The 144,179-nt window shown below is 39.6% G+C and overlaps 1 protein-coding gene across 3 annotated transcripts; it reads left to right on the forward strand.

Annotated features, from left to right (window-relative positions):
* Nucleotides 1-11,555: 11,555 nt before the first annotated feature.
* Nucleotides 11,556-114,989, forward strand: UGGT1 (UDP-glucose glycoprotein glucosyltransferase 1). Of its 3 annotated transcripts, XM_045558867.1 has the most exons (42): nt 11,557-11,726; nt 13,316-13,389; nt 17,002-17,137; nt 22,716-22,798; nt 25,753-25,883; nt 30,206-30,318; nt 32,459-32,633; nt 34,206-34,302; nt 35,514-35,592; nt 38,672-38,772; nt 39,541-39,640; nt 47,161-47,221; nt 48,702-48,793; nt 50,244-50,394; nt 52,692-52,811; nt 53,991-54,076; nt 58,261-58,396; nt 60,763-60,894; nt 66,224-66,388; nt 69,156-69,276; nt 71,360-71,458; nt 72,239-72,262; nt 72,762-72,856; nt 74,658-74,864; nt 75,629-75,760; nt 76,367-76,497; nt 80,801-80,896; nt 85,870-85,972; nt 87,071-87,150; nt 88,300-88,489; nt 89,542-89,700; nt 90,221-90,306; nt 91,490-91,574; nt 92,549-92,637; nt 93,225-93,329; nt 94,595-94,679; nt 95,642-95,824; nt 97,128-97,288; nt 98,392-98,506; nt 108,667-108,783; nt 109,205-109,370; nt 110,899-114,989. In XM_045558867.1, exons 3-42 carry the CDS (start codon nt 17,016-17,018, stop codon nt 110,922-110,924), a joined length of 4,599 nt encoding a protein of 1,532 aa, XP_045414823.1. In that variant the 5' UTR covers nt 11,557-11,726; nt 13,316-13,389; nt 17,002-17,015; the 3' UTR covers nt 110,925-114,989. The 3 variants fall into 3 exon arrangements, with proteins under 3 accessions (XP_045414824.1, XP_045414823.1, XP_045414822.1); XM_045558866.1 differs by lacking the exon at nt 13,316-13,389; XM_045558868.1 differs by lacking the exons at nt 13,316-13,389; nt 98,392-98,506; nt 109,205-109,370; nt 110,899-114,989 and having other exon boundaries at nt 11,556-11,726; nt 108,667-108,770.
* Nucleotides 114,990-144,179: the final 29,190 nt, after the last annotated feature.

Raw genomic sequence — 144,179 nt, forward strand, 5'->3', positions numbered from 1 at the left:
CCAGCGAGTGAGGGGGGTTCAGCCCCACAGGAAAGCGGCCTGTGTCCCCACTGACCCCCACTCCCACTCAGTTAGGGACCTGCCTGAAGCCGGTGAGGAATCGCCACGGGAGACGCGGGGCTCTGTGGAGAGGGGACAATAGCGGGGGGCATTTCGGACCCCAGAGCCCTGTGGGCGGACTGCGACCCGCGGGAGAGGGTTCGCGCTGGGCGGCAGGCAGCGACAGACACCTGGGGGACGCCGAACTGTCCCTTTACGCGGGCGGCTGGGCTCCCGCAATCCCCGGCTCCCCCGGCCCCTGCCGGACCCTGAACATTCGCCCCCAGCGCCAGCGACCAGCAGGCAGCCGCCATCGTTGGGGTCCCCAGCCCAGCCGCTGCGGAGCGATTGGGAACTGGGTGGCTCCATCCCCTGGTCCGCGCCCCCACTAGGAGCTCCGCCTTTGCGTGAACACTGAGCGCTTCCCCGGTGGCGAGGGAGCGGAGCGGGGACCTTGCGGACACTGGGGCGGGCGGACCGTCGCCCCCGGGAGCCTCAGCAGCTGGGGCGCTGGGTGGACGTGGGCACCCCCCACCCCCAGCCGCTGTCCTTCGCGCAGAGAGAGGCAGAAACCACCTTGGGAGAGGAAGAGGCAAGGAAAACGTCGCTTTCCATCTGCAATTAGAACAGCCCAGTGACTTGACTCTCAAACCGATTTTGGGTCAAATTAATTCTCTGGGGCTGGACCCAACAGGAGCAGCCCCCCAGCTGAGGTAGCAAAATCCTGAACAGCAGGCGAAGGGCTCCCCCTAGTGACACAGGAGGCAGCTCACCTGGGCTGCTGCACAGCCTAAGATCAGTGCGCGTGGCGTGCCTCTGTCCAGCCTAAAGCTGAAAGAAGCTGAAAAAAGGGATCTAACGATTGATCCAGATGGGAAGGGCTCAGCGAAAGAACTCTGGGAGTATAAAGAATCAAGCTGAAATCTTGCCCTCAAAGAGGATTACTAGTTCTCTATCAATTGACACAAACCAGATTCAAAATAGCAACATGTCACAGGAAGAATTTCAAACATGGATCATAAATAAGCTGAATATTATGCAACAAAAAATGGATAACCAACACAAAGAAATCACAAAAAAGATCCAGGACTTCGAAGAAAAATTCACTAAAGAAATCAAAATATTGAAGAAAAATCAAACTGAACTCCTGGAAATGAAGAATTTATTCAGGGAGCTACAAAACACAGTGGAAAGTCTCAAGAGCAGGGTAGATCAAACAGAAGAAAGAATCTCAGGGATCAAAGATAACACTTTCCAATTAAATAAGTCAGTCACAGAGATGGAGCAAAGAAATAAGAGAAAAGACCAGAGTCTACAAGAAATGCGGGATTATGTGAAGAAGCCTAACGTGAGAGCTATTGGCATTCCTGAGGGTGAAGAAGACAATAAGCAAGGGTTGGATAAGCTATTTGAAGATATAATCGAGGAAAATTTCCCAGGCCTTGCCAAAACTCTACATATACAGGTTCAAGAAGCTCAAAGAACCCCTGGGAGATTCATACCAAATAGGAAGACACCACATCACGCAGTCATCAGACTGACCAAAATATCCACTGAAGAGGCCATTCTTCAAGCTGTAAGGAGAAAGAAACAAGTAACATACAAAGGAAAGTCCATCTGAATCATGCCAGATTTCTCAACTGAAACCTTACAAGAAAGAAGAGATTGCGGCCCCATTCTCACTCTTCTGAAACAGAATAAAGCCCAGCCTAGAATCTTGTACCCAGCTAAGCTAAGTTTTATATATGAAGGAGAAATTAAGACATTCTCAGATAAACAAAAACTCAGAGAATTCACCAAGACCAGCTATCTAAGAAGTACTCAAAACAGTGGACACACAGACCAGCACAAGAAAGACCCACAAATGTAAAACTACTTAAGAGATAAAGATAAAAACCCAGTTATCACAATGGCTCAAGAGAGAAAACAGAACAATGAAATTCAACCCAACATGAGGAACAGAAATCTGTCTCACTTATCAGTTCTCTCATTAAATGTGAATGGATTGAATTCCCCACTCGAGAGACATAGACTGGCCCAATGGTTAAAAAAAATACAAGCCAAGTATCTGCTGTCTTCAGGAAACTCATCTAACCTGCAAGGATGGATTTAGACTGAAAATAAAAGGGTGGAAATCGATATTTCAAGCAAATGGAGGCCAAAAGAAGGCTGGCATGGCAGTTTTAATCTCTGATAACTTAGTTTTTAAATCAACATAAGTAATGAAAGACAAAGATGGTTACTATATACTGGTGAAGGGTACAATTCAACAAGAAGACATAACTATACTTAATATATATGCAATCAACTTAGGTACACCCAGATTCATAAAGCAAACCCTACTTGATCTCAACCAAGTGATAGATAACAATACTATAATAGTCAGAGACTTTAACATGCCACTGACAGTACAGGACAGAACCTCCAAACAAAAAATAAACAAAAAAATAATGGACTTAAATAAAATGCTAGAACAAATGGGCCTGACTGACATCTACAGGACATTCTACCCAAAATCCACTGAATATACTTTCTTCTCATCAGCTCATGGGACATTCTCCAAGATTGACCATATCCTAGGACATAAAGCATGTCTTAAAAAATTTTTAAAAATAGAAATTATACCATGCATCTTCTCAGATCACAGCAGAATAAAAGTAATAATGAACCCTAACAGAAATTCTCATTCCTACTCAAAGTCATGGAAGCTAAACAACCTTCTCCTGAATGATTATTTTATAAATGAAGAAATCAAGATGGAAATCAAAAGAGTCTTTGAATTAAATGACAAAGGAGACACAACTTATCAAAATCTGTGGGACACAGCTAAAGCAGTCTTGAGAGGAAAATTTATTTCCATAAATGCCTATATCAAAAAGACAGAAAACTTACAAATAGACAACCTAATGAATAGACTCAAAGAGCTGGAGAAGGAAGAACAGACCGACCCCAAACCCAGCAGAAGGAGAGAAATTATTAAGATCAAATCAGAACTAAATGAAAACGACAACAAAAAAACCATAAGGGAGATTAATAAATCAAAAAGTTGGTTCTTTGAAAAGATAAACAAAATAGATACACCTCTGGCTACACTAACCAAGAGCAGGAAAGAAAAATCTCTAATAACCTCCATCAGGAACATGAAAGGAGAAATCATGACCGATGCCACAGAGATACATGATATCACCTATGAATTCTAAAAAAATCTTTGTGCACACAAACTGGAAAATGTGGAGGAAATGGACAAATTTTTAGAAACACACAGCCTTCCCAGGCTCAACCAGGAAGAAATAGAATTCCTGAATGGACCAATATCTAGATCTGAAATTGAAACAGCAATAAAAAACCTTCCCAAAAAGAAAAGCCCTGGACCAGATGGGTCAACACCCGAATTTTACCATACCTACAAAGAAGAACTGGTGCCCATCCTACATAAACTATTCTCCAACATTGAGAAGGATGGGATTCTCCCCAACACATTTTACCAAGCCAATATAACATTGATACCAAAACCAGGAAAGGATGCAACAAAAAAAGAAAACTACAGACCAATATTTCTCATGAATATAGATGCAAAAATTCTCAATAAAATTCTAGCAAATCGAATCCAAGTGCTTATCAAAAAATAATCCACCACGACCAAGTGGGCTTCATCCCAGAGATGCTGGGATGGTTTAACATATGCAAATCCATAAATGTAAATCACCACATAAATAGAAGCAAAAATAAAGACCATATGATCCTCTCAATAGATGCAGAAAAAGCATTCGACAAAATTCAACACCCTTTTATGATAAGAACACTTAACAAAATAGGCATAGATGAGGCCTATCTAAAAATGATAGAAGCCATATATGACAAACCCACAGCCACCATCATACTAAATGGGGAAAAACCGAAAGCATTCCCACTTCAAACTGGAACCAGACAAGGCTGCCCACTGTCCCCATTACTTTTTAACATAGTATTGGAAGTCCCTGCGAGAGCTATCAGGCAAGAGAGCAGAATCAAGGGAGTCCAAATAGGGAAAGAAGAGATCAAACTCTCACTCTTTGCTGATGATATGATGTTATATCTAGAAAACCCCAAGGATTCAACCAAGAGACTCCTGGAATTGATCAATGAATTCAGCAAAGTCTCGGGATACAAAATCAATACACACAAATCAGAGGCATTCATATATGCCAATAACATTCAATCAGAGAACCAAATTAAGGACTCAATACCCTTCAAAATAGCAACAAAGAAAATAAAATATCTAGGAATATATTTAACTAAGGAGGTAAAGGACCTCTAGAGGGAGAACTACGAAACACTGAGGAAGGAAATTGCAGAGCACGTAAACAGGTGGAAAACCATACCGTGCTCTTGGATCAGAAGAACCAACATTGTTAAAATGACTATACTGCCCAAAGTTATCTACAGATACAATGCAATCCCTATTAAATTACCAACATCATTTTTCACAGAGATAGAAAAAATAATTTTACGCTTTGTATAGAACCAGAGAAGACCCCGTTTAGCAAAACAATTTTAAGCAACAAAAACAAAATGGGAGGTATTAATTTCCCAGACTTCAAACTATACTACAAGGCTGTGATTATTAAAACTGCCTGGTATTGGCACAAGTGCAGGGACACAGACCAGTGGAACAGAACAGAAAATCCAAATATAAAACCATCCTCTATAGCCATCTAATCTTTGACAAAGCAGACAAAAACATACTCTCAGGAAAAGATTCCTTATTTAATAAATGGTGCTGGGAAAACTGGATAGCCACATGTAGAAGACTGAAACAGGACCCACACCTTTCACCTCTCACAAAAATCAAATCACAGTGGATAACAGACTTAAACCTTAGGTGGGAAACTATTAGAATTCCAGAAGAAAATGTAGGAAAGGCTCTTACAGACATTGGCTTAGGCAAAGAATTTATGAAGAAGACCCCTAAGGCAATCACAGCAACAATAAAAACAAATAAGGCCGGGCGCGGTGGCTCAAGCCTGTAATCCTAGCACTTGGGAGGCCGAGGCGGGCGGATTGTGTGAGCTCAGGAGTTCGAGACCAGCCTGAGCAAGAACGAGACCCCGTCTCTACTAAAAAATAGAAAGAAACTATATGGACAGCTAAAAAAATATATATAGAAAAAAAATTAGCCGGGCATGGTGGCACATGCCTGTAGTCCCAGCAACTCGGGAGGCTGAGGCAGTAGGATCGCTTAAGCCCAGGAGTTTGAGGTTGCTGTGAGCTAGGCTGACGCCACGGCACTCACTCTAGCCCGGGCAACAGAGTGACACTCTGTCTCAAAAAAAAAAAAAAAAAAAAAAAAAAAAACAAATAAATGGGACCTGATCAAATTAAAAAGCTTCTGCACAGCCAAAGAAACAGTCATGAGAGTAAACAGACAACCTACAGAATTGGAAAAAATTTTCGCATACTACACATCAGATAAAGGACTGATAACAAGAATCTATTTAGAACTCAGGAAAATCAGTAAGAAAAAATCGAACAACCCTATCAAAAAGTGGGCAAAGGACATGAATAGAAATTTTTCAAAAGAAGATATAAAAATGGCTAACAAACATATGAAAAAATGTTCAACATCTCTAATCATCAGGGAAATGCAAATCAAAACCACAATGAGATATCACTTCACTCCAGTGAGGATGGCCTTTAGCAAAAAGTGCCAAAACAACACATGTTGGTGTGGATGCGGAGAGATGGGAACACTCATACACTGCTGGTGGGACTGTAAACTAGTGTAACCCCTATGGAAAACAATATGGAGATACCTTAAACAGATTCAAGTAGACCTACCATTCGATCCAGCAATCCCATTATTGGGCATCCTCCCAGAAGAACAAAAGTCATTCTATAAAAAAGACACCTGTACCCGAATGTTTATAGCAGCACAATTCACAATTGCAAAGATGTGGAAACAATTCAAATGCCCATCAATTCATGAATGGATTAGCAAAATGTGGTATATGTATACCATGGAATATTACTCAGCTATAAGAAATAATGGTGATATGGCATCTCTTTGGTTCTCCTGGAGAGAGTTGGAACCCATTCTATTAAGTGAAGTATCCCAAGAATGGAAAAATAAGCACCACATGTTCTCACCAGCCAACTGGTTTCCCTGATCATCACCTAAGTGCACATTTGGGAATAACACCAATTGGGTATCGGACAGAGGTGGGGGCTGGGGGGAAGGGATGGGTGTATACCTACTTGATGAGTGCGATGCTCACTGTCGGGGGAATGGACACACTTGAAGTTCTGACTGGGGGGGATAGGGGCAGGGGATGGGTGTATACCTACGTGATAAGTGCGATGAGCACTGTCTAGGGAATGGACATGCTTGAAGCTCAGACTCGAGGGGATGGGGGCATGGGCAATATATATAACCTGAACTTTTGTACCCCCATAATGAGCTGAAATAAAAAACAAAAAAACAAAAAAACAATATGTACCAGGTACTATAGTGCTGGGGAGACCGAAGTGAAAAAAAAAAAGAAAAGAAGATATTTCTATTGAAGTAAACTGAACCCTACAAACAGAGGATAAACCTTTTATAAAGCACTGAGGAACAAAACTTTACCCTATCTTAGGCCTAAGAAATGTCCTAATAATTTCACCAGAGAAAAAACAGCATTGACCTGGGCTGTTCAATATGATCACCACAATTCACATCTGGCTATTGAGCACATGAGTTGAGATGGGATGTAAGTGTCAAACACACATCAGATTTCAAAGACTTAGTGTAAAAATAGCAAAATATCTCCTTAATACTTTTATATTGATTAATGTCAAAATGATAACATTTTGGATATATTGGGTTAAAATTAAAATGTTAAATTTGATTTTACCTGTTTCTTTTTACCTTTTTAAATGTGACTACTAGAATATTTAGGGTTATGTGTATGGCTCACATTTGTGGCTTTATATTTCTATTGGATAATGCTTTTATAGGTCACATTTCTTTTATATAATGTAATAAATTAAACAAATAAAGCATAAAGGATAATAACAAAAAAAAGAAATGAATTTTAGATGCTCATGTTCATTCCTTAAAATTATTTTTGCTCCTTTTGTTCTAGCAAGGAACAGAAAACCCAATAGTTAGCTATAGAAGTTCTTAAGTACAGTACTCTGTTGCGCAGGCTAGAGTATAGTGGCATTATCATAGCTCACTGCAACCTCAAACTCCTAGATTTAAGTAATCCTCCTGCCTCAGTTTCCTGAGTAGCTGGGACTATGGATGTGTGCCACCATGCCCAGCTAATTTTTCTATTTTTCTGTAGAGATGTGGTCTTCCTATATTGCCCAGGCTGCTGTCGAACTCTTGGCCTCAAACAATCCTTCGGCCTTGACCTCCCAGAGGGCTGGGTCTACAGAGGTGAGCCACCGTGCCTGGCCTACCTCAGTTTCTTTTACCCAATACATCATATCCAACTTTCAACAAAAAATTATAGGCATGCTAAAAGGCAAGAAAAAACACCAACAAAAGAGACAAAGCAAGCATCAGAACCAGACTCAGATATAGCAAAGATTTTAGAATTACCAGACCGAAAGTTTAAAATAACTTTAATTAACAAGCTAAGGGCTTTGATGGAAAAAGTGGACAACATGCAGGAATATATAGGTAATATAAGCACAGAGATAGAATCTCTAAGAAAAAAATCAAAAGGAAATGCTAGAAATCAAAAACACTGGGGTACTCACTTTTCTTTCCTTTGATGCCCCCCACACACATAAATTTGTATGCCTTTTCTTCTATAAAACAAAATACAACAAAAAACAGAAACATTAATTGAAATGAGCTGGGCACGGTGGCTCACGCCTGTAATCCCAGTGCTTTGGGAGGCCGAGGTGGGAGGACTACTTGAAACCAGAAGTTTGAATCCAGCCTAGGCAACATAGTGAGACCCTGTCTCTCCAAAAAAAAGAAAAAGAAAAAAAAATGCCCAAGGGCTTGAGGTTGCAGTGAGCTCACCACTGCACTCCAGGTTAGAAGACAGAGCTAGACTGTCTCTAAAACAAACAAAACAGTAACATAAATGAAGAATACCTTTGATGGGCTCATCAGTAGACTAGACACAGCTGAGGAAAAGAGTCAGTATGTTTGAAGATATTGTCACCTAGCAATGGGCTCACTGTCCCATGTGCATAGAAGCCAATACTACGACACCTGCTTTAGAGAAAAGAAAGACTTTATTGCAAGGTCGACCAGCAGGGAGACAGGAGGCAATGCTCAAATCTGTCTCTCTGAACTGAGGTCTAGAGGCAGGTTTCATAGGAAGAGTGTAACTACACGGGAGATAGGAAAATGCAATGGGGTGTGATCTGATTGGGCTATGCAGAGAAATGGTGCTGGGTCCTGGGCTCTTAATTTCACACTGTGACAAAACACGGCTCCCCTGGCTTCTTAATTTGGTCTGCACTCCTAAGCCTGGTACTTATATTCTGTATGTGGTTGACTTTTTCATTCCAGCTGGCTCCAGGGTCACTAAGGCATGCTTAATTCATCTGTGCATGCTTGTAACTTGCAACCTGAGGGCCACTGGAACTGAAAAACAGCTCATCATTTTGTTATTGACAAAGCTGAACAAGTTAGGATGAGTTCCATGGTTATAATATGTCTATAGAAATTTCCCAAACTGATATGCAAAGAGAAGAAAGAACGATAAAACCAAAGCAGAATATCCAAGAACTGTGAGACAATTACAAAAGATGTAACATATATTATACATAGTGGCAATACCATAAGCAGAAGAGAGAAAGAAGCAGAAGATATATTTGAAGTAATTATTAAGAATTTTCCAAATTTAATTATAGAAACCAAACGACAAATCCAGGAAGCCCAGAGAACACCACATAGGATAAATAACAAAAAATCTATATGGGTCAGGCGCAGTGGCTCATGCCTGTAATCCTAGCACTCTGGGAGGCCGAAGCGGGCAGATCATTTGAGCTCAGGAGTTCGAGACCAGCCTGAGCAATAGAGAGACCCTGTCTCTACTAAAAATAGAAAGAAATTATCTGGACAGCTAAAATATATATATAGAAAAATTAGCCGGGCATGGTGGTGCATGCCTGTAGTCCCAGCTACTCGGGAGGCTGAGGCAGGAGGATCGCTTGAACCCAGGAGTTTGAGGTTGCTGTGAGCTAGGCTGACACCATGGCACTCTAGCCGGGGCAACAGAGTGAGACTCTATCTCAAAAAAAAAAAAATCTATATGTATGTGTATCATATTCAAACTGCATAAACTGAAGACAAAGAGAAAATTCTGAAAACAAGCCAGAGGAAAAACTCACAGCAATAAAAAGGAACAAACTATTGACACAAACAACTTGGATGACTCTGAAGGGCATTACGCTGAGTGAAAAAAAGCCCAAATCAGAAGGCCATATACTGCATGATTCTATTAATATAACATTCTAGAATTAAAAAATTTTAGATTTAGCAATCAAATTGATGGTTGCTATGGGCCAGGGCTTGGAGGCAGGAGGGTAGTTGTAACTGTATAGAAAGGTAACACCAGGTAGATCTTTGTGTGATATTGATTTTTGGTGGTGGTTGCACAAATCTACATGTGACAAAATGACAGATATACACACACAAACACATCCTACCAAGTCAATTTATGGTTTTGATATTGCACTATAGATATCTGAAACGTAATCATTGGCGGAATGGGCTGAAGGGCACATGGGACCTTTCTCTACTATCTTTACAACTTCTTCTGAATTTGTAATTATTTCAAAATAAAAAGTTAAAAAAATTTAAAAATCTGTTTTTGTTCGAAGAAGCTAGCACATTTCGGAGAAAAGTTTAAAAAAAGAGAAATCTAACTATACTAGAAGCTGTGCAATATCATCTAGTTTTACCTTAAAACTAAACTAAGCAAACTTTGGTTTTGTTTGTGTATCACATAGCAGCTGACCAAGTTAAAAAAAAAAGTAAACAAATTTGTAATGTGGCGAAATAAATACAACTCCCTTTTATGGAAGCATCACCTGAAGTGCTTTAAAGAGGGGTACAAATCACACTATGGAAAGCTACTAACAGAAGCTCCCTCAAGAAACGAATTTTAAAATGCACATGTTCATTCCTTAAAATTATTTTTGCTCCTTTTGTTCTAGCAAGGAACAGAAAACTGCAATAGTTAGCTATAGAAGTTCTTAAGTACAGTACAGACATACAGATAATAGATTGAGCAAAGAGTTTTTAGTCCTTCTTCTGGCATTTTCAGGGAAATGGTTGTTTGTATCCTACAATTAAGAGTCAGTGAAAATTTTAGGCTGGGCGTGGTGGCTCACGCTTGTAATCCTAGCACTCTGGGAGGCCGAGGCGGGAGGATCATTTGAGCTTAGGAGTTTGAGACCAGCCTGGCAAGAGCCAGACCCCGTCTCTACTAAAAATAGAAACAAGTTAGCCAAACAATTAAAAATAGAAGAAATTGGCAGGGCGCGGTGGCTCATGCCTGTAATCCTAGCCCTCTGGGAGGCCGAGGTGGGTGGATCGCTCGAGGTCAGGAGTTCGCGACCAGCCTGAGCGAGACCCCGTCTCTACTAAAAATAGAAATAAAAATTATCTGGATAACTAAAAATATATATAGAAAAAATTAGCCGGGCATGGTGGCGCATGCCTGTAGTCCCAGCTACTCGGGAGGCTGAGGCAGTAGGATCGCTTAAGCCCAGGAGTTTGAGGTTGCTGTGAGCTAGGCTGATGCCACGGCACTCTAGCCCGGGCAACAGAGCGAGGCTCTGTCTCAAAAAAAAAAATTAAAGAAAAAAAATTTTTATACATTTTATGTACTTTTAAATGTATTTTTGGCTTTTAGTTCTCGTTGACATAATAGTTATAAATATGCCCTCTATAGAGCTATTCGTTTCAGGATGGGTAAAATGATCTGCCCAGGGTCACATATTCTAAAATAATTTTAAACAGTGACACATATTTGCAAAAAAAAAAAAAAAAATTCAAAGGACAAAGTAATCCCTGTAGACTAAGCTGCCACTGCCCGAATATGGTAAGCTAAATCGGCTCTTAACGCTTAAAAAGTCTTCCTTTTACCACGTCCCCTGGAACGGAAGGTATTAATGTCAAACTTCAGGGTTTAGAGTAAAATCTAAGATGCTCAGAAAGAAATATTAAGACAACTTGTTCTTGCCTGTGCAAGAGGGCTTTTAACAGAAGGGCTTAAGGGAGTAAATCTCCGATTCCAAATCAGAAAAAAAGGGTTCCAACCCCACCTGGCTTCACCAGCTGGTAAGATTTTGGGGTCCCAGCTGTGCGCTCCGGGCACCTACCCAGGACCTTGAGGACCGGGCGGGAGCGAGCAGAGAGGCTGGGCCTCTGAGGCGATAAGACGGCGACTGCGCGACGCTCTGGGCTGCCCCGCCGCGACTCGGTAGCCGGAAGTCTCCGGCCTTCCCTTTTAGGAAGCGGAAGTATTAGGGCGGTCGGCTGTCGGCGGCTGCTCTGCGAGCCGGGCCATCCAGGCGAGCCGCGGGAAAGGCGCGTGTCGGCTTTTCACTGGCGCAGCCGGCAGGGCCGCTGCCGCTCCGCCCCGTCCTGGCGTCGTCCCAGGCGCCGTAGCGGACGAAGAGCGGCCTGGGCTCGGGCAGCAAAGGGGACGCGAGAGGCGCGTGTGCCGCGGCTGCGCGGCCGGTGACAGGTACCCGGGGGTGGCGTGTGGAGGCCTCCTGAACACGGAGAGGGTTTGGGGCTCGAGGCAACCCTGTGCCCCTGTCACCTTGAGCTTCCGCCTCTGCCCTGCCTCAATTTCCCCTCCGGTGTCCCAGACCTCCCCGTTTGCAAGCGCCTCGAGTTGTCCTCCGAGGTCTTCCGGGCAAGGTGTCGCTTCCGCAGGAGTGGCGGCGGGCTCTCCGGGAGTCCTGAGCCGCCTTTGAAGAGCTTTGAGACCCAGGTGCCCAAGTGCAGAAGGAAGTAGGGGAAGTGCCCTCACATGAATTTAGACCAAGCCTGACCCTAAGTAGGTTGAGAACCAAGACTCTGATTGGAGAACAACTTGCTCTTTTCATAGATTTCTATTTTTTCTAAAATGAATTCGAGTGTTGCATGTTGGTTGCCGTTTTCATTTAATGTGTGATACCATACTGTTCGAAATTGAATGATCCGGTTTCACTTTTAATGTGGGACCTGTCAGTCAATTAGATCTGCGTACCTCGCCAATGAGTTTTGGACATGAACTGTTCTTGTTCCCTGGCCAGAATCTCTAGCTTGTTTTGCATTTCTTGCCAGATTTGAGGTATTTTACCATACAGTGCTACACTAACTGTTTTGGAAACATTCATCGATGCACTTGCCAGCCAATTTTAGTATAAAGTGCCCTCTTTCCTTGAAATATCTTGTACACTTGCAAGCGTTTGAAGACATTTTAAGTAGCTGTTTAACAACACCACAAAACTTGAGATGATTATAGACTTTCTGTTTGACTGGCTTTTGATAAACTTAGCTGAAACTTATTTTTATTGAAGGAAGCATAATCCTTTGTACAGTAGCATGGCACGTTTATAATGCACGTTTAACTTGAGGAGAATAAATCAAACTATGAAGAAATTTCTTTTGGAACTTTTCTGCAGTTCTGTGATCATTTTCATATCAGATGTGTAGTATTATAATTACTTAGAACTGAAATTAGATTTATGTGGTTTACAGCAAATAGTTTTACTAATAGGTATATAGTAAATGTATATAAAGTTTATTTGAGAAGTTAATTTATTTCTCAAAAAGGGATGATTTCTAATATTTTTCCTTGTTACTGTCATATATGTTGAAACTCAGAGGGCTATCTATTAATTTTTATTAATGCTCCCTATATGTTATTGCAGATAGATGAGCAAGAGATAGGATCTTAATCATACCACGATTTTACAGATGGTTGATGATACAGTTGGGCCTAGAATTTGGTGAAGACTGTTTTCTATTTATCCATCATACCACAAGGATAATGCCTGTGATCATGCAATGCCACATTGCACATTCTGACAGCTCTTATCTCTCGACGTATTTGTCTTCATAAGCAACTTTTGAGGACCCCTAGGTCCTTAACCCTAGGATTAGAGTGGAACAGAGGTAGGGATCTTATAAAAAAAAGGCATCCTCAAACAAAACACTGAGGTTCTTATCTCTGCTTCTCTGGGCAACCTTTTCCTTTGGAAATAACTATGGATTCAAGAATGTCAGGTCAGGGTAACAAAACGCTTTATTAATGTATACCTTTCCTCCCTTTCTCATCTCTAGTGGCGTTGTATCTCTGTCCAAGGACATACACACTCGCTCCCTTTTTAAAACAGTCAGTCCAAGGGGATCTCTGGGTAAGTTACAGGTTCATAATGGAGGATTTTCATTTTTCCCCATCTTACAGTCCTAGGCTTTTGTGGCACCTTTACTCTTGGTGCCCTACTCCTTTTGTTCCTGTCATTTTCATTCACCCCTTAAAGAATGAAGCCTGTGTTTATTTTATTTTGACAACCTCTTATGTTCCTAGTGTTATGCTAGGCATGGTGACTGTGACAGACAAAAATCCCTGTTCTTGAGGCGCTCACATTCAGTCCTCAAAGCCAGCGTAACTGAATATGTAAGGCTGGTTGGTCAGTTTGCTTTGGTCCTGGCTTCAAGGCGGTTCCCTTGGTTTCAGGTTGAAACTGTTCCTCTCTTAGCCACTTTTTTCCCTAAGACTTGGATCACAGGAAGTCCTTGGGCTTGCCTTGGTTCTCACAGTGTAGCACTTTGCTCAGTCTGAATCTGCACAGTATGACTTCTTATCTTTTCTAACACCAGAGAACAAAGGGAGATAGCATGGTACTGTAGAACTTTTAAAAGCAGGAGGCTGTGGGTTCTAAGCATTGCTGTGTGTTAGTTGGTCAAGGCACTTAGCCTCTCTGAGCTTTCACTTTTCTTGTTCTTAAAGTGAAGATGATACTGTTTCATCTATTCAAGCAGCCTATTCATGGAATATCTATTGTGTGCCAGGTATAGGCACCGTGCTGTTTTGCTTTTAGCAGTAGTGAACAAAGTAGATGTGGTTGCTGCCCTCAAGGAACTTCAGTCCTCTGGGTTGTTGTATGTAAAGATTACGTAAAACACCTAACACAATGCTTAGCCCAGAGTCATTTCTCAGTGAATGCTAAGGTTTCCTCAGGGACCTTTTGTCATATCCCAGGTTCCCTTACTACTCTACATGCTATGTGCCTAGAGTAACTGTGCAGTCATATCTAGATTGTCATCAAGACTCACCCCCTTCTGGGGATTATACATCTAGGTCCCTTCAGGACAAATTATAAACATAGTTAGGAGCATAATACGGGTTGAACACAGTTAATGCGCTGTCTCCAATTTAGAAACTCAGTGATTTTTAAGGAGGATTTTTTTTTCTCCTAGCCACAGAGGATAAATTTCCAAGGCATATTTTTGAGGTCATGTAATAATGATGATGTGCCATTTTTTAATTTAGAAGATAGTTTTTTTCCTTATGATAAAATGTTTTGCTGTAACAGTCAATTCTGGTAAATTATGTGGCACTAAACAAAGTGATTTTCATAGTGCCTTTTCATTCTCACAGTGACCCTGGGCATCAGATAATGTTTTTCCTACTTTATGCTCTGAAGTCTAAGGGCCAGGAAAATTAGGTAACATGTTCTTGGTTAAACTGCTAGTAAGTAGCAAACTCAGTAATTGATCACAGCTCCCCAGAGCAAAAAGGTTTTCTCTTTTTAGAAACCATGTTTGTTTGTCATGATGAGGCTGCAGTCCACAGTCCTGTGGGGAAGGTTTACCTAGGAGAGTTCTTGAGTGGTCTGAAGTTGTATGTAAAAATCTGGGTCCTTGCTTGCTCCTCTTTGGGAAACGTCAGTAACTTTACTAGATTCCAAAAGGGGCCTACATCCTCTTCTCCCCCCAGCCAGGAATCACTGCTTGCAGGTTTCATGGTCAAAGAGCTAGTTTGGTTAGCTCTATTTTCAGATTTTATTTTTGTGTGTGTTTTCTTTTGTTTCCACAGAGCCTGTATAGCAGGCTTTACAAATGTTGATTTTTTTTAATACTTCAGAATATCTTCATTTATAAATGGGATATTCATATTAATTTTTTTGTTTTTGAAGAAGTTGGCAGTACCTGAACTTAAAACTCTTCTAAAAGCCACTTTTCTATTGGGTGTAATTTATTTTACTTTTGACCATTGTTCTTCAGAGACATTGTGTGTTATGTGAAGTAGGATGTTAGCACCAATGATAATGATTTTTGTAAAAAAAAGCTACTGAGTGCCCCCCCCCCCAACAATAGATTTACCCCAGTATCAAGGAACTGGGATAAGACTGGTGTGAGCCTTATCAGAGCTAACTATTATTCAGAAGCACAAGGATCGTTTAGTGCTTCCCACGTATTGAATCCCCCTTTTAGTTCCCATTCAAATGGATGGAACTTGGATGTTGACTTTTATAAGGCTCAGGGAAAGTCCTATTAGGGTTCTTTTAGGCATACTTCTAGGATGAAAAATCAGGTTAGAGAATGCAGCTGGAGACCTTTTTCTGAAATGGTCTGGTTGCAGTCTTTGATGATCTCGGCAGGATTGGATAGGATGCTGATGGAGTCAGGGGCCTGCATTCTGTGGCAGTGCCACTTTACTAGTGACCCCAGCTTCCTCATTCTATAGATGAGGATAGTTGGCCTGGGAACCCACTGAGTTCTTACATTTCCTCATTTCAGAACCTATCTTTAAGTTTACATTTGGGACCCATTCCTGTTATATTAATATATTGATAGTTACTAGGGCTGCCATGACAAAGTACCACAAACTCAGTGGCTTGGAGTGACAGAAATTTACGTATCACAGTTCTGAAGGCTAGAAGTCCTAAATCAAAATGGTGTAGGACCATGTTCCCTCTGAAATCTATAGGGGAGGATCTTTCCTTCCCTAATCCAACTTCTGGGAGCTCCAGGCCTTCCTTGGCTTACAATATAATTTCAGTGCCTGTCTATGTCTTTGCCTGGCAGCCTCCTGGAGTCGCTTCACATAGTTGTCCCTCTGTGGGTGTCTGTCACTGTGTCCAAATTTCCCCTTTTTATAACACCAGTCATATTGGATTGGGGCCCACTCTAATGACCTCGTATTAACTTAGTGACCTCTGTAAAGACCCTATTTACAAATAAGTTCACATTCTGAGGTACTAGGGGTTAGGACTTCAACATAACTTTTGAGGGGATGCATGTTAGCTCTTAACATCTTAACATCATTTGTGTTTTCATTTATCTCAGCTTTGTTTATTCTCATGCTTTATAAAGTATGGTTGTGTGCAACCTGATGTGCCACCAACTGACTTCTTAAAAAATTTTTTAAATTTAAATTTAATTTTATTTTTAAGACAGGGTCTCACTCTGTTGCCCAGGTTAGAGTGCAGTGTCATGATCATAGATCACTGCAAACTCAAACTCCTGGGCTCAAGCGATCCTCCTACCTCAGCCTCCTGAGTAGCTGGAACTACAGTTATGGGCCACTCTGCTAATTTTTCTAGTTTTTTGTAGAGATGGGTTCTCACTATGTTGCTCAGGCTGGTTTCGAACTCCTGGCCTCAGGCAATCCTCCTGTCACGGCTTCCCAAAGTGTTGGGATTATAGGCATGAGCCACCACACCCAGCCCCAGCTGCCTTTTATACCTCTGTACAGTGCAGACTCCCCAGGAAATGAAGCAGAGCCTTTGTAGGAAAGAATGTAATGAACTACATGCTGTTAGTTACATGTCAGTTACTCAGCAAATACCTACTGGACTGTCTAGATATTAAATACTGTTATATTTCAGAAGCATTTCCATTTCTGTAACTTTAATGTTATTTTGTGTCTCTGAGTATAAAGATTGTTATTTTGCATCTCTAAGTATTAAGGTTTAAACATTACCTTATAGCAAAACTTTTTTTCTTTTTTTCCCTTTTAGGGGTTTGCTGTAAAATGGAACTGGTGGTTGTACTCACTGGCCTGTGGCTGTTCTCCTCAGTAAAGGCAGATTCAAAAGCTGTGACAACCTCTCTTACAACAAAATGGTTTTCTACCCCATTGTTGTTAGAAGCCAGGTAAGAAGACATTTTTTTTTTCCTTTCACGTATTTGAGTAGTCTCTGCCAGTGAACATTCAGGAGCTTTTTAGGGAGTGAGATTGTCATGAAATGCCCTTATTAAGAGCCTCTTTCATTGTGCACTGTGTTATGTGCTGTATAAAGGCTGTTAGGACACTGAACCTGTCTTTTAGTAGGACAAAGGCTGTATGGATTCATAGAGATAGTTGGAAACTTCTTTAGACAAATATACTGAGCTGGTTAAATTATGTCATCTTTCAGGAAAAGTGTAAGTATGGTAATAAGGGAAGAGAATTGTACTTACATTTTCTCCTTATTTGAAGAAAATTTTAAGAGGTAATTAATAAAAGGAAGAAAAGAGAGCTTGGCAAGGTGGGGGGAAAAAAGACATGTTCCTCTTAGGAACTTGGATGAAGATCCCAAGATAAGAGAGTACAGATGGCATTCTGAGGAAATGAACAGGTTTTTATCTGTTCTAAGATGCATGTGTTCTGACTTCTCCAAAATCAGGATGCATTTTTAATAAAATAAAGAAGTTATCTTACAATTATAATGCGTAGCATTTTTCATAAAATAATGGTTTGTCTTAAAATTCATAAAACACGATATAGTCAGTAACTTCTTGGGAAATTTTATATTCCAAGTGTGCTTTTTAGCTGGCGCTTATAAATATAATGAGATACCTTGCTTCATAGGTAGGTTTTATATGTTTATGGATGGCTAACTTATTTTTATCGTATCTTAAATAATATGTAGATAGGACTTACAGATACTCTTTCCAAAGGGTAAAAATGTAGGTAGATTGAAAAGCAAGCCCTTGATGTAAGTCTCAGTGTATGATAGTGCTAGAAATTTGAACCATCACATGACTTAGTTAACTATATGGTCATCTTCAATTTAGAATTTTGTCTTGTGGCCGGGCGCGGTGGCTCACGCCTATAATCCTAGCACTCTGGGAGGCCGAGGCAGGTGGATCGTTTGAGTTCAGGAGTTCGAGACCAACCTGAGCAAGAGCGAAACCCCGTCTCCACTAAAAATAGAAAGAAATTATATGGACAACTAAAAATATATATAGAGAAAATTAGCTGGGCATGGTGGCACATACCTGTAGTCCCAGCTACACGGGAGGCTGAGGCAGGAGGATCTCTTGAGCCCAGGTGTTTGAGGTTGCTGTGAGCTAAGCTGATGCCACAGCACTCTAGCCTGGGTAACAGAGTAAGACTCTGTCTTAAAAAAAAATAATAAATAAAAATAAAAAAAAGAAAGAAATGGAATTTTGTCTTCTAACATTTTCCCCTTAGTCCCCAGAAAAATGTGAATGGAGAGTTTTGTGTTGTTTTAATATGTACGAATGGTTGCACCTCCTAGGGAAAAAGCCTCATTTGGTGTTGCCAAGAGGACCAGTGGTACGTGTAGGAGCTGGTCTTGACTTGCTCAGGAACCTACTGGACTTTCTGCTGAATAGACTTTCTTCCATCACTTCTCTTTGCCTCCCTTTTCTCAGCAATGAAATGGCAAAACAAAACCCCAAAACAGAACCCAAAACCCACTGTATGTATTTCATAGTGATGTTACAGTAGCTAATTTGATAAATGGATTGAGCTCCTCAAATGTCAGAACTGTATTAGATACAGAATAGTTGTAAAAGTGAAACAGCTGAAGGTCCGCTGAGATGCTGACTGACTGCTTGAGCCAGAACTCAAATAACTGACTTTTTCTTGCTAATCTTATTTTTGATGATTTGTCTGGTTTAAATCCAGTTGAGATTTACTGTCACCTTATAAATAATTTTGTCTAGTTAACTGTAGCAGGTGTTTTGTGATATTCTGCTTAACATTCTTAACTGAATTATATTTCATTCCTTTTATTTGCTTTTATTTACACTAATTTCTTGGTATTTGTATATTGTCCTAGAAGATTTTTATGGTATACACCTATGGACTTTTGAGAAAGAATGCGAAAATTGTCAGACTTAATTGCTCAATTTTTTTCAGTTGTTTTGATCACTATGAAGTCGGTAGGGTATAATGTTTTGTTCACTAACTTCTCCATCACAAACATCTCCCTCTTTCATGACACCCGTGGTCATTTGCCATTTTGGTTCACTATTGTTAGGCCTCTGCTCCTATGGCTATTTGCATACAGTTTGTCAAAGTAATGGGACATGTAGGCAATTCAGACATGAGCTCTGCTTGTTTGAATCCACTCTGTATTCCCCTCCAGAGCTGGTTGAAGCCACTGTTCTTCACCCCTATGTCTGTGGCAGACTCTGATGGATTGTGGCACCCTGTCCATCTGGATGAGGGTGAAGGGTCAGAATCTTTTTCTTTCTTTCTTTTTTTTTTTTTGGTGGGGGGTTTTGAGGGGGCTGCTCAGTTGCCTTGTTTGTTTTTGTTGAGACAGTCTCACTCTGTTGCCTTGGGTACAGTGCAGTGGTGTCATTGTAGCTCACTGCAACCTCTAGTTCCTGGGCTCTAAGCAATCCTTCTGCCTCAGCCTCCCGGATAGCTGGGACTACAGGCACGAGCCACAACGCCCAGCTGGGTTTTTCTTTTTTTACTTCTTTTTTTTTTCTTTTTCTTTTTGGTAGAGACGGGGTCTCACTCTTTCTCAGGCTGGTCTTGAACCGCTGAACTCAAGAAATCCTCCTGCCTCGGCCTCCCAGAGTGCTAGGATTATAGGTGTGATCCACTGCACCTGGCCCAGAATCTTTTTTTATCCTTCAAGGCACACATCTACTGCACACCTTTTGCCTTTCTTTCATCTGGTCTTTAGGGACAAAAAATATTCCTGTGTATAATTTTAGATTGGACCTGATGATTATGAAGTAGTTACAGCTTTGTAGTTGTCCATGAAGTGACATTTGTTTTTAATTCAAGTAAAATCCTGAATGTTTTCAGCAGCTATAGTTGCTAACAGAAATATTATGTAAATAGGTATTATTATTAAAATCAAAACCAATAATCATTTGTTGAGTGCTAGATATTATAATGGCCTAAAAATGCAGCTTGATAGAGGCATTAATCAACTGGACTTGAATTTCCATACCAGCCTTTCCATTTACTAACTCTGTGCCCTTAAACAAGTTAATAACATCTCTGTGTAGCAGTTTCTTTATTCAAAAAAGGATTATATCTCAGGTTGGCTGTGTGGATATGAGGATATGGGTGAATATGCCAAAGCGTAGTGACTGTCACATAATAGACCCTCCTTAAATATTCCCTTCCTCTCCCCTTCTGGTCCTGTGTAGAAGGAAGACTAATTCTGCTGTCCCACAATAACTTTGGAAACCTAAGAAAAAAAATTTATCACCAGATTTGTGCTATCTAATAGACATTCCTTCAGGCTGTTTTGTAGTTTTTTTTGTCATATATTAAAATCTTGTTGTAGATTATGACATTTCAAAATGTTTATAAATGGAGAGAATGGTATAATGTGCTCTCTCTCTGCCCATCACTGAGTATATATGTATATATATTTTTAAGAGATGGGGTCTTGCTCTGTTGCCCAGGTTGGAGTACGTGGCATGGTCATAGCTCATTCCAGCCTCAAACTCCTGGGCTCACGTGATCCTGCTGCCTCAGCCTCCTGAGTAGCTGGGATTGTAAGGGTGAGCCACTGTGCCAGGCTATCACCAACTAGTTTTTACCAGTATCAATTCAAGTCAACCACCACCACCATCCTCTCTCCTCCTCCACTGGAATGTTTTAAAGCAAATCCTAGACATCGTGTAATTTCAGCTATGAAAACATAGACTTTTACTCGATGGAATAGGTATGAGAAGCTAAAAACCATAACACAAAACAAACTTAAATATACTATTTAAAAAAGGCAGCATTCCTTTAATCATATCTTGTATTGTTCTGCTCTCCCTGGATTATTTCAGTGGATCTACTAATTAATTTTCTTAAGACTGTTCCACGCTTAAACCTTGTAAGAATTATTTATGCAGTGGGATTAAAAAGAATGTGTGTTTCATGAAGTTTTCCTGTAATTATATGAAAAGCATGTATTTATTTGTGTATAGCCTTTACCAGGAAGGTCTTAGCTTGAGTGAATCCTTGTTCTCACCACAACTGATGAGTGTGTCATCTGGTTCCCTGCTGCTAGCTTATCTTTGAATGCACCTTTAATGAATAAATTTAGTGTTTATTTGCATATCACAATGTATCTGTCTTAGTACAGGTTGGTATGGTGCCTGTGTTAGTTACTAGAAAGCCTAGAAAAATACTACTCTCAAGGAGGCATTAAGTAATTTAATATATTACGTTAATGGGTATTTTCAGAAACCTGTTTTTAGAGAAGCTGTGCATTACCAGGAAATGTTTCTTATTTTTCCCATATTTCTATGTCTAGCTGTGGAGTAGAGTGAGAGTTGTACACCCCAGTGTTGACAAGTAATGGGAAAGTCTTCCTTTGGCTAGGTAAGCTGAGATCCAGATCTGTAGTTTGCTTTAAGACAGTGAAAGATCACCACTATATTAGTAGTATGGATCAGAGGAGAAGATAACCAATTGATACGAATCATCCAGTTATTCCATGCATTTCCTTTTAGGGGTCTTAGACTCTTGAATGAAGGGAAATTTAGATTGGCCATTATTTTAGTTAGGTTGATAGTATAAAGTCTGAAAAAAATTAAGATGGCATTAAGTTCTTAGACCTGATTTTGTTAGATAGGTGCTAATTTTATTTTTTATTTTTTAATTTTTTGTGTAGACAGGATCTTACTCGGTTGCCCAGGCTGGTGTGGAGTGGTGTGATCATAGCTCACTATAACCTCAAACTCGTGGGCTCAAGTGATCCTCCCACTTTGGACTCCTGACTAGCTGGGACTGCGGGCGTGCACCACCACACCTGGATCATTTTTTAATTTTTTATGGGGACAGGGTTTTGCTGTGTTGCCCAGGCTGGTCTCGAATTCCTGGCTTCAAATGATCCTCCTGCCTTGGCCTCTCAAAGTACAGGGATTATAGGCCTGAGCCACTGTGCCCAACCAGATCAGTGCTAATTTTAAACTAACATTTGGTGATCTTGAAAATTTGGCTTTATGGATGTTAAAAGATTATAACATGGTGCCTTTAGTCTTCCAGAAATTTTTCTAGGGTTCATGTTTTATTGTGGGAGAACCTCAGGCAAAACACAATTTTTATTCCTTGTAAGGCCTTTCAGAAAATAAGTGAGAGCAGAACTAATACTAGAATTGTCAATTCCTAGTTCTGCTTCCACTACTGACAGCATTTTTGCCAATGGGGTTTTATAAGCTTTCTTTATATTGGGATTTCCCTGTTGTTAACAAGATTTTCATTCCAAGTTTCTTAAGAAATAGCTATTAAGCTATTAAATGACTGAGTTAGTAAGCTAATAATTTATTAACAGCTAATAAGGTAGTAAGACTTGCTTATCATTAAAAAATACATATTATACCTAAAGAAGTATAATATACATTATAGATTAAAAGCCAAACTATGGACATTTGGAAACTTCAAAATCTGTTTTTACTCTTTTTAGTAATGCAGTTTATATTAGGAAATTTTATTAAGTTGTTGTGTTTCTGACATTTCCCCCTTTTCTCCCAGTGAGTTTTTAGCAGAAGACAGTCAAGAGAAATTTTGGAATTTTGTAGAAGCCAGTCAAAATATTGGATCATCAGATCATCACGGTAAAATTCAAGCAAATGCTTCTTTGGCTTTGGTGTCTGGGAAAATATTAGGAAAAAATGGTCTCTTTTGTAGTATGTGTGACATGGCAGTTAATGGAAAACATTTTTGTCTTCGATGACTAGAATTGTGATGGTAGTCAGGAAGAGCCAACTCTTATTTTATTATTATTTTTTTTTTGAGACAGAGTCTCCTTCTTTTGCCAGGGTTAGAGTGCCATGGCATCAGCCTAGCTCACAGCAACCTCAAACTCCTGGGGTTAAGCAATTCTTCTGCCTCAGCCTCCTGAGTAGCTGGGACTACAGGCATGTACCACCATGCCTGGCTAATTTTTTCTCTATATATTTTTAGTTGTCCATATAATTTCTTTCTGTTGTTAGTAGAGACGGGGTCTCGCTCTTGCTCAGGCTGGTTTTGAACTCCTGACCTCGAGCGATCCTCCTGCCTCAGCCTCCCAGAGTGCTAGGATTATAGGCGTGAGCCACCATGCCCAGCCCCAACCCTTATTTATTTATTTATTTTTTGAGACAGAGTCTCGCTCTTTTGCCCGGGCTAGAGTGCCGGTGGCATCAGCCTAGCTCACGGCAACCTCAGACTCCTGGGCTCAAGCGATCCTCTTGCCTCAGCCTCCGGAGTAGCTGGGACTACAGGCATGTGCCACCATGCCCAGCTAATTTTTTCTATATATTTTTAGTTGTCCAGCTACTTTCTTTTCTATTTTTAGTAGAGACGGGGTCTCGCTTTTGCTCAGCCTGGTTTCAAACTCCTGACCTTGAGCAATCCTCCCACCTCAGCCTCCCAGAGTGCTAGGATTACAGGTGTGAGCCACCGCGCCTGGCCCCAACCGTTATTTTTGAAGCAGTTTATAACTTTGGCTGTAAATAGTACCTTTTTTCCCTATCTTGTTTTTATTCTATCATGATCTTTTATTAAAGTGTTATATGACTATTTTGTGGAAGTACCTTTCATTTTCAATCATCTAGTATTGACTTTATTGACTTAATAACCATCTGATTTGATTCACTCTTACTTTAGTTATGAATTATTTATACAACTGATCTATTAATATTACCTGTTCAGTTTGTTATCACTAAGTTAGTACCATCCAGGATGTTTTCTATTATGCCTGCCAGCCACTTACAACTTGAGTGTCAAGATATCAAATTAATGATTTATCCCGAGTCACTCGTTTATAGTTTTTATGAAGCGCTTTCACTAACGTTTTCTAATTTGATATAAGCTATATTGGGTATAAACATTATTAGTGAAAGATGCTGATGTATGAGTAGTTAACACCTTGAATATTACATTGACAGGTATAAGTCCTTGTTGAAGAGGAAATGTTTGAAACTTGCGTGACTGGGGTTTTTTAATATAATTGATTTTGTAACATTTTCAGTTTTATTTAATTTGTACATATTTTAAAAGTCTGAATCCTTTTTTTGTGATATAGATAATAAAGGTATGAGCATCTCTTAATTTAAAGTCAACTGAATTAAGTTATCAAAAATCATTTAAAAATGAATTCTTGGAAGTGATCATAAAAGGATGTTAAACGTTTTATTTATTCAAAATATTATTTGTATTTCTACCACCCAAAGATTGACACTATTAACATTCTGGCAACAATATGAGGCATTTCTGGTCTCTTTTTCCATGTAGCAGATGCTAATGCAGTATAGAACCTTTTATATTTAGCTTTTTAAAATGTTAATATTGTTCTTTTTAAAATTGAACATTTTAATTTTTTGAGTGGATATTTATGCGATTCAGAAGTCAAAGCTGTATAAAAGGCTGTATACAGAAAGATCTTGTTCCTTCCTTGTCCTCATTCCTTCTGTTTCTCACCTGCTTTTTATAATTCTTTTAAATTAATTTGTTTAGCCTTCTGTATTTTTTTACAACAAATATATATGTATAGATTCTTTTTTTTTTTTTTTGAGACAGAGTCTCACTCTCTTGCCTGGGCTAGAGTGCCGTGGCGTCAGCCTAGCTCACAGCAACCTCAAACTCCTGGGTTCAAGCGATCCTCCTGCCTCAGCCTCCCGAGTAGCTAGGACTACAGGCATGCGCCGCCATGCTTGGCTAATTTTTTCTATTTTTAGTTGTTTGGTTAATTTCTTTCTATTTTTAGTAGAGACAGGGTCTCGCTTTTGCTCAGGCTGGTCTCAAACTCCTGAGCTCAAGCAATCTTCCTATGTATATATTCTTATTTCTCATTCTTTCTGCAAGAAAAAGATAGCTTGCTGTGTACATTGCTTTGTACCTTTGCTTTTCATTTATCCTGCGGACTTTTGCTGATACACAGATTTTTTTTCCCCTTTCAAACAATTTTGTCCAACTTTTTGTTTAAATGTTTCTCCCCAAACTTTACAATTTCATTAATATCCTTTAATACCATTTCCTTCCACATTGCATCGCTCAGTTTGGTTTAGTTATTTGAGTGGATAACATGTGGTGGTCAGTGTGGATACAAAGGTAAATTGGCCTCTGCCTTTGGGGGCCCAGAGCCTGGTTAATGGAGTAGATAAGACAGTGAGTAAATGATTTGGTAAATGATGTGATTAATGAAGAGGTGAGCAAAGAAATATTTTGGGATTGAAGAAGAGATATAAGCAGTCCACTGAAGCTTGTTATAGGTATGGGGCAACTTCTTGGAGGAGGTGATTTCATAGCTGAATTCTTCCTGAGGAAGTAGGTAGGAGTAAGTCATCCAGGTAAGAGGGAAAATAGCAGACCAGGAGAGGGAGTAGTTTGAATGAAGGGAAGAAGAAGAGTCCAGCTGCATTGTGTACTCCAGGGAATTTTAAGGATTTGACAACAGTTCAAAACAGTATACTGGTAAAATTTTGCCATCACATACTTTTGCACTATACAGCTTTATGCTTTGTGAAGTATCTTATTTGGATATCATGAGTCATATACAATTATTTTGGTGAATGTTCTTCCTTGACAGGTACTGATTATTCCTATTATCATGCAATATTGGAAGCTGCATTTCAGTTTTTGTCACCTCTACAGCAGAATTTGCTGAAATTTTGTCTATCTCTTCATTCTTACTCGGCAACAATTCAAGCCTTCCAGCAGGTGAGTCCAGTGAGGCTAGAGAACAGCATTTTATAGGGTGGATGGCGTGACGATTGCAGTTGTCCTAGAATTGAATTACAGAGCTATAGCTTTTTTGCCTGAAATTTTCTAGGATTTATTATTTGTTTTAAAATGTTAAGCAAAATCATGGGTTAAAAAAATAATTTGCACTTATTTTCATATAAGAAAGAAAAAGAATATCTACACAGAAAAGAGACAACCAGACTTTACACTTACGCAACATGGCCAGCGAGGTGTAGTCTTGCTAAATTAATGAACCAGAATCTGATCACAGCCTGTAGGTCTAATAGCACTTCACAGGAAACACAGGAGACAGGAAATGTTTAGCAGCACCTTGGGAATACAGTCAGGAAAATCCAGAATGCACGGAACTTTGTAGTAAAATGATCTGGATTCTTCAGTAAATATAAGGAAAAAGGAAAAAGGGCCAGAGGAACCTTAAAGAAAGAGAGACTTAAAAAATGTGCCAGCTTAATGCAGCACCAGGGATCTTGTTTGGATCTTGAATTCAACAAACTCTCATTTTTTTTTTTTTTTAAAAAAAAGAGAAACAGAAGAGACAATCAAAAATGTGTTCACCAACTGGATATTTGATATAAAAGAAATGTTAGTTTTAAAACTATTATTATAAAATAAAACATACAGATAACCACTCCACGACAAATATATAGTATAGTGAATTATTATAAAGCGAGCACCTTTGTAACTTTCACGCAGGTCAAGAAATAGGACTTGGCCAGGACCCTCCATGTTGTCTGTCCCCATCACAATCACCTTTTGCCCTCCAAAAGAAACCACTCTCTCAATGCAATGTCTGTTGGAATGACTTGCTGTGCTTCTTCATTGTTTTATTGCTCAAGGGTACATCTCCACACAGTAGAGTTTAGTCTTGCACAGTTTTTAAAAAATTTTATAATTTGGGGAGGGGTTTCTTAATTTATAGGTTTTCCTTCCATCCCTTTCTTTTTCTGTTGTATAACTTGGATTTCTTCATGGTCCATATTTTGTTGGTCACATACTCATGAGGCAGTTCAGTTTGTTCCCCTGTCCTCTGTTTCCTACAAATCGGTGGCTTGATCCTGAGCCTTGATCAGAATTGGATTTCCTCCCTTTGGCAAGTCTATAGGTGGTATTCTAATCTTCCATTAGAAGGCAGCTAATGTCTGGTTTCTTTTCTTTTTTTTGATTTGTCAGCCATTAGTGCTCTAGGCGTAATCCATTAATTCTTCGGGAATTGTAAAGTGGTGACTCATTCTGTCATTTTTTTTTCATTCATTTCTGAAACATGCATATAAATCTGGTACTGTTTGGTGATACCGTTCACATAGGAAAGACAGCACATGCGGTCGATATTTTGCCTTTATTTACCACATTTCTGAATGAGTTCGATTCACTAACATGCTTTTACTTTGACCATGAACTTTTTTTTATTGTGGTAAAATATCGAATACAAAATTTAATATTTTAACCTTCTTTTTTTTTGTTTTGAGACAGACTCTTATTCTTTCTCAGGCTAGAGTGCCGTGGCGTCAGCCTAGCTCACAGCAACCTCAATCTCCTGGGCTCAAGCGATCCTCTTGCCTCAGCCTCCCAAGTAGCTGGGACTACAGGCATGTGCCACTGTGTCCGGCTAATTTTTTTTTTCTATATATATTTTTAGTTGTCCAGCTGATTTCTTTCTATTTTTAGTAGAGACAGGGTCTCGCTCTTGCTCAGGCTGGTCTCAAACTCCTGAGCTCAAATGATCCACCTGCCTCGGCCTCCCAGAGTGCTAGGATTACAGGCGTGAGCCCCCATGCCCGGCTTTAGTTTAAATCTTAACTTTAGTTCTTTGATCAATTTTGAATTAATTTTTTTTTTTGGCGTAAGGTAAGGGTCTTTTTGCAAAACATGTCTAGTCAGTTGCCTTTTTGATGCTGCTTCCCGGTAAATCCCTCACAAAGGGCTTGTGGGAACAATATTTCCTTAGTTTTTGCATGTTTATATGATACTTTTTGTGTGCCCTTTATACTTGAAAGTCTGGATATAAAGCCTTGGTTCATCTTTTCTTTCCTTGATTATCTTAAACATATTCTATTTTATTTCAGCATTAAGTCCTCCTGTAGAAAGTGGGATGCTAATGTCATTTTCTTTCCTGTCAAAGTGTCTTGCTCTTTTTGTTTAGAGGCCCAAAGGACTTTTTTCTTTAAAAGTCATAATTTATTAGAATACAGCTTAGTGCTGACTGTTCTGAGTCAGTATTCCCTGGATATCTTTTGATATCTTCTGAGGTAGAATTTTAACATTCTGCTTCGGGAATAAAAGTAGCACCTACTTCCTGGGGCCGTATGGGAGGAACTAAGTGAAATAATGCAAGGAAAGCACTGGCATGGGAAGCTCTTTGTCTTTTTTTTTTTAATTGTTCAATTTATTTTTACTCATCACAATAAATATTAGGAGACCATTGATACAGTGTATGCATTTCAGTACTACCAAGTTAACAGTAACTCCAGAATAACACAAAAACCCACTAGTACAGTTTAGAATCCAAGAGGTAAGAAATATATCATATCAGCTTTCACAGAAAGACTAATTGGTGTCAACTAAAAAGTGACTAAAGAAAGTCCCTCTCCCTCCTGTTAGTCCCCTTGAGCTTTTTTTTTTTCCTAAAAGCTCATCAAGCTTTAAAGGATCAGTTTTCAGTGACGGCTAAATCAGCCTGGCTTGTCCAAGGTTCCCAGGACGAAAGGACTAAAACATCTAATGGGAAAACCACTTGTGCAACCACAAATAGACAACGAATCAAGATACCCTCTTCATTCAACATAAAAGAAGGTTTCTTCAAGTGAGAAAGCTACCAAGATTCCCAAGACCCTTTAAAACAGCTTCTGTGATTCAGAGTGTCACCCTGTGGTGTCACCAAGAGATGCAGGGTCTATCTGTGGTATGAAATTGGACAGAGATAACCCTAGCCTTGGAATTGTTTTTCCAAAATACTGCAATTAGGAGTTCCCTGTGGTGATGGGATGCTGTGAGGGGAAGGCCGGCACGTGGAGAACCATGTGAGAAAACTCGAAACACTTTTAAATCTGAGGTGTCTGTACTTTTTGTTATGGTCTGAGACGTGAGAAATGACCACCTAAAGACCGAATTGAGCCAAATCAGGAGTCTTTATTAGCTGGCCAGCGACTACTCTCTGCACCACCCAAAGGCGGCACAGAAAGCAGCTGTGAGCCTTTGAAACAGAAAGGTTTTATATTGTAAGTTTGTGGGTGGACAATTACTAAGACAGAGCGAGCACGTGTACAAAAAGCTTTGAGTAAGCATTATATCATTGTCTTATCTTTGATGTAACAGGATCTGGGCCATATCTTGTTCACGCAAAACATGAGTGTCGTAACAGCTTCATGCAAAACGTGGGGGCTGTAATTGTTTTACGCAGAACATGGGTGTTGTAGTCACTTAGGAATTTCTGTGTTGGGGTAGCAAGCAGGAGCAAGCAGGTTTTGCAGAAGCAGAATGGCAGATTAATGATTTTTTGGCGCGAAACTCAGACTGTAACACTTTTACTAATTCTTAAGCCTCCTCAACCCCAGGTTTCTATGTACAGGCCTTTCCTCGGTTTTGAAATTTGGTCTGGGGCGTAACCCCACCAGAAAAAGGGGGTGAAAGCATTTTCTGGATTGTCTTTGAGACCTTTTCAGATTGAAATACACAAAAGTGCCATCATCTGCTAACAAGGAAGTCTGAGCTTTGGACAACAGATGGGAAAGCGTCAAGCCAGGGAGGAAAAGGAGGCCTGGGTCTGGCATGGGGCAAAGAGGAGAGACCACTGACGTAACGCAGCTTGGAGGAGAAACGAGGAAGATGGGTAGAGAGCACTTACAGAACCCCACAGGGCGGGGGACAGGCGACACAACGATGAAGATGGGAGCAGAAGTAACAGATAAAGACAGCGGTAAACCGTGAGGAGAGAGAGGAAATTAGGGAAGACATAGCGAGGGAGGGAGGCACAAAAGCCGGGAAGCTGAAAATGCCTACAAGAAGAACACGTAGGAGAAAAAGGTACAGGCCACCTTGCAGAATTCAGTCACCAGGAAAGTCCAACTCATCCCTTCCCTGCCTCATGGTACCTTCAGCTTATGGAAGCTCTTACTGAAGCTCTTACTTGCCTGGTGCAGAGTGGGTGTTTGGTAGATGTTAGTTCTTGCTTTTATTAATGTTGTTTTATTATATTTGAATCACTTATTTAAAATACACATGTCTCTATCTTGTCTTCAGTTAGAATTTTAAGAAATTATGTTTTGTGTCTTATATGACAGATAGCAGCTGATGAACCTCCACCAGAAGGATGTAAATCATTTTTTTCAGTGCATGGAAAGAAGACTTGTGATTTGGATACTCTTGAGACTCTTCTACTAACAGCGTCTGAAAGGTAGACTGTGTATTTGTTTAAATGTCATACATTTTCTTGTGTTTCTTCTATATTAAGTCCACCTTCTGATTTTTATCTGTTTTGTAGTCTATAGGTATAATGGTTTGGAGTATGGATTCTGGAACCAGACTGACTAGTTTTGAATTTGAATTCCATCACTTAAAATAGTTTTGTGAAATGGGGTAAATTACTTTCTTTCCTCATCTCATTTCAAAATGGAGATTATAATAGTATTTAACATTACTGTTATTATTTAATAACCGTATCTGAGAGATTACATAGGCTTTGTCATTAGCTTAGTAAGGAATACTGTGTATATTAAAGCCAGTGTGCCTGAAGTAGTGATATTAATGATAATGATCTCTCAGGATATTATTAATAGTAGATTCAGACAAAGAATATTTAAAAGATAATTCCAAGCTTGACTTGAATATTAAGTTGGTAATTCATGTGCTAGATTTTTGCCTAATGGTAGGTTTCCTGGGTTGGATGACTGTAATAAGGACCTGTGTTGTTGTCTGGCTGGGCAGCAAGCCCTCTGCACTCCTCTACTGCTGTAGTAAATACCACGGCAGTGATCCCTACGTGGTCTTCGCCTGCTCTGTCAATAACGCTAATGGCAGTTTAGGTGGTGCAGGTCTTCCTTGGTGAGATTTTTCTGCCCAGCACCTGTCCCCTGCCCACCGAATAGCATTAGTGCTTCTTACTCAGGGTGACAACCAGAAAACGCAGTGTATTGGCTGGATGGGGTGACATGTGCCTTTAGTCTCAGTTACTCAGGAGGTTGAGGCAGGAGGATCGCTTGAGCCCAGGAGTTTGATACCAGCCTGGGTAACATAGGGAGACCTCGTCATAAAAAAAAAAAAAAACATCAAACCAAAACAAAAGATAAAAAACAACAAAAAAAGGCATTGTGTGTTGCAGTTATCTCAGGATCAAGGTATGGACATTTGAAAATGGTAATGGAGTGGTGCTCTCTTGGGGGAAACAAAATTGATGGCTTTGTAATTCTTTAAAAAACTTTGTTTAATTTGTTGATGACAATAATGCAGGCTTTTATAAAGAAAAGAATGACTGTCTTCTCTTCTGAGAGGCAGTCACTACTTTTAATGGTTTAGCATATATACTTTTAGACTTTTTTCTATGGTTTTAAATTTATACACATAGGTTTATTTTTATAAGAGGCATCTTTTCATTTAGTATGTGTAGGTGTGCCTGATTATTTTTAACATGCATAATAACTATGTAAGATTGTCTTGTACTTCTTACTTGATTATTTTTAAGTTTCCATTTTTTTTTTGCCATTACAATAAGGCTGTAGTGAACATCTTTATTCATATAGCTTTATCTGCTGTTGAATTATATAGTTTATTATAATAGGGATTGGTAGGTTGTAGAGTGTATGTATTAAGATCTATTAATATCTTGATGCCATCTTTAGAGAAGTTTTTACTTTTTTTGAGAAGTTTTAAAATTTATAAGGAAAACTGAATTAGTAGAAAGATCATGATAGTAAAAAGGGTAGAGGAAGGAGACTTACTGTAATTGGCAAGTAACATGCTTAATGTCATCCTCTGCTTCTTGCATTATTTGTACATATGTTTTCAGATAAAAGGATAATCATGTTCTAGTTATAGGGTAGAAAAATACTCAAGAAGTTTTAAGCTGGGTGTGGTACCACGTGCCTGTAGTTCTAGCTACTCAGGAGGCTGAGGCAACAGGGTCGCTTGAGCCTAGGAGTTTGAATCTAGCCTGGGCAACATAGTGAGGCCCCTTCTCATACACACAACACACACGCGCTCTCTCAAGTTTTAGTACTCTGAGATTTGAATATGTGTTCTTTTTCTTACTTTGTAGCAATTTTTGTAGTCCTTTTTAGGACTTAGTAGCAATTATTAATCAAAATCTTTGTATTATAGTTAGTATTTTTTATAATGTGCTTTTATTATTTTTAATCATGAACAAATAAGACTTATATGTCACAGTATTCTTACTAAGTGAAAACTATTTAAGACTGTCCTACTCTTTATATTAAGATGCTTATAATCTTTTTTAAATTATCATAGCCATACTTTACATTTCCTACTGTTTTTAGTATTTAAACAATTTTTAAGTTTAATCTTTTAATATTTATTTTCAGACCCAAACCTTTATTGTTTAAAGGAGATCACAGATATCCCTCATCTAATCCTGAAAGCCCAGTGGTGATTTTCTACTCTGAGATTGGCTATGAGGAGTTTTATAATTTCCACCACCAACTTATATCAAAAAGCAATGTAGGGAAAATCAATTATGTTTTCAGACATTATATATCTGTAAGTATTGACTTATTTTACAATTGTTTTGAATATTAATTTGCCTAGGATGACCTTAGAGCATAAGCTAGCAATTTCTGTATTTGTAAAATAATTTAGTTATTTTAGCTACTTTTTTGAGAAATCCAATACTTTGATCAAATCTATTATTTGCACATAGGAGGTGCTTTGCTTGCCTTTCTGAAGAAACATAAAACAATTATGCTAAGAAATGGCCTAATGAAGTCAACATTTTATTTCAAAATGATTGATGTAAATAATATTTTCTAAATTTAATGTGGTTTCCCGGCATGGTAGTGCACACCTGTAATTGCAGTTACTCAGGAGGCTCAGGCTGGAGGATTGCTTAAGCCCAGGAGTTCTGAGCTGGAGCGAACTATGCCAGTCAGGTGTTCACACTAAGTTTGGCATCCATGTGGTGACATCCTGGGAGTGGGGGACCTAACGGGGTTTCCTGAGGAGGAGTGAATCAGCTCAGGCTGGAACTGGGGCCAGTCAAAAACTCCTTGCTGATGGGTAATGTGTTTGGGCCTGTGAATAGCCACTGCACTCCAGCCTGGCAACATAGTGAGACCCCATCTGTAAATAAATGAATGAAGGAATGAATGTCATCATACCGTGGAACTGTAACCTTTTTTTGCTTTTTGGCACCTTTTTATTTGGTGGAAGGGGGAGGATTTCTTAAGAGGTGAAATCAGGCAGAATTGATTTAAATTTAAATTTTTAAGACTTTTTGTAACATCTAGCATTTAAAATATAATTATGTAAATATTGTTAGCTTTTAAAGTTTTTGTGTCATAATAAGCTCAGTAAATGTTGGGTGCTAAACCCATGCAAATAAAATAAAAATTTTAAAGGAAAATTTGTACAAGCAGAAACAGGTTGATCAAAGTCCAGTTTTTGACAACTTGTCTCCTGCCCTCCCCCCATCCCCTCACCCTTATTGCTGGGATTTAAGATTAAGATGTCTAAAGGGCCGCCATCACTCAGGATGGTGGTGAGCCTGTGACATTTGGTTAACCCAAGCCCTGCCTGAAGGCATTTAAATTCAACAAAAAAAATACACATATACCCTTGGTCCCAGCAAAGCATCTTTGGGATTGAGACCTCACCAGTTTTCAACACTGTTCAATAGGTTTTGGAATTTCTTTCTCTCCTTCTCCATTTTCCACGTGGTTTGGAACCTTTGCTATTTCAGCTGTCCATTTATCTGGTTTTGCTTCTGCCTTGGAATTCTCATTCCTACAGTTGTGACAGGATACAAAATGTAAAGGAGGCTAGGATTTTATAGGGAGAGAAACATAAGCTCTAAACTGATTTCTTAAAAATAGAATCAATATTTTAATGACAGGTAAGTGCTTTTATTACTGTTGGTATTTTGGTAGGTTTTGGACCAAAAAAATGTGTGCAGTGAGCTCTCTTGGCCACAAAGTTCATTTTTTTAGCAAACAAATTTAAAGATACTTTTGAGTGCATAATGGCTAGTAGATGAAACATGGCATGGTTGTGTCATGTATACTGTGACATGTGAAGAGCTAGGTGGTAATGGTGGAATGTTTGCAATGCTTGCAGAACCCCAGGAAGGAGCCCGTTTACCTCTCTGGCTATGGAGTGGAATTGGCCATTAAGAGCACTGAGTACAAGGCCAAGGATGATACTCAGGTGAAAGGTGAATTTGTAAAAATAAGACCAGTGGGTTTTCTTTTTTCTTTAAATATAAGTTAAAGGGGAATTTGTTTCCATAGTGAAAAAAAATAGATTTAGGAGTATGCTGAACCTGTGTTTGAATCCTGGTTTTTGCAACATCTGAGTGAGTTACCTTAAGCAGATTCTCTAGGTCCCAATTTTTTCCTGTATAAAATACAGGTGGTGATAACGTCTCTTCAAGTATTTGAGAGGAGTAAATAAGATGTATAAGTAAAGAATTTGGCATAGTATTTTTTGCACAAAAATGTTCAATAAGTAGTAGCTATTGTTACGTGGTTTATAAATAACCATTAATTTGTCTCTCCAGTGTGAAATCTTAAACGATCCTATGTTTAATGAACAATTTTATCTTCTTTATTATTTTCTTCACTTGGATCAGTTTATTATGGATACTTCCTGTTCAAGCAGGGGTGGAGAACCTGTGGCCTTGGGGCTGCATGTGGCTGCCTGGATCCTTGATTGTGGCCTTTTGACTGAATCCAAATTTTACAGAAGAAATCCTTTTAATAAAGGAATTTGTTCTGTGAAGTTTGGCTTCAGTTGAGGATCCGTACTTGGGGACCCGGAGGGCCACATGTGGCCTTGAGGCCGCAGGTGCCCCACCCCGTGAGGGTTTTTTTTTTTATTTCTGAGATTATGCATTAAGACCTGTGAGGGTTATGAATTTATTATTTCAACCACAAGTTTTATAGGTTGTCCTTTTATTTCTTCCTTTTAAACCCATTTTAAAGATAAAAAATGATCAGTTTGGGTAATAAAGCAAATGGAAAATAACCCAGTCATCATTCTGTTTTCCTCAGTAATTATTATATTTAGCATTAAGTTGCCTAGTTGTAAATTCTTCAGAAATTTAACATTAAAAAAATCCTTTTTTCATAATATTTAAAACTTTTAGTCTTGAAACTTTTAGTATGTAATATTTCACACAGTTTAGGGGAAAACTACGGTTTTTATCCATGAACACAAGAAATAGTAAAACACATTTATTACATTTGTTTGTTTAAAGAACTATTGCAAAGGTTAATTGGAGTATTTAATTTAACATTTTAAATGGTATAATTTACGGTGTTTCTGATTTTTATTTTACATTATTCACATTTTATGAAGTTTATGAATTTAATAACATTTTTTCCCTAATCTGAATATTACACATGTATTTTCTATGCTTTATAGGAACTGAGGTAAACACTACAGTGATTGGTGAAAATGATCCTATTGATGAAGTTCAAGGATTCCTCTTTGGAAAATTAAGGTATATATATTCTATATATTTTGGGAAATACCCTTATTTTCTTTAAACCTCCAGGCTTTCTCAAATTCTAAGCATTATCTTTCTAATTACTATCTGAGTTATAGATCTCCTAACAGTGCTTATGTGTATAAAATCTAAAATAAAGAAACAACCACTTAGAGCGTAGTTTGTGATTTCCGGTTATTCTGAAGTGCGTTATTCTTAAATGATACTCTGGCTGCCTGCCTATGGTTTAAATTGATTTCCTTTTCTGAGTCTCTCACTTAATGGCATTAAGTTACATACCATTTTTTGATTAATGTAATAGGAGAAATTAAATTGTTTCAATTAATTCCCCCCCCCCAAATGTATTTTAAGTTAGAGCAGTCATAGTTATTTGCTTATGGTAAACACATTCTGAAGAAAATGCAAAATATAGTGGATTTTATAGGTTCTCAATTGAAATATGTTTTGGTAGGATGTGCTTTTTATGAAAGGGGATATAAAATGTTTTTAATTGTAGAATTAAAAAAATTCCATAATACCATCACCATTTTATGAGAGCATCATAGTATTTTGTAGCTGAAAAGACTTCTTAGCTTTTATTTTTAATTTTGCAGTTATTTCTCTTGTGGCTTAATAATTGTGCAGAACCCTAAATTTTGCTTTATCTGGAAATTTATAATTAGGCCATCTACAGTGTGCTTTTTTTGATAGAAAATGATCATACAGAAATAGTATGTGCTATGCTCAGTTTCATATACTTCAGCTCTGACATTTGGCCAAATAAAATGACTTAACCAGAGTAATAGTTTAGCAGAGATGTCTTAGTTCAAGTTGAATTACTGTTAACATGTTGAGTTCATCCTATGCGTATGTACATTTCTTGTTTAATATCAATTTTGGCCTCATTAATAAGTAATCAGGTTTCATTTTTATTTGATTCAGGCTTCTGGAATCCTTTTTCATGTTCATATTTTTAATGTTTGTTTTTTGGATAGCATTATGGTTTTATGCATTCATAGCACAAAGGTATTATGTAGAGGATTGAAGCTATTTTACCTTTTGGACATTATTTAGCTATCCAAAGTAATTGGACCAGTTCTGGTATTTTTGTCATGAAAAAGTGTTTGTACAGGGTAAGTGTCTGTTTTCAGCAATAAGAGTTTTGGATTTCAGATTTTGGAATATTTGCATTTTACGTACCAGCTGGGCAACCCAAATGTGAAAGTCCAAACACCAGAATGCTTCAATGAGCATTTCCTTTGAGTGTCATGTGGGCACTCAAAAAGTTTTGGATTTTGGAGTTTTGGATTTGAGATGCTCAACCATTTGTAACTAACTGGAAATGGATTGGCTGGAAGGTGAAGGGTCTGAGTGAATATTTTAATTTCTGCATGTTACATTTAAGAAATTTTGAGCCAGGAGTGGTGGCTCATGCCTGTAATCCCAACACTTTGGGAGGCTGAAATAGGAGGTTTCCTTGAGCCCAGGAATTTGAGACCAGCCTGGGCAATATAGTGAGACTTTGTCTCTACAAAAAATAAATTAACCTGGTATGGTGGCACGTGCCTGTTGTCCCAGCTACTTGTGAAGCTGAGGCAAGAAGATCACTGGAGCCGAGAACTTCAAGACTGTGGTGAGCTATGATCATACAACTGCACTCCAGTCTGAGTGACAGAGCAAGACCTTGTCTCTTTAAAGAAACTTTTTTTTTTTGAGTTTTAGCATTTAAAAGAACAGAATTAATCTACTGAATCTTTCTGTCTGATCTAAATGTTATATCTTTGCCTCTGATAATCTCTACTTTACTAGCTTTATATGGAATGTATTATATTTTAAGATAAAACAAAACTCAATAACCATGGTTAGCCTGAATTACATTCACATGACTAAAGGATTTGTCAACATGTTGTAGGCTGAAAAAAATTCATTTTGGGACTGACAACAATTTTTTCCCCTGATTTTATTTTGCAAAATTAAAAAGATTCAGAATAGTATGAAGAATAATATATGTCAACATACTCACTACCCAGAATTGATTGTTGCTGTCATACTTACTTTTCTATTGCAAAGAACTATTTATCAAGTTCTTTTTTTTTCCAGCATAAGCCTTCTTTTACTTTAAAAACAAAAGAAAACAAAAAAACACTAGGTCAGTCAAACACTACAGGGGAAGTTAAAGTCCTTTTTGTTACACACTCTTAGTCTTATTGCCTTCCTCCATAGGAATTCACTGTTGTAGAGATTTTCCTTTTAATCTGCAAGTGTTATGATTTTTTAACTATCTTACAATTGTCCATATTAATTAATTATATATATATATGGGTTTTTTTGTTTGTTTTTTGAGATAGGGTCTTGCTCTCATCCAGGCTAGAATGCAGTGATGTCATCATAGCTCACTGCAACCTAAAACTCCTGGGCTCCAGTGATCATTCTGCCTCAGCCTCTTGAGCAGCTAGGACTATAGGTGTGTGCCACCAGGCCTGGCTAATTTTTAAATTTTTTTTGTAGAGAGGCAGTTCACTATGTTGTCCAGGCTGGTCTAGAACTCCGGGCCTCAAGCAATCCTCCCTCCTTAGCTTCCCAAAGTTTTGGAATTACAGACATGAGCCACTGCACCCAGCCTATTTTTTTTTTTGGATTTATTTTTATAGACTTAAGGGGTACAAGTGCAGTTTTGTTACATGGATATATTGTGTAGCGGTGAAGTCTGGACTTTTAGTGTAGCCATGATGGAAATAGTGTACATTGTATCCTCTAAGTAATTTCTCATCCCTCACCTTCCTCCCACCCTCACGTCCTTCTGAGTTTTTAGTGTCTATTATTTCACTCTCTATGTTGATATGTATATATTATTTAGTTCCCATTTGTAAAAGTGAGAACAAACATGAGGTATTTGACTTTCTGTTTCTGAGTTATTTCACTTAAGAGAATGGCATCCAGTTCCATCCATGTTATTGCAGGCGCTGAGTAGTGTTCCATGCTGTTTTCTTAGGGTTGGGAGTAGAAAATCATGAAGGTAAAGTTGAAGCCAACTTCTAAGGGTGCTTTGAGAAAGAAGAAACAATGAAATGGACTGATTTTATGTTTCTTTCAGAGACCTGCACCCCGACCTGAAGGGACAGCTGAAGGAGCTCAGAAAGCACCTTGTGGAGAGCACCAATGAAATGGCACCTTTAAAAGTTTGGCAGTTGCAAGGTAATGAGAACGTGGAGAGGTTATTAACCTAATTTTTATGGCATTAAAAAATGTAAAATTTGAATTTAATTGCATACAATTACATTATTCTGTGAGTGCCACAGATTTTAAAGATAAGAGTGATTAGTTATGATTAATCAGAGAGGAAAGAAGGGAAGTCCTTTTATAGACAGATAACTCTAGGTAGAAGTGTATATATATATATTTTATTTTTATATATATATACATATATATGTAAATGAGTGCCAAATCTTTCTCTGTGACCAGAGAAAGATATATAAGCTTGTAATACTAGAAACGTGTCATAGTCTTTAAATTCCTGTATGTACACATTTTTTAAACTATGTATCTAGAGTGATAAAAGCATGTCAGTTTGGTGGGATGTTTTTATACTTCTCTGTACCAGACAACTATTTATCAAGGGTTTTTCCCCAAGCATTATTTTCTAAAAGCTCCAATGCTGTATTTTGTGATATATTGTAAATTCAGAAAAGGGAGAAGGATTTGGGCTTGATTTAGCCTCTGGTAAATGTGTTGGTATGCTTGCTCCCTAGTGTTTTATGCAAGTATCTCATGAACAGCTTGTTACACTCTAGTGATCTCTGAGGTGAATAAAACCTGAAATTAAACCATGGGTACTCTCTGGAATGGCTGCATCCCAAGGCATTCTTAATTACCAAGAAAATAACGGGGAGTAAATGTGGTTTTTTTCCTGCTTCTCATTGCATTAGATTAATACACTTTAAATTATATTTGACATTGTTGCAGATCTAAGTTTTCAAACGGCTTCTCGAATCTTGTCTGCTCCTGTTGAGTTGGCTTTGGTGGTTATGAAGGATCTTAGTCAAAATTTTCCTACTAAAGCCAGGTAATACAGAGTAAGACTGGTATGTTCTTCTCCTTAACATAATATCCAATTTCTTAATGTTTACATGCCAAATTAGGTAATTAAAATATGAAAATGCTTAGAAAATTAAAATTCTCTAATTCTCTACCACCACTACTACTGTGAATGGTATGGTGCTCTGTTTTGGGGAAGAGGGAAGAGCTTGCGTTGTGTGGTTGAAGAGACAGATCTAGGTAATGTTCTTTGCACTGCCACTTACTATTAATAGTTGTGTGGCCTTTGCAAATAAATGATCTCTCTTTACCCTGCTTTCCTCAGTAGTGAAATGGGAATAAAAATAACCTGCCTTTCAGGATTGGATAGTCACAAAATATAACATGTACTGATGTAATTAATCTAGAGTCCAACACAGACCATAGATGGGCATATATATCTTATTGAATCTTCATGAAGAAACTGAGTCATAGAAGCTTAGTGACTTGTTCATCGTGTCAGAATAAGATTTTGAATGTAGATTTTCTGACTTGCTTTCAATTCTGTCGTCGTGCTCCACATCTCACAAATGTGAGGCAAGATTGCTTCAAAGGCCAGTGTTTTAAAAATTGCCGACTTAACGGTTGCCGATCTTTTTTTTTATATATATATATATTTTTATTTCAGCTTTTCATGGGAGTATAAAAGCTCAGGTTATATATATTGTCCGTGTCCCGCCCATCCCCCAGAGTCAGAGCCTCAAGCGTGTCCATTCTCCAGACAGTGCGCCTGGCACTCACCATGTAGTCATACCTCCATCCCCTCCCCCCACCCCCCACCTCCCCAAGTCAGCACCTTCAAGCATGACCATTCCCCAGACGGTGCGCAACGCACTCATCATGTAGGCATACACCCATCCCCTCCCCCCACCCCCTGTCTCAGTCTGATATCCGATTGATATCCTTACCCGATGTGCATTTAGGTGATGATCAGGGAAACCAGTTTTCTGGTGAGTACATGTGATGCTTGTTTTTCCATTCTTTGGATACTTCACTTAATATAATGGGTTCCAACTCTCTCCAGGAGAACCAAAGAAATGTCGTATCACCGTTATTTCTTATAGCTGAGTAATACTCCATGATATACATATACCACAGTTTACTAATCCATTCGTGGATTGATGGGCACTTGGGTTGTTTCCACATCTTTGTGATTGTGAATTGTGCTGCTATAAACATTTGGGTACAGGTGTCTTTGTTATAGAATGACTTTTGTTCTTCTGGGTATATGCCCAATAATGGGATTGCTGGATCGAATGGTAGGTCTACATGAATCTGTTTAAGGTATCTCCATAATGCTTTCCACAGGGGCTGCACTAGTTTGCAGTCCCACCAGCAGCGTATGAGTGTTCCCGTCTCTCCGCATCCACGCCAACATGTGTTGTTTTGGGATTTTTTGATAAAGGCCATTCTCACCGGAGTTAAGTGGTATCTCATTGTGGTTTTGATTTGCATTTCCCTGATGATTAGGGATGTTGAGCATTTTTTCATATGTTTGTTAGCCATTCTTATATCTTCTTTTGAAAAATTTCTATTCATGTCGTTTGCCCACTTTTTGATAGGGTTGTTTGATTTTTTCTTGCTGATTTTCCTGAGTTCTAAATAGATTCTTGTTATCAGTCTTTTATCTGATGTGTAGTATGCGAAAATTTTTTCCCATTCTGTAGGCTGTCTGTTTATTTTCGTGACTGTTTCTTCGGCTGTGCAGAAGCTTTTCAATTTAATCAGGTCCCATTCGTTTATTTTTGTTGTTGCTGTGATTGCCTTAGGGGTTTTCTTCATAAATTCTTTGCCCAGACCAATGTCTGTAAGAGTCTTTCCTACATTTTCTTCTAGAATTCTAATCGTTTCCCATTTAAGGTTTAAATCTGTTATCCACCGTGATTTGACTTTTGTGAGAGGTGAAATCTGTGGGTCCTGTTTCAGTCTTCTACATGTGGCTGTCCAGTTTTCCCAGCACCATTTATTGAATAGGGATTCTTGTCCCCAGAGTATGTTTTTGTCCATTTTGTCAAAGATTAGATGGCTATATGAAGATGGTTTTATATTTGGATTTTGTGTTCTGTTCCGCTGGTCTGTGTCCCTGCACTTGTGCCAATACCAGGCAGTTTTAAGCACCACAGCCTTGTAGTATAGTTTGAAGTCTGGCAAATTAATACCTCCCATTTTGTTTTTATTGCTTAAAATTGCTTTTGCTATATGGGATCTTCTCTGATTCCATACAAAGTGTATAATTATTTTTTCTAAATCTGTGAAAAATGATGTTGGTAATTTAATGGGAATTGCATTGAATCTATAGATTACTTTGGGTAGTATAGACATTTTAACAATGTTGATTCTTCCAATCCACGAGCATGGTATGGTTTTCCACCTATTCACGTGTTCTGCAATTTCCTTCCTCAGTGTTTCATAGTTCTCTCTCTAGAGGTCCTTTACCTCTTTAGTTAAATATATTCCTAGATATTTTATTTTCTTTGTTGCTATTTGGAAGGGTATTGAGTCCTTAATTTGGTTCTCTGATTGAATGTTATTGGCATATATGAATGCCTCTGATTTGTGTGTGTTGATTTTGTAACCTGAGACTTTACTGAATTCATTAATTAATTCCAGGAGTCTCTAGGTTGAGTCCTTGGGGTTTTCCAGATATAACGTCATATCATCAGCAAAGAGTGAGAGTTTGATCTCTTCTGTCCCTATTTGGACAGCCTTGATTTTGCTCTCTTGCCTGATAGCTCTCGCAAGGACTTCCAATACTATGTTGAAAAGTAATGGGGACAGTGGTCAGCCTTGTCTGGTTCCAGTTCTGAGTGGGAATGCTTTCAATTTTTCCCCATTCAGTATGATGTTGGCTGTGAGTTTGTTATATATGGCTTGTATCATTTTCAGGTAGGTCCCGTTTATGCCTATTTTGTTAAGCGTTCTTATCATAAAAGGGTGTTGAATTTTGTCAAATGCTTTTTCTGCATCTATTGAGAGGATCATATGGTCTTTATTTTTTCTTCTATTTATGTGGTGAATTATATTTATAGATTTTTGTATGTTGAACCACCCCTGCATCTCTGGGATGAAGCCCACTTGGTCGTGATGAATTATTTTTTTGATAAGCACTTGGATATGATTTGCTAGGATTTTATTGAGAATTTTTGCATCTATGTTCATGAGAGAAATTGGTCTGTAGTTTCCTTTTTTTGTTGCATCCTTTCCTGGTTTTGGTATCAATGTTATATTGGCTTGGTAAAATGTGTTGGGGAGAATTCCATCCTTCTTGATGTTGGAGAATAGTTTATGTAGGATGGGCACCAGGTCATCTTTGTATGTGTGGTAAAATTCGGGTGTGAACCAATCTGGACCAGGGCTTTTCTTTTTGGGAAGGTTTTTTATTGCTGTTTCAATTTCAGTTCTTGATATTGGTCTATTCAGGAATTCTATTTCTTCCTGGTTGAGCCTGGGAAGGCTGTGTGTTTCTAAAAATTTGTCCATTTCCTCCTCATTTTCCAGTTTGTGTGCATAAAGATTTCTGTAAAATTCATAGATGATGTCATGTATCTCTGTGGCATCAGTCGTGATTTCTCCTTTCATGTTCCTGATGGAAGTTATTAGAGATTTTTCTTTTCTGCTCTTGGTTAGTCTAGCCAGTGGTGTGTCTATTTTGTTTATGTTTTCAAAGAACCAACTTTTTGTTTTATTAATTTCCCTTATGGTATTTTTGTTGTCCTTTTCATTTAATTCTGATTTGATCTTAATAATTTCTCGCCTTCTGCTGGGTTTGGGGTCAGTCTGTTCTTCTTTCTCCAGCTCTTTGAGTCTATTCATTAAGTTGTCTATTTGTAAGTTTTCTGTCCTTATGAAATAGGCTTTTATGGAAATGAATTTTCCTCTCAGGACTGCTTTAGCTGCATCCCATAGATTTTGATAAGTTGTGTCTCCTTTGTCATTTAATTCAAAGAATGTTTTGATTTCTGACTTGATTTCTTCCTTTACAAAATAGTTGTTCAGGAGAAGGTTGTTTAGCTTCCATGACTTTGAGTAGGAATGAGAGTTTCTGTTAGGGTTCATTATTACTTTTATTCCACTGTGATCTGAGAAGATGCATGGTATGACTTCTATTTTTTTAAATTTTTTAAGACATGCTTTATGTCCTAGGATATGGTCAATCTTAGAGAATGTCCCGTGAGCTGATGAGAAGAAAGTATATTCAGTGGATTTCGGGTAGAATGTCCTATAGATGTCAGTCAGGCCCATTTGTTCTAGCATTCTATTTAAGTCTACTGTTTCTTTGCTTATTTTCTGTTTCGAGGGTCTGTCCTGTGCTGTCAGTGGGGTGTTAAAGTCTCCAGCTATTACAGTATTGTTGTCTGTCATTTGGTTCAGATCAAGTAGGGTTTGCTTTATGAATCTGGGTGTGCCTAGGTTGGGTGCATATAATATTAAGTATAGTTATGTCTTCTTGTTGAATTGTGCCTTTCACCGGTATGTAGTAACCGTCTTTGTCTTTTATTACTTTTGTTGGTTTAAAGACTAAGTTATTGGAAATTAAAACTGCCACACCAGCTTTCTTTTGGCTAGCGTTTGGTTGAAATATCGATTTCTATCCTTTTATTTTCAGTCTAAATGCATCTTTGCAGGTTAGGTGAGTTTCCTGAAGACAGCAGATACTTGGTTTGTGTTTTTTTATCCATTGGCCCAGTCTATGTCTCTTGAGTGGGGCCTTCAGGCCATTGACATTTATTGAGAGAACTGATAATTGGGACAGATTTCTGTTCCTCATGTTGGGTAGAACTTAATTGCTATGTTTTCTCTCTTGAGCCATTGTGGTGGCTGGATTTTGCTCTTTAGCTCTTGGGTGGTTTTACATTCATGGGTCTTTGTTGTGCTGATCCATGTGTGACTCTCTTTTGAGTACTTCTTGGAGGGCTGGTCTTGGTGACTTCCCTCAGTCCTTTTTTATCTGAGAATGTCTTAATTTCTCCTTCTAATAGAAAGGTTAGCTTAGCTGGATACAAGATTCTAGGCTGGGCATTATTCTGTTTCAGAAGAGTGAGAATGGGGCCCCAACTTCTTCTTGCTTGTAAAGTTTCAGTTGAGAAATCTGGCGTAATTGTAATGGGCCTCCCTTTGTATGTTACTTGTTTCTTTCTCCTTACAGCTCGAAGAAGGGTCTCTTTAGTGGATATTTTGGTCAGTCTGACGACTACGTGGCGTGGTGTTTTCCTATTTGGTATGAATCTACCAGGGGTTCTCTGAGCTTCTTGAACCTGTATATCTAGAGTTTTAGCAAGGCCTGGGAAATTTTCCTCTATTATGTCTTCAAATAGCTTATCCAGCCCTTGCTTATTATCTTCTTCACCCTTAGGAATGCCAATAACTTTCACGTTAGGCTTCTTCACATAATCCCACATTTCTTGTAGACTCTGATCTTTTTTCTTATTTCTTTGCTCTATCTCTGTGACTGACTTATTTAATTGGAAAGAGTTATCTTCAATCTCTGAGATTCTTTCTTCTGTTTGATCTACCCTATTCTTGAGACTTCCCACTGTGTTTTGTTGCTCCCTGAATAAATTCTTCATTTCAAGGAGTTCAGTTTGGTTTTTCTTCAATATTTCAATTTCCTTAGTGAATTTTTCTTCCAAATCCTGGATTGTTTTTGTGGTTTCTTTGTGTTGATTATCCATTTTTTCTTGCATATTATTCAGCTTATTTATAATCCATAACTGAAATTCTTCCGGTAACGTTGTTATTTTGAATTTGGTTTGTGTCAGTTGGAAGAGAGCTGGTATTTCTCTTTGGGGGCGAGGTTCCGTTTGGCTTTTTGTGCTCCCCATGTTTTTCTGCTGAGCCCTTCTCATCTGGATCTATCGTTAGATCTTTTCTCACAGCTTTAGTCTGGCTAACAGCACGCCTTGTACTCTGTTCTTAGGCTGTGAAACAATCTAGGTATGTTGCTTCCTTTGTCAAGAGGGGGAGACTGTTGTGTGTTGTTTAGAGTTTTTTCTATCTCAGTTGGGGGGCTGCTTCTGATGGGTCCACCCCTAGAGGATTGGCTTGACCTAAGACCGGTTTGGTAAGTTAAGTCACTGTGTTGTGGACTTTCAGTTAGCAGGCAGGATTCACACTATTTGCAAGCAGAAAGTCTCTCTCTCTCTCTCTTTTTTTTTTTCCTGTCTTTTGGTTCTTCCTCTAGATGGGTGGTTTCTGTCTCTTTCCGCAGGAAAGCCACTGGCTAGGGGGAGGAGGCAGTGCCCTCACTCGCTCAGTGCCCCAGCTGCTGCAGCTCCCACGGGCAAAGGTCTACCCTGTCCCAATGTCCCCAAGGTCCAGGCTCCACACTCTTGCGTCTGGGGAAGCACTCAGTGTTCGCACCTGGGAAGGGGACCTGGAGAGGGTCCACGGACCAGGGAAGGGAGCCCCCTGGGGAGCCTGCTGGCACCCTATGGCTCTGCAGCAGCTAGGCCTTGAACCCCACTATGGCAGCTGCCTGCCCGCAGATCTCCGGCGCTGGGGGTGAATGTTCAGAGTCAGGTAGGAACCAGACCTGGGGGCCTGGCGAGCTCAGGAGTATACAATAGCTCCCCGGCTAGAGGGCCGCCGAAGACGGTTGCCGATCTTTTTCTTGAGTCTCTGAATGAAGTGTTTTGACTTCTGGTGTGAGACGTTTTGTAAATAAATTTGATTATATGATTATTATTATATGATTTATAAGTCCTGTAGGACTTATAGTAAGTTCTCATTTAGTTCAGCGTGTTACTTGAAAATATACATGGAGGATTTCGCCTCCACCATAAGTGCTTAAATAGGATGAGCAATCTGTTGCCTTAGTGTATTTAACATCATTCTTTTGTCTGTGAGTAATAGAGATCATATACAGAAATTGGGTTGCATATATTCAACTAAAAACTTGGAAACAACTGCACTTGCTTTTTTTTTTTTTTTTTTTTTTTTTTTTTTTTTTTTTTTTTTTTTTTTTTTTTTTTTTGAGACAGAGTCTTACTCTGTTGCCCAGGCTAGAGTGCCGTGGCGTCAGCCTAGCTCACAGTAACCTCAAACTCCTGGGCTTAAGCAATCCTTCTGCCTCAGCCTCCCGAGTAGCTGGGACTATAGGCATGTGCCACTATGCCCTGCTAATTTTTTTTTCTATGTATATTTTTAGCTATCCGGATCATTTATTTCTATTTTTAGTAGAGACAGGGTCTTGCTCTTGCTCAGGCTGGTCTCAAACTCCTGACCTCGAGCGATCCACCCGCCTCGGCCTCCCAGAGTGCTAGGATTACAGGCATGAGACACCGCACCCGGCCTGCACTTTTATTGCTACTTTTCTTTTGTGTTATATCATATAAAATGTGCACATCTGAGAAAGGAGAAGTATATTTATCAGTGGTAAAGGTTTAAGGTTTTTTCCATTTAATTTTTTTATAATTTATTGATTAATATGTTTTATATTTAAAAATATGAGAATTAAAGATATTTATATCAAAGTTAAACCAAGTGCCGGTAATGTTTTTATTTCCTCAGAGCAATAACAAAAACGGCTGTGAATTCAGAACTTAGAACTGAAGTGGAAGAGAATCAGAAGGTATTAACCAGTGGAAAATGCTGATGTTTCTGTTTTGTATTCTATCTTTAACACATTGACTGCCATACTAGGAAAAAAAAAAGTTTTCCTTGAGGCCATAGTGTTTTATTACTAAAATAGAATAAAAACTTTGAAAATAAAATGATCCTTTATAATTTAATGAAAAATTTGTTACTTTTTGTTTTCTGGAGCGAGTTATAAGCAGGTTGAAAAATAGTTCACGCAGGTCCCAAGGTAAATAGATATGTGAGTTACACATGCTTCCCAAAAGCCCCGGGCTCAAAAGTAGCATGAGGTAAATACAACTCACATGGCAGTTATATGTTAAAGATGAGGAAATCTGCATTTAGTCAATAGAATTTAATAGTGTTGCTCTCCTTTTATCAAAGATGGTAATATTTTGTTCATTTTTGTAACCATTGTATTTTTAGTTTTTAATCAGTTGAATATGAATATAATTGAGAGCATCAAATAGTGTTACCGTGTTGTTTAGAAAAGCAGCATCCCATGAGATATCTCACCACTGTTGTGTCCCCCTTCCCAGAGCTACCCACTTTCAACTCTTAGCTGATTCTTCTGATGTTTCTCTCCAGACCTCTAGCATGTTTTTTTTTTTTTTTTGGAGACAGGGTCTTGCTGTGTTGCCCGGGCTAGAGTGAGTGCCATGGCGTCAGCCTAGCTCACAGCAGCCTCAAACTCCTGGGCTTAAGCAATCCTTCTGCCTCAGCCTCCCGAGTAGCTGGGACTACAGGCATGCGCCACCATGCCCAGCTAAGTTTTTCTATATATATTTTTAGTTGGCCAGATAATTTCTTACTATTTTTAGTAGAGACGGAGTCTTGCTCAGGCTGGTCTCGAACCCCTGACCTCAAGCGATCCACCCGCCTCGGCCTCCCAGAGTGCTAGGATTACAGGCATTAGCCACTGCGCTCAGCCTAGCATGCTTTAATTGGTACTTTATTTTTCAGTTTGAGACCTTATGTATTTGCCTCCTATTTTGAGGATAAGGTTTAACTTTTCTTTCACTGCCTCTCTAAGGTTGAGGCTTTTTGACTGTAGGGTGTTCTGCTTTAGCCATTTCTTAGGGACACTGAAACAGTAAAATATCTTAATGTATTATGGGTTAGGAAGAAACATGTTTTTTAACGTTAAATATAGATAATATTTGTTTAGTTTTATTTTATTTACTTTCTCATTTTTGAAAAGTGACCTTCAGCTCTTATTTCCCCCCACCTCATTATAGGAAACAATCAACATCTGAATGAGGGAGGGCGGGAGAAAAAGGAGAGGTGTATGTCTCATAAACCCAAAGTTTCAGTCAGGGTAGTAACTGCTAAGAAGGGTCTGTGGGAATATATAGAGGAAAATCTTAACCCTGCCATGGGATGTCAAGATTTGTACAAGTAATAAAGCCCAGAAACACTGAAATTTTTGTTAAACATTCTCTCACTGCTCCTTAATAATTTTCATAATTCTTTAGTATTTCAAGGGAACTTTAGGATTACAGCCTGGAGATTCAGCTCTCTTCATCAATGGACTTCACATTGATTTAGATACACAGGATATATTCAGGTATGGATAATATTTTTTATTCTTAGAATAGTTTTTATAATGTGTAGCTCCCTCTGCCATGTTCAGATTGTCCTTCCCCCTTGATGTGGCATGATGCAAAGCCTGAGGGCTTCTCAGGCCCACTGAGTGGGTGGCGGTGGGCCTGTGCTGTGCCTGGTGAGCACTGAATGTTGCTATCTTGTGTCACAGTGGACAATCAAAGCCTAAGTGTTTTCAAGGATTCCCTTTTAGAGCTAAAGTTTTCCAGTTAACCATAGAAACATAGAAAAGAAAAGGTTCTTTGGCTTTTGGTACAGTGTCAAGTAAGTCTATTCAGGATACTCTCAGTGTTTCACAAGGCATCCAGTCTACATATATTATTTGAATACTTACCTTTTTGTTGTTAAATGTGGTTCAGGATTAAATTGCTCTGTTTGTCTTCATGATTTAAGTGGGGGAGGGGTTGTGGATGGTTAGATAGAATTCAGATTTTATTCTGGAATTAAAGTTGACACCATGGATTCCTAATATTAATAGTAAAAACAAAAGCTAATGCTAATGCGTCAGAAGCAGCGGTTCCCACAGTAAGAGATTTTTCACATTAATTATTTTAATTAAGTTTTATGTCTTTATGTTGCATAATAGGGCTAGTGATAAGTTAGTAAAATAGTTGTGGATACTTAAAAGATTGCCCATCCAGTGGATATGGGGTTCATTTAATTAAAGAAAAAAAGATTGCCCATATTTATTTTTGCTGAGTGATTTATTTAAATAAATTTCAGAATATTACAAACTAAATACTTGCTCATGTATATAACTTCAAATAATACAGAGATAAAGTAACTAAAAGTAAAGTTTTGTCCTGTTTTTTTTCATGTCCCTCCCCATCTTTTCTGCCTCCCCCAGCAAACCTCTAGGGTGCGAATTCTTTTCTATAGTCATTTGTGTGCCTGTGTAAGTTGATACTGATATTGAAACTTATATTAAACATACATAATGTAGTATCTGTTTTTTGTGATGTATTTTTTTAAACTTTATTTTGAGATACTTGTAGATTCACATGCAGTTGTAAGAAATAATACAGAGAGATTAATGTATGTAAAAAACATGCAGTGTAAAGTATAGATTTAGGGTTATTTCATCCTCAAATTGTGCATTTATTCTTTTAGATAATTTCTGTGTACATTGATAAATATAGATAAATATGGGTGAAGAAATGGATCTTACCTACTTCTATTTCCTTCTGGATACTTTGATGAGATGAAATGGGGAATAGCTCCCTGTTTTTGATTTCTGAAATTAGTTTGATTTGGTATTGAGGTTGATAAATTTTTTTCATGCTGAGGATTTTTCGAAGTTTTTTTCTTTTCTTTTCTTTTTTCTGGTAAAATGAGTTATGGGCAGGGGGAAGGAATTCTGTTAAGGGCAATCTCAAAATTTTTTTCCTACTAAATATCTGTTTTTTTTTCAGTCTCTTTGATGTGTTGAGGAGTGAAGCTCGGGTAATGGAGGGTCTGCATAGGTTGGGAATAGAAGGCCTTTCTCTGCATAATGTTTTGAAGCTGAACATCCAGCCCTCTGAGGCCGACTATGCAGTAGACATCAGGAGTCCTACTATTTCAGTGAGTATTTTTTTAGGGTGATCAAAGGACATTCTCGCTAGATATCATTATTATGGTTTTCTAATCTGTCTTTTATGAAAGTTACATTATTCCTACTAACTATTTTGTTGATGTCTGCTTATTATATATTTGTGTATATAATAAAGTAGGCTCTTAAATGCTCCAAAAAGTTGAGTTATTATGGCTAGTGTGGTTAAGACAGTGATTTTTCCACTTTAGTATACCCTAGGATTCATCTGAGTATTCTTGGGAAAGAATTTTTAGTAAACTTTGTATTTTCCCAGTTGAGTATAGATCTTATATGATTTTGTGACAATGTTTGTAAATTAGAACAACTATTAAGAGTAATCACTTTTTAGTTAATAGCCTTTGGTAGGACTTTGAGATTCGAGATTTGAAGGATTTATGTGTGATCTCTCTGAGGCTTGTCTCCTCATCTGCCAAAGAGAACACGGGGAATAGTGCCATCTCGAGTGGACATGGTGAAGATGAGATTGAGGATAGAGCTGATGTGTCCAAAACGGTCTGCGCACGCCAGTTTTTTTTTCTTGGTTTCTGTACTGCATTTATTTTAGAGAAATTTTATTGAAAGAAAAATAATGTAGAATGTAGGTGATCATTACTTGAGTTCTCATTTGGTGTTATAATGTTATTTTGATGAATACTTTGTTAATGTCATCTTGTTTTTTTGTTTATGTTTTTGAATTCTAAAGAGTAAAGAGAATAACTTAACATGTTTCTTAGGGGAAGAAAGTTTCAGTTGAAGGCCTCTTCATATCCCTTCCCAGTCACCCCTCTCCTTCCTACAGGTCATTCCTTTCCTGAAATTGATGTATATTCCTCTTGTTCCTATTTTATCCTTTTATTTCTTTTTTTGAGACAGAGTCTCACTCTGTTGCTCGGGCTAGAGTGCCGTGGCGTCACCCTAGCTCACAGCAACCTCAAACTCCTGGGCTCAAGTGATCCTCCTGCCTCAGCCTCCCATGTAGCTGGGACTACAGGCATGCGCCACCATGCCCGGCTAATTTTTTCTATATATATTTTTAGTTGTCCAGCTAATTTCTTTCTATTTTTTAGTAGAGATGGGGCCTTGCTCTTGCTCAGGCTGGTCTTGAACTCCTGACCTCTAGCGATCCACCTGCTTTGGCCTCCCAGAGTGCTAGGATTACAGGCGTGAGCCACCGTACCCAGCCTATTTCTTAATAAATATTTTAAAAATTTGGATAATCCAGTGCCCTACAAGTATCCTTCTTCAGCTTCCTTTTTTAGTCAACAGTTTTTTAAAGACTTTTGCAAGTTGAAACATATAGTTTATCATATGTTATAATTTACATATTTTAAAAAATCATACTTTCATAGCTTAAAATTTAAGATGTAGTATATACCTTTATAGTGAAAAAGTCTAGTTTTTCTCTGCAGAGGCAATAAGCATTATCAGTTACTTTTATATTCTTCCAGAAATATACTATGCATACATTAGCAAGGAGATATACACAGACCTTCCCACCCTTCCCTTGAGTATATACTGTTTATTTATCCATTGCTCTCTTTATGGACATTAAGTTGTTTCTAATTTTTTACTGTTGTAAGCAGTGCTGTAATGTCTCTTTTTACCTTTCTCCTTATGTATACTTATGAGAATTTATTTGGGTTAGATACCTAGAACTAGAGTACTTAGTGGTAGGGTACTAATGAAGTCTTCAACTTTATTAGGTCCAGTGGTCTATATTGACTTTTCCAGACATCAGCATTGGGTGAGAATTCTCACTGCTGTATATCTTTGCCTATTCTTTGATATTAACAAACTTTTAATTTTTTTCTCTATTGTTTTTGAACATTGTAGCTCTCCTGAATAACTTTAAATTTTTTTTAGTCTATTGAGTGTGAAATTTCATGGAGATTTTAGTTCAGAGTTGCTAGATTATAATTGAGGGTGTGTGGCTTCCTAATGTGTATTACTCATTTGGATTTCCTCTGTAAATTTCTTATTCATATTCTTGACCCATTTCCATTTACTATGCTCATTTCCTATGGGTTGCTTGCCTTTTTTATTGATGTTAGATTTCTATCCATATTCTTGGCACTGGTCCTTTAGTGGTTTTGTAGGTTGCAAATACCTTCATCTATTCTGTGGCTTGTCTTTTAGTCACTCGTTTTTCTACTTGATCTTTGTATCTTTGAAAATGGTCTTGTCCCATGTGATTCTTAAAATAATTGAAGTCTTATTGTTATTACTGCATATTTCACTGACTGGTGACTACAGTGTGTGCACCATGTTATGTTATTTTTTTTTGTAGTGGGTCAACAACCTAGAGGTTGATAGCAGATATAATTCATGGCCTTCTAGTCTACAGGAGTTGCTTCGACCCACCTTTCCTGGTGTTATCCGGCAGATCAGGAAAAACTTACATAACATGGTGAGTAAAACTTCTTATGTGGCTGTGAACTCTGTCTCTCCCTTGCCCTCTCCCCTACCTTTTTGTCATATGTAGAATGTTCACTTCTCTCCTTTACTAGCCGCTTCTTCCTACCACTGCCACCACCAAATACGTGCCATGTTCAAAACAGAAGGGCTTTGGGACGTGCTGATCACTGGCAGGGCTGCGAGATGTAGCAGCAGCATCGTAGCCCCCACTGGCGTGTGAGGAAATGCTCTTCATCTTTAACACGAAGGTTTAGACTGGGTTTTAGTTGTTTTCTTTTTTTTACATTTTAAGACTTTATATTTTTTATAGCAGTTTTAAGTTCGTAGCAATGTTGTTTCAGTTTTAAAATAGTTCTCCTTTTTCCTCAGGTGTACATTGCTACTGTTTTTCTTTAATATCTTAATCCCTAAAATTTAGTAGTTCAATTTAATCCTTTAAATAAGTCTGTTGTCAGCTCTTAGTTGTTATTCCTTCATTCAGTGCTTTAGAGAGAGAGAAAGAGAAAGAAGGTTCTTAGTTGGCCCTCTCTTTCCTTCCCATTTCTTTCTCTTCGCTACACAGCTGCACAAGAGATAGGGGCAGGTTGGTGCCAAGGTTGGCTTCCTCAGAACCTGCAGGGGAAACTGCCCTCCACACTTTTCTCACTCTGGAAACCACTTTTTTCCTTCCCAGTGGAAATCTCAATCTCTTTCTTTCTTATCATATGTTCAAACTTTATTAAATGAGAGAATATGTGTAAGTTGCTTTAGCACATAATGAGTGCTTGTGCGCTTTCCTGAAAGCTATTACTGTGGTCTAAGAGTTGAATTCTAAATGAATTGTTAATTCAGAGATCCTCAGAAATGAATACACAAAAAGGCAATCTCCATCTTCTAAGGTGGGAGAGTTGCTAAAACTTGTTTTTTGTTTGGTATGGTAGAATAGGTGTCAGTAACCTGGAATGTAGTTCCATGTTTTCAGCATAAGTCCATGAGAAAATCTCCCAGTCCTTCAGTAGCACATTCTTTGAACACAGAGGGAGGTGACTGTTATTTGTATAATTCTTCTTTTATGTGGTTCAAGTGTAGCTGGAAAAAGGTTGGCTTCATGTGCAAAGACTAATGGCACTTCTGTTGGCCCAGGGACGTTTGAATAAGTATCATTTCATGTGTTCATTCCCTTCCCCCACAGGTTTTCATAGTTGATCCTGCACATGAGACCACAGCAGAGTTGATTAACACAGCTGAGATGTTCCTCAGCAATCATATACCACTAAGGTAACACTGGTATTGATTTGATGATATATCTAATTTAGCTGAGGTTTTGTTTGTCATTCTAAAATGCAAGTCTGGTGCTACTTAATTGTAGGATAATTAATAGTCGGGATCGTTGATGGCAGTTTTATCTTCTAGTCAGTATGAAGCCAGTATCTTTTGGGACTGAGAATTTGATTCTCAATGACTACAAGCTTACCACCATTGAATTATTAATAAATAGTCCATGTAAAAATAGTATGTGGTCTTGGCTTGCTTCCCAGTGGAAAGGAATTTTCCTTGTTTAGTTCCACATCACAATACCTATTTCCACTTTCAGGGAGAGATATAGAGCTTTGCCAGTAACTTTTGTTAGACTGTCAAAGACTAACTGTTTACACACCTTTTCACAGATGCAAACCGACACATTTATTTCACTAGTGTTGCCAAATCTACCAACAGGGTACTGAGTGGCTGGGTTTCCACTGTTCCTTTTTTTTAATGTTTTACATATAAGTGCTAAGATATTTTTCACTTACATTCTGAGTAATACTGATACTTTTACATGTTGATGAAATTTGAATTCTTAGAAAACATGAAAATAAAGAAAAGAACTCTTTAGACAATAAATATTACTATGTGTTCCATGCCCAGCACTGAGCTACATGCTATGGATGATATATAAGCCATATTCTTACCTTCTTAGAAAAAATCCTTTGCATATTTTCAGACACTGTAAGATGATACTTGATCAAGTGCTAGGTTATGTCCCACTAGTTATAAGTGCTTTGAAATTTCAGGGAAACAAAAAATTGTTGACGGCGATATTTAGGAAGCACAACGGTTTTATGAAGAAGGCGGATTTCAGATAGGCTTTGAGGAAGATAGAGGGTTTTGATAGCTGGAAAAGCAGAGCTTTTTTATTCAGTGAAACTTATAAGACATGAATACATCTGGTTAGATGAAAGAATACATAACACAGTTATAGCCAGAGCTATGTTTTGACTAAAAGAGAACTATAAGAGCACAGAAGGTGGCCATGGTACACAGTTGGCACTAATTAAATATTTATTGAATTGTATTGAGGGACAAGAAGAAGGTATGTGGTCTTCAGATTGCAAAGACAGGTGACAAGAAGGCCTTGATACCTTAGGCAGCAGAGAAACATGTGCATGGCTGGTGGAGGACCTAGGCAGACAGGCTGTTCTTTCATTCTGTGTATGAGCTGCTGTGCTGTGTTGGCAGGGGCTGTGGGCAGGAGCACACATCTGAGGGACTCCCTCGTGATACTTAGTGAGGGACTGGGCCCAGGAGAAATAAAAGTCTGGAGTTTCTGGCTTAGCTAACAGAAAAACTCTGATGCTCTTTTTAGAAATTAGAATCTTGGGAAAGGGTAATTAGTTTGCAAGGAGATAAGGTTCTGATGATCTGATTAGTTTTTAGCTCTTATGTTTGTTTAAGAATATTTGGTCCTTTCCACCCATAGCCTATCATATATGATTTCTGTCATAAGTGGGATTTTAAAAAACAGAGACAATTTTTATCTAAAAATGAACCGTCTACCCATCCTCATCCACAAATATACACACTCTACACATACCTCCCTAGAGCTAACTGGTATTAACAGTTTCATGTTTGACATATATCTGTTTATATTTTCTTCTATTTTTAGGCTATAACCTCTCTTTATTTTTATTTTTATATATTTTTTAGAGACAGGGCCTTGCTCTGTCACCCAGGCTGGAGTGCAGTGGCCCGATCATAGCTCACTGTAACCTTGAACTCCTGGGCTCAAGAGGTCCTCCTGCCTCAGCCTCCTCATTAGCTAGGACTATAGGCATATGCCATCATGCATGGCTAATTTTTAAAAAATTTTTTTACTGTGTTGCCCAGGGTGGTCTAGAACTCCTGACTTCAAGCAATCCTTCTGCTTCGGCCTCCCAGAGAACTGGGATTGCAGGCATAAGCTACCGTGCCTGGCCCCTTCATTTTTTTAAATTAACAGACTATAGTTTTTTAGAGCCACGCTGATACATTATCATTAATTGAACTCCATAGTTTACATCAACATTGAGTGTTTGTGTTGCATATGCTGTGGGCATTTACAGATGTTGAATATTCACGTTATAATACAATTTAATACGGATTAGTTTCACTACCCTAAAAATCTCCTGTACTGTACCTCTTTGTCTCTTCCTTCCTTCTCCTAAATCTTTGGCAACCACTGATCTTCTACTGTCTTTCTAGTTTTGTCTTTTCCATAATGCTATGTAGTTGTAATCATACAGTATATAGCCTTTTCAGATTGGCTTCTTTCACTTAGCAATGTGCATTTAAGGTTCCTCTGTGTCTTTTCATGGTTTGATAGCTCATTTCCTTTTATCACTATATAAAATTCCATTATATGGATGTATGACCATTTATTTAACCATCCACTTGCTGAAGGACATTTTGGTTGCCTTCGAGTTTTGGCTCTTATGAGTAAAGCTGCTGTAAACATCCTGGTGCAGATTTTTGTATGGCCATAAGTTCTTCATCTCCTTTGGGTAAATCCTGAGGAGCACAATTGCTGCATCGTGTGGAAGAGTATGCTTAGTTTTGTAAGAAACTGCCAAACTGTCTTCCAAAGTGGCTGCACCATTTTGCATTCCCACCAGTAGTGAATGAGAGTTCCTGTTGCTCCACATCCTCACCAGCACTTGGTGTTGTCAGTGTTTTGGATTTTGGCCATTCTAATATGTGTGTAGTGAGCGGTATGTTGTTGTTATTTTCATTTGCAGTTCACTAATGACATGTGATGTTTAGCATTTACTTATTTAGCATCTGTCTTGTTTGGTGAAGTGTCTGCTCAGATATTTGGCCCATTTTTTAATTTGGTTGTTTATTTTCTTATTGTTGAGTTTTAAGAGTTCATTGTATATTTTGTATTTCAGTCCTTTATCAGATGGATGTTTTGCAAAGATTTTCTGCCAATCTGTGGCTTATCCATTCACTTTCTTTTTTTTTTTTTTTTTGAGACAGAGTCTTGCTCTGTTGCCCAGGCTAGAGTGCTGTGGCGTCAGCCTAGCTCACAGCAACCTCAAACTCCTGGGCTCGAGTGATCCTCCTGCCTCAGCCTCCAGAGTAGCTGGGACTACAGGCATGCGCCACCATGCCCGGCTAATTTTTTCTGCATATATTTTTAGTTGTCCATATAATTTCTTTCTATTTTAGTAGAGACGGAGTCTCGCTCTTGCTCAGGCTGATCTCGAACTCCTGAGCTCAAACCATCCACCTGCCTCGGCCTCCCAGAGTGCTAGGATTATAAGTGTGAGCCACCGCGTCTGGCCCATTCATTTTCTTAATAGTATCCTTTACAGGGCAGACATTTTTAATTTTAATGAAGCCCAACTTACCAGTTTTGTCCTTCATGGATCATGCTTTCAGATCTAACATATCTTTGCCAAACCCAACATAACATAAATTTTCTTCTCTGTTTTCTTTGGAATTTTGTAGTTTTGTGTTTTACATTTTGGTCTGTGATCTACTTTAATGTTTGTGAAGGGTATAAGGTTTGTAAATAGATTTATTATTTTGCTAGTGGATGTCCAGCTATTCCAACACCATTTATTGAAAACACTATTCTTTGTCCATTGAATTGCTTTTGTAAGACTTTTTTTTGCCACCAATCTGTAGATGTATAATGGTATCTCTTCGTGGTTTATTCCTTTATTTTAAATTTTAAAAGTTAATAAACTTTATCCTTGGTTATAGTGTTTTGTTGTAGGACAATTATAAATATTTTTTTGCTTATCTTTTACCTATGATTCTCATATTGCCTGTGTTAAATCTCAAAATCCCTCCTTTTCTGTTAAATTTTATAGTCTGAAAATTCTTATTTCTCCTAATTTTTGTTTAAAAATGGAACAGAATCTTCTAAAACTATAGCAGTGCTCTTCGTGTCACTAAAAGAATCTTTTCGTGATGTAGAAACGGCTTGCTTTAACAGGGGAAAAGTCTAAGCCAGGTTTGAGAACCTGTTTTTTTATTTTGTGATGTATGTATACCTTTGTCAACAACCCTGTTAGAGTAGGATGTGAACTATGCTTTTCAGTTAAGGATAGTTGTTCTCTATTAGCCACAATATATGAGACAGGTGTAAGTACCATTCCTTATAACTGGTTGTATTCTTTGAGATGTTTCTTTTTTTTTTTTCTCTCTTCCTCCAGAATTGGTTTTATCTTTGTGGTTAATGACTCTGAAGATGTTGATGGGATGCAAGATGCTGGAGTGGCTGTTCTTAGAGCGTATAATTATGTTGCCCAAGAAGTGGATGATTATCATGCCTTCCAAGCTCTGACACATGTATGTTTGTGTTCCAAATGGCAAATAATTTTTGAAATCTAACTTGCTCTAGAAAACTATGTATGTTAAGAGGATTCTATATTTCTCTAAAAAGGCAAAGTGAGTAAATTATTTGCACAGACTGTATATTATATTTTAGGGTTTGCCTTTACTTTATTGATTCATTAATGTTAATAATAGATTGCTGCAATTTCTGCTAAGATTCCTTAGGAGAACCAGTATATCTTAATCTTCTGCCCTTTGGTGATTTGAAATCACTAGTTAATGGCTTTTGGTAAATGTGATGTTCTCTACTTGTTCAAAAAAGTCTTTTTTTCCTTTCAGACTATCATATGATTTTTTTTTTTTTTTTGGAGAAGGGGAGGGGAGGGACCGGGCCATCATATGATTTTTTGATTAGGATTTAGTTTAATATTCCAGTCATAGAATTCTTACTTACAGTCTGGTTTTTCCATTTTTACTGGAAACTTTGAAATGCCCTGATTTATGTATATATTTAAGGCATTTACTTGCTCAAGTTCAAAGAATTCACCTTGTTGTCTTTTTTTTTCTTTCTATTTTTGAGTATAAACAGCTTTATAAGTGACAGTTTACAGATTAATGGCAAGTATTTTAAAAAATCATGTTTCAAGTAATTGATTTTAACCAATTTTACCCCTAAACATGATGTTATTCTTCTATTTATTATGTATGTTATATTTATTGTGGAGAGATTCGTTTGGAGCATTTTTTGTTAGTGAGAATGTTCATTTATTTATTTGGCTAACATTTACTGAAGGCCCACTGTGTGCCAGGCCTGGTACTAGCTTTTTGTGTGGGGGAAAGATCACAGAGAATAGTAAGCCTCGTCCCTATCCACAAAACTTACGGCCTAGTGGGAGCATACACTCAAACAGATGTTCTGCAGCGTGGAAAGCACAATTATCTGTGGCTGCACAAGGACCTCACCCCTCCCTGGGGGATGGTCGAGGGCATTTTTGTGGAATGGAAAGTTGTCCCACCTGCATCTAGGCAGAAGCATGGGAGTCGTCGGACACGGCTGCAAGTCAGAGGTAGTGAGTCCAGGTTGTTAGTGTGGCTTGAGCAGAGGATTGTGAGAGCAAGGTGGAAGTGGGGGAGCCGTGTCCTTGAGGCCATTGTAAGCTAGACAGCTGGGGTATCCAGAACTCAGGGTCAGTCTTGCATCTGAAACTCATTCTGCTGCAGTGTATGGAGATGGAGCTGAGGAAGGGCAAAGAAAGTGGCAGGATTAGTTGATGAGCTGTTGCTGTGATCTTCTTGAGAAATCATGGGGAAGGTAGTTATCAACAGGGCTATGGAGAATGAAATAGGTTCAAAAGAAGTCATTCAGAATAATAAGTATTTTAAAACTAACTTTTTAAAGTTTATCCTCCTCCCATAGATATGTGTATGAAGGAAAGGAAAGTATGAGTTTTCCTTTCTTTTTATTTATTTTTCATTGCAAAAGTAATGAACGCTCACTATAAAAAATTCAAATAATATTAATGTCAATTTAAAATTTCTCTGTCTCACATTCTCTCTTCCCTAATTGTCCTTAAAGGTAGGCACCATTAAAAGGTTGCCTTGTATCCTTCTAGATACTTAACTGTATATAGATAGATAGATAGATAGATAGATACAGTTTTGTTTATTTGTTTTTGGTCAGTTTTTAAAAAGCAGATTATGTCATACATGTTTTGCAACTTCCCCCCCTAAACATCATGGATGTGAGTTTTTATTTCAAGGATTACTTATAAGTATTCAGATTTTTCTTTTTCTTTTTCTTTTCTTTTCTTTCTTTCTCTCTTTTTTTTTTTTTTTTGAGACAGAGTCTTGCTCCTTCGCTTGGGCTAGAGTGCTGTGGCGTCAGCCTAGCTCACAGCAACCTCAAACTCCTGGGCTCAAGCGATCCTTCTGCCTCAGCCTCCCGAGTAGCTGGGACTACAGGCACTTGCCACCATGCCTGGCTAATTTTTTCTATTTTTAGTAGAGATGGGGTCTTGCTCTTGCTCAGGCTGGTCTCGAACTCCTGAGCTCGAACGTTCCTCCTGCCTCGGCCTCCCAGAGTGCTAGGATTACAGGTGTGAGTCACTGCGCCAGGCCTATTCAGGTTTTTCTTAATACATTTTTGTATTTGGGGCTTACCATGACTATGAACTGATTGAGTCTTTTTAAGACTATTTAGTTTCTAACCTAAGGAGTCATCTTAATAAGTTATATGGAAAAGGGAAAATTGCTAGCATGTCCCAATTTGACCTTTTAAGAAAAATAGTCGTATTTTCTCTACATTCAGAAGTATTTTATAATGAACTCTTTGAAATTTGAACTTAAAAGTGTAGTTGGTTACATGGTTTTTCTTTCTTTAGATCTATAACAAGGTGAGAACCGGAGAAAAAATGAAAGTTGAACATGTGGTCAGTGTCCTCAAGAAGAAATATCCATATGTCGAAGTGAATAGCATTTTGGGGATTGATTCTGCTTACGATCAAAATCGAAAGGTAAACAATACTGTGGCACTTCTCATTTGACTGCAACACTGTATGGTCCTTTCCTCCCCTTCTTTGGAGCTTTTATTAATACTGGGGGTGGTGGCGGTGGTGGTGAAAGAGTTTCACTACTTAACATTAGAAACAGATCACTCTTCAGTATTTGAAAAAGTTTTAATTTCAGTTTTATGAAGATATCACCAACTTTTAACTTGCATATTAACTATTAAATTGACAACAGTTTCTTTTTCACAGTGCAATGGCAGAACTTGTGTGAGTATTGTTCTGGATTAAATCTATTAGAAGTATAGAGCCAGGATATGATGTGCAGCTTAATGTATATCATATTGGCTTTACTTAGTTATTTAGGCTAAAGATGGAAATAAAGAAATGTAATGAACAGAGTGGCAAAGTATAGTAATAAGGGTATAATGAGAGAACATTTCAAATTTTTAATATAAAGATTGTGGGTTTCTTTTGTGAGGATAAAATACAGCAAAGGACCTTTACCTATTGCAAGCAGGAAGAAGTTGGTTTTTTAAAAAAATTTTGTTAAAGCAAGGAATAAAAATATATTTTGGAAACATTTTGATTTAAAACAGAAAAGTATATTTATTTAGTAACTTTTTTTTTATTTCAAATGAAGGATAAGGCCTTTGGTTCTTCTGTTTGGAAATCTGAGCTATCATTCCTTTATAAACCATACTCAGAATGAATTGTTTATAAGTTCTCTTTCATCTGAATACAGAATCCTTCTAGATTTTTATAATCTCCCTCCCAAGTCTTGTGTAGCTGTTTGACCTATACCCAATTCAGCATCAGCTGGTTTTAGCCTCTCACCTTATTGAGTTTTCATTCAATTTGTCTTTGTGGGAAGAACAACTTTTTCTTTTCATACTCATATTTTATTGCTTTACGTAATATTAAATTATGTTATTTCACTAACAAAAGTGGTTTGTTTGGTAACAGACACAGCTGATCCTTGGTAAAGCATATAGCTTAACTAAGGAGAGCAAAAGTATATGGGCATTCTAGAGAGAACTCATCTGTGTGAGTGTTCAGCATCCTTTAATAAGCTGGTATTTATTAACTGGGTAAATTAGACAGTTGAGATTGGTCAAGAGATCTGCTACTGTAAGTTGATCAAGGTTTTAAAGGGACTCAACAAGATACTACTTAGCAAGACAAAAACACAACAACTAAGGAAATTCTGAACTACTTTGGAATAAGGAATAAAATTTTAATTTTAAAGTACTTACAAAAGTATTGGGCAACTGTGCCAGCCTTGATACTTGGGTAGTTGCCTGTGTTCTGGTAGCTCACACAGCTTCGCTGGTGGAGACAGACAAACGAGAGCAGCATGGTGTTGGTTGCAGGCTCAGTGCCGGGATCGCGGCTCTGCCAGTGTGGAACAAGGTGACTGTGGAAGGCTTCCTGGAGGCAATAACACCTGCCTACCCTGTGAATTCACGTTTGTGGAGGGACAAAGGTTTATTATGTATGTAAATTGATATTGAGTGTAAGACTAAGTGAAATACTGGCTCTATGCTAATCCTTTTGGAAAGGTCAGTTCATACCAGGAGCTAGAAGATCTGAGTGGATGCCAACTTGCCTGCCTTCATTCTCTTTCTTGTTTCTGAATCTGTACTTCAGTGTTAAATCTGTTTGTTTTAAGTTGTACCAAGTCAAGCTTGGAATTGAAGTTGGTAATGAGATCTACTCCGTGTAGCCTGTGAATGATTCCATTATTATATTGTAGCTTCCTGTTTAGTCACTTAACCTTTTCTGGATTTTTTTTTTTTTCTTATTTCAGCATATTTGTGGGGGTACAAAAGTTTAGGTTATGTATATTGGCCTTGCCCCGCCCCGTCAGAGCTTCAGATGTGTCCATCCCCTAGACAGTGCGCGTTGCACTCACTATGTATGTATACACCCATCCCCTCCCCCACCCACGTCTGCCCGACACTCGATCAGTGTTATTCCTAAATGTGCTCTTAGGTGATGATCAGTGAAACCAATTTGATGGTGAGTACATGTGGTGCTTATTTTTAAATAAACTAATATTGATATGGATGATGAGTGATTCTTTTTAAATTCAGATTGGCATAAGCAGCAAGAACAGTGCTCTGTAGAAAAAGAATAAATGAAATAAAAGAAAAAGAGGGCCACTTTGAGAATACTAATGATTTGAGGAAATTCATGGAATTTTTTCATATTTCACAATTGAAAAATGCTTAATTTTCTCTTATTGAAGAAAGAGTACAAGTAGCCTTTTATTATGGATGATTGCTATATCAAAAGTATTTGCTTGAAACATATTGAATAGAGTGGACAAATTGGGGAAAAGGGTATTTTTACATATATCAAAATCTTGATTCTGCTGAAGAATCGAATGGGAGTATAGCTTAGGGAGTATCATCAAAAGGAGCTCCATAGTGATTTCCTAGACATGGCCAATTTCTAGTGGCCCTTCCTTATACAAACAGATTTTATATTTAAAATTTTGTATTTAAGACATTTAATTTCCTAGCTATTTGAGTAGAAGTAGTCTCAAGGCAAGGATGTTGAGAGGATCCCAGAAGTCCTAAGAATCTAATGACTATAAATAAGAGTTTTTGGGGGTGGGGTGGGAGGTGGGACAGGATCTTGCTCTTTCTCCCAGGCTAGAGTGTAGTGGTGTGATCATAGCTCACTGCAGCCTCAAACTCCTGGGCTCAGGTGATCCTCTTGCCTCAGCCTCTCAAGTAGCTAGGACTAAAGGGGCGTGCCACCACACTCAGCTAATTTTTATTTTATTTATAGAGATGGAGGCTCGCAATGTTGCCCAGGCTGGTCTAGAGCTCCTGGCCTCAGGGGTACTCCTGCTTCAGCCTTCCAAAGTGCTAGGATTACAGGCTTGAGCCATCACACCTGGCCAAGATTTTTAAACCACAAGGACTTTAGCCCCACACGATAAAGCTTAAAAGAATGGATTCTTTTGAAATGGTTATTTTTAGGAAAAATGGATGCTTTTAACAAATGTCATTGTACTTAAAAATATCTGTGCCTTTTGTTACAAACCTGAAGCTATGGTATCTTCTGTGTCTGATATTTTAAAGAAGTAATTATTTCTAAAAGTAGGCAATACAATTAAAGTAGACATTTTAAACTGAAGAGAATATACAGTGATAGGTGTATATTTATATTTTTCAAACCAATAAGATAATAGCATTAGGAAAAGTTCTAACTTACACATGTGAACGTTTTGTATTTAGCATGTTAACCCTGAGTCCTTAATTAATCTCAATTATTGTTTCTTAGTGGCTTAGTATAAAACTGCTTGAAATTAATATTTGTTATTTATTTCTATTTAACAGAAAATTTGCACATGTAATTTTTGTTTTGTTTTGTTTTTTAGAAAGATGAGGGCTCACTCTATCAACCAGGGCCTAGGTTGTAGAGCAGTGGCATGATCATAGCTTACTGTAGCATCAAACTTCTGGGCTCAGGTGGCCCTCCTGCCTCAGCCTCCCAGGTAGCTGGGACTATAGGCACACACTACCACACCTGGCTAATTTTTTTAAAAATTTTTGTGGAGACAGGGTCTCGCTATATTGCCCAGGTTGGACTCGAACTTCTGGCCTCAAGCAATTCTCCCACTTCAGCTTCCCAGAGTGCTGGGATTATAGGAGTGAACCATCAGACCTGGCCTGCACATGTGATTTTTAAGTTTTGTTCTTTGATGTTTGGGCTGTATTGTGTTATTTGGTCTTGTAAACTATTTACAAGTGGTAAAAAAAGAGGACGATTATAGTCAAAACACTGCCCACTCCCTCCTGACTTTCACTCAGTTGCCATTTCCAGAGAAAAGTAATGTTCCTTATTTCTTACTGTCACTTAGAGACATAACGTGAGTTTTTTGTTTTGTTTTGTTTTGTTTTGATTGGTTGAAGGAGGTGATTTTCAAAACTCAAATTAGATTAAAATTGAGTTTTTATGGATATCTATCAAATTGTTGAGTCTTAAGAACAGAATTAATAAGTAAGAGTTTTAGAAGTGTATAATTTTAAAATTTAAACAGTAATATAGAGAAATGCTGCAATCAACCTAGAAGGCCTTTTATAGTGCCATCTTATGGTCTATCAGTTAAGTCTGTGCCATCGTTTATTACTGTGGCTAGATCTGATTACAAACTATTAGCAGTCTTTTACTGATGACAGCTTTCAGTTCCCCAATTGAAGTGCTTTTCTACTTGTGCTATCTAAAAAAAGATTATAAATAATCTTGCCATTTTCAGAAAATATCAGTTACAGAGTGTTTAACAAGAATTTTTAAAGTAATCCTTTTTACATCTTGGGTAGTAATACGGTTTTTACTCTGTAAGGTTAGTCTGAGAGAACGGTATCTGTGTTGACAGTCAGAAAGCATCCATCTCAGATATATTAATCATTGTCATTTTGTTGCTCTGGCATTTTCCTGCCAATGAACGCTTTTGTTTGGGAGAAGGGAAAAGATTAGGCTTAATATATATTAGAGCAGTTTTTGAGCACTGTTTTCCTATAGACCTTGTTTTGTTTTCTACAGGTACAATTTCTTTGTTAGTGATATGGAATTTTTTCTTTGTTATTTAGAACTAGGTGGAAATATTTTATCTCAGGCTTTCTATCCAAGAGCACTATTAATTTATGGCAGTCTATAGCTATGCAGCTCATTATGGTAGCCCTAGCCACATGTGGGGTTTTTAATGAAATTTAACTAAAATTAAAGAAAATTAAAGATTTAGTTAGTCGCAGTAGCTAGATTTCAAGTGATCAAATAGCCACATGTGGCTACTGTACTAGGCAGCACAGATAGAATATTTCCATATCATTGCAGAAAGTTCTATTGTCCAGTGCACACATACACACACACATATACACATACAAACCATTTCCTAATTTGCAATGTTTTGTGGTTTTATGAAAACTCAGTAATTTATCAAATTTACTTAGTACAATATTAACTCTGATGTCACTTTTCTTTTTTTTTGTAAGAGTCAACGGTCTTACTGTGTTGCCCAGGCTTGAATGCGCAGTGGCTATTCACAGGCACAGTTGTAGCACACTGCAGCCTTGAACTCCTGGAATCAAGTGCTCCTCCCATCTCAGCCCCCAGAGTAGCTGGGACTACAGGCACACACTATCTCACCAGCTTCTGTTTTAAAAAAAAAACAAACAAACCAAAAACTTTAGTTATTTCTTCTTTACCATATTTCTATTGATTTTTTTTCTTGTTAGAATAGGCATGTAAGGAAAATATGCTTTGTTACATTTGTCACATGAACAGCAAAAATACTCTGTTTTTGTGGTCCATTGTGTTTTAGGAAGCAAGAGGCTACTATGAACAGACTGGAGTCAGTCCCTTGCCTGTTGTTCTGTTCAATGGAATGCCTTTGGAAAGGGAACAGCTAGATCCTGATGAGTTGGAAACCATCACGATGCACAAAATCCTGGAGACCACAACCTTCTTCCAAAGAGCAGTGTATCTGGTGAGTGACATTTCAAGGCTGATTTTGAAAGAGAACAGTGTGCTTACATTTTTTTAGCCTCTGTAGTAGGCAATAAAGTTCTTTAAGCATTGCTGTTTTCTATGTGCTGCTAGTAATTTGTTGCTGACTCCTAGCAAGTCCCACTATGTTGAAAATATTCATAAAACTTCTGTATATTGCAGTTGAAACAGCTAAATTTTATTGCTTTCAGGATTAAATGTTTATTTTAAAAATTATAAACACTTCTAAGAAACATCTATTTGTAAGAAATTTTCACTTTGAAAGACTCAAATTTTTTCATTTATGTATAAATATTTAATATGTAGTTGTTGAGATATAATTCATATACCATAAAGCTCAACCTTTTAAAGTGTATGATTAAGTGGTTTTTACTATATACAGAGTTACATAACTACTGCCTCTAATTTCAGAACATTATCATCACCCCTCAAAGAAACCCCATATCCGCTGACAGTTACTCCCCATTTTACCTTACCCCCAGCAACTGGCAACCACAAACCTACTTTCTGTCTCTATGAATTTGCCTGTTCTGGACATTTCATATACATAGAATTTGATGAGGTTAGTCTGATATCATGGTACTCAGAATCCCAACCCTCTAATCATGTGGCTAGGTCACTTTCCTATCAAGATTCAGACTTTTCTTGAATAAAATTCTCTTGGAATTTTGAAATCTTTTGGTTAATTTCCAGAGTTTTGGATAAGTTGATTTTGACCATTTTTTTCCAGTGTTCTTTATGTTTTGTTGGAAGAGAAAATTTTCAGAGGTCTTTACTCTGTCATTTCTGCTGAATGTCACTCTCAAATGTTATTTTAAATACTAAATAACCTTGATATAGTAGGAACCCTAAGCAGAAATACATATATTTTTAAACTTTTATTGTGGTAAAACATACAAAACATAAAATTTACCGTTTTAACCATTTTAAGTGTATAATTCAATGGCATTTAGTACTTTCAAAGTCTTGTGCAACCACCACCACTATCCATCTCTAGAACTTTTTCATCATTCCAAACTGCCTGCCTGCCCACTGAATAGTAGTAATTCCCCATTGGCACTGATAAGCACCAAGCACCATTATAAGCCTGTGTATATAGAAGACCTGGATCAAAAGGTATGTACTTTAAAATTTTGATGGATGTTGCCAAATTGCCGTCCCTTAGCTACATAGGCTTCTAATTGGAATCAATTCAGATTGATAATAGTGGCCAAAGTTGTATACATGCGCACAAATGCACGGTGAGTCATCTAGTACCTTTGTAAGTCTTTTGAGTTGTGTCGTTGGTTCATATGCTCATTATTAAGTAACCACAAACAGTGTCTAATTGGAATAATTTAGACTGGAATGTGTATATTTGATTCACATCTATTTTTTATTTTGTTTTGTTTTTTTTTGGAGACAGAGTCTTGCTATGTTGCCTAGGCTAGATTGTAGTGGTGCGGTCACTGTAGCCTCGAACTCCTGGGCTCAGGCAATCCTCCTGCCTTAGTCTGTGAAGTAGCTAGGACTATAGGCGTGTGCCACGATGGCTGGCTAGCCTTATTTTTTTATATACATGTGTTGTAGAGACAGGGTTGTGCTATGTTGCCCAGGCTAGTCTCAAACTCATGGCCTCAGGTGATCGTCCCTCCTCGGCCTTCCAAAGTGCTGGGATTACAGATGTGAGCCACCACAGCTGGCCTACTTGATTGACATCTGTTTTTCTCTTGAAATGACTTTAAAGTATACTTTTATATTAAATATTTTAAGTATGACAAATTTGCAGATTTCCATAGTTACTGACACTTGGCTCTGAGATCACCTTCCAAAAGTACAACTATAATAGATGTACTAAAGGGAAGAATAAATGATACATGATTTTTCCTTCCATCAGAGTAATTCTGATTCTGGAGATGTAGGGTCACTTGGATGCCTGAGATTGAACAAAGTTGGGAGTGATTTTTATTACAAAGTATATTAACTTCCTGAGAGATCTTTGGCTTTCTCCTTTAGGAAGAAGCTAACTATGAGTAGGTCTCAGGATGGCTTTCTCCTTATGTTTACTCTCAAGTAATTTGTGGAGCTTACTTATTTCTGGGGAAAAATAATGGTCTGTGGAGAGACCAAATAAACACGGATTTGTTTTTTCTTATTCACTTCACATTAGCTCTGTGACTTTGAGTAAGTTATTTAAACTTTCTGTGCCTCAGCTTTCTCATCATTAAAATGAATGTCAAAAATTTAAAGTACATGCCTTTTGATCTAGCTCTTCTACACACATATGCACACACACACAGAGTAGCTGTCTCCAGAAGAGAACATGAGTGGCAGGGAAGAGGAGTAAGTGGGTGAAAGCTTCCCTTGTTTATATCTCCTTAAACATTTGAATTTCATACCATCTGCATAACATATCTTTCTATTTTGAATTTAGTTCGATATTTAAAATGTGCATTACCCTTTGACACAACAATTCCAATTCTTAGTATAAAAGATGTACACATTAGACTATTCACTGCAGCATTCTTCATGACAGTGAAAATCTAGAAGCAATGTCCAATGTCTGCCTCATATTGTTGACAGAGAAGAGATACTGTATTTAAGCAACCGCCTGTGCTTGGCAATGACAGGGACCTATAACATGGTCACTTAGTCTTTAGCTGTTATCAACACATAAGAAGCTATTATAGTTAATAACTTTTAAATTCCTAATGAATCCTTATTGATAAAATTCACTTACTGCTGCCCTCTCTCTTTTTTTCCTGTAGGGTGAACTGTCCCATGATCAAGATGTGGTAGAGTATATCATGAATCAGCCAAATGTTGTTCCACGAATCAATTCCAGGATTTTGACAGCTGAGCGAGAGTACCTGGATTTAACAGCAAGTAGTAAGGAGCATTTCGGACCAATTTTGTGCTGTTTTTTGATTTGTGCTTCAGAATCTTTGCATTTATTGGATTGTAATGTTCAGAAGATAACCCAAGATTGTGGCACAATTTTATGTTTAAACTTGTTGCACCTTGAATTCATAGTATGAGCTTCTAAATTCACAAGAGCTCCTCCTAAAGAAAAGTCTTCCTTAGTAAAATGTTATAAACTTTGAAAAATATTCACTGCCTTGTAAATGCTACCTCAACAGGCAATGGATGATAAGAATGGACCTGGATTTTTGGCTTCCTTACAAGGAAGCACTTGTCTTTTTTTCATCTTCATTGTAGACTCGGTCAGCAATAATGTCAACATATCTCAGTTAATTTCACTCTGAGAACCTAAGAATGCCTTTTTTAAAAACTGCAGCTTCATCAAGTTATAATGTATATACTATAAAATTCAACCTTTCAAAGTGTACAATTCAATGGTTTTTAGTATATTCTCAAAGTTGTGCTATCATCACCACTGTCTAATTTTAGAACATTACCATCACCCCCAAAAGACCTCAGGTACCTGTTAGTAGTCACTCTCCATTTCTCCCTTCTCCTGTCTCCTGGCAACCACTCATCTACTTTCTGTTTGTATGGATTTGCCTATTCTAGACATTCCATATAGTTAGAAGCCTTTTGTGCCTGGCTTCTTTGATTTAGCATATTTTTAAGGTTCACCCATGTTGTAGTATATATCAATATTTCATTCCTTTTTGAAGTCCATTGTATGGATAGTACACATGTATCTATTCCTCAGTTGTTGGGCATTGGGTGTTTTCCACTAGAATACATTTTAAGAGATAGAGCTAGATGTGCTAAGCCCAGGTGCAAGTTTGTTCCTTGTGCTTTCGATTGAGACTCTGAAGGCCCTTTCAGCAAATAACCTGGAAGTGAAGTGGGGCTGTCATCATTTGCCTTGAAATCTCACTGGAGATGAAAAGATATGTGTAATGGTAGAGTAGTAACCAATTGTGTTTGTTGTTATAGTTGAGTATAATGAACATATAGGTCTATTTATGGTTGTTACCTTCTGGTGCTATCTCTAATCTACCTGAATTGGTAGATTTAATTCTTTATATAAAAATTTAATATAAAAATTTATATAAAAATTTAATTCTTTGTATAAAAATTCAAGTGTTTTTATAAATTTTATATTGGGTATTAAAGTCAAAAGGAAAAATCTTTCATGGTTCAAAATGGAACCTAATCTACACTTGGTGTGCATTGCTGAGTGAAAGGCTAGATGGGCCAGTGGGTGCACAGATGAATAGATGGGTATGTGGGCAGCAGGCTGTGCTTGGCAGTGATGACAAGAGTGACGTTTGTATTAGGGTGGGCTAATGCTTATGACTGGGGAGATGCTAGAGATAGAGGGTTTATGATCCTTATACTGGAGACCATTTTGTAGCTAGGAAGAAATTAGTGGGTAGTTTAGAGCACGAGAATGACTTTGTGAACCTGGAATTTTAGGAAGAGTAATCTGAGGGGAAATGATTAATAAGAGCATTGTCTTTGGAACTAATAATCATTGGAGAAGATCCATATCTAAAAAGAGTGAATATGGCCTTTTGTTTCTATTAAGGTTTTAAAAAGTTATTTTGTTAGACTTGAAAAATAAAAATCAGAGTTTTCTTAAATTTTTTCTCCCTTTTATCCCACCTCTCCCGAATAGAATAGGAAAGAACTTACTCTAGTGGATGGACTAGGGCAGGGAGAGATAAGTTAAGGGATCTCTTTAAGAGATTGTTTTCCCATCGTAGAGAGACAGGAATGGGAATAGTATGAATTTCAGCCATTTAACTGACATGTCTGCATATGATAGCTACGGGGGAGATATGTGTTGTTTACTAGCTTTGTGTCTTTAAAGCGTGATTAGTCGGGGGGAGCCATGCTGTGAATGTGTTCAATAACCATGAGACTTAATACGCTTCGCTTATGCATTTTTATAAATCTTATATTATGGTCAAATCAGGTTATCAATTGAATATTAACATATTAATATGAACTGAAGCATTTTAAATATAAATATATTTTAATTTTTTCCTCCTAGATAACTTCTTTGTGGATGATTATGCTAGATTTACTGTCTTGGATTCCCAAGGCAAGACTGCTGCTATAGCCAACAGTATGAACTATCTGACAAAGAAAGGTAATGCATTTGAGGCTTTTCTTGGATTCAACATTTTTTTTTTATTTGTAAACAATTCATCTTAATGTCTATTGGAGAAAGAGATTCCATAATTTTTTAATCATTTCTTATAATGTTTTGAGTCTATAAAATACCTGTTTAAAATTTAATTCTTTATATAAAAATTCAAGTGTTTTTATAACTTTTGTATTGGGTATTAAAGTCAAAAGGAAAAATCTTTCATGGTTCAAAATGGAAAAACATTTATGATGTGAAAATGGGTTCATGAGTTGGAAATTGGTTTGATTTGCCTCTTCATTGGCAATATAGGGTTAATTTTATTTTAGGGTTTGTAAGATAAACTTGGTTCTGGAAAGCCTTGTGTAATTTTTAAAGCTGATTTTTGTGTAGAGTTATTCAATTAGGCTAAGTTTGTGTAAAATGATGCCCTTTTAATGGCAGAAGGATTCTTTTCTTCTCTAGTAACATTTATTACCCTTTCTAAAAAGCACTGGCTGTCATTTAAGGCAGCTAATTTTACCCCCACTGTGGTCTTCTCCTAGAGAGGACTTCTGGTTTCCCAGACAGATGTAAGTACAGGTAATTTCTCCTTTTGGTTCCGCAAAGAAATTGTCCCTGAGGGCTACTGGGACAGCACTATAATGCTGATGGGACTGGGCAGCAGAGAGAAGCGTAGACCATGTTAGCCATTGTGTAACTTTTGACTCTTATAGTTGTTAACATTACTTACAGAAATGACATTTTCTTTTCTTTTACTCTTTTCCCTTTATCTTTGTCCAGGAATGTCCTCCAAGGAAATCTATGGTAACTTAAAACTTCAGAATGTTCTGTTCCTTTTCTTAATTCTCTTATGTGGTTTCAGAGACCATTGTAATTCAGAATTTATTTACACTTTATTGTGATGTTTCTGGAACCTGTGGGTAACAGTATGCTATATCAATGTAGATAAATTTTGTATAAATGTTTATATAGAATTATTTTTCAGAAAGTTACAAATATGATTAAAGACTGTAATATGTTACCCACATGTTCAAAGGCTCTTTTTCATTTCATCATGCTAACAGATGCACAGACTAAAATTAATCAGTGCATGTTCCTAGTTTGTAATTCATTTACATGGAAGGTTCCCTTGCTTTCATTTTAGTAGAAAAGTTTTATTACTTTTGCTTTGTATCTTTATTAAACTTGTCATTTTCTTATTTTATGCATGGTTTTCAGAAATTATTTGGTATAACAACAGTGTTGGAACACAGAATGTGCTTTTTTTCCTTCAGCTCAATTTGTTATTTTTGTTTTTCTATAGATGATTCTTTTATTAGGCCAGTAACTTTTTGGATTGTTGGGGATTTTGATAGCCCTTTTGGACGGCAGTTACTGTATGATGCTATTAAACATCAGGCAAGTATATGACTTCATTCTGTACTTTTGTTTGGGGGCTGTTATCTTCATGGGTATCTCTGTGCTGATGTGATTGTTTAGTGGGAGTTGGGAGTCCTACTTCCTTAGTGCTTGAGGAAAAGGAGCATTGTGTCTTCAGAGAACCACCAGCTCCTAAGAAAAGAGATCAAAGACTGTAATATTCTGGCTTTATTTAAGGGAATAGGCACTTTTACAGAAAATAATGTTGAGATCCTTATCACACGCTGGTTTTTATTGCACGACCATTCACATTCTTGCTGCAGAGGTGCTGCAGCGATGGTGCTGTGTGTGGTGTGGGAGAGACAGGGGCCTCACCTTGAGAGGTCCAGATAGGAGGGCAGCAGCACACAGGGACAGTAATGTGCATGTAGTAGACGTAGATCCGGGTATGCAGAAGAAGACACACCTAGGTGGTCTGAAAGATATGCTGCACGTGAGTAGTAGGAATTGAGTGAATGGCAATGGTGAGTGAGAAGAAATTGATTCTTCTATAGCGTGTCATTGTCAGAGGATGACATGTCAAATTCTTTTTCCTGAGCTGTTTCAATTTGCAGCTTCATCCAAACATCACAGCCCTCCTTTTGTCCCTTTTCCACCCTGTGCACAGGAAGACTTACTGAAATAAGGGAATATCCATGTGATTTCAATTTTACTAATGTGCCGAGTGCCTTTATTGTCCAAGTGAGTGGACGATATGCCATGGTAGATTCAAAGTTAGATCAGGGCAGTTCTAGTGAAGGGTGATAGATACACGTGAAAGGCACTCTAATGCCACCAGATAAAGACTCAGATGGTAGTAGGGTGGGAGAACAGGGAAGGAGAGTTGAATTTTTAAAATAAATATTTTAATTGAAGTACAATATAGGTTCAAAGGAGTGCACAAATCACAGGGATAACAGTGTCACAAAATGCACATACCGATGTGACCACCATTCAGGTAAAAAAAAAAATAGTTATCAAATTCTGGAAAGCCCTCCCCGCTTGTGCCTAGTCACTACCTGCTCCCTCTCCCCTCCTCTCACATCACAGAATGGATTTGCCTGTCTTTTACATTATTTAAATGGGATCTTATAATATGTATTCATTTGCATTTGGTGTTTTTTGCTCAACTTTTTGTGAGATTTATCCATGGTGTTACAATTAATGCTATTTAGTTCTTTTTCATTGTATAGTATTATATCATATGGCTGTGTCACAAAGTTTAGTTTGTTTAATCTATTTGAAGGGTAATTGGGTTGCTTTAATTTGGGGTTATTATGAAGAATGCTGCCATGAATATTCTTATACATCTCTTTTGATACACATAGTATAAATTTGTACTGCTTATGTTCTTGATACAAACCCTTTCTTTGCTTTATGGGTCCCAGACATATGCTTCCACATGGATTCTTGTCTGTTCACCCAGGGAAAGATTCATTTTTACTAGGAATCTGGAAAGGCCATGTGAATGAAGAAGGGTTCGAGCAGAGCACTGAAGAATGGTTGGAACTTAAAGGAGTCAAGATGGAATGCAGTTGGGGTTAGCATGCCAGCGTGAGGCATGATGTGTGTTAGATTATAAAGTGTTTTGGGGGAAGATAGGATTCTAATGGTCTGTAATATGTGCCGTATTTCCAGGTGTGGTAAGAAATGAAGTAGGAAAGGTAGGCCGGGTCCAGTTCATGTAGGGGTCTGAATGCTTGACTGTAGCATTTGAATTTCATTCTGAATGCAGAGGAGAACTACTGAAGACTTTTCAAAACATCTTCCATCTAACTCTCATTTCCCATTTTGTAAACAGAAATCCAGTAACAATGTTAGAATAAGCGTGATCAATAATCCTAGTGAAGAGATAAGCTATGAAAACACTCAGATCTCCAGAGCAATCTGGGCAGCTCTTCAAACGCAGACCTCCAACTCTGCCAAGAACTTCATCACCAAAATGGCCAAGGAGGAGGCTGCAGAGGCCCTGGCTGCGGGAGCTGACATCGCAGAGTTCTCGGTCGGGGTAAGTCTCTGCACCTTTCGTGAGGCTGCCTGGTTAAGTCATTTGCCACAGAAGTTCAATTCCTCGTGCCAGCGTGCCCTGTTCATGATCAGGATTAGATATTTTAGTTCTGAGTTTCACGGGATTTTTTTCTTTTTAAATTTTGAAACATCTTTCCAAGAAATAATTCTGTCACATTCCCCAAACTTGCCTAGGTTTCAAGATGCACATAACTTAATGTGTGTTTTAAGTACAGAGCCATTGTTTTGTACAGTTTTTTAAAGGCAGACAATATTTGATTTGTTTATAGAGCAAAAAAGTGAAATTTGAGTCACCTTTGAGTTAGAGGCTTATGTGTTCTTTATGTATTTCCAAAATGAGCCCATGTTTATTCATTTATATAATGTTATTTATTTTTTGACAGAGTTTCATAGTCAAAATTTCTTATAAAATGATGAGTATATAGTACTTGAAGTTTCAGTTAGAAAAAAAGACCGTCACTGAAAATTAACAAGATTTAAAAATGCAGATTCAGGGTATTCTGAAGAATAGTGTGCCAGTTTTACAAATCACTTGAAAAAATAGGAAAAGGAAATAACAGTAACTTTATAAGCAGAGAAGGGGGATGGGGGAGAATGGAAGCTGGAGAGATCATGATGTTAATTATGAAACTTAGTTATTACCTTCCATTAAAGGAGCATTTTATGGTTTATTTACTATGATGATTCATTTATATGGTTTGCTTAATAATCATCACTTTTCCTTAATAATGATTACTCTCCTAGGGCATGGATTTCAGTCTTTTTAAAGAGGTCTTTGAGTCTTCCAAAATGGATTTCATTTTGTCTCACGCCGTGTACTGCAGGGATGTTCTGAAGCTGAAGAAGGGACAGAGGGCTGTGGTCAGCAATGGAAGGGTGAGGATTTGTGAACGTGACTTCACGTTAGGCCAGTGAGCACGCATTGCAGCGTTCTTCTCTGAAGCTAGTAGTAAACCCTTCAGTCAGAGCCACTCTGTTTTCAAAGGTGATTAGGGCTTACAAAGTGCCTGTGATGTTTCTGGCGCTTTATTTCCAGGGAAGTGTGCTTTTTCACATGAATGTTCCTGGGCAGAGCCCTCCTGCTGTGTTTGTATCCAGCCACTGTGGGAGGGGTTCAGAGTGCGGTGACTCTCAGAACATAAGTCAGCATGGCCTTTGACATACCAAGTAGACTGTGTTATTTTTATTCAGTGAGAGTTAATGAAAACTACCTTACTATTTGATTTTACTTCAGAGTTTGCTCACTGTAAAAATAAGGTGAAGTGTTCAAGTCCATGTTCTATGTCCCTGAGGAATTAATAAGTAAACAAACAACTGAGTTGTTTTGGGCTTCTCGTTTTATTTTTGCACCGATTTTATTTAGAGCATACCTGTGCCCGGTCTGTAAGGTGCATGGGTGTGGAGCCAGCCTGGCGAGGCTCCTTCACGGCTGCGGCCGGAGCGGCCCTGCGGCTCTGAGCACCTGTGCTTCTCTTCCCACAGATCATTGGGCCACTGCAGGACGGTGAGCTCTTTAACCAGGACGATTTCCACCTCCTAGAAAACATCATCTTAAAAACTTCAGGACAGAAAATAAAATCTCATATTCAACAGCTTCGGGTAGAAGAAGATGTGTAAGTTTTGTCATAGAAGAAATTAATTAGCTCATACCACAGGGGTTGGTAGTAATTGGATTTTCCTCATTGGTCAAAGTTAGGATTATATATTGGTCACTTATACTACCTCTCCCAACTTGTTTTATTTCCAACTTCAAAATATAATAATGCCCTTTTAATTCATGTTTCTCTTGAAGCAAGCTAATTTATTTTCTTTTTTTTTTTTGATGTATACCATGTCACCTTTATATTTTAAAAATCCTAAATCATCTAAGTATATTTATATATATTCATATATGTATGTAAATACATGGGACACTATAGATACCCACTAATCTGTTAACAATGTTTACTTTTGGGAAAAAGGGACTGGGCTTGGGTAGGGAGGGAAAGGAGAACCTGTATTTCTATATTATTTGAACTTTTATAATGAGTACTGATGTATTACTTGTTTATTATAATAAGTGATAAAATGAAAGGTTGAACTATGCAATCCGCAAGATTCCTCCACCTTGCTCTGATAGTCTATGTCCACAAACAGTTTGGAGAGCAGTGCCCTTGTTTCTGGGGCCCTCACTTTTGGACGAGATCTCGGTCTAAAAGGCCACCATTGCTGGATTCTTGGACCGTGTGGTGCATCTGACTCACACAGTCCTGGAGCCGGGGATCTGTAGTCTGCAGTCCGGTGGCCTTCAGTGCCGTAGTGAACTTGTGGATAGGGATTCGTTCCTGTCCCTCAGCAGTGGTGTAGAAAAGCAAATCACCCAGGCGGGACAGCATGCCACTCTCTGATGAATCACTTGGGCAGGCAACATCCCCAGGGCCGACCTGCCCAAACGCCCTCCCCGGCCACCTCACGTCACTGCCCGAGCATGGCGGACCCAAAGCCCCAGACTGATCCTGGTGCTGTGGCTGGTGGCCGTGCAGCGTCTCTCTGCCCTGCGCCACGGCCTCACTGAGGAGGTACCGGACGCCCCTGCCAAGGAGGGGGCTCTGGCTCAGGTGACCCCACCTCCCCGCCGGCAGTCGTTGCCCGCCCAGCTCAGCGCATTCTGCAGAGCCTTCATCAAGCTAATTTATTTTCATAGGCTGATATTTAAAGAACTGAATTAGTTTTCTCTTTTTTTTTAAACTTTTGATCTGGAAAATTTCAAACATATCGGAAATAGAGAGGCTAGTTTATTTATTACCTGGAATACTTATGTAAAGAGATACTTTCCCTCATTATCTATTTGGTTATCATTAAGTTTTATTTTGGAAAGGAAAGGCAGATTAAATGTGTCTATTCCTTTATTTCCCAGCGCAGAATACTGAGTTGTTTCTCTTGGATCCTCAATGATAGCTTTTAATTTTAATTCTTTCAGTGTTATGATCTAAAGCATATTAGTGTGTTATATCTCTTAATGGAAGAAAATAAATTGTTTGAATGGACCATATACCTGCTATCTAACTGGAGCCCTTTGTCATATTTACCTAGTTTCTGCATTAAATATCAACTGAATACATAGTTAGAGGATATATTTCTATGTTTAATTTTTTGAGGAACCACTATGTCTTTTTCCACAGTGGCTGTACCATTTTACATTCCCACCAGCAGTGCACAGGGGTTCTGATTTTCCTACGTCCTCACCAGTACTTGTTTTTTTTCTGTTTTTTTTTTTTTGTAATAGCCATCATCATCAGTGTGAAGTGGTTTCTCTTTGAGGTTTGGTTTGCATTTCTCTAATGATTAGTGATGGTGAGCATCTTTTCGTGTGCAGATTGGCTATTTATGTGTCTTTGGGAAAATGTTTAGGTCCTTTGCCCATTTTTAATTGGGTTGCTTGGTGTTTTTTGTTGTTGAGTTATAGGAGTTTTTTTGAATACGTTCTGGATATCAATTCTTTATCAGATATATGGTTTACAAATATTTTCTGCCATTCCATAGAGAAGTGTACTTTGATGTATAGTTGGAGGATTTAAAATTTTAAAGTTCTCCTGTTTTTTTCCCTTCATCTTTTTTATACACCATCATGCTGCAGAGTTCAAGATTCATGTTTTAGTGAAGTGTTGACTTCAATAGCTGTCAAAGTAGTCCCTTTGCTAAGCCTTGGGCAATGTGGGAAGAAATCTTTTTTTCTTTTCTTTTCTTTTTGTTTTTTTTAAGAGAGTCTTGTTCTATTGCCCAGGCTGGAGAGCATTGGTGCAATCATGGTTCACTGTAACCTCGAACTCTAGGGTTCAAATGATCTTCCCACCTCAGCCTCCCAAGTAGCTAGGACTATAGGCGCATGCCACCATGTCCAGCTAATTTTCTTGTCTTTTTGTAGAGACAGGGTCTTGTTATGCTGCCCAGGCTGGTCTTGAACTCTTGGCCTGAAGCAATTCCCCCAGCACAGCCTAGAAATCTTTTTTACTTTAAGCCAATACCAGGGCTTCAGATGAGGCGGCTCCTCCTACCTCAGCAGCTTTTGAGTGATGCCTCTTGTCCCGGCCTGGGAAATGCTTCCCTGATGCAGGCCGGGAGGTACTTGGTGACTGGAAGCAACCCTGTCACAGGCATAGGCTTGGTGTGGCGTCTCTTTGGGCCACTCCCTCTCTGTGTGGAGGCTTTGTGGACTATATAATTGCCAGACTATGCCTACGAGACTTGCCTTGTGCCAACCGGAGATGGTTCTGGGTCTGTCCTGGGTGGATTTAGGGAAACACGGTAGTCATGGGGCTGCCAAAAGTCCCATGCTAAAATTCTTAGGCTTTCCAGAATTACCTTTCCTGCCTTGGGTTTTCATTAGTGCCAGAGCTACTCCATCTGGGACTGGCTCCCTGTTACAGCCACAGCTTTCATTTTTGACCCAGCCTGTAGTCACAAGGTTGTCCTGAGCTTTCTGAAGCCTGGCACTGTGCTCTTTGATCATGGTACTTTAGGAGCCTTTAGGGAATTTCATGTCGTCCTGGTCACCCAGTCCACATCCCTTAATGTGTTTTGTGACCATGTTGACACATCACAGGATGCAAATGGGCCTCTATTATGTGTATTTGGAGTTAGTATTGAGAAGTTGAACCAAAAGAGGTAATATGATATAGTTGTTCGGTTCAAAGAGAAAATATATACGCTTCATTAGAATTTAAATATAGGCCGGGCACGGTGGCTCACGCCTGTAATCCTAGCACTCTGGGAGGCTGAGGCGGGTGGATTGTTTGAGCTCAGGAGTTCGAGACCAGCCTGAGCAAGAGCAAGACCTTGTCTCTACTAAAAATAGAAAGAAATTAGCTGAACAACTAAAATATATAGAAAAAATTAGCTGGGCATGGTGGCGCATGCCTGTAATCCCCAGCTACTCAGGAGGCTGAGGCAGGAGGATCGCTTGAGCCCAGGAGTTTGAGGTTGCTGTGAGCTAGGCTAACGCCACGGCACTCTAGCCCGGGCAACGGAATGAGACTCTGTCTCAAAAAAAAAAAAAAAAGAATTTAAATATATTCACAAATGCTCTTTTAAAATTTTTATTTAGGATTTAGTCTTCAGTTCAGCAAATTAGAGCATGTTTTTCAGGCTCATGATTAAGTTCAAGATCTTCCTTGGTTAGAAATCAATTTTAGAAGGGGTGGGAATAATAGAAATGCTATTCTAAGTTGTTTACTGAAATGTTGATTGTAATAGTGAAATTGGAAACAATATAGATGTTCAGTAGCTGGTTGATTTAATAGATTATGGTGTATCCATAAATATAATATTATGCAGTCGTTAAAAATGTTGATATACCCTTGTATTTTTTAACTAACCAAAAGATTTTATAATGTATTTGTAAGTGAAAAAGCAGGTGACTAAATACTGTAATCCTACTTTTGTTTATATACATTTAAAAATAGAGAAGAATTATGAACCAAAATATCATAGCTTATTTCTTGATTATGATATTATATGTAATCTCAGCTTTCTCCTTTGTGTTTATTTTCCTGAATGTTTTTCCAGTGAATTATTACTCTAATTGTCATAAAAAGTAATAGTTATTTCAGAGGGTGAGGGAGAATATAAATAATATTGGCAGTCCTGTTAAGGGCCGGGCCCTGTACTAGGTGCTTAATAAGTTTCACCAGCACAATATTTACAAGAGTCTTACAAAACAGGTGCTGTCTCCATTTCATGTGTGGAAAAATGACTAACTTCCTCAAAGTTATACACCTAATTACTTACAAAATCAATATTCTTTCTCATGCTTGTCAAAACAGAGCTTTTGCCTTCTTGAAACCATTTTGTCAGCATTCAGTATTTGGGCTAATATGTTTGGCATATGAAAACCTGTGGTTAAAGAGATGCTAAGATTTCACTAACCTCATCTTTCAGGGCAAGTGACTTGGTAATGAAGGTGGATGCTCTCCTGTCAGCTCAACCAAAAGGAGATGCAAGAATTGAGTACCAGTTTTTTGAAGACAGACACAGGTATAGAATTAATGTTGATTTTGTTCATATTCTTGAACATTAAACTCTTAAGTTTGCCTTTACCTCAGCTCCTTTATTGTTCCATATAATGTTTGTATATTAGTTCTATAGGAATGGAACGCTTGTTTGGTGTACAGTTTTCATGTATATATGTATTTGTATTCAAATGTAAAATTCATATACAGATCTCACTTGCATGAAAATTGATGTTTATTTCTAAATAATTTTGAAATAATTCTGAGTGCATCCTTTTGGTAGAAAATAGCATTTAATGAGCCGGGCGTGGTGGCTCACGCCTGTAATCCTAGCACTCTGGGAGGCTGAGGCAGGCAGATCGTTTGAGCTCAGGAGTTCGAGACCAGCCTGAGCAAGAGCGAGACCTGGTCTCTACTAAAAATAGAAAGAAATTATATGGACAGCTAAAAATATATATAGAAAAAATTAGCCGGGCATGGTGGTGCATACCTGTAGTCCCAGCTACACTGGAGGCTGAGGCAGGAGGATCACTTGAGCCCAGGAGTTTGAGGTTGCTGTGTGCTGATGCCAGGGCACTCTAGCCCGAGCAACAGAGTGAGACTCTGTCTCAAAAAAAAAAAAGAAAACAGCATTTAATGAAACAGACCAGTTGTGATTTTCTTATATTCAAGAATAAACAGATTATTAAGGCACTTCTCATACTCATTTTTTATTAAAAACTTTTGTTTTTGATAAAACAAAAATAAGTTTAGCATTATGAGGAAGTCCTTGCCTTTTTGTTCTTCAGTTTTTTATTTTAAAAAGTAAAGATAATTGAGAGACCATTACAGTGAACACCCAGATATCTTTCACCTACACCAATTGTTGTGGTGCCACATTGCTTTATCTCTGTCATCTGTGTGCATGTGTAGTCCTTATAACGTTTATTTATATGTTTGTGTATACACATGCACTCATTGTATTCTGCACCATTTGAAGGTATGTTGAAAACATCATGAAATAACATGCCTAAAGTCTTCAACATAAGTCTCCCAAGTATTAGGACTTTCTCCACAGTCCTGTTAGCATATCTCAAAAATTTAACCTTGATATGGCAGTATTAATATACAGTCCCTGTGCACATTTCTCCAGTGTCTCAGCAATGAACTTTTTTTTTTTTTTTTTTTTTTGAGACAGAGTCTCCCTCTGTTGCCCGGGCTAGAGTGCCGTGGCGTCAGCCTAGATCACAGCAACCTCAAACTCCTGGGGTCAAGCGATCCTCCTGCCTCAGCCTCCAGAGTAGCTGGGACTACAGGCATGCGCCACCATGCCCGGCTAATTTTTTCTATATATATTTTTAGCTGTCCATATAATTTCTTTCTATTTTTAGTAGAGATGGGATCTCGCTCTTGCTCAGGTTGTTATCGAACTCCTGAGCTCAAACAATCCGCCTGCGTTGGCCTCCCAGAGTGCTAGGATTACAGGTATGAGCCACCGCGCCCAGCCAGTAATGACCTTTTACAGCCATCTTTTGTGTTTGATTTGGTCAAGGTCACACATTGTGGTTAGTTGTGTGTCTTTAGTCTCCTTTAATCTTGAAGAATTCCCTGCCCTTTTTGGGGGCCAGGTACGGGCAGGGTTGTCTTTTGCGTTTTATGACATTGACCCTTTTTAAGAGTCCAGGCCAATTGTCTTGTGGAATGTTCCACAGTCTCGGTTGTTTCCTCATGATTAAACTTAGATTAAATCATTTAGGAGAACCCTGCACAGTTAATGTATGTGGGCCTTGTCTTACCTGGAAAGTACATGTATTGATTGCACCTCAGAATTCCCAGGGTTGAGTGAACCACGGATGCCTGTCCTGCTCCTCTGTGATTCTGACCTGGCATGGATTGGACTTTGTTTTAGTGGTCCTTTGTTTTTTTATAGCCAATCCTTACAGGGATCAGATTTATGCGGTCAGACTATTTGATGATGGCAGGCTGCAATGCAGACCCTCTCTGTTTGCACTGGCTGTGTCTCCTAATTTCTTATGTTGCCACTTGGGGGAGACTTCTGTGACTCCGAGCTAATCCTTGTTGAATTTTGCCATCAGCATCCAGATTTGCACCCATTTTTCAACAGTCTGTGTATTTTCAGGAATTAACTCACTATCTCGCGGGAAATATTTCCCAATTGACCTAACATTTTTTTTGCCTTTCATGGCCAAGACCTGAGCAAAGGCCTCTTCCCTAGTCTCCATGAATTTTATATCATTAAAATGCCATAATTACAAATTCTATTATGATAAATTATAAGTATAGTTTGAGAAATTGTTATGGGATTATGTTAGTCGAACGAGTGTTTGTTATATTTAAATCAGAAGTTTCTCATTTATGCTAGAAATAAAAAGGTCTGAACTGTCATTTAGGTACACCCTTGCCCTCAAAGTGTGGTCCATGGGCCAGCAGCAGGGCATCGTGTGGGTGCTTGTTGGAAGTGCAGGCTTTGGGCCCATGCCAGACCTGCTGAGTCAGCAGCGCCTACAGCTTGCCAAGTCCCCAGATCATTCCTGTGTACAGTAACTTGGTGAAGCACAGTATTCTTTGCCATTTGCTCACCCTAGGCAAATGTGTATAAGCTCCAAATCTTCAACCTGTCTCTGTTACTTTTGGCTTTATTTTGGCCCTTTCTCTGACCAGTACAGCAAGTGTATTTAAACATGATACTTTATGTATTTATATTGTTCTTGTTTCCACCCAATATTCCTCTTTTGGTTTTTGTCTTGCCATCTTTTTGTTGTAGAGACGTGGAGGTGAGTAGAGGACCTCACAGAGTCAGTTTTGGGGTAGGCCTGCTGCTGGTCACCTAGAACACTGTGCTGGCTCAGAACATGAACCTGTGCCCAGACCTGGCTCGGGCAGGCCTGATCAGATGTTACACTCCAATGTAGAGCCTTGTTTGAGACTCTTCCTCTTGTTCACTGTGAGCGTTTCTATAATGCTATTCTCTAATATGCTGCTCCCTCTAGAGTAGCAGAGAGGTGGAGGTGCAGATTATTTTAGGGCAGTGGCTCTCAAATTTTGGCTTTTTAAAATGCTGATTGCTGGACCTGTCCCCGGAGTTTCTGATTCAGTAAGTCTGTGTTGGAGCCTGACAGAGCGCGTCTAACAAGTGCCCAGGTGAAGCTGATGCTGCTGGTCTAGAGCCACACTTCGAGAGCAGTTGTATGGGAGTAAAAAAGTTTTGTTGTATTGGAATAATCATTGGCAGTTGATTGAATCTGGAATTGTTATATCAGAGAGTGAAAACCTGTGCACTGACACAGCCAGAAAGCTATTTCTTTTTTTTTTTTTTGAGACAGAGTCTCACTCTGTTGCCCAGGCTAGAGTGAGTGCCGTGGCATCAGCCTAGCTCACAGCAACCTCAAACTCCTGGGCTCAAGTGATCCTCCTGCCTCAGCCTCCCGAGTAGCTGGGACCATAGGCATGTGCCACCATGCCCGGCTAATTTTTTCTATATGTATTTTTAGTTGTCCATATAATTTCTTTCTATTTTAGTAGAGACGGGGTCTTGCTCTTGCTCAGGCTGGCCTTGAACTCCTGAGCTCAAATGATCCACCTGCCTCGGCCTCCCAGAGTGCTAGGATTACAGGCGTGAGCCACTGCGCCCAGCCCAGAATGCTATTTCAATGAGTATTTCCAAAGCAGTTAAGATTTGAAATAATCTTCATCATTGTCTAAACTATAGTTACCCAGTTTTATTGGTTATATTCTGTCTCGTGTTTTACTTTTGTACTCATCCTATTGGATAAATGTTCTCGCATAGCAGATCATAGCGGAGTAGCAGTAACGAAGCCACATTAAAGTATCATTCAGAACAAAGTATTGATTTAAGCAATTAATGATTTTGGAAAATTGGGTATAGTTTTAAATTCTTTCAAGTTGATTCTTTTTAAAGTGCGTCAGAGGCCCCTGTTCCACCTAAGTCCCCTACGTCAGTGTGCCTTCACAGGGAGCTCCATTGGGGTAGATGAGTGTTCTCCCCCAAAACCCTAGAGGTACAAACTGAAGCCTAATCAGCCCTCGCTGTTCACTTATTAAGACCTGACAAAATATGTATAACTTGCTGACAAGTATGTGATTAAATTATTTTTTTTTGGCCTCATAAATTGGTTTAGTTCTTTAGGAAATGTGGCTGACGGTACATATTAACCACAAAAATATTTATATCCTATGACTCCGTAATTTCGTATCCAGCACTTCTTTGAGCCTAAAGAAATTTCTAAATATGGAGAAAGTTGGAAGCACAAATTGTTTAGAGATCAAAAGCCATCTTAATGTCCAGCAGTAAAGCTTAAGTAAACTATGGCAGATTCATTCAGTAAATAAAATATCATTTCTTATTCAGGATGCTTGTTCCTGTAACAGTGTGTGCAAATCTCTATGCTAAAGTGGTGGGGGAGGGAAGGAAATTGTTTTAAAATTGCTAATATTCTGTGGTTATTACAGTTAATTTTTATACAAGTATCTAGAAAGGATTATATACAGATACAGCTAAGTGATTGGGCTGGGATAGTGAGATTTTTGTGGTTGTATTTTTCCTTTTTCTCTGTTTTGAGGTTTTTCTGGAATGTTCTTAAGTTTCTCTTATTATTTTTTAAAAATTGATTTATTCCTTCTCTCCTCGTATTCTTCTTGCCAGGAAATAAAAAATTGGTATAAATAATCAATAACTATCAGAAGCTACCACGAGTAGCTTTTAACAGTTTTTGCTTAAATATAATTTCAAGCTGGTTTTCCTCTCTGTCTGTACACAAATCTTTCAGTCCATTTCAAGTGAGCCTGAGTTATTAGAGTTTTGCAGTCTTTGGGGTAGACAATCACATAGTTGGCCACCATTGTAGCGTAGTTGCTCTAAATCTAAAGTTTTTTGAAATGCTGAGAAGGCTGATAGTTTATGTTGGACCAAAAAAGCTACAGCTTAACTTTGTTTCCTGTTTTCTCCATGTTAATGTTTTGTCCTTTTGATCTCTGTAGTGCCGTAAAACTGAGGCCGAAGGAAGGGGAGACATACTTTGACGTGGTGGCTGTCATTGACCCTGTCACCAGAGAAGCGCAGAGGCTTGCCCCATTGCTCTTGGTAAGACAGGTGCAGAAGCAGTTCAGAGCACCTTTATCTGAAGGAGTCGCATCTCTGTGATTCGCTGAAAGCCTCACTTCTCCTTAGCATCTCCGTGGTTCTCTGAGAGCTTCACTTCTCCTTAGCCATCTTCCAAGGGCAGTGGACAATGTTACAGAGCACCCTGGGCAGAGCAGTCTTCATAAAGATTGATGATGGTGTCATAACCTTAGGAAGTTGGTGCTAGTTTGGTTGGCTGCCTCACGTAATGAAAAAAAATGGTTAACATCCTCATTTAGAGCAAAACGTCTTTTTTTTTTTTTTTTTTAAAGAGACAGAGTCTTGCTTTGTTACGCAGGTGAGAGTGTAGTGGTTCGATCATAGCTCACTGCAGCCTTGAACGCCGTACTCAAGTGATTGTTCTGCTTTGGCCTCCTAGAGTGCTAGGATTACAGGCAGGTGCAACCACACCCCAGCCTAGAGCAAAACATCTTTGAATTAAGTTGATCTATGCTGTATTTTAATTTATAATGGCAAAGAGGTATAAATGAATTCTTTTTCGTTTTCCTTTTTTAATAACTACCATGGATTTTTGTCATGGCATATCTTTTAAACACCAATAACTTGTTAACAATTTTAAGGATATTTAAAAGCTCTGACAACACAGTCGCCATAACATTTCTTTTAGTTATATTTCTTTAAGGTAACATTTTTATTGCTATATAATCACCTAACCTTTTTTCTGGGTATTTATATGTGTGTGTTTTATATCCTTTAATGTGAGCTTTGATGATGAGTCCTTATGTTTTCCTTTTGCTTCCCCACAGCCATGTGTTGAATTTCTTTATGTGAGGGGCAGTGATTTGCAGTAGCCAACTTCCCTACTTTTTGGCCAAGTCACATGTATGTGTGATTTAGATTCTGCACTAGTGTGATTTCCAGAAATTTCTGCACTGTAAACTTTATGGCAGTTATTATCCTTATATCTTTTCTTGAGATATTAAGAAATGTTCTCTCTTAAAAGAGAATACTTTGTATAATTTATTATTTACTCAGTGTTAAGTAATCAATTTGTGAATAATAAATTTAAATATTTTGTCATCTGGTTTGCTCTTTTAGGTTTTGACTCAGCTGATAAACATGAATCTGAGAGTATTTATGAACTGCCAATCTAAACTTTCTGACATGCCTTTAAAAAGGTAAAACATGATATTTAAGAAAACAATTGAAAAAATGGTACCGAATCTGAAGGCTGATATCGAATGCTAAAGGATCAAACAGGTTTATAGGTGAACATCATTTTTGAAAGGTCATTTACTAAATGTTCAGTTTTGCCAAATACTTGCTCTGGTCTGAAATTCTAGAAGATAGTCTGGGCATGGGAGCATTGAGGTGGCATTAACCCAGGCTACTTGCATTTGTGCTTTTCATCTTAAAAGAAGAATAGTCATTTGAAGTTGGAATATGTAAGAGGAAGCTTGCTTAGGCTTCTTTGCAGTTATCTCAAAAAAGAGGACAGGCTTAGCTATATACTGTTAAGAGCTTTGGAATGGTCATTTATGGAAAAAGTAATGCAAAAAGCAATAAATAGTGTAGCATATATTGTGATTATGGGAAATTCTTACCTTGGAAATATACTGTGTTCTACAGTTTAGCTTCTAAGTGTATTGAAACAGTCCACATGTACTCACCATTAAATTGGTACTAGTAGATCAACACATATGCACATATGGAAGTAACATTAATCGGGTGTCTGGCAGGTGCGAGGGGAGAGGAGGGGATGGCTAAATTCACACCTAATGGTTGTGGAACATGCTGTCTGGGGGATGGGCACGCTTGTAGCTGTGATTCTGGCAGTGCAAAGGCAATTTATATAACAAAAGCGTTTGTACCCTGTAAGATTCAGGGAAAAAAAATTAATTAATTAAAAAAAAAAAAGGAAACAATGTTTGCAAGTGACCACAGGGTTTCCAGCTTCCATCATCATCCTTGTATGGGAGAAATGTTTAAATTATTACAGTGTTTTCAGGGATAGTCTGAGAACCCAATCAGTATTTATGACTTGAGTTTTAAGAGAAAAATGAATTCTTCCCAAAGGGAGAAATGTACTTAGGAAATGCTTATGGCCCTAACAGCAGCCATGCTCGTGAAGGAATGGCCCTCCCTCAGTCCTGTAGCAACTGCAGGAGACAATCTTAGGTCAAAAGATGATTTTGGAAATGCTTTTACCAATTTGGAAGGATACCCCCCTCCAAATCTAGTTTGTTTTAAGCCAGTAGTTTAACTGCATAAATTCTAAGACCATGGCCACATAGAAAAAAATCTAACACCTTTCTTTTTAATTGCAGCTTTTACCGTTATGTCTTAGAACCAGAGATTTCTTTCACTTCAGACAATAGCTTTGCTAAGGGTCCAATAGCAAAATTTTTGGATATGCCTCAGTCTCCACTGTTTACTCTAAATTTGAACACACCTGAGAGTTGGATGGTAGAATCTGTGAGAACGCCATATGATCTTGATAATATTTATTTAGAAGAGGTAAGACTATCATTGTTTCCAAATATCTAATTGTGTATAAAAACTATGTATGATGTAGTGGTAGACTTTGAACAGATTGAATCGCAGTCTAGATGGGCCTCAGAGACGTTAGTGTTCAGATATGATACTTTTTAAAATAACAGCTTTATTCATATATAATTCATGTAGCATAAAATTTCCCCCTTTAAAGTATATAGTTCAGAGGTTTTATTTATTCACAGAATTGTGCAGCCATCACCGTGATCTAATTTTAGAATGTTTTCATCATCCCCAGAAGCAGCTCCATACCCCGTGGAAGTTACTCCCCGTTCTCTCCAGCCCATGGCAACTACTGATCTGCATCCTCTCTCTGTAGATTTGCCTATTCTGAATTTTGTCTAAATAGAATCATACAGTATGTGGTCTTTTGTGACTGGCTTCCTTCACTTAACAAATGGTTTTCAAGATTCATCCATGTTGTAGCATGCATGGGTACTTCATTTTTTTAATTGCCAGATAATATTCCATTGTATGAATATACCACGTTTAATTTACCCATTCATGAATGGATATTTGGGTTGTTTCTACTTTTTGGCTATTATGAATAACGGTGCTATGAACATTGAGTACACATTTTTATGCTGATCCATGAATATGGGATATATCTTTCCATTTAGTTCTTTAATTTCTTTCAACAATGTTTAGAATCTTGTCCTCTCATCTGTATTTTTGGAATGACCTCCTTACTGTTTTTTCTCCTTTCTCTTTCCAACCCAGTTTTTATAATTGTATGCAGTCATTCACCAGCACCACAGTCAAAATACAAAACATTTCTATCACCCCAAAAAAGTTCTTTTGTATCCCTTCGCAGGCAATCCCTTTCCCTCACCCCTGGTCTCAGGCAACAAGATCTGTTTTCTGTCATTATAGTTTTGCCTTTTCTCAAAGTTCTTAAAATATCCAATATGTGTAATAAATCCTTTTTGTCTGCTTCATTCATTTTGCAAAATGCTTTTCAGGTTTATCTATGTTGTTGCTGAGTAGTCTTCAAGAGACTAATTTTGATATTGCAGGTGGACAGCATAGTGGCTGCCGAGTATGAGCTGGAGTACCTGTTACTGGAAGGTCATTGCTATGACATCACCACAGGCCAACCCCCCCGAGGACTACAGTTTACCTTAGGAACTTCAGCCAACCCCGTCATCGTGGATACCATTGTTATGGCCAATCTGGTAAAGAATTAGTTCTTCAGATACTGATACTGTAGTTATATTAGTTTGGACACTACAGTTTATGATGGAGCAATCTTAACCACAGAGTGAGATTAAAATTCATAATTGACTGAATTTGGTCTATATAAAAAACGTTAGTTCAGCTAAATTTGTAGGTTAGAATTACACGTCAGCTTAAAAGAAAAACCTGATGGGATATTCTGTCCCTGAAAATGGATTGCTCATGAGCTGACTGCCTTTTTCTTTTCTTTGGATGTTCACAGCTTATTCACACATCACACGTTGATTCTTCTCTGAAGTACAGATAAAAGGCAGACTTCTTGGCTTGACTGGCCTGCATTTTGCTAGAGTTTCTAATGTGTAGTTTTGTTTTTTTTTTTAAGAGAGTTGCACTGATTTGTTTACTATCTTGTCTACATTATAAGTGACTGATATTTCAGAAGAAGAAGTAACTATCCCTCAGAAACGGCATTTTGGTGTTTTGAAGAGAACTAAAATTTGGTGTTTCTTCTTGCTCTAGGGCTACTTTCAGCTAAAAGCCAACCCAGGAGCTTGGATTCTCAGACTCAGGAAGGGACGCTCTGAAGATATTTATAGAATCTACAGGTAGGATTAAGTGAGGCAGGTACATTTCTCCAGAACATTTTGAAATGAGAACCAGCTCTGACTGACTACTACTCGGGCAGTTAGCGAGGCATCGTGAATTTCATTTGCAGTTGTGTGTGTGGTGAAACAATGCTTTTGTTCCACCCAGAAATGTGGTGCCCCCAGCTCCCGTCCTGGCTGTCTAGGGCTCTTGTCCTCCTGTGCTTCCCAGGTGGACATTGCCAGTCTCTTGAGTGTTTCAGACTTCAGGGCTCTCCCGTCAGAATCGTACCTTGCCTTGGAACCCTGCTGTCTGCTAGACGACAGCAAATATAGTGAATTCCTATTGTTTCTGTGACTTTCTGCACCTTGAAATTTGGTGACTGAAAATTTTCGTCATTACTGTGGATTAGTAGAGAAACATTTTTAATATTCCCTTCTCTGCTCCTCTGTGCCTGCCAATAGAGCTTGTTATAGCTCTTCTTACAGCGTGAAGGCACCGGGTTGAGTACAGGACCTTCAATCAACTGCCTGAGTGGCTCCCGGCAGAGGAGAGAGGAGGACAGTGCTTTCAGCACTGTTCAGTCAGAGGGCGGAGTGCTGGGGTTCCAGTGGTGGTTCAGGGTGGCCCATCCTGCCCTGCTCCTTCACTGAGGCCGCCGTGCGTGGCTCACACCTTGTGAACACAGACGGCTATTTAGCGCTCACCACACACTCGCCATGCCTGGGGCCTCTCCCTGGTGATGGGTAATTTGAAGGAGGACTCACAGGGAAGTTCGGGCAGGCACTGTGTATGAAGGTAAAGGTTTTAACAGGTGCTTCTTTGTAGCTTGAAGGGGCTTCCTTCAGGTTGTGAGAAAGTGATTTGTTCTACCAGCATAGGCAACATAGCAAGACCTTATCTCTAAAAAACTTAAGTAGCTAAGTAAATTAGCCTGGTGTGGTGACGTGTGCCTGTAGCTCCAGCTACTTGGGAGGCTGAGGTGGGAGGATAGCTTGAGCCCAGGAGTTCAAGACCAGCTTGGGTGATACAGTGAGACATCGTCTCTAAAAAAAAAAAAAAAACCAAAAGAAAAAGAAAGTTTTTTGTTCTGAAAAACTTCTTTATGAGAAAGACGATGTACAAATATGGCAGATTGCTATGAGACCATTACTGCATTTTGAGAGTTGTGATTGTGATATCTCTCTTGCTTGTCTCTCTAAGCCATGACGGTACAGATTCTCCTCCTGATGCTGATGAGGTTGTTATTGTCCTCAACAACTTCAAAAGCAAAATTATTAAAGTGAAGGTGAGTTTTGGTATGCTAAGGCAGCCACCCTTTTATAGTTGCTATAAGTAGCAGTATTCTGTTGTTTGGTAGCTACTATATAAAAATACGTATCTTGAGAGCACCCCAAGACTCCTTTTGGAATTAACTGTAGCAATTGCAGAAATGCTGCTTTAAGGCAAAATGTCTTTGTATTAATAAATGTCAGTGTGTGACTTTCTTTAACTGAGAGATTGCACCTTTTGGGTAATCTCAGTGAGCAATGCAAGTCCCATTTTACATAAAATGTTCTCATGGCTGCAGTGTTGCTTTATATAGCCACAATTAATAGAATTATCGATGATTCTATTCTCAGAATATTGGGGAATGCCAGTGAAAATTTCAACAACAATAAAATGGTACTTTAATTTCTTCTCACTTCTACTTAGTGTTCTCAGAATTTTGAAGTTCTTAGTGCCTTAACTTAATGTAAAATATATTATGAAATGAATGATCATCACATGCAGTGAAATGTAAAGTAGGCCACAGATGGTTGAGCAGAAAAATGGTCACTGTGCTACCGAGAAGACTCAGCCTGCCTGTGCTAGAGAATCCTGAAAAAAGCTCGTGACGTGAAATGCCTCCCTCCTGACAGCTGGGGCCCTGGCAGGCAGCGCCCTCCCCTAACACTGCCTGTCTGCAAATGTGCTGCTCATTCCACTCAGACTGTATTTCCTACACAGTTGAGTTTGAGGTTCTTTGCCCATTTTGCAAGCTGAAAATGGCTACTGTCTAATAAAAGAGATTGATGTCTTCTCACTTAAGTTTCTGGGGGGAGCATCCCAAAGAAAATGCTTCTGTTGAATACTTTGAGACTCTAGGTGCGGTTGTACCTGCTTGTGGAAGAAGTGATTGATAATTCCCTGTTGTTGACCGTACTCACAGTGTACATCCAGTGAAAATTGTGCCTTTTAGACTACCAAGAGGAATAAGATGTTTATCATATATGATTGCAGGTTCAGAAGAAGGCAGACATGGTGAATGAAGACTTGCTGAGTGATGGAACAAATGAGAATGAGTCTGGATTTTGGGACTCCTTCAAATGGTAAATTGGCATCATGAAAAAAGTGCTTTTAAGAAAAAACTGAGCTACAAGCTCCATCCATCCTCCCTCCTTTTTGACTCTTGTAATTCTGTCTGAGCCTTTTACATTTTGCTTTGTGCAGCCACATCTCGCACTCTCGTATTTGGAGTAGACGGGTGTTTTCCACATGATTAACTAAAAGAGGGTAATATCTCCTCCTCCTGGTGACATTGCTTCTGTTCCATACTTGAGTCTTATTGGGTTGTGTGCTGTTTGGAGGGTTGACTGGTAATTGCTCAGTTTACTTCCTGTTGTAGAAATTACATTCTGTGGCACAGCCCATGTTCAGTCTGTTCCCAAAGCAGCGCAGCGTCTTGGAGTGAGCATTTGCCTTGGTACCCTGTGGCTGGCTCTGCCGGCCTGTGCTCTGTCCGCCTGTGCTCTGTCCCGGGGCGCGAGGGTTGCCTTGGGACTGCTCTGGCTCACCCCACCCTCTAGGGAAGGAGTGGGGGAGGGAAAGAAGGCACCGTCTCTTTCCTCTCTCCTTAAAGGCCTGGGCGTCCGTACCAACATTTCAAGTGACCTTGTTTTTACCTTTATTGTTATAGGGGCTTTACAGGAGGACAGAAGACTGAGGAAGTAAAACAAGATAAAGATGACATAATTAATATTTTCTCCGTTGCATCTGGTCATCTCTATGAAAGATTTCTTCGGTTAGTGTTGTTGATTATTTTGGTATATGTGGATGCATTTGTCACAGTATTCTTATTTGGGGAGAAAAAGTTTTGTTGGATTCTGCCCATTATACTTCTGTGTGTTTGAAGCACTCCTGAGGACTGTGAATAGCTTGCCATAAGTAATTGTATTTGTGTTGTTCTGGTCAGCTCCATGAAGCTGAGCTATGTAGTAAATTCCTCCATGTGGATATTATTAATACAAGGCTGTAGACCATTCACACCACTGCACGCAGTATAGACAGTGGCATTTACTTGGCTACCAAGTGCTGCCTAAACCAGAAATTTGGAGGTTGACACAGAACATGGAGGGGAACAGAATCACTCAACACTTCACTGCCGTCTAAAGATTCATGGGGTCTTAGAGCCAGGAGAGACCTTAGTTCTCACGTATGAACACACCAGAGTGTGAAGGGACTTGCCAGAGGTCACACAGCTAGAGCCAAGGGGGACTGCAGGCTTGGGCCAGCTGATGTGGTGGCCGGAGGGAAGACACTCAGGAACCCCTGTCACAGCATTGGAAAGGCTCGGCTCTGGAGGCGCACCTCTGCCTGAGAGGGACTTTCCTGATTGCCAGGGCTCTTTTCACTTTTCATTTTTTGCCCCAGATCTAGTATAGGAAATAATCAAAATGTCGTTTTACTCATATTTAGCCCTCCTGTTTTCAGAAATAATATCTGAGCTAAAATAATGATGATAGTAACAGCTGAATTTAACTGAATTCCTTGACTCAAAATTTGTTTTTGTTTGTTTTCAAAGTAGGGAATCCTGAGCCCGTAACCCCTCGCCCACCTGCCTCTGCCTGCTCTCGCCCCCCGCACCCCGCACGGGCTGCAGCAGGCGTGGGCTCGCCTCGCGCTTCCCTCAGCACCACACACTGCCACTTCCCTCAGCACCGCACACTGCTGGCACTTGGCAGGGGTTACAGCCTCCGGTTTTCATCTGAACTGTAATTAATATATCCATTCATGAAGCAGTTTATTTAAAGGTGTAACAGAATTAAAACATTTGCCTCTGTCAATTAAGTACATTGGTAAGAAATGCCCCTTCTTTCCCAATGATAACTTTATGAGCAGGGATAAGTACAATGTCCCATCACTAAGTCTTTTTCTCTGCCTAATTGAGCCATCAGTTAGCTCTGCTGTGAAGAACATTTAGCTGTCTTGTGATTGACACTACTTAATGCTGTTGCAGTTAAAAACATTGGAAAATTATTATTATTATTATTTGCTTGTGTTTGGCAGCATAATGATGCTATCAGTGCTGAAGAATACCAAGACTCCTGTGAAATTCTGGTTCTTGAAGAATTATTTGTCCCCCACATTTAAGGTTTGTTTTACAAGGAACAGGCAAACATTCTTATTAAGGAGATATTTACAGTATTTTTTTTTTACTAGTTTTGTTTTATCTGTATACTTTGAAAAATTTTCCTTTTATTAGGATCCCCTAATTTAGTTGCATATTTCTATGTTGATTTTATTCTCCCTGCTTGGTCTGTTTGAGAGGAACAGTTGTTATAAAACAAAACACAAAATTATGACTGTTTGAAGCTTGGATAATATAGCAGAAGAGTCTGTATTGGTTTACATTGAAGAGAATGATTAATTTTATCATGAACACTACCAGATGATATATAGAAATAATGCTTCATCTGTGCAAAACAGGCAGCACACTTGGAAAGTTTTCTGCTTTGTTTGTATCAGCCACTCTTTGTCATCTAAATTGATTTATTTCCATCTTTTTTTTTTCTGTGGAATTTACTAAATGCATTTAATATATTCAGCAACATCTCTCCTAGATAATTAATTCAATTCTGATCTCCTGGAAGTACTTGTATTTAGAATTTGAAAGACTTATTCATTAATGGCAACAAATTTGTCCCGAGTTTTGATTTTCCTACATTATTTCCTGGATTAGACCTAGTCTTGAGAAAGACTTATAATCAAGCTCAATAAATGTTTTACTGAAATTAAGTTTAGACAAATGAACTTAAAGTTCATGTGTATTAAACACGAACACACACACACAGATACAAATCTAAAAGCCTTAACTTAAAGATTTCTGTCATTTCATCTGGTGACCAGAAGTCAAAAAGCAATGGGAATTTGACAAAAGTTTATATGTATTCCTTTATGTAGTCACAAATGGGTTGGGGCCAATTCTTTGTTAGACTGCTGTTTTGGTAAATGTGTTTTATTTGTGCTGCATTCATGGTGGTTATCTTACATTGTTAATGCAATTTTCTTAATCAGAGGAAATGATTGTTTGTTGTTCCCTGTGTCTAAAAATAGGAGTTTATACCTTACATGGCAAATGAATACAATTTCCAGTATGAGCTTGTTCAGTACAAATGGCCCCGGTGGCTTCATCAGCAAACTGAAAAACAGCGCATCATCTGGGGTTACAAGATCCTCTTCCTGGATGTACTTTTTCCACTAGTTGTTGACAAATTCTTATTTGTGGATGCCGATCAGGTAAACTCTTAAAGGCCAGATTTGTTTTGTTTTGTTTTGTTTTGTTTTGTTTTGTTTTGTGTTGTTTTAGACAGTCTTGCTCTGTTGCCCCAGCTAGGGTGCAGTGGTGTCAGCTTAGCTGACTGCAACCTCCAACTCCTGGGCTCAAGTGATCCTGCTGCCTCAGCCTCTCCAGTAGCTGGGACTACAGGTGTGCACCATTATGCCCAGCTAGTTTTTTCTATTTTGGGTAGAGATGGGGTCTCGCTCTTACTCAGGCTAAAGATCAGATTTTAATAGCTTGTATTAAAGGCAACAGACTTCTTTTTCCTTTTTAAATGATATTTTTCTAGTTATGGAAAAGTATGTGCTTATTTTACACTTAGAAAATATGTAAAAGTATCACTCAGATGTGATTACTTTTTAAATTTACATTTGATGTATCTCCTTTCCTATGTCTTTTTAACATAATTGTGGTAACATCATGTATGCAGTTTTTATCTTAATTTGTTTAACATAAAAGTTAAAAAATAAGGTTTAACAGTGCTCGCCATCATCTCCAGTGATCTGCCCAAAAGCTGGGTGTTACTGGCACGGGTGATAGACGAAGCTCAAGTGGATGCTTGGCCTCAGTAATAGGGAGCAGGGCAGGTTCTCTTCCAGCTGTCAGGATTTGACTTAATTAAAGGGAACACATTGTGATTTTAGAGTATACAAACTCAAACAGCATAAATGCACTTCTGCCTACAGCCTTCCGCCTCACCCTGAGCCGGCTGAAACCCGAGTCAGTTACCTGAGTGCAAGTAATGTAATGTGTGCATACATCATTTGGACAAAGGTTTACCCCCCTCTTTGGAATTCCCCTCAGCTGGCTTAGCCTGAAATCTGCTCTCCTGATTCTAACATAGCCACATATATTCCTTGTGGAGCACGCAGACAGGCAAGGCATTGTTCCACACCTGTGTGGCAACGGATGTAAGCTTCCCGACAGCCTCGTGGGATAGGTTCTGTCCTTATCTCCAGATAAGGAAGCTAAGGTACAGAGACACTAAGCAATTTAGATGTGTTCTATTTCTACTCCCTTTTAATACTTGGAATACTGTGTGCCACGTACTAGGTCAGGGTCTCCCATGTTAGTGAGGGAAACCAGCTGGTACGTGGAGGAATGCAGGCTCACGCTGTGTCCACTGCCAGCCCCTGTGCTGTTGACCGCTAAGCTGCCCTCCATGCTGCCTTCAGTGAGGCACTCTATATCTTAGGGAAACTGCATTAGAGCTGTCTGCATGGTTGCTTAACAAATGGCTTTTGATATTCTTTTCTCCAGATTGTACGAACAGATCTGAAAGAGTTAAGAGATTTCAATTTGGATGGTGCCCCTTATGGCTATACTCCTTTCTGTGACAGCCGAAGAGAAATGGATGGCTACAGGTTCTGGAAGTCAGGGTACTGGGCCAGCCATTTAGCTGGGCGAAAGTATCATATCAGGTACTGAGAAGGGAGTGCTGCTCACGCTGTTGTATAGTTTTCCTTTCTTTAAAATTAATTTAAAGAAAGCTAATTAAATCAACCCAAATTAAATTAAGTTTGAGATTGTGAGTGGGTAATACCTTAATATGGTTTAAAAATAAATATTATAAAAAATAAACAATAAATAATCTTCCTAATCCTGTCTCTCTCCTACCCAGTTCCCACCCCCACAATAGATAACCTCCCCTATTTATTGTCTGTACTTCCAGAATTTCTTACAGTTATGAACGTATACTCTTTTTTACACAAAATATATTACATATTTACACCGTTTTGTAAGCTGCTTTTTTAACTTAATGTCTTACTTATAGAACTTACTATTATCAATATATAGGAAAGGACCTTACTCCTTTTTACAGCTGCATATTATTCTAGTGTATGAATGTTATTTACAGTCTTTTCCTATGACATACGTTACAATGAATAATTATCAAATACCTTATTTTTGCATATTTCAGGTGTGTTTGCAGAGTAAATTCCTAAAAGTAGACCTCTTAGGTCAAACAGTATATGCATTGATTGCATTTCTAATGAACACTCCTTTATCGTCTCTGGAGAGGTGTGATTTGGAAGATTTGGAGGGTTGGGGAGCTGTAGAGAGCAGCACGTACAGAGATAAATGTCTGGGCCTGGTGGTTTCAGTTTCATACTGTACGTTCCTTATCCAAGAGAGCTGTAACACTGGGGGGGTTTCCCCCTCTAACATTTAAGGCATCAGGATATCCTCGACTAATGGTTATTTATCAGTTACTGTAGCTTTTTATTACTGACTCTGCTGCTGCTAGAAATCTTTTGTCAGAGACTATTTCCTTTGGAAGGCAGTTAAATAAGGAACAGTGACGAAAGTGAGCTACTGGTGGCAGAATAGGGATTTTGCATTGACTTTCTCAGATATCGTTGAAGTAGCACATACTGACCATTAACTCTCCTGTAGGGCTACAGCTCACCTTTTCAGAGAGAAGCCAAAATGTTTGTCTAGTGACTTATTCCATTATTCAGTGGGTTTAGTTTTTTTGTCATAATCCATGGTTGGTTGTAACAAACGGGTCTTCTCTATTCAGTGCACTGTATGTCGTGGATCTGAAGAAGTTTAGGAAAATAGCTGCTGGTGACAGACTCAGGGGACAGTACCAAGGTCTGAGTCAGGATCCTAACAGCCTTTCAAATCTTGATCAAGTAAGTGTCCGTTTTTTATGGTTAAGACTTTCTGTGACAGAAATACAATCTTCTGTCAGAAAGTGAAGTGTATTTGTGTCTTTCTTCTCTGTTCTCTCAGAACAGTGTCTTGTTTCTTCATGGAAAGGGGTATGTGTGTGTGAGAGACATTTTATCTGATCTCACAAGAAGGCATATCAGCAGTGAAAAATATTGTAGACTTGATGTTGGTTGGGGAGAGAAATGGAGGAGGATGCTGCTTCTCTGAATAATTGCCTATCTTTTTATTTTGTACTCAAGCTAATCTGATGAGTCTGTTTCTCTGCCTCCTAGAGTCAATTTGTTTTTCTGCTGTAGGAACTAAATAGCTCAGGATTCACAATATGGAATATAGTGTCACAGTTTCCCTTTATTCTATGTCAGAAACCATGGTGTATTTCAGGAAGGTGCGCTGAATCACTGTTTATTAATGTGCTAAAGCATTTTTCAGAGGTGAGGTTATAGTTTGTTTTAGATACGTGGTTTCATGTACTTTAGGCATTTTGTTTTGCTTAAGTCTACCTTAAAGTTTTTGTCAACTTTTACTGATATACAGTGTCCATGAATAAAAGTACATAGAACAAATATACATAAATACATATTCATATACATCAAGGAATTATCACAAAGCAACTACCCCTCTATCAAAATCCTGTTCAAAAAGTAGAGCATGACCACCATCCCAGAAACCACCCTTCATCCTTAAGAAAAATATCTAGCTTTCCGACTTTTATGGTAATCACTGCATTTGCTTTTCTTCATAGATTTACTATTTAAGCATGTATTCTTAAACACCGTAGGTTAGTTTGCCTATTTTTTTCTTCTCTATCTCAGTGGAACCATAAAAGATGTACTCTTTTCAGTGTAACTTCTTTTGCTCAGCATTATGTTGTGTGATTCATCTATGCTGTTATGTGTAGTGGTACATTTTATTTATCCACTCTACATTTGGGTTATTTTCAGTTTTTGACTTCTGTGGATAATGCTACCATGAATATTCTGGCATATATACACATGTTTCAATTGTGTATACATCTACACAGGTGGAACCATTGGGGCATCAGATATATGTATCTTTACCTTTATTAGACAATTTCAAGCAGTTTTCAAAGTAGTTCTAATTTATACTACCATCAACAGTGTTAAGAGTTCTGTTGCTCCATATTTTGACTAATAATTATTGTCAATCTGTTAATTTGGTAGGTGTGAGCTGGCATTCCAATGTGGCTTTTAATTGGAGAGTTTAAACCATTTACATTTAATATAATGATTAAGGAGATAGATAGGGAACAAAAAGAGTTCCAAACAAAAAACTCACTGATACTTTTATGTTTATCTGTGTACTTTCACTGTGGGCATTCGAGTTCCTGTCTAATGTCCTTTCGTTTCAGCCTAAAGGACCCCCTTTAGCATTTCTGGCACAGTGGCTATACCAACTACAAACTCTTAGAGAATGTATAAATTTCTCTTTCATTTTTGGTGCATAGTTTTACTGGATATAGAATCTTGCTTGACAGATTTTTTTTTCTTTCAGCACCTTAAATATCTTGTCCCATAGCCTTCTGGCCTCCATGGTTTCTGAGGAGAGATTAGCTGTTAATCTTACTGAGGATCCCTTGTGTATGACAAGTTGCCTCTCGTGCTGGTTTCAAGACTCTCTCTTTCTCTTTTGACAGTTTGAATATGGTATGTTTAGGTGTGTGTCTCTTTGAATTTACTCTACTTGGAGTTCGTTGAGTTTCTTGGATGTGTGTAGATTAATATTTTTATTAAATTTGGGGAGTTTTTATTATTTCTTATATTCTTTCTGCCCCTGTGTCTCTGCTCCCCTTTCCTCTGTCCTTCCCTCTTCTTGGGATTCCCATTATTCATATGCTGATATACTTGATGGAGTCCCACAGGTCTCTGCAGCTCTGCTTATTTTTTTTTTTATTCTTTTTACTTTCTGCTCCTCAGGCTGGATAATCTCAATTGACCTGTCTTCAAGCTTGCTGATTCTTTTTCCTGCCTCCTCAAATCTGTGGTTGAACCCCTCTAGTGAATTTTTTATTTTAGTTATTGTATTTTTCAACTCCAAATTTTCTGTTTGGTTCCTTTTTATAATTTCTCTCTTTATTAATATCACTCTCCACTGTAGTTTTATTTTGCATTTTTGTAATTAATAACAAAGTTGAGTACTGTTTTGTATGTTTATGGCTATTTAAATATTGTCTTCTATGAAGTGCTTGTTTAAGTATTTGGATTGTTTGGTTTTTCCTTCTTGATTTATAGACATTCTGTATATATACTGGTAGTGAATCCTTTGTTACTTATATATGTTGCAAAATTTCCCACTTTGACTCTGTTAATAGTGTCTTTTGTGGTCCCGTTGGTCAGTATTCTCCTTTATGGTTAATGCTTTTTGAGCCTACTGAAGTCATAAAGATGCTCTTTTATTATGAGTTTTATTACTTTGCCTTTCACATTCACATCTATATTCCATTAGGAATTTGTTTTATGTATGGTGTGAGATAGAGTTCAACTTTCGTTTTTGTATGTGCATAGTTATTTCAGCATGATTTTTTTTTAAACAAAACATACTGCTCTGCAGTGCCATAGTTGTCGGAAATGAAGTACTCATATATGCATGGATCTGTTTCTAGGCCTTCTGTTTTGTTCCATTGGTCTACTTGTCTATCTTCATGCCCATACTATGGTATCTAAATTACTGTAGCTTTATAATAAATCTTGATTCCCAGTAAATCAAGTCCTCCCACCTCATTCTTCTTCAAGAGTGTCTTAGTGTATTCTTTGTGTTTTGTTTTCTCACATATATTTTAGAATTAGCTTGTCAAGTTCAGGAGGGAAAAAACACTTGCTAGGATTTTATATTTCAGTCATGTTTAATTTCTTTTGATAATACAGTTTTCTTCGTAGAGACCTGATACATCTTTGTTACTTTTAAAGCTTGTTTGTGTTGCTTGTATGTAAAATTGCAGTTGATTTTCATTCACTGTATTCAACCACCTTGCTTATAAACTCATAATTCTAATAATTTGTTTATACTTCTAGATTTTCTGTATATATAGTCATATCTTCTAAAACAATGATTTGGCAAAACAACAGAGGGTAAAAAAATAATGACAGGTTTACTTTTTTCTTTACAACCTTACACTTTAAAAAACGTATTTTTCTTGCTTTCTGTATCTGCTAGGACTTCCATATTGTTGAATAGAAATGTTGATAGCAGACATCATTGACTCACAGGGAGTTTCAGCATTTTGCCAATAAGTATGATTGCTGCAGACTTTGGAGATACTTGTCATTTGGATTAAGAAAGTTATTTTTATTCCTTTTTAAAAATCTATTGTGTTAATTTTTTTTTCTTTTTTCTTTTTTTTAAGAGATAGGGTCTCTCCCTGCTGCCCGGGCTGAGTGTAGTGATGCAGTCATAGCTCACTGCAGCATCGGCTCCCGGGCCCAGGTGATCCTCCTGAATAACTAGGACTACAGGCACATGCCACCACACCCAGCTAATTTTTTTTATTTCTTGTAGAAACGGGGTCTCACTGTGTTGCCCAAACTGGTCTTGAACTTCTGTCCTCAAGTGATCTGCCCACCTTGGCCTCCCAAAGTGCTGGAATCACAGGCATGAGCCACTATGTCTGGCCTGTGTTGAATTTTATATCTTTTGGATAGCTGCTTAGATGATAGGATTTTTCTCTTTTATTCTAAATAGTGAATTATATACCTAAATATTAGTTGTTAATTATATACATTCCAACCTGGTTATGATTTATTATCATTTTTATATGTTCTGGGTTCTTTTTGTAGTATTTGTTTAAGATTTTTTTCATTTATGTTTTTGTCTGACATGGCTTGTAATATCCCTATAAGGTTGATATCAAGGGCATGTCAACTTCATAAAATAAGTTGGGTTGTGTTCTTTTTCAGTTACCTGTAATTGGTGTAAGATTGGCATTATTTCTTAAATGTTTGGTAGAATTCACTGGTAAATTCTAGAGTTTTCTTTGTGTTTAAATTATGATTCCAATTTCCTTAATAGTTATAGGACTGTGGACTTCTCTTTTTACTTGTTTTATCAGTACTTTTGTTAAGTTGTATCTAACTTTTCTAACATATTGTCATTAAGTTGTTTGTAGTATCCTTTCATTATCTTTTTTTACTGAGATATAATTTATATACAGGGATATGCTGAGATCTTAAGTGTACTGTTTAATTGGTTTTGAAAAATGTACATCAACAGCCAGAATGTTTCCATCATACCGATTATCTTTTTAAAAGTAGAATCTGTACTGATATCCTCTTTTTTTTAATATTAATATATTTCTGACATTGCTTATTTGTGCTTTCTCTTTTTTTCCTTGATCAGCTCACCAGGACTTAATCAGTTTTATTAGTTCTTTTAAAGATGCAGCTTTTAACATTTTTGATCCTCTATATGTATTTCTTTTTTATTTCACTAATTTCTTTTTTTTTTTTTTTTTGAGACAGAATCTCACTCTGTTGCCCGGGCTAGAGTGAGTGCCGTGGTGTCAGCCTAGCTCACAGCAACCTCAAAGTCCCGTGCTCAAGCAATCCTCCTGCCTCAGCCTCCTCTGTATGTAGCTGGGACTACAGGCATATGCCACCATGCCCGGCTAATTTTTTCTATGTATTTTTAGTTGTCCAGTTAATTTATTTCTATTTTTAGTAGAGACGGGGGTCTCGCTCTTGCTCAGGCTGGTCTCGAACTCCTGAGCTCAAACGATCTGCCCGCCTCGGCCTCCTGGAGTGCTAGGATTACAGGCGTGAGCTACTACGCCTGGCCTATTTCACTAATTTCTGTTCTTTATTATAATACTTATTTTCTTCTGGTTTCTTTAACTTTTTAGGGTTTTTTCCCAATTTCTTGAGATAGATGTTCAGTTAATGATTTTTTTAATCTTTTCTAACATGGGTGTGAATTTTCAAATTCTGTTTTGGTAGAACTTTGGCTATATTCCACATGTTTGTATGTAGCATTTTTCTTATTTAATTCAACATATTTCTACTTTCCCTTGTAATTTCTTCTTCTTTTTTTTGGTTTTGTTTTATTTGTGTTTTGAGAGAGGGTCTTGCTCTGTTGCCTAGGCTAGAGTGCAGTGGCACAATGATATCTCACTGTAACCTATAACTCCTGGGCTCAAGTGATCCTCCTGCCTTAGCTTCCCAAGTAGCTGGGACTACAGGTGTGTGCCACCACACCCAGCTAATTTTTAAATTTTTTGTAGAGACAAGGTCTGGCCATGTTACCCAGGCTGATCTCAAACTTCTGGCTTCAGATGATCCTCCCATCGTGGTCTCCCAAAGTGCTGGGATTACAGGCGTGAGCCACCATGCCTGGCCGTAATTTCTTCTTTGACTGACTTATCAGTTATTTAGAAGTGATTCCAAATACATGAAGATTTTGAAGTTATATTTTTCTTATAGCTTAGTTGCTCTGTGGTCAGAGGACTGACTCTTTTCTCACAGTATGATTTCAGACATTTGAAGTTTATTGAGATTTGCTTTATGACCCAGATATGATCAGTTTGGTAAATGTTTCATCTATTTTTATATTCAGCCAATATCAAGTATATCATTTTTCTCTGTATGTCCATTAGTTGAAGTTTAACAACACGCTATTGTGTGTGTTTTGTCTTTTCTTTTGTTTTCTATTAGTTACTGAGAGGGTTATGTTAAAAATGTTTTTCTGGCCGGGTGTGGTGGCTCACGCCTGTAATCCCAGCACTTTCGGAGGCTGAGGCAGGAGGATTCCTTCATGCCAGGAGTTCAAGACCAGCCTGAGCAACATAAAGAGACCCTATCTCTACTTTAAAAAAAAAAAAAAAGCCAGGTATTAATTTATTTTTTGAAGACTTAATTAAATTTGAAAAAAAAGAAAAAATCTTTCTTCTGTATTGTGAAATTTGTTTCACTTTTAGTTCTGTGAAATTTTGCCATATTTTGAGACTATATCATTAATGCCTACAAATTTGAGAGTCAGTTTATTTTTCATCTAGTGTGACAATCACTTAATTTGAGCATTTAGTCCATTTATAGCTGATGTGATCACAAGTAAGTTTGTTTTTTACAGTGCTTCTACTTATTCTACTTGTTCTATTAATGTTCCTTTATTCCTCTTTGACAGTTTTTTTCACATTGAGAATTTTTAATAGTTCCATTTTTCCTCTATTAGCTTTAATTCATGTAGTTTTTTACAATGCTTTTAATGATTATCCTAGAGATGACAATGTATATTTCTGACTTTGCAAAGTCTAATAATAATTGGTACGTTTTATAATGCAAGAACATCAGAACAGTGCTTCTCAAATTTTAGCGTATATACAGGAATCACCTGGGGAGCTTATTAAAGCATGAATTCCCGGGCCCCACACCAATTCTGATTCAGTAGGTATGTTAGGCCTAAGAATCTGCATTAGCAAGCTCTCTGTTGCACGTCTGCAGACCGCATTAACCCGTCAAGAACTGCTTGCCTCCATTTATCCTCATCCCAGCCTAGATACCTTGTTGACATGTATTTTAGGTCTGTTTATATTTTAAATCCTAGAAGATATTATTCTTGTTTAGTACAGTCCATATCTGTTTAGATTTAGATTTACTCATATGTTTACCATTTGGTTGCTTTGCATTCTTCCCTGCGTTTCCAAGCTTCCATATAGGATCATTTTCCTTCTGCCTGAAGAATATCCCTTAATTTTCCTTAGTGTAAGTTCAAATAATAACAGATTTTTTTTTCAGTTTCTCTTGTCTGAAAGTATCTTTATTTTGTGCTTATTATTTTTTATTGTATTAAAGTATGTACAATGTAAACTTTACTGTCTGATATTTTGGATATTTGTCCCCTCCAAATCTCATGTTGAAATTTGATCATGAAGGTTAGAAGTGGGGCTTAGTGGGAGATGTTTGAGTCCTGGGGGCAGATCCCGCATGTGGCTCAGTGCCATCCTCATGGTAGTGAGTGAGTTCACACTGTTAGTTCCTATGAGAGCTGATTGTTAAAAGAGCTTAGCACCTCCCTTCCCTCTCTCTTGCTTCCTTCCTCTCTCCTTGTGATTCCTCCTCCCCTTCACCTTCCACCATGAGTGTAAGCTTCCTGAGGTCCTCACCAGAAGCGGATGCTGGCACTGTGCTTTTTGTATAGTCTGCAGAACCATGAGCCAAATAAACCCCTTTTCTTTATAAATTGCCCAGCCTCAGGTATTCCTTTGTAGCAACATAGATGGACTACGACACTGTCTTAACCGTTTTTAGATGTATGATTCAGTGGCATTAGGCACATTAACAACGTTGTGTAACCACCAGCATCATCCACCTCCAGAACTTTCTTCTTCCCCAGCTGAAATTTTTTACCCATGAAATAATAACTCCCCCTTTTTTCCACCTCCCAGCCCCTGGGACCCTCTATGCTACTTTCTGTCTCTATGAATTTGCCTATTCTAGGTACCTCATATAAATGGGAACATACGATATTTGTCTTTTTGTGTCTGGCTTAATTCACTTAGCATTATGTCCTCAAAGTTAATGTGTGTTATATCATATGTTATAATTTCCTTACAGTTAAGACTGAATAGGGCCAGGTGCGGTGGCTCACGCCTGTCATCCTAGCACTCTGGGAAGCCAAGGCGGGTGGATCGTTTGAGCTCAGGAGTTCGAGACCAGCCTGAGCAAGAGCGAGACCCCCGTCTCTACTAAAAAAAAAATGGAAAGAAATTATCTGGACAACTAAAAATATATATAGAAAAAATTAGCCGGGCATGGTGGTGCATGCCTGTAGTCCCAGCTACTTGGGAGGCTGAGGCAGAAGGATCGCTTGAGCCCAGGAGTTTGAGGTTGCTGTGAGTGAGGCTGACGCCAGGGCACTCTAGCCTGGGCAACAGAGTGAGACTCTGTCTCAAAAAAAAAAAAAAAAAACAAACAACAAAAAACTGAATAGTATTCCATTGCATGTATATACCATGTTTTGTTTATCCATTCATCTTTTTTTTTTTTTTTTTTTGGAAAAACACACACACACACAAAAAACTGAATAGTATTCCATTGCATGTATATGCCATGTTTTGTTTATCCATTCTTTTTTTTTTTTTTTTTTTGAGACAGAGTCTCACTCTGTTGCCCAGGCTAGAGTGCCCTGGCGTCAGCCTCACTCACAGCAACCTCAAACTCCTGGGCTCAAGTGATCCTTCTGCCTCAGCCTCCCAAGTAGCTGGGACTACAGGCATGCACCACCATGCCCGGCTAATTTTTTCTATATATATTTTTAGTTGTCCAGATAATTTCTTTCCATTTTTTTTTCAGTAGAGACGGGGTCTTGCTCTTGCTCAGGGTGGTCTCGAACTCCTGAGCTCAAACGATCCACCCGCCTTTGTCTCCCAGAGTACTAGGATTACAGGCGTGAGCCACTGCGCCTGACCTGAACTCTATATTTCTTAAATGTTCTTTTCTGAATTTTCTTACTCTGTGCTTTGTTCTGGTTATTTCCTGTCTGATTTGTTAAGTTTTCCATTTGTTCTTTATTTTGGTTGTAATATTTTGGTTTTGTGTTTCCACTTGGCATTTTTTATTTGTTTCTAGTTCTTTGCTGAGATTCTCATTTTTGTAAATCTTATATATATTATGTTTACTCTAAAGTCTATGTGTGATACCTGGTATCTCTAATTTATGGAGCTACTGTGGATCTGATTCTGTGGTGTTATTTCTGTTATCTTTTTGTTCATGTTGTCTCTCACATATCTGTTTATTTTCTGTGGTATATCAGGCATTGTTTTTGCAGAATTATGTTTGGAGATAATTTGAGGTGAAGAATAATGGTATCATCTAACAGAATTTATGGTTCTCTTTGTCAGGAACTTAGGGGCATTGGCTATCCAGGATTATTTTAATTCAGTTTTAAGATTTTGATGATTTGAAGTTGAACTGCATTCTTTGTCAGGCCTATTTCTGGCACTCTAAATCGTAAGGTGTGCTCCTTTGGTCCTCCGATCCAAAGCAAGGAGGTTTCACTAGAACTCCCTCAGCCACCACAGGTCTTATATACAAATCTTTGTTACTGCACACCTGAGTGGCTGTTGAAAGCCTTAGAAAACCTCCCTGAGCAGCGTACAACTCTAAGGGAAAATCCCAGATTTCGGGGCTATCTTTGTGAACCTCTGTTCTCCCCTGGCCCAGTCATCTTTACTGTCTTGTTAGCTTTCTGAGGCCTTCAAAAGGCATGTGTTTTTCATAATTTATTCACCTTTCTAGTTGTCCTCAGGAAACATCTTTGTCTCATTTACCTAGCCCACCAATACTAAAGTTGAGTTCTCTTTTTCGAGCAGAGTATGGAGTGGGAACTGATACTGTGTTTTTGATTCAGCGCTCTACAGCAATGCAGCAAGTTCGACAGTTTGTAAATCTTTAAGTGAATATAAGATAAACTGAGATGAGTATTTGATACTTTTACTAGCTAGCTACTTTAAAATTTTAGTTTGTTGAAAGGATTTCATAAAGAGAACCATCACCTATTTATTTTTGTACCGTTGTGGAGCATTCTTTACAAGTATCACAGTTAATCATTTCTGTACATTTTATTCCACCAGTTTTTTGTTACATGTAAGTCTTAAGAGAGTGGAGTGTTTTATTGTGTCAAACTCAGAAGCTCTCCTGAGACAAAAGCTGTAAAGCATAGAGTAGAATTGGCTAGAAAAAATATGGGTGTCAACTATTTGGGAGCAAGTCTCAGCAGACAAGGCAATTCAGAGCTTCTTTGAGAGAGGACTGCAAGGTGTACGAATCATCACTCTATTTAGTTGATTTTCAAACGTCAACAGGAGTATTTTTCGTAGAATTGCCCTTATGGAGGGAAGTTGAAGTGTAGACTATTTGTGATTTTTAAGATAAAGCTTTTCAGGTGCCTATTGTGAGTAGATGTTTCATGGATCCTCTAAATTTTGAGGTTTCGAAAAACACCGTAAATCAATCCTTTAACTTCTCTAAGGCATTTGGTAAGGACCTTCCAGTTATAAACATTTGTGAGTAGCATGTGATATGTAATGAACAACTAGCATCACTGATTTATTATGCATTTATTTAAATTCTCCCAGAACTTCAGATTCATGTGTTTTATTTTCTTTACCAAACAGGATTTACCCAATAACATGATTCATCAGGTGCCAATCAAATCCCTCCCTCAAGAATGGCTCTGGTGTGAAACGTGGTGTGATGATGCTTCTAAGAAAAGGGCAAAAACCATTGATTTGGTGAGCTATCTGCGGTGCTCGTCTGCATCTTGAGCCACTGGGAGGATGCCTGTTAGCAGTTGTCTCTTCTGCTTGCAGCGTGAAGCCAAATCCCCTAGTGCCTGATGGGCCTGTTTCCACTACTTAAAATCTGCTGAGTCACTACTTAGCTTCCAGTTTAATGCTTGGCCTTATAATTTTTCCAAATGGACTTTTCCTTTTCCTGCCTTCCAACAGGCCCCCAGCCTTCTCTGTAGAAGAAGTAAACACGGCTTTATGTAGCCCACTGCTGTACTGCTTCTGCTGCTGCTGCATCATTTAGTTCCTCAGTATTGTTCTTCTGTCCAGTTAGGACTTATAACCCAAGAACAGAAACACCTTTGAATTCTATGTAACGTACCTTTCTTCAGCTCAGCTGAAGTGTGTTCTTTGGTTTCCACAGTGTAATAACCCAATGACCAAAGAGCCCAAGCTGGAAGCAGCGGTGCGAATCGTCCCCGAGTGGCAGGACTACGATCAGGAGATCAAACAGCTGCAGACCCGATTCCAGCAGGAGAAAGAAGGGGGAGCACTCCCTGAGGAGCACACAGAAGCACCGAGCCGAGCAGGTGAGTGCAGACCTTTGCTTCAGTAAGTACTTGTTTGGGTTTCTGATTTTTATTTGTTGTAAAAACAACCGAATAATGCATAAAAGGAACATAAAAATCTCCCAGTAATCCTATCCTAACATCAACTAGTATTGTTTTTTATTTACCTTTTTTTGTTGGCCTTCTAGACAGTATTTATCAATGCACTTGCTACCCTTTTTGTCTTATTTTGATGGGGAGAGAAGGAGACTTTAATTGTGATTATTGTTATTTAGGTTCACGAGTCTTGTGATACGTAAGCCACACCTGACATTTTGGGGAGCTCTTGTCAGAGTCCTTTGATTTGAAAAAAGTATTCTTTAAAACAAGCATAATGGGCTGGGGCTGGAGTATTTGTGTTTAATTTTATCTAAGAATAGAAAGGACTTAAGGTTTTAATGTTTTTCCTACTATATGTAGATCTTGAGTGGTAGCCACTTGAAATCATTAAAATACAAAAGTAACTTTTTTAAAACTGTTAACAGGTTGGGCTCTGGGTTTTTTAAAAATATTAATTTATATTTTAATTGTCACATAATTGTATGTATTTGTGGGATAAGTAGAGATGTTTTGATACATTCATGGGCTGTGGATTTTAAGCTTTATTCTGCTTTAACTAATCTTAAAAAAGCAATTGCAGAACATGGATCTTGAGTGATTCACCTATACATCCCGAAGACTATATTAAATATCACAGCTAGAAGGTTGTATAGTTACTATGAAAATAATTAATTGAAATTCATTAGTAAAACCTCAAGGATTCCCTTAGATAAATGAGCAAAGAATGTGGATACACTGTTCAAATAAGAGGAAAACACAAATAATAAATGAATTTGAGGAAACAATAATCAAATTAAGGCAGTCTATCATTAATATCTGCTACATGGAAAAAAATACACATATTAGTCATGCTATTTACTGGGGAGATGGTGACAAAACTGTCCTGGGTATACCTTGCCGAAGCTTTGTGTGTTGGAGCAACTCTTGTTAAAAGGCAGTGTATCTGTCATCAGGAGCCTTTAAAATGTTTATACCCTCAATAATTCTTCTCTTGAAATTTATCTTAAGGAAATAATTCAACAGAAGAGAAACATTGTATGCAAGAAGAAATTTATTTTACTATTATTTATAAGCCAAAAGCATTAAAAACAGTTTAAACGTCTAAGAATGAGCTACACTGATATATAGAAAAGTGTTTATGCTATTTAGTGAAAAAAGAAGAGTCTTGACCACAAATGCACGCATATTTACTGAGAGTAAATATTATACTTGTCAGAACAGTTCAGTTGGAGGTTTGTAGGTAGTTTCAGTGTTTTTTTTTTTAAACCTCCTTTATTTTTTTTCTTTCAAAATACATAACCACCAAACCAAAGCTCCTAAAAATTTAATATGAGAGATAAAATGGAAGTGGAGGTACAAATAATGGGTCATAGCGGTGGAAAATGCCCACTCTGTTTTTATAACTTTGAGGATGGTCTGTTTTATTTTCTGTTGTTCTCCTTTTCCATAGGACCTCAGAAACGTGAAGAATTATGATCTCTGGAGGAGGATAGGAAATTACACCATTTGAGAAACAATTTTTATACTAAATGCTAGTTTTTTCTGATCTGTCTATACAACTGCTGATAAACCGGCTGGGCAGGTGTGCCGCACCTTTTGATTTTGAGATTTGGTCTTGACCTCTGCACGTTGGTTGGCGCAGGATCTTTGGGGTGAAGGTTCTGTTGGATTTGTACCTCAGAGGAAGACAAGTGGCTGATCTTTTGGGACTCTGTAAAGAGCATTCTTCTAACCAGAGCAGGAAATGGCAGCAGCAACTGGAAGAAAATGAGTCCTCTGGTACCCGCACCTAGAGCGCATGCATGCTGCGTTGTGACAGGAAGCTGGCCAGCCAGCACCACCATGTTCTTCTTTACCTCAGTTTACCTGCAGTCCACGCTGCACTGCAGATGCCCACCCTGCACTGGGCCAGGCTGGCAGAAGCTTTGTCCAAGGCCCACCCCCCTCAAGGTTTACGCCGATGTGCTTGTGCCTCCCTGCCTTCTCTCCCAAGTGTTAGGTGCATTGTTTAATGGAAACCCAACCAATCAGGTGTCTTCAGGGCTGGCTTGGTGCGGTGGCTAAGCTGACTAATTGGGGCCAGGATGGGGTGGGTTGGGATGAGGGTAGGGAGAGTATCAGGAGTAGGAGGGCTCTGGGGTATTGGGGAAAGGGAGGAAGACCAGAAATTGGCCATTCTCTTTTATAAACCATTAGTACCATCGTGGCTATTTGAGAAGAAAATCTTACTCCCCACCAAACCCTAGTGAACTTTCTAGGCAATTGTTGTGTAAACAATTTTCATATTTGTCAAAGTTTTTGCTTTTCTTCCCACTTTCTAAAAAAATGTCTGTTATCAGTTTCCTTACTGGATACAGCCATACTATAAGCCCCTCTAGTGATCATCTCAGAGGGCTCAGCGCTCCCTCCGCATGGTCACTACATCATGTGTCCTTGCCTGCGTGGGATTTTCTCTCAGACCCGGGGACTGATGGGTTAGACCTTTCTCTACAAAATGCTCCCAGCTCTAAGGCCAGGAAAGATTCTGACTGTGGAACTTGTGATTTTCTATTCACCGTCCTATATTCCTTTTTCTTCAGCACTGTGGGTTGCTTTTGGCACCCACACTGGTTGCCCTTGAATCCTTGTGTTGTATGTCTTCACTTTGACAGCCCAGCAGTTGTCCCTTGGAGAACAGCATTTGCCAGTGAACGGCTGTCGAGGCCTTGGGTGTGGTGGTGGCCTGAGCGGGCGTGAAGCTGCAGTGTCCTGGCTCGGCCCCTGCCCAGGCTGCCAGCGCAGCAGCAGCAGATGGGCATGCGCCTGCTTCCAAGGCACCCAGGCCTTTCCTTTCCTATTTTGTCTGCTTTTAAAAAATAGGGTGCAGATGGCTAGCTAAGCCCTCACTCTTCTAAGCCAGGTAATGTATTGATGTGCAGTCTTTGTTAAAAATCATATTCTTATCACAAATATCAAGGAATTTGTTTTTCCCATTTTCAAATGCAAAAGTTAGCTTAGGAAATGCAAGTGTTAGCCAGTCATTCTGAAGGATATTTTGACTTTGCTTTCATAATTCCATTAAAAATTGGGGAGGGGAGAGCTTAAAAGCAAATTAGATAAACTGAACTGAGACTGAATGTTGCTCAGAATGGCTGCTGTTGACAAAGGCTGTAGCATGATTTCCTTCCATCGTGCCCCTCACCTGGCCAGAGCAGCTGAAGAGATAGGATCAGTGAGATTAAAAAACATTGGTTCAAGCTTCATCTTTACATTTAATTAAGCCTTCAGAGAGGCTGCTGCTGCTACTTTCTACAACCATGGACAAAAATGCACATTTTCCCAGTTTATTGTCTGGGAAGTCGAACAGGAAATAACTGGAGTCACTAGGATATGCTCTGTAGATTCTGGTTCCTGTGAGACGTGGAACCGGCCACCTTTCCCTGTGTCTTCCTGCTGGTCTCTTGTGCATTCACGAGGAAGGTGCAGAGTGCACTGTGTTCTCCGTGTGGTTTATGTGCTCTGGTGTCACTTGCTGCCCCTTCCCCGTCTCCTCTCTGATTGAAGTCAGGGTCATAGCTGACTCTGAATAAGGCAGGACCCAGCTTGCTTCTGAAATGGTCTAGGGCCCTCCTCCTGCCAGTTTCTTTTTTTGGTTCATGTGGCATAATCACCTTTCAAAATTAACCGAATCCCTAGGAAATGATGTTACTGCTAAAATGTGGTCTTGGTCAGCTGTGTCTGTTGTCTGTGCCCTGAGAATGCACACTGGGACTGAAAAGATAGGTAACAGAGATTTTCTCCAGGAAGCAAGAATTGATTATGTTGAGTGTTCGAGCTTCTGGAAAGTGTTCACAGTGTGTTGTTCTTAGCCATCATTTTTATGTAATGGATTTTCTTTTTTTTTTTTTTGCTCTCAATCATGCTGTAGTGGAAAATTTGCTTTGTGAATAAGTGGCTGAGTAAAATGAAAATGTGCTCTGTCAGAACCACATGAAGCAACAGGAGCCTGTTTCTATGTTCTGTAAACAGTGACATTTGATTGACATCAGAGCATGTCACAGCCTGCTACTGGGGCTGCGGGGGCATGCCATGGCTAGGGTGCTGAATGCTCACCACTTGGAGGGTGATGGCATGTTGGTTTTCCATACGAATGATAAAGTTGTGAATCTGTCAAAATGTTGCATTTCGAATTGAACATACAGATGTTTGCGTTTCTACTAAGTGCACAAGAATCATGGTGAACTCAACTCTTGGGAGAACATAGATTACATATACTATGTGTATTAAGAAACATTTTCCATGCATGGAGCTTAATTTCCTCTGCTGTCCTGAAGCCCTCGTGTTCAGAACCATGTCACAGCTCTGAGTGAAGGGCTGGGTGCTAGGGATGGTAGCGCAGCTTTTGGAAAACACTGGCCCAGGTGATGAGGAGGAAAGATATCCCATAGTTTCCTTCCGCCAGGAATCATAGTTTATTGACCTCATAATTTGAAACAGGTCAGGCACAACCCCTTATAGCAATGAGGTTAAAATGACTCCGTTTCTCCCCACCTCCCCCGTGAGTAAATTCAGATACTTGAAAGCGGTCCTTTTCTAAAACTGCCATGCCTGATTTGGCCTGAATGATTAAAAGAAATAATTCAACTCAAGAGTTAACATGGACCCAAAAAAGTTATTAATTCATGTTTTCTCTGATGTAGTGAGCAAAAGGTCTTAATCAGGACCTTGGTAATTACCTGATTGAATTTAAGCAAATTAAACGTCATTAACTCAGGTGGTTATTGATATTTCAGAGCATCTGGAGGATACACATTTCTCATTCATTATTTGGTCTTTCATTTAATACAGAAGCAACACTCCTGGGGGGAGTAGTGGCAGTGAGTCAGCAAGTTGAGTGGAGGCTCTTGCTCCCTCAGGGTGTTGAGTACTGACAATTTACAAAAACAAACCACAAAATCAGCTTCAAGAGGCTGCATGCTCCCTGGAGGTAGTCCATAAAGTCTAAACTCCATGGCAATGGTTTTTCAAGCAAGAGGTGCTTTCATGACTCTTTCCCTACACCCAGCAGGGCAGAGGCCAAATGAGGAAGGTTTGCTGGGACAGAGTTAGTGTCTGGAGCTGAGGCCCCGTCCCACCGGTATTGTATGCATTGCCTTACTGTAGATTTCCAGAGAGATGGGCAGGATGCCTCTTAACAACAAGCAAAATACATTAACCTGAGGTTGACAATTTGAGAACAAAAGGTTATCAAGCACCATGTTTTCCAACCAGTTATCCATGGAAATAACAAGGTAAACACGGAAAAATGGAGAAAATGTTAGAATTTTTAAAGAAACTATGTACTTTAAAAAATCTTCTTTATGAATATCCAATTTTACTGTAATCCTGTTCCATTAAATGCAACATAGTGTTCAGGTGCTGCCCCTTGCTTGGGAACAGCATTGGGGTCTTAAATGTCTGCAGAATGTCTGCATCTGAAGAGAACTGAGAATGAATTTCCTGGTACTGTAATGAAAATAAGGTCTGCTCAACACAATAAACTTTTTCCTCTGTTCTTTAAAATTCTCCAGTCAGTCATTCAGCTTTTATGTTTAGGAAAGGCAGATGGACAGAGTGCAGGGTCCAACCCCTCATCCGGCAGAAGCTGCAAACCCGGATGGAGGAAGGAAGGCTTTACTAAGTCTTGTCTGGCACTGGAGCTTGGTTCTGGTTGTAGCCATTTCTTTGGACTCTAGCACCGAGGTCTCCTCCAGGCGCCCAACCCCTGGGAGCTGCCCCAGGCAGAATCTGGTGGGAAGGCAGCCCCAGCAGCCCCGGCCATAAGAGGTGGGGCACAGGGGGGCCTTGAGGCCAGAAGGCATCATGAGATAGCCATGCCTAACCGTGTCACTGTGTTCCTTAGGAGGGTGGCATGGATGTCGTTCATCTGGCCAGTTCTCTGAGCTTCTCCAGGGCTTCCTGCTGTTGAGTGCTCTCTGGACAGTGCAGGTGTGGTGAGTGCACTGCCCAGGGGAGGTTGGCGAGGGGAACCTGGCGTCCACAGGGGCACAAAAGGGGGCACCTGAGATGCAGGAGGAGAGACTTGGGGGTCAGGAAAAACTGCTGCAAGGGTTGGTGCTTAAGTTGAAGCCCGAGGAATAAGTAGGAGCTATCCATGTGGGACGAGGGTGGTGGGGAGAGAGGGAGGAACTTGCACTAATGTGTGTCTCATTGAGGGAGTTGTAAGCACACCTGGGTGGCCAGAGTCATGGGCAGGAGAGAGCTTCAGGAGAAGGGTCTGGGTTTGATCTTGGGGTACAAGAAAGACCCTGAGGGGCTTAAACTGGGTGCTGGCACATAATGGGTTTTTTCTTGTAATAAACTTTTTGTTGAAGTACATAGCATGTACAGAAAAGTACACAAACACACACCTGGATAGATTTTCACAAAGTGAAAGCACTTGTGTAACTGTCACCTGGGTAAAGAAATAAAAGGAAGTTGGAGTTTATTTTATTTTAAATAACACTTAAGCATCTAATTACAGTCTGGCTTCCAATAATGGCAAAGCAGCTTGTATCAGACTAATCTACTGCTGGCAAGTATACATCTCAATAGAAATGCAATGGAATGTGACCAGAGACTGGCAAAAAGTGAAAGGGACTCAGCCATCAAAAGAAGAGAAACACAGGCTGCGTGTGGTGGCTCATGCCTATAATCCTAGCACTTTGGGAGGCCAAGGTGGGAGGATGGCTTGAGGCCAGGAGTTTGAGACCAGCCTGAGCAAGAACAAGACCTGTCTCTACAAAAAGTAGAAAAATTAGCCAGGCTTGGTGGCACGTGCCTGTAGTCCCAGCTACTCAGGAGGCTGAGGCCGGAGGATCACTTGAGCTCAGGAGTTAGAGCTTGCAGTGAGCTATGACGAGGCCACTGTACTCCAGCCTGGGCAACAGAACAAGACCCTGTCTCTTCAAAAAAGAAACACATGGGGTAAGATCCACATTTAAGTCAGTGTTCCTCATGTGGCCCACAGGGCATAAAACAAAAAGTGGTAGTCATACTAGGCTGAGGAGCCAATTCAGTTGAGGGCTGTCTGAGCAGCTACAAATTGAAAGGGAAAATCCCAAGAAAAGAGGAAGACAGAGCCCCCAAATTCCCTTACACAGTCCCTTTAAATCCTTGGCTGAGTGTATTTCATCAAGAAAAAATAAATGATAGATGACAGCATAAAATTCTGAAAGAAGAAAAAGTGAACATTATATATGCAGGGAAAATAGTCTTCACAAATGAAGATGGAATAAAGCATTTGGGGCTATCTCCAAGATAAATGCTAAGAAAATAATATTAAAATACACAGAAAAGGAAAGAAGAAGGGAATCAAAATGGTACACTTCAATAATTCAACTAAACACAAAAAAGTAATGGAGAAAAAACATGATATACAGAAAACAAGTAACTGAATGGCAGAACTAAAATCTTCCTTATTATTACTTTAAATGTAAATAAGTTAAGCTCGTCTATTAAAAGGCAGAGATTGGCAGATTGGATTTTTAAAAAATATCTATATGTTGTCTACAAGAGGCTAACTTCACATAGACACGAAGAGTTAGAAAGTAAAAGGATAGAAAAAAGTTATTTCATTCATAAGAGAGCTGGGGTAGCTATATTATCTCATAAAATAGATGTTAAGTATAAAAAGTTTACAAGAGACAGAGAAGAACGTTATTGATAAAAGGCCAATTCAGCAAGACGATATAGCAATCATAAGCAAGTGTACACACACACACACACACACACACACATGCCCACAGCCTAAAACATATAAAGTAAAAATAGACAGAAATGTAGACAGAAATGAAGGAAGAAATAGTTCTACAATAACAGTTGGACACTTCAAGGGAACAGCGGACTTGAACAACAGTATAAACCAATTAGACTTACTAGACACATACAGACCATTCTATGCAACAGCAAAATACGTATTTTTTCAAATCCACATAGAACATTCTCCAGGATACACCATATGTGTCTAAAATAAGTCTTAATGCATTTTAAAAAGTTGAAATTGTGAAATATTTTTCAATCACAATGGAACAAAACTAGAAATTAATAATGGAAAACTGGAAATTTCACAAAAATGTGAAAATTAATGCATTTTTAAACAACCAATGGGTCAAGGAAGAAATCACAAGGAAATTTTAAAATGTCTTGATATAGATAAAAATGAAAACACAACATACCAAAATTTGTGGATTGCAGTGCTAAGAGGGAAATTTATAGCTGTAAATACCAATATTAAAAATGAAGAAAGATCTCAGATTAATAATCTAACTGCAGCCGGGCGCTGTAATCCTAGCACTCGGAGAGGCTAAGGCGGGAGGATTGCTTGAGGCAGGAGTTTGAGACCAGCCTGAGCAAGAGCGAGACACCGTCTCTACTAAAAATAGAAAGAAATGATCTGGACAGCTAAAAATATATATAGAAAAAACTAGCTGGGCATGGTGGTGCATGCCTGTAGTCCCAGCTACTTGGGAGGCTGAGGCAGAAGGATTGCTTGAGGCCCAAGAGTTTGAGGTTGCTGTGAGCTAGGCTGATGCCATGGCACTCTAGCCCAGGCAACAGAGACAGACTCTGTCTCAAAAAATAAATTAATTAATTAATAATCTAACTGCATTTCAAAGAACTATAAAAGGAAGAATACATTAAACCCAAACTAGCAGAGGGAAGAAAATAATAAACATCAGGGCAGAGATAAATGAAATAGAGAATACAAAAACAATAGAGAACATCAATGAAACCAAAAGTTGGTTCTTTGAAAATATCAACAAAATTGAGAAATTCTTAGGTAGATTGATGGGGGTGAGGGGTGACTCAAATAATCAAGATCAGAAATGGAAGTGGAAACATTACCACCTATTTTATAGAAATAAAATAGATTATAAGAGAATACTATGAAAAATTATACACCAACTGTTGGATAACCTAGATTAAAAGAACAAATTTCTATAAACATACAAACTACCAAAACTGTCATAAGAAGAAATAGAAAATCAGACTAAACCTATAACAAGTAAAGAGATTAAACCAATAATCCAAAACCTCCCCAAAAAGAAAAGCCCAGGACCAAATGACTTTACTGGTGAACTCTACTGAATATTTAAAGATTAATTAACTCCAATCTTTCTCAAACTCTTCCAAAAAATTGAAGAGGAATGAACACTTCCTAACTCATTCTATGAGGCCAGCATTACCCTGATACCAAAGCCAAAGATCCTATAAGAAAACTGGAGGCCAATATCCCTTGTGAAGATGCAAAATTTCTCAACAAAATACTGCCAAACCAAATATTAAATTGATTATACACCAAGAGCAAGTGAGTTTAAACCCCAGAGCAAGGGTACTTCAACATACGAAAACCATTCATTGTAATATACACACTAATAGAATGAAAGAAAAATACTACGTGATCATCTCAGTTGAAAGAAACATTTGATAAAATTCAACACCTTTTAATAATAAAAACACTCAATAAACTAGCAATAGAAAGGAATATTCCCTACATGATAAAGACCATATGTGAAAAATCCACAGCTAACATCATACTCAGTTGTGAAAGAATAAAAACTTTTTCCCCTAAAATCAGGAACAAGATAAGGATGCCACTTTTGCCACCTCTATTCAACATAGCCCTGAAATTTCTGGCCAGAGAAATTAGGCAAGAAAAAGAAATAAAAGTTCTCCAAATTGGAAAAGAACAAGTTATTTCTGTTCACAGATGATATGATCTTATATGTAGAAAATCCTAAGGAATCCACAAAAATATACATATATAGAGAACTCCTACAACTAAGCATAATTAAACAAATAAAAAAAGCAAACAAGAACCCCACCCAAACAAAAAAATGGGCAAAGGACTTGAATAAACATTTCCCCAAAGAAGATACAAATGGTCAATAAGCACGTGAAAAGATCCCCAACAATCATTGGTCATTAGGAAAATGCAAATCAAAATATCAATTAAAAAACTCCAACTAGGTCGGGCACGGTGGCTCACGCCTGTAATCCTAGCAGTCTGGGAGACTGAGGTGGATGGATCATTTGAACTCAGGGGTTGGAGACCAGGCTGGTTTGAGACCAGCCTGAGCAAGAGCCAGACCCCGTCTCTACTAAAAAAAATAGAAAGAAATTATATGGACAACTAAAAATATATATAGAAAAAATTAGCCGAGCATGGTGGTACATGCCTGTAGTCCCAGCTACTCGGGAGGCTGAGGCAGGAGGATCAGCTTAAGCCCAGGAGTTTGAGGTTGCTGTGAGCTAGGCTAATGCCACGGCACTCTAGCCCGGGCAACAGAGTGAGACTCTGTCTCAAAAAAAAAAAAAAAAAAAACACCAAAAAAAAAATCTCCAACAATAATTACGTAGTAACATAATTCCCCTTTTAGCTCTGTTGTTAATTATTGCTCCATGTATTTCTTTTTACAGCTCGGGTCTTGCTGTGTTGCCCAGGCTGGTCTTGAGCTCTTGGCCTCAAGCATTCCTCCAGCGTTGCCCTCCCAGTGCTGGGATTATAGGCGTGAGCTACTGTGCCTGGCCTCCATGTATCTTTTGTAGCATTTTTTATTGCAGTAAAATATATATTACATCATATTTACCATTTTAACCTTCTTTAGGTGTATAATTGAGTGGTACTAAGGACATTTGTGCAGCCATCACCACTATCCATCTCCAGCACTTTTCCATGATTCCATATAGAAAATCTTTACCCATTAAATAATAACTGCTCCTTCCCTCCTCTCTGCAGCTCCTAGTAACCTATATTCTATTTTCTGTCTCTATGAATTTGCCTATTCTAGTTATCTCATATAAATGAAATCATATAATGTTTGTCCGTTTGTGTTTGGCTTAATTTCACTCAGCATAATGTCTTCAAAGTTCATCCATGTTGTAGCATGTCTTAGGTTGGGCTACCATAACAAAATACCATAGACTCAGTGGCTTAAACATAAATTTATTTCTCATAGTTCTAAGAGCTAAAGTCTGAGATCAGGGTGCCAGCAGGATTGAGTTCTGGTGGGGGTTCTCTGTTTTGGCTTGCAGACAGCCACCTCTTGCTGTGTCCTCACGTGGCAGAGCAAGTGGGCTCTGGTGTCTCTGAGACACTTAGGTAAGGACACCGATCCCATCCTGAGGTTCGCCACACTCATGATCTCATCTAAACCTAATTTTCTCCCAAAGGCCCCATCTCCAAATTCCATCATACTGAGGGGTTAGGGCTTCAACATATGAATTTGGGAGGGGACGTGATTCAGTCTATAGCATAGCAGGTATCAGAATTTAATTCCTTTTAAGGCTGAATAATATTCTATTGTATGTATATATCACATTTTAGCTTATCCCTTCATATGCTTTGTTTATCTTTTAGATTGTTCCTGCCTTTTGGCTATTATGACTAATACTGCTATGAACATTGGTATACAAGTATCTGGTTGAGTCTCTGCTTTCCATTATTTTGGGTAAATACCTAGAAATGGAATTTCTGGATCATTCTATGTTTACCTTTTTAAGGAACCACCCTACTGTTTTCCATAGCAGCTGCACCATTTTACATTCCAACCAGCGATGCGTGAGGGTTCCAATTTCTCCAGATTTTCACCAACAGTTGTTTTCTTTCTTTTTTTGATAATAACTATCCTAATGGATGCAAAGTGGTATCTCACTGTGATTTTGATTTGCCTTTTTCTAATGACGAATGATGTTGAGCAGCTTTTCACATTCTTATTTGCCATTTGTATATCTTCCTTGAAAAATATCTGTTCAGAACCTTTGCCCATTTAAAAAATTAGGTCCTTTTGAAGTTATTGAGTTGAAAGAGTTCTTTCTAAATTCTAGATACAAGGCTTTTGTAAGATAAGTGATTTGCAAATACTTTCTCCTATTCTGTGGGTTGTCCTTACACTCTTGGCATTGTCTTTTGAGGTACAAATTTTTTAATTTTGATGAAGTCAACTTTGTCCATTTTTTCCTTTTGTTTTGCTCACTCATTTTGTCATATCTAAGAATCCATTGCCAAATTCAAGGACACAAAGATTTCTCTTTGAAGATTTTTCATGTTTACTTCTATATTTTTTTCTAGGAGTTTAATAGTTTTAGCTCTTACATGTAAGTCGCTAATCCATTTTGAGTTAAATTTTGTATATGGTGTTAGGTAAGAACTTCACTCTTTTGCATGTGGCTATTCAGTTGTCCCAGCACTGTTTTAAAAAGACTATCCCTTTCCCCATTGACTCATCTTGATACCTTTGTCAAAGATCAGGTGACCATAGATAGACACAGAGTTTTTCTGATTTTTTTTTATTTTTTGCAGGGATACAGAGTTTTATTTTTGTAATGTCAGTTCAATTTCATTGATCTAGATCCATATCCTAGTACCACATTTTCATTACTGTTACATTGTAGTAAGTTTTGAAATCAGGAGTGTGAGTCTACTTACTTTGTTATTTCTCAAAGTTGTTTTAGATATTCTGGATTGCATGAAATTCCATATGAATTTTAGAATTAGCTTGTAAATTTCTGCAAAAAGACAACTAGAATTCTGATAAGGAATGTGTTGAATTTGTAGATCAATTTGGGGGATATTGCCCTTTTAATGATACTAGTTCTTTCAATCCATGAACATGGAATGTCTTTTTATTTATTTAGGCCTTTAATTTCTTTTAATAATGTTTTGTAGGTTTCAACTTTTTTTTTTTTTTGAGGCAGAGTCTCACTCTGTTGTCCGGGCTAGAGTACCGTAGCATCAGCCTAGTTCACAGCAACCTCAAACTCTTGGGCTCAGGTAATCCTACTGCCTCAGCCTCCCGAGTAGCTGGGACTACAGGCATGCGCCACCATGCCTGGCTAATTTTTTCTGTATATTTTTAGTTGTCCAGCTAATTTCTTTCTATTTTTTAGTATACACAGGGTCTTGCTCTTGCTCAGGCTGGTCTCGAACTCCTGACCTCGAGCGATCTTCCCGCCTCAGCCTCCCAGAGTGCTAGGATTGTAGGCGTGAGCCACCATGCCCGGCCTGTAGGTTTCAACTTTAACTTTTGCACATTTGTTAAACTTATTCCTAAGTACTTTATTCTTTTATATGATATTATAAATGAAATTATTTTCTTAATTTTATGTTTAAATTGTTCATTGTAAATATCTATAAATACAAATGATTTTTATCTGTTGAGCATGTACCCTGCAACTTTGCTGTACTAATGTATTAGTTTAGTGTTTTTTAGTGGATATTGTATGTACAAGATCATGTCATCTGTGAATAAATATAGTTTTACTTCTTCCTTTCCAATTGGAATGCCTTCTATTTATTTTTATTGCCTAATTTTTCTGGCTAGAACTTCCACTGTACAATTTTGAATAGATGTGGTAAAAGCAGATTTCCTTGTGTTGTGCGTGACCTTAGTGGGAAAGCATGCTGTTTTCACCATTAAGAATGATGTCAGTTGTTGGTTTTTCATAGATGCCATTTGTCAAGTTGAGGAAGCTCCTTCATATTCCTAGTTTGTTGAATGTTTTTATCATGAAAGCTGTTGGATTTTGTCAAATGCTTTTTCTGTCTATTGAGATGATCATGTGGTTTCTGTTTTTTATTCTGTTGATATGGTGCAGTACATTAATTGACTTTTGGATGTTAAACCAACTTTGAGATAAATCCCGCTGGGTAATGGTATATAATTTTTTAATATGTTGCTGGATTTGGTTTGCATCTAGTGTTTTGTTGAGGATTTTTCTATCTCTATGCTTAAGAGATATTGCTCTGTAGTTTTGTCTTTTAATATCTTTGTTTGGTTTTGATCTCATACTGATTGGGAGTTAGCAGTATTTATTTTGAGTAAATAAACCCACATTTATGATGTCATTATCAAATAATATGAAATATATCTTTAATAAAGCTTAAAACAAAAAGGTTGACAATCAGCAAAGCAAGGGAAGGATGTGATAAAATTGTCTGAATCTGATCACATAAGTAATATTTATTATGTAGAAAACTTGATGAATACAGAAAAGTAAAAAAATTCTACTACCAGAAATTACTATTAACATTTTTACATATTTTCATATGCATCCACCTATACACATATATTAAAAGCAGGATCATATTGTATCTACTATTTTTCAAAATACAGTTCTGTTTTTAGGAATTTTATGTATGAATGGAGTTGTATCTCTTAGGATGTTTTAAGCTGCATATAAGAGGAAACCCTCCTCTGGCTGGTGTACCTAATAAAACATTCTGATGCTTACACATCAGAAGCCAGAGCTAGGACAGTCTTCTGAATGAATGATTCAGGTGTTCAAAGATGTCATTAAGGTCCCAGTTCTTCTCGCCTCTCTGCTCTGCCATCCATATTCTCAGCGCTGTACTAAGGTGGCTGCCCACAGCATCTGGTGCTATATGCATCCTTGCCTGCATGGTGGGGGACCTGGCTTTCCACTGTGGTCACCTATATTTAGTGTCAGTAGAGACTTTTCCAGAAGACTGGGCAAGCCTCCCCTGTTCCAGAGGCAGTCACTGGGTACCAGTCAAACCTGTCCCTTGAGCTGAGGTTACTTCCCCAGCCTCATTGCTGCCATTCAGGTGGCCCAGGCAAGGTGGGAGTGGCTTTTAGAATGTGCATCACACTGACCACCGTGAAATCAAGTAGTGCTTAAAAATACAGATGGAAAATTAGCCGGGCATGGTGGTGCATGCCTGTAGTCCCAGCTACTCGGGAGGCTGAGGCAGGAGGATCCCTTGAGCCCAGGAGTTTGAGGTTGCTGTGAGCTAGGCTGACGCCACGGCACTCTAGCCTGGGCAACAGAGTGAGACTCTGTCTCAAAAAAAAAAAAAAAAAATCTATCTATCTATCTATAGATTGATAGATACGAAAACTGACAAGTTGCTGACCCATTCTGCCTTATCTAGAGGCAAATATTTTTTTAACTCTTTATGCTATTTTTCTAGTATTCTGCTTCAAATTTCTTAAGAATGTACTCCTGGGCCGGGCACAGTGGCTCACGCCTGTAATCCCAGCACTCTGGGAGGCCGAGGTGGGAGGATCGCTAAAGGTCAGGAGTTCGAGACCAGCCTGAGCAAGAGCGAGACCCCCGTCTCTACTAAAAATAGAAAGAAATGATCTGGACAGCTAAAAATATATATAGAAAAAATTAGCTGGGCATGGTGGTGCATGCTTGTAGTCCCAGCTACTCAGGAGGCTGAGGCAGGAGGATCGCTTGAGCCCAGGAGTTTGAGGTTGCTGTGAGCTAGGATGACACCACGGCACTCTAGCCCCGGCAACAGAGCGAGGCTCTGTCTCAAAAAAAAAAAAAAAAAACAAAAAAAAGATGGTTAAAACAAGAATATACTCCTGTATTAGAGTTTCTTGATACGCAGTATGCTAAGTGAGGAATTAGCTTCCCTACAGCAAGATCTCCTGCCTCCCCACTTGCCCTTCTCCTGGTCAAGGACAGTAGCTGTTATGGACTAGAATTGTGTAGCCCCCAAATATGAGGCCCCACCCTCCAGAGCGACTGCGGAGATAGGGCCTTTACAGAGGTGATTAGGGTTACACGAGGTCATAAGGGTGGGGCTGTAATCCAACAGCAAGGGGAAGAGACACGCCGCATGCACACACGGAGAAAGACTGCCAGAGGACACGGGGCGCGGGCGGCCATCTGCGAGCCTAGGGCAGAGGCCCCTGGAGAAACCAACCCTGCTAGGATCTGTGTCTTGGACTTCCAGCCTCCAGAACTGTGAGAAAATAAATTTCAGCTGCTTAAGCCACCCAGTCTGTGGCACTTCGTTGTGGCAGTCCCAGCAGACTAATACAGTAGTTGTACTTAGTGACTAGCAGGCAAGTACGGTAACAATTTGGCTAAATCAATAGTGATTTAATCATTATGGTTATGTAAATATTATTTGCTGCTGAAACAAGTCATGTACTCTAATTTTTTTCCTTTCTGGAATACTTATTTTGTTTTAACTAGAGGGTTAACTCTCTCTCTGTCTCTATCCTTCAGTTTCTCTTTCATTTGTTTAGTTTTCTACACATCAAAATTTGTTTCCCATTGTCCAATCGTAAATGCCTTTCTATCGTCTTCCCGACTGCACACCTGCCATCATCTGGACACGTGCCGTCGCCTCTGCAGCCCGCCACCCTCGAGTGGGCTCCTCCTGGCTGGGTGGGCGCAAGGCAGGGCTCTCTGGCCAGTCCCCACCACGTGCCCTTACCCCTGCCTGGCTCCTGGCGAGGCCTGCGTCCTGGCCTCCTCTCTCTTGGGGTCCTACCTTGTTTTACCAAAGGACATTCTTCCTGAACAAGAGTGCCTGGAGGCAGCTTTGAGTCCTTGCCTGAAAATGCCTGAACGCTACTTGACTCTTGATGACATTCGGCTGAAAATGGAATTTGAGGCTGGGTGTAATTTTCTTACGTTATTGTTGAACATGTTTGATTGTTGTCACTTTTTCATATTAGAAATGCTGCATTGAGTGCTAATTTTTTTAAAAACAGCTCAACCATTTCTCTAGGATAAATTTCTAAAATGGGTCAAAAGATTTGCACATTTTTAAGTTTTAAAAACAACACATGTTGCAAAATGCCTCCCAGAACCAGCAGTATGAGTACCTTTTTTGGTGTGTGTGTGTGTGTGTGTGTGTGTGTGTGTGTGTGCGCGCACGAGAGAGAGAGCATTTTCATCAGCCCTGGATATCAGCTCTTTTACAAATTGTTTGCTAGTTCAACAAGAGAAATGATGTCTGGCTCTGGTGGCAGTGGTGGGGGAGGAGGTGCTGGGACCTGTGACGCTGGACTCTGGGTCATCTTTTGCCTTCCTTTCCCGCAGTGGGAGCCACTCCGAGTGCTGCCTCTAATGGCTGGAGTTGCTGGGCCTTGTCCTGGCCAACGGGTGCACCCGTGGGTGTACGTCTCTGCTGCTGCCTGGGCTCACCTGGAGGTGGGACGAGGCCAGCGCCTGGAGGCTCTCTTCTTTAGGCCTGTCCCCAGCCCCATTCTGCTTCCTGTTCACACCAATTTGTGCAGGCATAGACACTCACACGAATATGGGGATGAAACTAAGCTCTAAAGATGACTTAAAAGGGGCCGGGCGTGGTGGCTCACGCCTGTAATCCTAGCACTCTGGGAGGCCGAGGTGGGAGGATCGCTCAAGGTCAGGAGTTCGAGACCAGCCTGAGCAAGAGTGAGACCCCGTCTTTACTAAAAATAGAAAGAAATGATCTGGACAGCTAAAAATATATATAGAAAAAAATATTAGCCGGGCATGGTAGTGCATGCCTGTAGTCCCAGCTACTCGGGAGGCTGAGGCAGAAGGATCGCTTGAACCCAGGAGTTTGAGATTGCTGTGAGCTAGGCCGATGCCACGGCACTCACTCTAGCCTGGGCAACAGAGGGAGACTCTGTCTCAATTAAAAAAAAAAAAAAAGATGACTTAAAAGGAAATTCCAGTATTTAAATTTACCCCCACTCTTCCTTGGCTGTGGGACTCTGGAGAAGTCGTCTCGGTAGCCAGTTGTTACACACAAAGCTGCTATGAACATTTGCTGCAAGCCTTTGTGTGGACATAGGTTTTCATTTCTCTTGGGTACATAGTTTTAGGAATGGAAAGTTGGGATTATATCGAAGATGTATGTGTAACTTTTTAAAAGACTGCCAAACTGGTTTCCAAAATAATTTTACCATTTTTCATTTCCATCAGCAAGGTATAAGACTGCCAGTTTCACTGCATCCTGCCAACGCCTGCTACAGCCAGTCTTTTGAAATGTTAGTGGATGCAGACTGGTTTCCCACCGAGGCTTCAGTCTGCACTGCCCAGACAGCAGCGGCAGTGAGCACTTTTCCTGTGCTTATTCGCTGTCTGTATAGCATCTCTGCTAAAGTGTCTGCTCAAATATTTTGTCCTTTTTTAAAAAAATTGTGCTGTTTTTTCTTATTATGTTAAAAGAGTTATATATGTATTCTAGATACAAGCCCTTTGTCAAATTTATGTTTTGGATATTTCCTCACCATTTGTGGCTTTCTTTTTCATTTTTGTGACTTTTTTTTTTTGCTTATTAAAACTTTTTATTTTAAAATAATTATAGTCTCACGTGAAGTTGCAAAATTAGCACATAGAGTCCCATTCACCCCTCACTCATCTTCCCCCAGTGGTGACATCTTGTATGACTGCAGCACAATAGCGGAATCGGACATCGTCGTGGCAAAATACTGGTAATTAGACTGCAGACCTCATTCAGCTTTCATCAGTTTTGATATGCACTCGTGTGTGTGTGTGTGTGTGTGTGTGTGTGTGTGTGTGTGTGGGTCTATGCAGTTTAATCGCATGTATAGATTTATGTAACCACCACCACAATCAAGACACAAAAGTGTCCTAGTGCCATGAAGAAATTCCCTTATGCTCCCTTCACAGTTGCTCTCACCCAAGCACCTGTCTCTTAGCAACCATTAATCTGCACTTCGTTTCTACAGTTTCAGCATTTCCAAAGTGGTATTGTACAGCATCATATAGGAAACGAAATCGTACAGTATGGAACCTTTTGATACTAACTTTTTTCCACTAAGCATGATTCCCCTGAGATCCATCTAAGTTGTCAGGGGTATCAATGGTTTGTTACTTTTTATTGCTGAGTAGTATTCCATCGTATGGATGTACCAGAGATTTTTAAACCACTGACCCACTGAAGGAAATTTTGGTTGTTTTCAGTTTTTGAATATTATACATAAAGTTGGATGAACATTTGTGTACATCCAGGTGTTTGTGTGAACATAAGTTTTCATTTCTTTGGGATAAATGTCCAAGACTGTGATTGCTGGATTGTTTTATAAGAACATGTTTAGCTTTATAAGAAACAATCAAACTATTTTATAGACTGGATGTACCATTTTCCATTCCTATGAGAAACGTATGAGAGATCCAGTTTCTTTGCTTCTTTGCAAGCATTTGGTGTTGTCACTATTTTTATTTCAGACCCAATCACTTCTTAAAGCCTCTCTGTGCCGCCACACTGGGTATTAAGTCTCCACACGAGTTTAGGAGGGAATGTTCAAACCATAGCATTTCCCTAGGTGTGTAGTAGCCTATGCCATCTAGGTTTGTATAAGTACACTGTGGTGCTCACACGATGGTGAGATTGCCTAACGATGCGTTTCTCAGAATGTATCCCCATAATGAAGTGATGCATGACCATATTTTCTCTATATGTGTTGAGCATCACATTAGATCATTTCATAATTTTTGCTCCAAACATCAAACATGATTTTAAAAACTACAAGAAGGACCACTTGTTATATTTACCCCTATTTTTGGCCATTCGTTGTTTTTCTTTTCTTCTTTTTTTAAAATTTTCTTTTTGATATTCCAGGATTCCTTCTGTTACCATTTTCTTTCCATTTAGAGAATGTCCTTTGGGCATTCCTGAGGAGCAGGTCAGCTGGTGACAAATTATCTGAGTGTTCCTCTGCCTAAGGATGACTTCATTTTTCCTAATTTCTTTTTTCTTCTTCTTCCTTTTTTTTTTTTTTTGAGACAGAGTCTCGCTCTGTTGCCTGGCTAGAGTGTCGTGGCATCAGCCTAGCTCACAGAAACCTCAAACTCCTGGGCTCAAGCAATCCTCCTGCCTCAGCCTCCCGAGTAGCTGGGACTACAGGCTTGCACCACCATGCCCAGCTAATTTTTTTCTATTTTTAGTTGTTTGGCTAATTTCTTTATATTTTTTCAGTAGAGACGGGGTCTCACTCTTTCTCAGGCTGGCCTCGAACTCCTGACCTTGAGCGATCCTCCCGCTTCGGCCTCCCAGAGTGCTAGGATTACAGGCGTGAGCAACCGCGCCTGGCCCATTTCTCCTAATTTCTAAAGGACATTTTTATTCACTATAGAGTTTTCTTTCATCACTTGAAAAGTGTCATGCCACTTCCTTCTTACCTCCCTCCATGTTTTCAGATAGGAAACCTGCTGTTATTTGAATTCTTTTATAAGTAATGCATTATTTTTCTCTATCTACTTTCAGGATTTTTTCTTTGTCTTTAGTTTTCAGAATTTTGATGATGATGTGGGATAATTTCTTTAGGTTTACCCTGCTTGGGGTTCACTCAACTTCTTAAATGAATATGATTTTCACCAAATTTTGGAAAATTTCAGCCACTATTTCTTCAAATATGTTTTTCTGCCCTACATTTTATCCTCTCCTTTTTGGACTCCAATGACACAAATGTTAGATCTTCTGTTATTGTCTCAAAGGTTTCTGAGGCTCTATTCATTTCTTTCCCATGTATTTTCTTTTTTTTTTTGGTTAAATTGGGTAAATTCTATTGATCTGTCTTCAATATTTTTTCATATCTCCTCTCCAACCTATTATTGAACCCATCCAATGAGTTTTTCATTTTAATTATTTAATATTTAAAATTTATAATTTTCATTGATTTTTTTAATATCTTCTATTTTTTTACTGAAACTTTCTGTTTTCTCTTCATTTGTTTCAAGAGAATTGATAATTGCTCACTGAAGCATTTTTGTGATGGCTGCTTCAAAATCCTTGTCAGATGATTCCAACATGTGAGACATTTCAGTGTGGGCATTTGTTGATTGTCTTTTCTCCTTCCAGTTGTGATTTTCTTGGTATCCTGGACACTGTGGATATTATGTATGAGGCTCTGGATCCTACTTAAATGTTCTATTTTAGCACGCAGTCATCCTGTTTAGGTTACCTGGCCTGGTTTTGTGGGCTGTGGTTCTAATGACAGTTTGGTTGCTGAGTACCTGTGCTGTCCTCCTCTGCTTTGTGTGCTATCTAAAGGCTGCTCTGAAAACCTGGTCTCAAACCTTTTGGTGTATTCATTGTGATCAGTTTCTTGTGTGGGTTGGTCAGCTGCCTGCCCACAATATCCTAAGCAGGTTTAGAGAATTCCTTTCTCGAATTCCCTTTTCTCCAAAAATCCTCCTGCCATTCCCTAGTCTGGAGGGTGAGGAGCTCTGCCCGCCGTTGCTGGGTGGGGAGTAGAAGTCCAGTCTTCCCACTGATGCTCCTCATGGGGGACGAAAGTTCTACTCGGGCTGCTGGCCTGCTGCTGGATGGTAGAGGTGCAGACTCCCCACTTGGCTAACCCGGCTGGCAGTGGGGGGTTGGCCCCTGCGTCATCTGCTGTTGCTATGCTGCCATAGGCTGTCTGCTGCCAGCTGGTAGGGGCTGAGGTTTTGAGTCCCCTCTTGGACTCTGCGGACACCATGCCTGTGAGAGAGGAAAGTGTCCCACCCGGGCCACTTGCTTCTACTGGGTGAGGGGAGGTCTCCCTGCTCATCCCCCACTGCTGGCTCGTGGCCAGGGCAGGAACGTGCTGTCTCCGGGTTGCCGTGGGCTATCTGCCGTCGCTGAATGGTCAGTCTTCCTTCGTCTTTCCATCTTTCAGAGCCCTCCTATGATTGTCAGTTGTATTATGTCCAGGGTTTTAATTGTATTTTCTGGAAGGGGCAGGGAGAAACGGCATCTGTATCGTCCACCTTGTCTGGAACTCTGTTGCAGCTTCTATCAAACAGTGAAAGGTTTTGATTTTGATGAGATCTGATTTGTAGATTTTTTTCCTTTATAGTTTACACTGTTTGTATCATATTTAATTCTTTTTGCAAAGCTCGAGGTCACTGAATTAGTTATCGACTGCTGTGTAATAAATTATGCCCCCCCCAAATTAGCAGCTTAAAACAACAAACTTTTCAGTTTCCATGGGTCAGGAATTTGGGGGCAGCTTAACTGGGCAGTTCTGGCTCAGAGTCCCTCAGGAGGCTGTGGTCAGCAGTCAGTGGTTGGTCAGAGCTGAAGTCATCTTCAGGCTTGGGGAAATGAGTGCCCGCTCCAAGTTCACGCGCGTGATTGATGGCACCTTCTGGGCCTCACCACGAGGGCTTCCCCTCGCACGTGGCAGCTGGCTGTCCCCAAGGTGAATGGGTGGGGTTACTTGAGATGGAAGCTGCAGTCTTTTCATAGACCAATCTTGCAAGTGACATCCCATCATTTCTGCTGTATTCTTGGGCTAGAAGCGAGTCACCGTCTGTCCCGTAATCAAGGGGAGCGAAATTAAGCTCTATCTTTTGAAGGGAGGTATCGAAGAATTTGTGAATATTTCTTTAAAACCACCACAGTCACTAAGTTTTCCTCCCATATTTTCTTCCAGAAGTTTTATAATTTTACACTTATATCTACGAGACATGTCAAGTTAATTTTTGTATATGGAGTAGGGTAAAGGCCAAGGTTCATTTTGTTGCATCTGGCTATTGAAAAGACTGTCCTTTCTCTATTGAATTGCCTTGGCATCTTTGTTGATAATTGTTAATACTTGACCATATATGTTTGAATCTATTTCTGTGCTATTTTGTTCCACTTACCTATATGTCTGTCTTTATATCCATATCACACTGTCTCGATTTCTGAAATCTGGTAGTGTGAGTCCTTTCTCAGAGTTATTTTGGCTATTTTAGGTTCTTTGCATTTCCATATAAATTTTAAAATCAACTTGTCAATCTCTACAAAAAAGCTTGCTGGGACTTTGATTAGGATTGCCTCAATTTTGGGGTCAATATGGGGAGAAGTGACTTCTTAACGATACCGAGTCTTCCAATCAATGAACAAAGTTTCTCTCTCCATTTAGTTAGGTCTTCTTTTATTCATCTCGGCAATATTTAGTAGCTTCAGCGTATGGGTCTTGCACATGTTTTGTTACACAGTGGGGACTGGAGGCACGGAAGAGCCAGGGCCAGTGGGCCAGGCATGCCCCTTGAGGATGGAGATTTGGGCCATGAAGACTCTCCCTTTTTCTCGTCCAGCCCAGGCACAGCAATGGTCATGAAGGAGGTGCCAGATGGCTGAAAGGATGAAGGAATGAACAAATGAATGTATTTCTGGGGCCAAAGTTCACAACTTTGTTCCTGATGATCAGGAACTTCCATGTGGGTTCTGATCCATCTACATGGTGATTGGCGTTAGGAAGGGGTCAGGGGCCCCAGTGTCTGAACTTGGACCGTATCACAGGCTTCTCCTTGCCTGACTTCCCAGGTGTGGGTCTGAGGAACACCCAGGGAAGGCATCTCCCCAGGGCCCTAGCCCAGCTCCACATGCAGGCACTGTGCTAGACACCGCACAGGTGTTCATTCGTGTAGTCTTCGCAACAGCCCTCCGAGATTGGTGCTCTTTTTAGTCCCCACTTTTGACAGATGGGGAAACTGATGCACAGACGTTAAGGAGCTTGCTCATGGTTACACAACTCGTAGGTAGTAGGTGTTTAGCAAATGTTTGTTGTGCCTGCATATGCATAAAAACGGACCAACCACATAGAAAATGTGCCACAGTACATATCTGTGTTGTGTTTTATACTACATTCTTCTTAAACTTTAAATTTTGGAATCTATCTTATACAAAGAAGAGTGTCTAAAACACATCTGTCCAGTTTAAAGATTCATAATAAAACAATGTATCCCACCTACGTGGACGAGAACAACTCCCCCATCGTGGGTGCCCCTCTCAGTCACAGTCCTCCCTCTCCCTTTTTTTGTATCATTCATTCACTTACTTTTCTTTATAGTTTTCTCTCCTACATATGTAATTTTAAGGAATGTATTAGGTTGAATTACATAAAATTGAATATAGACAATTTCAGATGGTTTAACCCATGCATTTACAACTGGGGCAATATTGTCCCCAGGGGAGTGAAAATTGGCTTATGGTTGGGGGGAAGAAAAACCTTAGATATTCCAGTGGCTTGTTGTGCTCCAAAGAGTCGCAATGTATGAGCAGATATATGGAGTACTGATACATCTGTGGTAGTAACAGTCATGGGAACTGGGAAAACAAATGCCTAAACAGGCTCCTTTGTAATGAAAAAAAGGTTGAGCAACATTGGTTTAACCCAGTATTCCTTAGTTTTACCTGGTTTTGTTTGGGGTTCATGCATGCCCGTGCAGTGCACTGCTTTTCCTCGCTGTCTACACACGTTTTCTCGCCCGCTTCCTCTCCAGTAAGTAGGGTTGTTTTCAGGCTCCGGCGTGCGCAGACAGTGCTCCTGCGAGCATTCTCCCAGTGGGTGCTGCTGCACGTGCCGGGCTTCCCGGGTGCTGGGGGAGTGGGGCGGCGGCGCCGCGGGGCTCCGGGCTGGTTGTCCGGCGTCGCTAGGTCATGCCCGGCTCTGCTCCACAGTGATCGCACCGGTTTACATTCCCACTAGCTGGGTATGCGCGTTCCTTTTTCTCTAAGTCTTTCCTAACACTTCATGGTGACAGAGATTTTAAATTCTGTGATTTGGTGGGTATGGAGTGGCATCTCATTGTTTTAATTGACATTTCCTTGATAACAAATGAAGTTGACACCTTCTCACTCATTTAATGGCCTCCTAGCTCCTTTCCAGGAAGAGCTATTCTGTGGCTGAATCCGTTGTGTCTTTTTCTTCTTAGTTAATAGACTTAAAAAACCACATATATTCTGGGTATGCATCCTTTGTCAGGTGTATGTGTTCCAAATGATATCATTTTTCCAGTTTGTTGCTTTCTTTCCATTCTCTTTATGGTGCCTTTTAAAGAAGAGAACCTAATTTTGGTGCAGACGTTTTTAAACATCAGCCCTTGCCTTTTTGTCCCGTGGGCCCTCCGCCTTGCTCCAGCGCCTTTGCCCGCCCGCGCCTTCCGCGAACGCGCTCCGGCGCGGCCCGAGCTGGGCGGCCGGCTTCGCTGCGCGGCGACACGAGGCGGGGGCGGGGGCCACGACGCGGGGCGGGGGCGGGGGGCAGTCCCCGTAGTGACCGCGCGCGCCCGCGCGAGCGCGCCCCGCGCGGCCCCGTCTGCGCAGCGGCCTGTCTGGCTCGCAGGTGAGCGGGGCCCCGCAGGTGAGGGGGGCCTCGCAGGTGAGGGGGGCCCCGCAGGTGAGGGGGGCCTCGCAGGTGAGGGGGGCACCCCAGGTGAGGGGGGCCTCGCAGGTGAGCGGGGCCCCGCAGGTGAGGGGGGCCTCGCAGGTGAGGGGGGCACCCCAGGTGAGGGGGGCCTCGCAGGTGAGGGGGCCCCACAGGTGAGCGGGGGGCCTCGCAGGTGAAGGGGCGCCTCGAAGGTGAGGGGGGCCTCGCAGTGAGTGGGGCGCCGGGGGGTCCCGCAGGTGAGCGGGGCACGGGGGGGGCCCGCAGGTGAGGGGGGCCTCGCAGGTGAGCGGGGCGCGGGGGGGGGCCCGCAGGTGAGGGGGGCCTCGCAGGTGAGCGGGGCGCGGGGGGGGGGCCCGCAGGTGAGGGGGACCCCGCAGGTGAGCGGGGCGCGGGGGGGGGGGCCCGCAGGTGAGGGGGGCCTCGCAGGTGAGCGGGGCGCGGGGGTGGCCGCAGGTGAGGGGGGCCTCGCAGTGAGCGGGGCGCTGGGGGGTCCCGCAGGTGAGCGGGGCGCGGGGGGGGGGGCCCGCAGGTGAGGGGGGCCTCGCAGGTGAGCGGGGCACGGGGGGGGCCCGCAGGTGAGCGGGGCACGGGGGGGGCCCGCAGGTGAGCGGGGCGCGGGGCGGGGGGGTCTCGCAGGTGGGCCCGGCGCCCGCTCCCTGCGCCGGGGGTGGGGGCTCGGCGGGAGGGAGCGCGGCCTCTGCGAGCGGCCTCCGCTTAGGAAGTTTTTCTAGGGATACCCACATAGTTTAGAAAATCTAAAAGGGGCAGAAAAAGAAAAATAGCCTATATTTCCACTTCAGAAATAGTGTGAGAATTCGTATTTTTCATGTCTTCTTTCTGCGTAGCCCTTTCTTTCAAGAGCCTCTCCTGTGTCCCCCACTGCGTGCGGGGCGTCCTGGCCCTGGGGCCGCCCGAGGGACGGCGCCCCGCTCGCGGCTGGCCCGAGTCTGGTCCCGGCTTCCCGCTGTCCCCGCGGCCCGTGGGGCCCGCGCCCGTCCGGCCCAAGCGCACCGTCGCCGTTGCCGCTGCCCGCGCTCCCCCGCCGAGCAGCACGCGGGGACAGTGCCATCCGTATGCGAGGTCCCTGGGGCGGCCCCACAGCAAGGCTGCAGCCAGGTGCGGAGCCGCCTCTGCTTCCAGCCTGGAGTTCGCCGTTCCTGACTCCTTGGGCCTGGAGGGTTCGGGTGACAGGGCCAGGGGACGCGGCGGCAGGGAGCGAGGCCGCTTCCTCCCGTCCAGGAGGGGCCCGCGGGGCTCTCCCCGGGGCAGCAGGGAGCCCGTGCTGGGCTCGGGGACTGCTGGCTGCCTGCAGGCTCCCCGCGGGGGACGCCGCAGCACTTTTCGTGTCCTCCCTCCTGTGCCGAGTAGGCAAATGAGGGCAGGTGGGTTTGAAAAGTAGCGCAGTGCCCAGCAAACCCTCAATCCTGTTAGTAACTAACTGCAGGTGTTTAAGAATGAAGGGCGGGCCGTGGCTCACGCCTGCCACTTTGGGGGGGCCAGGGCAGGAAGAGGAGTTTGAGGCCAGGAGTTGAAGACCAGCCTGGACAACATAGCGAGAACCTGTCCCTACAAAAAAATAAAGAAAATTAACCAGGTGTGGTGGCGCATGCCTGTAGTCCCAGCTACTCAGGAGGCTGAGATGGGAGGATCGCTTGAGCCCAGGAGTTTGAGGCTGCTGAGCTCTCATAGCGCCAATGAAATCAAAATAAAACTAATTTTCCTTTCTTTTTCTCTCCTAACCACTAAGATAGTTAGGATAGTTTTCTTTCAGCTTTTGTGTATCACTTTCTCAGACAGCTAAGTTATTAGCATGCACAGACTTGTTAGGTGATTTGGACATAACCACTTAATAAATGGATCTACTAGGTGTTTGCTTTGACCTAGGATGCCCTGGAAACTTTCCAAGACACCAAGGCCTCCATAACAGAGTTGGGGAACATCTGGTGCCCCCCCCAAAAAAAATCTTCCTCAGGGCAGGGGGCCACTGATGTGTGTTGATTTGGCAGTTCCCCTGGACAAGCAGGACACCAGAGGGTCCCGATGCCGAGCAGGAACGGGCAGCGGATGCCCAGGCTGCCCAGTGTCCTGCTGGACCGCTGATGGTCCTTGTGGGGGGGACGTACTGTGGGACAGGTGTCCTCACTTTAGGTTCATGGTGGGCTTCCTGGCAGTAGTGCACCCAAGGCTGTGGCATATTTTGTGGGTGAGTGTGTCTGTGCCTTTTGCATTTTCCAGGGAGAAGATCAGTAACTTTCACTTGATTCTCCACGGGAAGGTGGATAAGAACTGTTGCTAGGTGGCTGGGAGCCTGGGTCTTGTCCGGGTGACTCCATGTGAAGCCCTGAAGGCAGTGAGGGCTCAGAACATTGTGTGGGTCCCTCAGAACACTGCGTGGCCGAGGACAGAGTCTCTGACATGCCTGTGGTGCAGAGGTGTTGGAAGCTTACCTGACCTTCTACACAAGGCCCTTTGAACCCCATCATTTTATTTGACCCTCACAACAGTCCAGGGATCAGGCAGGCAGGTGTTACCTCTAACAGACCTGTATTTCAAAGGTGGGGATAGGCTTGCAGAGGTTATAACTGCCCAGGGTCATTCCACCAGGGGCCAAGATCTTTTGGCTCCTAATTCTAAGTGCTCACTACCTGACACTGCCTATGTACTCTAAAGAAGCTAATTTGCTTTTCTGTTTATTTGGCAGGCTGGCAAGTTTTGCCTATATTTCAAAGCATGGGGTAGGACCCATGAGTTCAGTTCTAATAATATTTGTATTTCGTAAGTCTCTCTATGTTGGTCCATTTCTCACCAGAGGCCCAAGCCCAGCCACCCAGGTCCTAGACATTGTGCTCACACTTTCATACAAGGACAAAGCACTGATTTGAAGTACCAGTTCTCAACTTTTTTTTTTTTTAAATTTAAGAGACAATGTCTTGCTCTGTTGCCCAGGCTGAAGTGCAGTGGTTGGATTGTAGCTCAGTGTAACCTCAAACACCAGGGCTCAAGCAATCCTTCTGCCTCAGTTTCCTGAGTAGCTGGGACTACAGGCGCATGCCACCAACATCTAGCTAATTAAAAAATTTTTTTTTGTAGAGACAGGGTCTTGCTATGTTACCCATGCTGGTCCATTTGGAGTCTGAGAGTTAAAAACTCCAGGGGACCCAGTCAGGGGGGTGGGGCACAGTACTGTGAGATTCACCTCCAGGAGCTCGAGCAGGTCCCACAGCAAATATCAGAAAAATCCCCTGTGCTTCTGGCATGGGGAGTGGAAAAGGGACCATTTTGAAATAAGCCATAGAACTCTGTTCTTAACAAGATCTGACCTCAGAAGGAACTAGTTAACCAGAGCCTACCCTGCAGGGGTATTACTAGCACCTAACTGACCTCCAGCCCACTATACACATCCTGTCCCCCCTGAGGGGTCTCACGTTCAGCTATCGAGAAAAGCATACAAGGCTTACCAAAAGGCAAAAACTACAATTCAAAGAGACAGAGTAAGCATCAGAAGCAGATGTGGCAGGAATGCTGGAATCATCAGACCAGGAATTTAAAACAGCTCTGATGAATATGCTAAGGGCTGTAATGGACAAAGCAGACAGCATGCAAAAACAGATGAATAATATAAGCAGAGAGGTGAAAATCCTAAAAAGAACCAAAAAGAAATGCTAGAGGTCAGAAACAGTGCCACAGAAATGAAGAACGCCTTGATAAGCTCACTAGCAGCCGGGACACTGCTGAGGAAAGAACCTCTGAGCTTAAGGATATGTCAGCGGAAACCTCCAAAACTGAAGAGCAAAGAGAATAAAGTCTGAGAAACAAAACACAGAACAGAGTAGCCAAGGACTGTGTGACAACCATAAAAGGTGTAACATATGTGTAATGGGAATATCAGAAAGGGATGAAAGAAGAAATATGAGAAACAATAATGACAGAATTTTCCCCAAATTAATGTCAGACGTCAAACCACAGATCCAGGAAGCTCAGAGAACACCAAGCAGGATAAATGCCCCAAAGCCCCATCCTTACACCTAGGCATATCATTTTCAAACCACAGAAAATCAAAGGGAAAATCCTGGAAGAAGCCCGAGGTCAAAGCACCTTCCCTGCGTGGAACAGAGATAACAGCCACATCCGACTCTCCTTAGAACCATGTGAGCAAGAAGAGAGCGGAGTGCAATAGTGTTGGAAGAAAAAATCACCAACCTAGGATTCTATAGCCTGTGAAATTATCCTTCTAAAATGAAGGAGAAATAAAGACTTTCTCAGACAAACAGAAATTGAGGGAATATGATGCCTATAGACCTGCCTGTCAGAAATGTTAAAAGACATCTTCAAAGAGAAGGAAAATAATATAGGTTAGAAACTCAGATCTACATAAAGAAAAGAAGTGTATCAAAGAAGGAAAAGGGAAGGTAAAATAAAAACTTTTATTCTTCTTATTCTTAATTGATCTAACAGATTACAGCTACATACATAAGTGAAATGAATGGCAGCAATGATAGAAGCATCAGGAGACAGGAAGTAGTGTTATTAATATTAACATTTTGTTATAAGGTACTCACATTGTCCGTGAAGTGGTAAGGTGTTATTTGAAGGTGGACTTGGATTAGGTGTAAATGTATATCGCAAACTCTAGGGCAGCCACTAAAAAAAGTTTAAAAAGGATATAATTGCTATGCTAACAAAGAAGAGAAAATAGAATCATATATTAATAAAATCTCAATTAAAACCACAAAATAGAGAAAAAGAGTGAAAGACAAAAATAGGAACAAAGAACAAGGACAACTAAGAGAAAACAGTAACAAATATGGTGAATATTAGTCCAACTATACCAATATCCATTTTGAATGTCATGGTCCAAATACATCAATTAAAAGATAGAGATTGTCAGAGTGGATCAAAAAACAAGATCTATCTATATGTTGTTTAAAAGAAACCCACTTAAAATATAAAGACACATATATATTAAGAGTAAATGAGGCCGGGCGCGGTGGCTCACGCCTGTAATCCTAGCACTCTGGGAGGCCAAGGCGGGTGGATTGCTCGAGGTCAGGAGTTTGAGACCAGCCTGAAGACCCGTCTCTACTAAAAATAGAAATAAAAATTATCTGGACAACTAAAAATATATATAGAAAAAATTAGCTGGGCATGGTGGCGCATGCCTATAGTCCCAGCTACTGGGGAGGCTGAGGCAGTAGGATCGCTTAAGCTCAGGAGTTTGAGGTTGCTGTGAGCTAGGCTGACGCCACAGCTCTCACTCTAGCCCGGGCAACAAAGTGAGACTCTATCTCAAAAAAAAAAAAAAAAAGAGTAAGTGGATATAGGCCAGGTGTGGTGGCTCACTCCAGTAATCCCAGCAATTAAGAGGCTGAGGTGGGAGGAATATGTAAGGCCAGGGTTTAAGATCAGCCTGGGGAACATAGCAAGACCCCATCTCTAAAAACATTAATTAGCTGGGTGTGGTGTTGTGCACCTGTAGCCTCAGCTACTTCAGAGGCTGAGGCGGGAGCATCGCTTGAGCCCAGGAGTTTGAGGCTGCAGTAAGCTATGGTCATGCCATTGTACTCCAGCCTGGGTGACAGAGTGAGAGACCTTGTCTCTAAAAAACAAACCAAAAAACTAAATGGATGTAGAGAAATATACCATACTAACACTAATCAAAAGAGATTGGGAGTAGCTCTATTAATTTCAGACAGAGCAGACTTCAAAGCAAGGAAAGTTATCAGGGATGAAGAGGGCATTACACAATGATAGAGGGGCCAACTCTCCAGACCTTAACACGTGTGCACCTAACAACAGAGCAACAACACGAGGCAAAAACTAATAGAACTGAAAGGAAAATTGATGAATCCACTAACATACTTGGAGATTTAACAACCTTTTATCAGAAATGTACAGATACAGCAGGCAGAAAATCAGTAAAGATACAGTTGAACTCAACACTACCATTAATCACTTGATATAATTAACATTTATAAACTACTACTTCATCCAACAACAGCAAAATACACATTCTTCTGCACCTTACATGGAACATTCACCAGGTTAGCCCACGTTCTGGGCCATAAAACATTCCTTAACAAATGTAAAAGAATATGAATCATACAATGTCTGCTCTCAGACCACAATAGAATTAAACTACAAATCAATAACAGGAAGATAACTGGAAAATCCTCAAATAGGTAGAGATTAAACAACATCCTTCTAAATAACACATGGATTAAGGAGGAAATCTTAAGAGAAATTAAAAAATATTTTGAACTAAATGAAAATGAACATGCAACTTGTCTTACTCTGTTTTAGGCTTCTATAAGAGAATACCACAGACTAGGGCATTTATAATGAATGGAAATCTATTTGGCTCATGGTTCTGGAGGCTGAGAAGTCCAAGGGTATGGCCAGTGTGTGGGAGGAGCACCTTTGTGCAGTGTCATCCCGTGGCAGATGGCGGAAGGGCAAGAGAGAGTGAGAGCAAGAGAGTGAGGGAGCAAGGGGGAGCCAAACTTGCTTTTATAGTAAACCCACTCTCTCGATAATTAACCCACTCCCACAGTCACAAGATTAATCCATTAATGAGAGCAGAGACCTCATGACCTAATCATCCCTCATTAGGCACCGACTCCAAACACTGTTGCACTGGAGATTGTTTCCAACACATGAACTTTGAGGGACACATTCAAACCACAGTACAACTTACCCAAGATTGTGGGATGCAGTAAAAGCAGCACTTAGAGAGAAATTTATAGCATTGAATGCATATATTAGAAAAGAAGAAAGATCTAAAATCAATAATCTAAATTTCCATTGTAAGAAACCAGAGAAAGAAGAGCAAATTAAATCCAAAGTAATCAGAAGAAAAGAAATAATAAGAATTAGAACAGAAAGCAGTGAAACTGAAAACAAGAAAGCGATAGAGAAAATCAATGAAACAGGAAGCCAGTTCTTTGAAAAGATTAATAGAATTGATAAGTCTATAGCCAGGCTAACTAAGAAAAAAAGAAAAAGAATGCAGATTACTAATACCAGAAATTGAAGACCTTATGGACATTAAAAGGATAATAAAGGAATACTATGAACAACTCTATGCCCAGAAATTTGATAACCTACATGAAATGGACTAATTCCTTGAAAGACACAATCCACCAAAACCCACACAAGAATAGACAATCCGAACAGGCCATATCTATTAAAGTAATTGAATCAATAATTAATAACCTTCCAAAAAAGAACGTCCCACGGGCTCACTGTAAATTCAAACATTTAAGAAAGAAATCACACTAATTCTCTACAATCCCTTTAAGAGGATAGAAGGAGAGGGAATACTTCCTAACTCATTCTACAAGGCCACCAATAAATACCCTAATACCAAAACCAGTTAAAGACATGACAAGAAAACTGAAGACCAATATCCCTCATTAGCAAGGAGGCAAAAATCCTCAATAAAATATTAACCAATTGAATCCAACAATGTATAAAAAGAATTGTGCACCAAGACCAAGTGGAATTTATCCCAGGTATGCAAGGCTGGTTCAACATTTGAAAATCGATTAATGTAATCCATCACATCAAGCTAAGAAAGACAAAATGGGAGAGGAAAAAATGGCAGATTAGAGGTGGCCTCTTGGCTCATTGCTTGCGGAGAAGGAGGTGAAGAACTAGGATGGCTACACACAAGCGGCTCACTCCCCCCAGGAACAGCGCCAGGCCGCGAATCTGCAGAGAAACAGCAGGGGACACTTGGCGCAGGGGGAGGCGAAAGGGAGACAGGCTGGCCAAGGCTGGGGAGTGCGAGTCACACCATCCGGCCGCCCGGCCAGCCAGGCAGTGTGACCTGACCCACAGGAGGACGCCGGGTCCCCGCAGACCTCCACACCCCTCAGACAGGACGCCTGGAGTCGGGGCAAAGTCCTGGCGCCGGACCGCGGGCTCCGGGGAGAGGGGACAACAGCGGGAAAGACTCTGAACTCCCCGGGGGTCCGTGGGGGCCGCACCGGGCGGGGGAGGGGCCGGCCTGAGCGGTTACTCCCTGTGACTGCGACCGTGCGAGGGAGCTGGGAGGCAGGCCCGTCGCCTCTGGTGGGCAGCGGGACCAGGGCACGGGGTGAACGCTGGAAAGGGGGCTCTGCCGTGGAAACCGCCGACGGTCCGGCTGGCTCAGGGCGGGACAAGAAGAGCAGGGCCCTCTGCTAGGCCGGCTTGAGACTGCGGGACTGTGACGCAGAGGTGACGGCTGGCGGCCTGTTGATTCAGCCCCCTGGATCGGCATCTGCCAACACCTAAGTGGTACCCCCTGTGCTAGTTCTCCAGGGGCCGGTGGCTGCCATTTTGGGGGTCCCCGGCCCAGAGATGCTGCAGTGTGCGGCGGTTTGGGGCAACACCCCTCCCTTGGCCCAGGGACTTTCGTGCCGGGTGCAGCGGCCTCTGCCCTTGGAGGTGGGGAGACGCGAGAAAAACCACTTCCTCTGTGCGACTGGCATGACTCCGCAGGGCTTTGGTGCTGAAAGATAGAGTCCTGTTGATTCTGCCCGCCAGACCAGCTTAGGTCATCTAATAAGATCGTAACTCCAGGGCTTGCTCTCCAGGTCCTGGTGGCCACCAACATCGGGGTTTGTGGACAGGGAAGGAAAAACCTGGCCAGAGACCTCAGCAATTGCACCAGTCAACCCCTCCCATCAGGAGCAGCCCCCCAAGGGCGGGCAAAGAGCCCTGGATAACATCTTAGCGGCTCCCCCTAGCCGCAGGTCAAGCAACCACAGAAGCACACACACCCAGGCTTACAGGCACCAGCTGCGATCTATCTTCCACCTACCACCACCATAAGGGGGAAGGCTCCAAGCAACCCATGGGAGTGGCAAGGCCCCTCGCAAAGATTAGGGCATTAGTATACCATCTCAAGCTATTAGAGGGCAGTGGAGTCACACACACAAGTGCGATCCACCAGCTGGGAGCTTAAGCTTGGGAGACCAAACTCACTAGTCTCCGTTAGCAAGAGGTGAAGACAACAGATCAGAGGTAACCCAACTTGCTAAAATACCCCTAAGGCAATACAGTACAAGTGTGCCTCTCCCCAGCACTGTCAAGGAATGAGCCCTGGGGACTTGGATATAGGACCATAAACCAGACCTAGCACCTCCAGTTCTGGACCAAGTAGCCTGATGAGAAAGAGTCAGTGAAAGAATGCAGGAAACAAGAAAGATCAGAGAGAAAAGTTACCCCCAAAAGAAATCATTAGATGCTCAACAACAGATACCGACTTAAATGATTAAAATGACAGAGGAAGAATTCTGAATATGGATTGTAAGAAAATTCAATGGAATTGAGGAGAAAATAGAAACCCAACACAAAGAAGCCACAAGAACAATATAGGAAATGAATGAAAAATTCTCTAAAGAAATTGAAGTGTTATGAAAGAACCAGACAGAAATACTGGAAATGAAAGAGGCATTCAAGGAGCTATAAAACACAGTGGAAAGCCATAAGAACAGGGTGGATCATGCAGAGGAAAGAATGTCAGAGCTTAAAGATAATGCCTACGTGCTAAACAAATCAGATGAAGAAAAAGAACACAGAAGCAAGAGATAAGAACAAAACATACAAGAAATGCGGGATTATGTAAAGAAACCAAATATAAGAGTTATAGGCATCCTGGAGAGAGAAGAAGAACATACACAAGGGCTGGAAAATTGATTTCTTGGAATAATGGAGGAAAACTTAACTAGCCTGGCCAGAAACCTAGATATCCAGGTACAAGAAGCACACAGAACTCCTGGGAGACTCAATGCAAAAAGGTAATCACCACGTCACATAGTTATTAGGCTGGCCAAATTAAACCAATGAGACTAATTGC

The sequence above is a fragment of the Lemur catta genome, chromosome 8, assembly GCF_020740605.2.
Source record: "Lemur catta isolate mLemCat1 chromosome 8, mLemCat1.pri, whole genome shotgun sequence".
In the NCBI taxonomy this organism is placed as follows: domain Eukaryota; kingdom Metazoa; phylum Chordata; class Mammalia; order Primates; family Lemuridae; genus Lemur; species Lemur catta.

Bases quoted from the DNA above. Each gene is read 5' to 3' on its own strand.
- UGGT1 (XM_045558867.1), top strand. From the start codon at position 17,016: ATGGAACTGGTGGTTGTACTCACTGGCCTGTGGCTGTTCTCCTCAGTA. The intron at 34,303-35,513 runs GTGAATTTGTAA...TATGCTTTATAG, and splicing joins GGATGATACTCAGGTGAAAG to GAACTGAGGTAAACACTACA. The intron at 66,389-69,155 runs GTGAGTGACATT...TTTTTCCTGTAG, and splicing joins TCCAAAGAGCAGTGTATCTG to GGTGAACTGTCCCATGATCA.